General features: G+C 43.8%; 2 protein-coding genes across 2 annotated transcripts; one reads left to right on the top strand and one right to left on the bottom strand.

Moving 5' to 3' along the window:
- Positions 1-57513: 57513 nt before the first annotated feature.
- QDPR (quinoid dihydropteridine reductase) lies at positions 57514-105332 on the bottom strand. Its single transcript, XM_029590522.1, has 7 exons — positions 105165-105332; positions 104725-104817; positions 97845-97941; positions 97251-97391; positions 73836-73944; positions 68308-68391; positions 57514-58016 (listed from the first exon to the last, which is right to left on the bottom strand). The coding sequence occupies exons 1-7, from the start codon at positions 105258-105260 to the stop codon at positions 57911-57913; spliced, it is 726 nt and encodes a 241-aa protein (XP_029446382.1). The 5' UTR covers positions 105261-105332; the 3' UTR covers positions 57514-57910.
- Positions 105333-114429: 9097 nt separating this feature from the next.
- CLRN2 (clarin 2) lies at positions 114430-137968 on the top strand. The gene is made up of 3 exons (XM_029590532.1): positions 114430-115221; positions 125073-125252; positions 137119-137968. The coding sequence occupies exons 1-3, from the start codon at positions 114969-114971 to the stop codon at positions 137382-137384; spliced, it is 699 nt and encodes a 232-aa protein (XP_029446392.1). The 5' UTR covers positions 114430-114968; the 3' UTR covers positions 137385-137968.
- Positions 137969-144179: the final 6211 nt, after the last annotated feature.

Below are 144179 nucleotides of genomic sequence, written 5' to 3'. Positions count from 1 at the left end.
GACTTCTGCATTTTCCACACAGTGACGCATTCTGGCCTTCCCCACTTTCCTCCCAGTCCGCTCTAATTAAGAAGTGGACTGGGAAGGAACTTCCCTACCCCCCCTACCTATACTCCCTCCCTCTTCCCCTCTCCTCCCCACCCCCTAAAGCCCCCCAGCAGCAAGAGGGGGGCTTCCCAGTCTTTTGCATCGAGTGTCACATGTATGATTTTTTACCCACCGGTGAGAAGTTGTACATGTGCATGCAATGCAAAGAGCTCCTGGCTCTCAGAGAACGAGTCCGATCTCTGGAGGCTAGAGTGGCAGACCTGGAGGAGCTGAGGCAGACAGAGAGGTATATAGATGAGACCTTCAGGGGCATAATAGCCAACTCCCAACTTCAGACTGGCAGCCCTGGTGCTTCCTTGGAGGAAGAAGGTCTCATGATTGGAGAGCATCAACCTGATGCAGCAGGAAAGAATCCTGTAGGAAGGACCTGCTCTCCAGGTGATGCATTGTCCTGTTGCACCGAGGATATCTCCCCAAGGTCTACTGCCCAGGAAGGAAGGGTTAGGTCGGCCATCATAGTTAGTGATTTGATTATTAGGAATGTAAAAAGCTGGGTGGCTGGTGGGCGTAAGGATCGCCTGGTAACATGCCTACCTGGTGCGAAGGTGGCGGACCTCACGCGTCACCTAGATAGGATTTTAGACAGTGCTGGGGAGGAGCCGGCTGTTGTGGTACATGTGGGCACCAACAACATAGGAAAATATGGGAGGGAGGTTCTGGAAGCCAAATTTATGCTCTTAGGTAGAAAACTTAAATCCAGAACCTCCAGGGTGGCATTCCCTGAAATGCTCCCTGTTCCACGCGCAGGTCACCAGAGGTAGGCAGAGCTCCGGAGTCTCAATACGTGGATGAGACGATGGTGCTAGGAAGAGGGATTCAGTTTTGTTAGGAACTGGGGAACCTTTTGGGGAAGGGGGAGTCTCTTCCGAAGGGATGGGCTCCACCTTAACCAGGGTGGAACTAGACTGCTGGCGCTAACCTTTAAAAAGGAGATAGAGCAGCTTTTAAACTAGAACAAAGGGGAAAGCTGACAGTCGCTCAGCAGCTCATGGTTCGGAGAGCGGTATCTTTAAAGGATACTAATGATGCATTAGAATTAGGGCATCCGGACAGTGAGGTTCCAATAATTAGAAAAGTAGTCCAAGTGCCTGTAACTAAAAACTCACCTGAGCTAAAAAAATTCTAACTTATCCCTATCAATTAAAAAGCAGAATGAAAATACAAACAAAAAACAAACTTTGAAATGTTTGTATGCTAATGCCAGATGTCTAAGAAGTAAGATGGGAGAATTAGAATGTATAGCAGTGAATGATGACATAGACTTAATAGGCATCTCAGAGACATGGTGGAAGGAGGACAACCAATGGGACAGTGCTATACCGGGGTACAAATTATATCGCAATGACAGAGAGGAGCACCCGGGAGGCGGTGTGGCGCTTTATGTCCAGGATGGCATAGAGTCCAACAGGATAAACATCCGGCATGAGACTAAATGTATGTCGGAGAAGACTTTAGTGATAGGAGTATACTTCTGACCACCTGGTCAAGATGGTGAGACTGAAACTCCGTTTATTGTAACGCCTCACCGCGATAGTTTTGTTTTATGTAAACCGACCTGATTTGATATTTGTATCGAGAATGTCGGTATATAAAAATGCTAAATAAATAAATAAATAAATAACTGATAGTGAAATGCTAAGAGAAATTAGGGAAGCTAACCAAATTGGTAGTGCGGTAATAATGGGAGACTTCAATTACCCCAATATTGACTGGGTAAATGTATCATCGGTACATGCTAGAGATATAAAGTTCCTGGATGGAATAAATGACATTTTTATGGAGCAATTGGTTCAGGAACCAACAAGAGAGGGAGCAATTTTAGATCTAATTCTCAGTGGAGCACATGATTTGGTGAGAGAGGTAACAGTGGTGGGGCCGCTTGGCAATAGTGATCATAATATGATCAAATTTGAATTGACTGGAAGGGGGACAGTAAGTAAATCCACGGCTCTCGTGCTAAACTTTCAAAAGAGAAACTTTGATAAAATGAGAAAAATTGTTAGAAAAAAACTGAAAGGAGCAGCTACAAAGGTAAAAAGTGTGCAAGAGGCATGGACATTGTTAAAAAATACCATCATAGAAGCACAGTCCAGATGTATTCCACACATTAAAAAAGGTGGAAAGAAGGCAAAACGATTAACAGCATGGTTAAAAGGGGAGGTGAAAGAAGCTATTTTAGCCAAAAGATCTTCATTCAAAAATTGGAAGAAGGATCCAGCAGAAGAAAATAGGATAATGCATAAGCATTGGCAAGTTAAATGTAAGACATTGATAAGACAGGCTAAGAGAGAATTTGAAAAGAAGATGGCCATAGAGGCAAAAACTCACAGTAAAACATTTTAAAATGTATCTGAAGCAGAAAGCCTGTGAGGGAGTCAGTTGGCCCGTTAGATGATCGAGGGGGGGGGGGGGTTAAAGGGGCACTTAGATAAGATAAGGCCATCGCGGAAAGTTTAAATTATTTCTTTGCTTCGGTGTTTACTGAAGAGGATGTTGGGGAGATACCCGTTCCGGAGAAGGTTTTCTTGGGTAATGATTCAGATGGACTGAACCAAATCACGGTGAACTTAGAAGATGTGGTAGGCCTGATTGATAAACTGAAAAGTAGTAAATCACCTGGTCTGGATGGTATACACCCCAGAGTTCTGAAAGAACTAAAAAATGAAATTTCAGACCTATTAGTAAAAATTTGTAACCTATCATTAAAATCATCCATTGTACCTGAAGACTGGAGGATAGCTAATGTAACCCCAATATTTAAAAAGGGCTCCAGGGGCGATCCAGGAAACTACAGACCGGTAAGCCTGACTTCAGTGCCAGGAAAAATAGTGGAAAGTGTTCTAAATATCAAATCACAGAACATACAGAAAGTCATGGTTTAATGGAACAAAGTCAGCATGGCTTTACCCAAGGCAAGTCTTGTCTCACAAATCTGCTTCACTTATTTGAAGGAGTTAATAAACATGTGGATAAAGGTGAACCGGTAGATGTAATGTACTTGGATTTTCAGAAGACGTTTAATAAAGTTCCTCATGAGAGGTTTCTAGGAAAAGTAAAAAGTCATGGTATAGGTGGCGATGTCCTTTCGTGGATTACAAACTGGCTAAAAGGAAACAGAGAGTAGGATTAAATGGACAATTTTCTCAGTGGAAGGGAATGGGCAGTGGAGTGCCTCAAGGATCTGTATTGGGACCCTTACTTTTCAATATATTTATAAATGATCTGGAAAGAAATTCGACGAGTGAGGTAATCAAATTTGCAGATGACACAAAATTGTTCAGAGTAGTTAAATCACAAGCAGATTGTGATAAATTGCAGGAAGACCTTGTGAGACTGGAAAATTGGGCATCGAAATGGCAGATGAAATTTAATGTGAATAAGTGCTAGATGATGCATATAGGGAAAAATAACCCATGCTATAATTACACAATGTTAGGTTCCATATGAGGTGCTACCACCCAAGAAGGAGATCTAGGCGTCATGGTGGATAACACATTGAAATCGAGGGTTCAGTGTGCTGCAGTCAAAAAAGCAAACAGAATGTTGGGAATTATTAGGAAGGGAATGGTGAATAAAACGGAAAATATCATAATGCCTCTGTATCGCTCCATGGTGAGACCCCACCTTGAATACTGTGTACAAGTCTTGTCGCCGCATCTCAAAAAAGATATAATTGCGATGGAGAAGGTACAGAGAGGGGCACCAAAATGATAAAGGGAATGGAACAGCTCCCTTATGAGGAAAGACTAAAGAGGTTAGGATTTTTCAGCTTGGAGAAGAGACGGCTGAGGGGGGATATGATAGAGGTGTTTAAAATCATGAGAGGTCTAGAACGGGTAGATGTGAATCGGTTATTTAGTCTTTCAGATAATAGAAAGACTAGGGGGCACTCCATGAAGTTAGCATGTGGCACATTTAAACTAATTGGAGAAAGTTCTTTTTTACTCAATGCACAATTAAACTCTGGAATTTGTTGACAGAGGATGTGGTTAGTGGATTTAGTATAGCTGTGTTTAAAAAAGGATTGGATAAGTTCTTGGAGGAGAAGTCCATTACCTGCTATTAATTAAGTTGACTTAAAAAATAGCCACTGCTTTTAATAGCAACGGTAACATGAAATAGACTTAGTTTTTTCATACTTGCCAGGTTCTTGTGGCCTGGATTGGCCACTGTTGGAAATAGGATGCTGGGCTTGATGGACCCTTGGTCTGACCCAGTATGGCATGTTCTTATGTACCCTTTTTTGGTATTTTAATTTGTTTTGCAACTTACTTCAGCTCCCGAGCGTAAGTAAGTCTTGCATGCCAGCCAGCTGTCGGTGTGTTAGTCTCTGGGACAGCTCTATTGTTTGCTGTCCAGGCCAGCCCCCTGCCCTGCCCCTCCCCACCCAGAACATGCCCCCCAGCTCCCCCTTTGAAGAAGACTGGCACTTGTGCGCGTACTGGGTTTTACATGCGTGGCCGGGCCCCTTCGAAAATTGCCTCTGCGTGCGCAAGGCCCAGCCACATTCGTAAAGCCCTGATTTTCTGCATGCATGCAGGGCATTACATGCATGCATGCATTACATTACATGCATGCATGCAGGGCATTACACTTCAGCCACCTACATCCTAACCTGCACCCCCTCACAATTCCCATCATCCACAATCCCAAATGGAGAACACCAAAGCCCCCTACCCCCCCCCCCCCCCCATCACAATCGTCAACAGAGGCTCAGGCCCATCTTGCTTACACCGGTCACTCAATTCCTTGGACTAACTCTCTTTTCACTCACATTGGTTAATGCGCAATCGATCTCTAAGAAAAGTCATATATTCAACGACTACCTATCAGATACAAAACCTGACATCTGTGCTATCACAGAAACCTGGTTAAAACCCTCCGACACTGCTCTAATAAATCAGCTTCCCATCCAGGAGTACGATGTTCTCTCTATTCCCAGACCCAAGAAAAGAGGAGGTGGACTTCTCCTCGCAGCCAAAAAAACACTGGGTCTGACATTGCAGTCTTCCAATAACTTATCAAAGATAGAATTTGCCCTATTCAACTCAAAACATCTGACGATTGGCCTAATTTATGCTCCCCCTGGATTACTGGAAGCAAACCCATCCGTTATCATAGAACTGACAGCAAAACACCTTAATTCCAGGAAACCTACTATCCTCATGGGAGATTTTAATTTGCACGTAGATATCCAACCTCATTCCACCAACTGTAAAACTCTTCTCACCTCTCTCAACAATATGGGTTTCAGACAAATAGTGACTGAACCAACCCACAAAGCAGGCCATATGCTGGACTTTATCTTCATAAATGAAGGAATCACAACCCACACCACTCCAACTTGCACTCCGATACCGTGGTCAGACCACCGACTCATATCATCAGTGTTAAAAATAAAAGAACTTCCACCACAATCCACACAACCAATAACTATATCATTCAGGAAACAGTGCTCAGGAGACCAACTCAGTGAACACCTGGCCAAGGAACTAGAGCACCTAGACCTCTCCAACGCAAACTCAGCAACTTCATCATGGACCAACATCACTAAAAAGGGGGCAGATCAAATATGCCCCATGACAACTAAAGTTATCAATCCAAACAAAGACAATAAGAGACCCTGGTTCACACCGGAGCTAAAAACACATAAACACGAGTTGAGATGCAAGGAACAAAATTGGCGGAAAAAACCCATCTTCAACCACCCTCCTCATCTACAAATCATGCCTTAACTCATACAGAAACAACATCAACACAACAAAGAGAATATTCTTCTCCAAAAAAATACACCACCTCATTTTTGATTCAAGAGCTCTTTTCTCATATGTATCTACCCTCACAAAACCCCCGGCGCCTACCATTCCTGACGATCAAGCACTCAATAAAGCGAACGAGCTGGCAGACTTCTTTGACAACAAAATCACTTCACTCCTAGCCCCCCTCAAGGGACCTTCTTCACATCCAAACCACGTAATCAACCTCAGCCCCCAATCATCGCGATCAACCGCCCAACAATCTTCACACTCAATCGCTCAACAACCAACACTCTCAACAGAGCAACAACCATCGCACCCAACCGTGCAACAACCTAACACCTCACCAATAGTTCTCAACTCTTTTGAGCCCACTTCCACATTAGAAATAGAGAATATTCTCAAGAAAATAAAACCATCCTCCCATCCATCAGACCATATTCCGTCCAACAAACTGAGTCTGATCACAAACACTATAGCCAAACCTTTAGCAGACATCATTAACTGCTCTCTCACCCAAGGACATGTCCCGAACCAACTCAAGTTAGCCATGCTCAAACCGCTCCTCAAAAAACCCAACTTACCTACATCAGACCCAGCTAACTTCAGACCCATAGCAAACCTCCCTATGATAGCCAAAGTTATGGAGAAAGTTGTCAACAAACAACTTACAGAATTTCTAGACGAAAATAATATCCTCACCTCAAACCAATTTGGCTTTCGTAAGACTATGAATACCGAATCGTTACTAACATCTTTATCAGACACTATCATCTTCAACCTTGAAAAGGGCCAACCTTGCCTCCTCGCTCTCCTGGATCTCTCATCAGCATTTGATACCGTAAACCACACGTACCTTCTGCAACGATTAATAGACATCGGCATTTCAGGAGCAGCTTTTAACTGGTTCAAATCGTTTTTGGAGAACAGATCATACAAGGTCAAGATAAATAACAAAGAGTCCCACACCATCGAATCCAAGAGGGGGGTACCGCAAGGATCATCCCTCTCTCCGACACTTTTCAATATTTATCTGCTCCCGCTATGTCAACTACTCACTAACCTTAAGCTAAGACATTACTTATACGCGGATGATATTCAAATCCTCATCCCTATAGAAGACTCCCTACACAAAGCCATATCATACTGGAATAAATGTCTGTCTGCTATCAACAATCTACTCACCAGCCTCAACTTGGTCCTAAACAAAAACAAAACTGAAATCCTCATTATAGCACCGGAAAACTATACCCCCCCTTCACATTCTAACACTAATCAACATCCGGACACCACCGGGCACTTCATCACGCAACAAGTTAAAGACCTGGGAGTCATCATAGACAGCAGACTCAATCTCAACAAATTCGTCAACAACACAACAAAAGAATGTTTCTTTAAACTTCAAACATTAAAGAAACTTAAACCACTCCTCCTATACAGGGACTTCCGCATGGTATTACAAGCCATCATACTCCCAAAATTAGACTACTGTAACTCTCTCCTCCTAGGCCTACCAGCATGCACCACCAAACCACTTCAGATGGTCCTGAACGCCTCAGCAAGAATTCTCTCAAATGCCAAGAAAAGAGATCATATCACCCCAATCCTCCACTACCTCCACTGGCTTCCAATCAAATACAGGATCCAATTCAAGTCTCTAACGATGATACATAAGGCCTTATACAACATCGCGCCTCTCAACTTAACATTTCAAATTCAACTACACACATCCGTAAAACCTACCAGAAGCGCTTATCAGAACAGACTAATCACACAACCGGCGAAATCCGCTCTAAGGAAACGTGCACTGTCGACAGCGGGCCCTTCACTTTGGAACTCACTCCCTCCAGACCTGCGTCTGGAACCATGCCACACTACATTTAAAAAGAAACTTAAGACTTGGTTGTTCAAACTAGCTTTCCCCTAGAACCAAGAACAGGACAAAAGTCTTTTCACTCCCACAATGATATTTTTCAGATCTATCTTATTCTTCCTTATTCAATTAGAGATTCATATATTCATGCTGTCTACATACAGTCTACATACATATACTCATGTGGACTTACATATCTCCATGTTATTTATTTGATTTATTAACCGCATGTTTATTAACGGTTTAATAGTATTTACTATTTGCTTACTTCTATTAATTTGTTTCAAAGTAAAAACTTGTTACTTCGTTTGTTTCAATGTAAAAACTTGTTTACGTCTTTTGCTCAATGTAAAACTTAGTTGTTTAATCCTGTTCTATGTAATCCGCTAAATGTAGCGATTGTTACTGTTCTATGTAAACCGGGGTGATATGTATATTATACAGGAACCTCCGGTATATAAATTATTTAAATAAATAAATAAATAAATAAATAAATTTAAAATCCGGGCTTTTGTGAGCCACATGCCTACCACAGTACTTGGTTTATACATGTTTCCTGGCACATATTCCAGGAGCTTTATTAATATAAGCAGTAGGGATGTGAATCGTTTTAGGACGATTAAAATTATCGTCCGATAATTTTAATATCGTCTTAAACCGTTATGGAACACAATACAATAGAGATTCTAACGATTTATCGTTATAAATCGTTAGAATCGTGAGCCGGCACACTAAAACCCCCTAAAACCCACCCCCGACCCTTTAAATTAAATCCCCCACCCTCCCGAACCCCCCCCAAATGAGTTAAATAACCTGCGGGTCCAGCGGCGGTCCGGAACGGCAGCGGTCCGGAACGGGCTCCTGCTCCTGAATCTTGTTGTCTTCAGCCGGCGCCATTTTCCAAAATGGCGCCGAAAAATGGCGGCGGCCATAGACGAACACGATTGGACGGCAGGAGGTCCTTCCGGACCCCCGCTGGACTTTTGGCAAGTCTCGTGGGGGTCAGGAGGCCCCCCCACAAGCTGGCCAAAAGTTCCTGGAGGTCCAGCGGGGGTCAGGGAGCGATTTCCCGCCGCGAATCGTTTTCGTACGGAAAATGGCGCCGGCAGGAGATCGACTGCAGGAGGTCGTTCAGCGAGGGTTCCGGCGCCTCGCTGAACAACCTCCTGCAGTCGATCTCCTGCCGGCGCCATTTTCTGTACGAAAACGATTCGCGGCGGGAAATCGCTCCCTGACCCCCGCTGGACCTCCAGGAACTTTTGGCCAGCTTGTGGGGGGCCTCCTGACCCCCACGAGACTTGCCAAAAGTCCAGCGGGGGTCCGGAAGGACCTCCTGCCGTCCAATCGTGTTCGTCTATGGCCGCCGCCATTTTTCGGCGCCATTTTGGAAAATGGCGCCGGCTGAAGACAACAAGATTCAGGAGCAGGAGCCCGTTCCGGACCGCTGCCGTTCCGGACCGCCGCTGGACCCGCAGGTTATTTAACTCATTTGGGGGGGGTTCGGGAGGGTGGGGGATTTAATTTAAAGGGTCGGGGGTGGGGTTTAGGGGGTTTTAATGTGCCGGTTTTGCGATTTTTAGATTTTTAGATTTTTCACAATTTTTCACGATTTTTCACGATATTTTACCCCCCCAAACGGCAACAATACGATTCCCTCCCCCTCCCAGCCGAAATCAATCGTTAAGACGATCGAGGACACGATTCACATCCCTAATAAGCAGGGATTTGTGCATGCAGGCAGTTACACGTTATTTTTTAGCAAGGTGGGTTCAGGTAACTTCCATTACCTTCCTACTGGGATTTTGCTGGGCGTTTTACTATTCCTCACTATGAGGTCCAAACTGAGCAGGGCAGCCAGTGGCAAATTATCCGGCTAACTATAGCCGAGATATTGAATGGAAAACTTAACCAGGTAAGTCCTGCTGAACATAGCTAAAGTTAACTTGGCTAAATATAGACCTGCCCTCCATCATGATCAGACTAACCAAGCTAAATTAAGAACATAAGAACATAAGAAATTGCCATACTAGGTCAGACCAAGGGTCCATCAAGCCCAACATCATTTTTCCAACAGTAGCCAATCCAGGCTACAAGTGCCTGGCAAATACCGAAACACTAAGTAGATCCCATGCTACTGATGCCAGTAATAGCAGTTGCTATTTCCTAAGTCAACTTGATTAATATCAGTTAATGGACTTCTCCTCCAAGAACTTATGCAAACCTTTTTTAAACCCAGCTACACTAAGGGCCGGATTTTAAGATGTACACACGGGAGTACATTTGTGCGCGCAACCCGGCGCTCACAAATGTGCACCTGATTTTATAACATGCGCGCCCACGCCCCACCCCTTTTTCAAGCCCCGAGACATACGCACATCCCGGTGCTTTGCGCGCGTCGCCGGGCCTATGCAAAATTGGTTCAGCACGCACAACCCCCCTACTCGCATAAATCCAGCTGAATTTACATGTGTAGGGCTTTTAAAATCTGCCCCTAACTGTACTAACTACATCCTCTGGCATCAAATTTCAGAGCTTAATTGTGCATTGAGTGAAAAATAATTTTCTATGATTAGTTTTAAATGTGCTACTTGCTAACTTCATTGAGTGCCCCCTAGTCCTTCTATTATCCAAAAGAGTAATTAACCAAGTCACATTTACCTGTTCTAGACCTCTCATGATTTTAAAGACCTCTGTCATATCCCCCCTCAGCCGCATCTTCTCCAAGCTGAACAGCGCTAACCTCTTTAGCCTTTCCTCATAGGGGAGCTGTTCCATCCCCTTTATCATTTTGGTCACCCTTCTCCACTGCAACTATATCTTTTTTGAGATGTGGCGACCAGAATTGTACAAAGTATTCAAGGTGCGGTCTCACCATGGAGCGATACAGAGGCATTATGACATTTTCCATTTTATTAACCATTCCCTTCCTAATAATTCCTAACATTCAATTTGCTTTTTTGACTGCTGCAGCACACTGAGCCGATGAGTTCAATGTATTATCTACTATGACGCCTAGATCTCCTAATATGGAACCTAACATTGTGTAACTACAGCATAGGTTATTTTTCCCTATATGCATTAGTGCTAAATATCTGTGCTACTTACCTAAATTTAAACCTTGTCCCATAATATTTCCGAATTGGCATTTTATTTTTTTTTTAGCTGAGCAGTAACTTAGCTAAAACTTATTTGTTGCAAGCTGAAAGCACGGCATCAAAGGGAGTAGCCGAGAGCACAGCGTCAAGACAGTGCACTACAATTAGTCATCTTTAATGGACCGAGTTTATTTTGTGAAAGAAATTATATGAGAAATTTCATTGAAATGTATTTATAAGATATCTGCGAAGATTTAAATAATAATAATATACATCCATATTGTTGTGATATTTGTATATTGCAAATGTTGTTAGTCCATTTCTGATGCACTGTATTTGGGTTTTAATGAATGAATGAATGAATGGACTGTATGAATGGTTAGTGAGTATTTTATTGTCTAGACAGGTGTTGTGTTATCCTGAAATAAACATTTTTGTATGTTTTCACTTAATTGTCCTGTGATAAAATATGTATGGTTCTCTGACAGTTTAGTTGAACACTATTGATTTTAGGGAACCCATTGAATATTAGCCCTCTATGTTAGTACTCCCTCTACTGTGGCATCCCCTTTCTGATCTTTTTTAACCTGTACAACATTGTATACCTTGAAATGACCAATAACCAATGTGATGACAAAGATCTGAGAGAAGCCACTGAAGCTGTTAAGCATACTTCAACAGCCTTATACTATGATGTTATTTTTAAAAATGATGAATTGCTGTGCATTTCCAAGTCCTAAAACAAACTTTAAAGATGGATGCACATTCTTTTCTAAATCACTTGAAACATATACTGTAAATCAAATGAGATAAAATGCACTAAAAGCATCCACTGGAATTTTAATTTACAATTACAGTATATGGTTTTTTGTGTGTTTGCAAGGGGAATAAAAAAAAAAAACCTCTACGTTTGCCTCATCACCAACCAGCATCCCATATTCTTTAGATGTGATGTTGCTATGGTAACCACAACTTAGTGACCTCGTTATTTCAGCCTAATCCTGCTTTGAAATTATAGTTGCTCCACCCTTTTGCCTGGCTAGCCTGATAACATAATCACTGTAAATGAGGATGGGAAAAAAAAAAAGCAGCAGGATGGCATTCCCCCAGTGACTTAGGACTAGTTTTGCCTTATATTGACAATACATTAACAATTAAACTGCATACATTTAAAGCTGCTGAAAGTGATTTTGTGTGTGTGTGTCTAATGCTGCTTGGCAAAATCTCTGAACAATAACGGCATCCTTTTTAGCCTCCTTTCCAAAGGAAAAGAAGGCGTATGAGATCAGAGTGTGTGTGTGTGTGTGTGTGTGTGTGTCTGTGTGTCTGTGTGTGCGTGTCTCTAATAATTATATTGTTTGTTGTCCTAGCCATACCAAATTTTCAGGATATATCAGGGGGATATTAGGACTCTGACAGGGAGTGGGGGAATTTTAGATCTAGGCATATGCACAAACTATGGATACACACATCCCAGAAAGTAGGCTCCTTTGTTCTAGGTGGAACTTCCTGTTTTTACTTTATTGGAAGAAGACATTTTATTCATTAGAAAAAAGTAAAACCGAATAAGAAGCCACTAGATAATTTTCCTCTGTTTAGCTTTGTATTTTCCACTATTGGCAGGAGGAGTGAAGGGGAGGGGTGGGGCAGAAGAATCAAACAGGGCAATTTTTCAAATCACGTTAAGGTGTTATTACGCGCGTTATGGTCCTAACACCTGCAATAATGCCATAACGCCCACAATAAAACATGCATCATGAGATGTGTATGCACATTTTTAAAATTTAGTCAAAAGGGAGGAGCTTATGAAAATGAGGAGTGTTTAATGTTGCATGCTATAGCGTAATGCATGTTTTAATGCCGGAAATAACTATACCTTTTTTCCTGGCATTATGCTGTGGGATATGCCCCAAATGGGTTTTGCGATAAATATCATGTAATGCCCCCTTTGACCACTTACCTTACGAGGCATTCCTGGTTCCGGGAGCGATCTGGCAGGAGCCCCTCTAGAGCAGACTCTATCGGTCTTCAGGTTGACTCTATCGGTCTTCAGGTTCTTGGCACCTGGTGCCTCCACCTGGGAAAAAGGTGTTATTAGGTGGAATTTCCCTCCCTTCACCCCAGGAAAACAAATGGGACTGTGAACAAGGCTGGCAGAATGTACAAATATATACAGGTTTATTAGACTATACAAGTACATAAATTTCTACATGACTATGTACATTGCTAATGGGATGTCAAGCAGCACACTTATCTACTTATGGTTAGTAGTCTCAGTCTACACAACTATATACAAGGCATTTAATATTTGGCAATTTAGGGCTATTGGTCCCCACATTATATCACCCTATAGAATAGAATGGACTCTTGTGTTCCCGCTTACTCAAGTATTATTATTATTCTCCCCCCTTTATCCCAAGTCTCACCCATGGGAAAAGATTCAACTGGGCTGGTGGGCTGTGCTGGCCTTGGGGGTGAGGGTCTGTTGTATCTAAACCATCTCCTTCTGCTCTGCTGAGAGATCTGATGCTGCCTCCCGGTCTGTCGCTGGGGGTCCACGCCCTCCTAGGAATCTGACTCCACCTCCTGGGAGACCTGACTCTGCCTCCCAGACTGCGCTGGAGTCCATGCTCTCTTGGGGGACCTGCCACTGGGGTCCCCTTACTCACAGAGGGATCCAGGGGGGACCACCCCAGGCCTACTGCTGTCCTCCCTTGGTATGAAGGTTTTCCTTGGCTTGGGTTTATAGCTCCACTAGGCTCATGGCTGTATTAGTATTCAGCAGTTCTGGCCCTCTGCAGTCTTAGCTTTCAGTGATTTTATCTCCACTAAGCTCATGGCCAGTCATATGTTGTAATCCAGCCTGAATAAGTCCCCTTCTCTCAGCCTTTTCCTTTATCTGTTGGCTGACCCTGATGGGTCAACTGTCAGCCAAAAGGCCAAGAACCAGGCAAGACCACAGAGAGGGACCATGTGCACACTCCTCTATCCTGCCTGGCCATCCCCCCTGTTGTCTGGGATCTTGGTACCCATGTGTCTGAATATGCTTGTTAGACAGGGTGAAAATCAGTTTGCTTCCTAATACTATTTTCCAGTACATTTCTCTCATAAATCCCTTCCCCATTCATGGTTACGTAATTTAGGAGTTTGAATTCTCTGATTTTTTAGTGATATTATCTACAAATTTTCCAGCAGAAGTCCAGGGGGCTGTGACATGCAAATCCACTACCTGACTATCTGACTAAACTATTCAATGCTATCATAAAAAATTGGAGATAATACAATAAACACTATATCATATCTGAATCCACTTAAATCCAATACTGTATTATCCAATTATGGTGGACCTATGTAAAACATAATTATTAAAAATCACCCCATATATACTACTCTTTTACTTCTCACACCACTGACATCCATTCCTCACATCCATGCTTTACCCCAGCATCATCACACTCTCATTCACCTACTAAAACATACACTCAATAGCCCATAAAACTGGAGTACAGGGGAGTACAGGGGGAAACGAGGCTCTCGTCGGCTTGCATTGGAGAGTATTTAAATGAAGAAAAAATCTACTCCAGTGAAGCATTGGATTGGGAAGATCAATTTAAAATAAAGAAAGAACTGGACATAAGATAAGGGAATGTTTGTTCATAAAGTACACTGATTCACTGTATTTGTTTAGAGATATATATGGGAACAAGTATATGTTAAAAGGTGATGTAATTTTTGCTAAACCTTAGAATTTAAAAGCCTTTAGTTTTATGGGTTATTGAGTGTATGTTTTAGTAGGTGAATGAGAGTGGGGTAAAGCATGGAAGTGTGGAATGGATGTGAGTGGTGTGAGAAGTAAAAGAGTAGTATGTATGGGGTGATTTTTAATAATTATGTTTTACATAGGTCCACCATAATTGGATAATAAAGTATTGGATTTAAGTGGATTCAGATATGATATAGTGTTTATTGTATTACCTCCAATTATTTATGATAGCATTTCCTAACTTTTGGAGGGTATGCACATTTTTTGTTTACCTAATCTATTCAATGGTCAGTTAAGTACCTTCACACTGATAGGTCTGATGACCTTTTCAATTTCATTCTGTGTTTCCTGGGCTGGTGGCTCATGTTACACAGCTACATTGTCCTTCTCTTTTTTTTTTCTACAGTTCACTTATATGGTAGCATGCTCAAACCTCCGTCTCTTGTGTGGGGGAGGTTTCAATTACAAATCCCATTTCGAGCAGAAGGGAGAGAGAGAGAGAGAGAGGGAGAGAGAGAACAAGAACAACGAACAAGAATGCCTCTAAGGTGGCACACATATTAGTCAACTATTTATACCACTGTAGGAGGTGCAACTAGTAACTCCAGGTGAGGTATTGGTGATAGTCTAGAGTTTGGGGGGCAGTTTTACATGCACAATCAGAGGTACAGAACAGCACAATACACATCAGTGAAGATTTGATGTGATTTGGAGTGAGGAAAGGTACACAAAGAAGAGATTTGTACAATGTAGTCTCACCCTAGCTTGATAAGCAGCTAGTAGAGAGTGCATCAAACTAGGGTGAGACTACAAAAAAAACCACATTAAAAATATCTGGATAAACTTAACCACAAAGTTCAATATATTACCTTATAAACACCAGACCAAAAGAAGCTTGCTGTCAGTCTAGTCATGTTCTCATTTTATGGGACAGAGAATTTAGCCACTTTGCTTCAGTGCTCAGACTCCACTGATTTCTTTAATTGAAGACACATAAATTTGACACTGGTTCCAGGGGGAACTTCCTGTGGAGATTCTGTAGCTAGACCCCACATATCCTGATCATTAATTTATGGGGCCATAAATATTTAGCACTAAAAAAAAAATCTGGGTTTTCTTAGCTGTGTAGCATTTCTTAGTTATATGCCGAAAACTAAGGGCACAAAAGGTATATTTTCCTAACTTCTGGCCCTGCACAGATAAATCTGTTGAATCTTTATGGTTCATAATGGCAATAGTAGGAGTTTTAAGAATGTGATTTAAAATATAGACCCAGTTTCCATGGTAATTATGAATAGCATAAGTAGTTGCGTGATGTACTGGTAATATTTACAATATTTGTTGTTCCCATTATTTACAGAAATGTTATTGTCCAAAAACAAACACATTTAAGCAGCACAAATTGCCAGGATCTCCTTTTGTTTTCTTCAGCAGAAAATAAAACCATTTTCCTCAGCGTTCTCTTGATCCAGCATATCAGCATAATGACACATGTATAATTCAACTTATTTCCAGGTTCAGAACAGTGCTATTTCAGCATAACCTAAATATGAAGGTTAGCAGTGGTAAAGCAGGGAACAAATTTACTCATGAATTCCACATTAGTATATTCTGTGACTTACACATTTATTAAGATAAGAACTACTAATGTTAAATTTTCTGACATAGATGATGTCGCAAGTGAAGGACAACTTTGTCCACTCAGTCTGCCCATTTGTCCCTGCCTTGCCTGTAAAGTCCCTTTATGCCTGCAAGTTTATTAGAACTAGACAGCACAGCTCAGAACCAATGAAATCAAAAGAATTTTAAAGAGGCGGGATCAAAGAACCAAGGTCCAGTCTATGAAAAAAAAGCTTGCTCTTTTCCCATGCCAGCTTCTCCAGCCTCCAAATGTCATTTTTGGTTCTATTTTATGAAGCTACTAGTGTAAACGCTGTCAAAAACAATGAGGAAAAAAGGACATATGCACAGAATCACTCGTCTTGCTCCCTCTCCCCTCCAGAATGCTCCTTATTTTAGCCAGGGATAGACAGCATGAGTAGATTTTGCAGCAAGGACACATGCTACATTTCACATGGCCAATGTTCAAAAACACATTTTACAGTCATTAATATATGGGAAATGCATAGAAAATTGCTGTCTTTATGTGCCCTTTCAGAAATGCATTTTAATTGTATTTTATGTATAATGGACAATTTTTGGTGAGATACTGATAGTGAATTTTCAAAGGCATTATGCATGTAAATGTAACACTATCATAGCAATATTCAAAAACCATTTACCCATGTAAGTGTACTTAACACGGGTAAATCCTAGGGACAATTCAAAGGCATATATATTGCAACAATTTTCAAAAGCCCACTTGCATGGTTAAAGTGAATTTACATGTGTAAAACACAATTTTAAGTCTGTAAATGCTTTTGAAAATCAGGCCCCATGGAAATAAAATCAATTTAATGTCCCAAAAATTCAGCACAAATATGTTTTTTCGAGCATTACTGACAGCATGACCAACCCACAAATGTAGCAGAATATATAGAGATTGTAAGACAGAAAGAGAGAAGTATAAACAGAATCAATAGTATGATTATTATTATTATTAATATTAATATTATTAATTATCTATTACATTTATATTCTGCAGCATCCATACAATATGACCTATGCAGATCACAAATTAACATTCATAAATAAATATATAAAACATATAACACATACTTAACAAAAATACATAATTTCTTAAAAACCTGCCTAAAAAACAGTGCTTTAACTAATTTCTAAAATTCATATAATCAACCACATCCCTCAGCTGTTGTTCAAGGGAATTCCACATAGCAGATCTTACCATAGAAAATACTCTATTTCTGGTTTCTTTTATTTTAACATTTTTAAAACTAGGAACACATAGTAAATTTCGATCAGCTGAATGCAGTGGATGGACCACAGAATAATTTTCAACCAACTCAGCCAGTGGATACCCATCCATATTTATTTATCACTTCCCTTATTACTTGTTTTTTAGTTGTTTACTGAATGGAAATAACATACATATGATACACAGTAACATATTAATGACAGGAGGAAAGGACAGATGGTCCATTCAGTCTGCCCTATGATAATATCTACCACTCCATGCTGAATACCCCCATGTTTCTTTCAAGAGTAGTAACTGCCAATCCATGCAGTTACCCCCAAGCTTTATGATAAGGATAGTAAAATTAACAATCAATCAAAACCAAGCAACCCATAAATTACTGCTAGCAACATTTTTACTGGGTGAGGAGCCTTCTTGATAATTCAGACAGTGCTGCTTGAAATTCTTTGCTTTGGGACTTGGCTGTAGAAGCCGTCCTATGCTTTTTCCCTTATGTCTTCTTGATAATTCAAACAATGCTGTTTGACGTTCTTTGCTTGGGACTTGGCCATAGAAACTGCCCTGTCTTTTTCCCTTATGTCGGCATGTCAGTTCCCCAGACCTTAATAGTCAGGGCCCATGTTGGTTGTTGCCTGTATCTAGTTCCCTCCCCTCTCCACCCCCACCATAAAAGAAGGGAACAATGTTGCAGTTGCGTCAAAAACATCAAGGCTATTGATTGAGGGTAGTAATCCTCATGCCTTCTATTAAGGGTAGTAACTGCCACTCCGTGCAAGTTACTCCCCCCATGCACCCTCTTCTTTCATTTCTATCCTCTAGCCTTTAGGGATCCACAGTGTTTATCACATGCCCCTTTGAATTCATTGGCTGTTTTCTTCTTCACCACCTCCTCTAGAAGGGTATTCCAAGCATTCACTATCCTCCCCATGAAGAAATATTTCCTGACGATTCTGAGTCAGGCCCCCTGGAGTTTAATTTCATGACCCCTAGTTCTCCTGTTTCTTTTCCGACTGGAAAAGGTTCAAAGCTTGTGCATTATTAAACCTTTCAAATCTGAAGGTCTGTATCATATCTCCCCTGCACCTTCTCTCTTCCAGGGTATACATATCCAGATCCTTTAGCCTCTCCTCTTATGTCTTCTGATATAGACCCCACACCATTTTGGTCACACTTCTCTGGATCGTCTCCATCCTGACTCTATTCTTTTTTAGATAAAGACTCCAGAACTGAACACAGTACTCCAGGTGAGGCCTCACCAAGGACCTGTAGAAGGGCATTATCACCTCCTTTTTCCTGCTGGTTAAGCCCAGCATTTTTCTGGCTTTAGCTGTCACCTTGTTTCGCTGCCTCCAAATCACCAGATAATATTACTCTAAGGTCTCTCTTTTGTTCCGTGCACATCAGTGCTTCACTCCCCATCATATACAGCTCTTTTGGATTACCAAATGCATAACTCTGTAATTTTTCAAATTTTGTTTAAACGGAACTGGAAAAGCAGAGGCAAGTATTATGTGAGCTAGTGGTCATGCATTTGTTACACAGCCTACAACCACAGTTCAGGAAGATGTTGATACACTGGAAGAATCTCCCCTCCAGACAAAACATCAGTGTCCCGCTCCCTGGCCACAGATGTGGAAGTTACCAACTTTGCTCTTTGGAACTTCTTTGTTGGAATCCCATCTGGGCAACATATCCAGGCAAAGCATGATCCTGATGCCTAGAAGGGTAAAGGGGAGGACATTATTCTTTTGCGGCAGTCTGTCCTTTCCAGTGATCTAATAATAATGTAACCATTATTTTGTGTGGTATTCAAGCTTTAGAAAAGAAAATTGATTAAAGAAGTGACTTAATGAGGAAGAGAATGAATAATAACGCTGATGATTACCATTAAACTGGAAAAGGAACTTTAAAATGCCCAACAGGAACTGTCTATGGGTAAAGTGCAATATGAATCAAATAAGGCTATAATTTCATCTTTAATTCATGATAATATTGCTATGAAGAAGCCAATTGAGGCTTTAATAAATAAAATAAAAAGCAAGAATTTAATGATTATTGGATTACTTCAGAATGTGGAAAATATTTATTCAGGTTCCTCAGGACAAAAGATTATAACTATGTTGGCCCAGATTACTGAGTTTGACTTTCAACATATGCTTAAAAGAGATACATATTATTGGATTATGAGAAGTGTAAACCATCTGAAAGAAGTTTTCCCGAGCTGAGAATAATATTTCTCAAGTTGATGAAGCATTGAAGCTGAAAGAAGTAGGAGCATAGTGCTACATTAGTGGTTATTTTCTATTTGGAAACAGAAAAAGATCTAGCTAGGAAATTTGAAATTTGAAGAGAAGAAATGCTTGAGGCTATCTGAAGGCCATCATACCATATCTCCCTGTACATTTCACATATCACTCAGAACAGGCATAGAAAGTTTACTCTTCCTGGAGAAGATTTAACTTTATTGAAATATCATATTCACTCCTATATTCTGCCAGACTATGATTAGTGCTGAGTGAATTCTCTCTTCATGGATTATGATGAAGGGAAAATATTTTTGGACGGCAGACTGTGCAACTTACTAATTGTGAGCAGGATTTCTCATTCAGCACCCAGGAAGTTTCTATTCTAATTATTTTTTATTGGAATAATTGGCTCAAGAGACTTTCATGTGATATGTTTTAGCAATAATTTCTACAATGTGGATATCTCTCTTTGACCTTTTAGGTCCTGCTGACAAAGGACTTTTCCCCAATCTGTGCCCACAGCAATAACATTTTTATTGGATACTAGATAGAAATATATTTCTTCTAGTTGGAGTTGATTTAAAATCATTTTATACCATTCTTGCCATGCAGCTAAATAAAATTTAGTTTGTCTTTTGGCCTTTTTCAAAACCGTAATTGGTGTATTCATTTTTGAATCACGAAGACCTGCAATATTTTGGTTTGTGATTTTTCTTTTATTCTGCAATACATTTGTAAAGTATTGAAAATCATAATATATAGAAAGTAATTTGCTTTGTTTTGTTTGTTTGATTTTTACAAAGTTAGCCTGCATCTCTCCTTGAAAAGAGTGCAACATCAAGTCAGGCCAACAATAGACTTACATCAGATAATTTATCCAGCTAAGTCATGTCATGCTGGAAAGCAGTGCTGACGCTAGCTTCAAAAGTTTATCTGGCTAACTAGGACTACCTGGATATGTTAAGCAACGCGCCTAATTGGCAGACCTCTGCTGAATATCCCAGGCACGTTATCGGGCAAACTGTGGCCAGATAACTTGTCCACTCACTATACTGCTGAATATTGGGATCTTTGCTCATAACTGCTTCTTTGGGGTTTTTTTTTTAGTTCTGATTTTTGGCACTTCAAAACAGATTACATTCAGGTAGGTATCTTCCTGTCCCGAGAGGGCTTGCAATCAGGGTCGGTAACTTTTAAACTGGTGCGGGGGCGCACATGTGCATGCATTCATCGACCTGAGCCCAGGGACACGGCCATTTTATAACGTATGCGCATATATGTGCACGTGCACTCAGTTTTAAGTGGACATGCACCTATGTGCACAAATGCTGTTTCTACCGCGTAAGTGGAGGGATAAAAGACACGCGTGCCGACACCACTACCAGTTTTTCTAGTTCATTCCCAGTTCACCAGATAAGAGATAAAACTTCCAAACCCCCCTAGTTTATCAGCCTCCCTTCTCCCCTGTTAGACCCAACCTTTAAAACCCCGCCGATGATTTACAACTTACACGTCATTCACAGCAGAAATAAAGTTATGTGGCAGGGGACTCTGCACGTGCAAGTATTTACACACTAATTTCAAGTTAAAATCAAGGAACACCCAGATCACACCCTGCCCCTTTTTTGAACTTTTCACTTGTACATGCAGTGGCAAGTATACATGTACATGGGCGGCTTTTAAAATACGCTCGGGCGTGTGCCAGTCTGACTTGTGCGCATATCTCCCAGTTTTGGTGTGTGCCAGGCTTTTAAAATGTATTTGAAATTTGTACCTTAGGCAATGGAGGGTAAAATGACTTGCACAAGGTTACATGGAATGGCAGTGGGATATAAACCCTTGGTTGGGAGCCCACTGCTTTAACCACTAGGCTACTCCTCGCTGTTCTCTTTTAGACCACTGTACAGAGGCATATTAGGGGTTCATTCTCCAATGACTCATCATGATGCCTCATAAAACATCTAAATTGGGTTCTATATTGTACAAAAGACAGATAGGTATGTATAATGTTACACTGGCTTTTGAAAATTATCTTATTACTATTGATGGAAGAGAATATTCCTTCAATGCCGCAAATATGAATCCTTCCTACTAATTAATTTTCCCTCTATCTTCAAATCACAGATGAAAACTCCAGTTTTGTCCACTTCTGACTTTGAAAAACTATTTCCCAGCATTCCGCCTTTATCCCAATACAAAATGTCCCATGTGCAGTCTGGGCTGGCTGAGCAGTTCAGTGAGTAGAGCATTGAACTGAGAGTCTGAAGACTCAGAAATCCATTTCTGCACATCACCAATCAGTGTGTGATCCATAGCAAGTCCCCAAGCCTTTCCGTGCTCATACTTTTACACTACAGGATCTGTGAGGATAGGACATTGGAATCATGCATAGGATAACATAGAACATGGCAGATAGAGACCATATGGTCCATCCAGTCTACCCTTCCACATCTCTAGCTAAATTTTACAATCTCTCCCTCTCCCTTAGAGATTCTCTGAGCTTGTCCCATGCTTTCTCGAACATCAGCACTGTCCCAATCTGCCCAGGATTAAATAAATAGTAAACATTGTCAGCCTTCTACCCTGCTCCCATTCAGTTTTTCCTTCTCTGCAAACTTTAATATTTAGTTGCATTCATAACTGCAATTATAAAACAGTCGCGGCAGTAATGTATTCTATTTTATGTTTAATATATGTGCAGCCAAGGTTAGAAGTCTGTCTCCACTGAGATACTCTTGCAGATCCACCAAATCCCAAGAGCCTGGACATAAATGTAAGAAGGAGATGTTTATATTGGAGTGCAGCAGTTTTCTCTGACACTTAAAGGCCAAAGGTCATTTTGCAACAGAGGCAGACATTCCAAAACACTGATTTGCTGTTGCGTAATAAAGTGCTGGGTGAGGGGGGGGGGTGATAATAGTATACTGCAGTAAGGATAAGGAATATTGGACTGTGATTAATATATGGTGATTTTATTTTAGAACTTCTCTACCTTCCTACTGTATTTGTATCTGCAGTCTGCCGCTGCTGCTGATCAGTATTTGGGAAACGATTGCTGGACTGACAAATCTTAAAGCTGCAGCACTAGACTCAAGAAATTTGCAATTGTACAGTTAACAAGTAAATCAAATTTATTATTATTACAATCTCCCCCTATATTTTTTTTTAATTTTGTTCTTCTATCTTATTTTATCCCTGGGCCATATATTTTAAAGATTTTTGAAAACTTGTGCTGCTTAGCCACTCCCGTTCTGAATGTACATAAAATCAGGCCTCATTGGAAGCCCATGCGGGCATCACAGGAAAGGAGGTACAGCAAGGACAGCCTAAGAGCTGACTTAAGGAAGGAGTTATTTTATTTTTTCAAAAGGCTGTGCTTCTATAATATAAAGATACATACTTTTTTTATTTTTAAAAAAAAAGGCATGAAAATATGTTTCTTAAAATATTAGCAAAAGGAGACCAAAGGGAGAAACAACAGAGAAAAGACACAAATGAATTAGTATGTTGAACAACCTAACTAATGCTGCTTTAAAGAAAATCCAGTAATATAGGGGGAAAATTCTATGAAAAAAAAGTGAAAAATCATTGCCCTTTTCATATTTACATTAATTAACATGCATTTTAAAAAGTGCATTTGTTGCTCTACAGTGCATGAAATTTTCAGTATAAGATTGAAAACATTATACACCTTTCCTATACGGAGATTTACAAATTATAATGCAATGGCTTAAATACAATGAAAGAGATATTAAAAACCTTTGCATACTGGATATTACTACTACTGTTGGAAATATACAGGGAACATAAGAATTTTCATGAATATTAGGTGATTAGTAGCTGTTCGTTAATGATATGCGATATACATCCAAATAAATGTTATATTTTTCTTGTTGATGTAGATGACTGGCAACAAATTTAACAGGATTTCTTAAAAGGGTAGTTTGATGAAAAAAAAAAAAAACCACAAGATTTTTTTCCCTTAGTTCAATAGTGACCCCGTGTGGCTAAAAGAAACACAGTAATACAGAATATATAGAAAAGTGACACAGTAATACAGAATACAGTCTGTAATCTGCAGTCAGGAGAGCAAATAACTCCTAGATTACTAGGGAGAGGACACAGCATCCTATTATAAGCAACCAATGACAAAGATTTAACAATAGCTGCAATGCAACATGCCTGAATTACTTCCTAAAATACCTCTGAGGAATAGGCCAGAAAAGGCTATCAGGAAAAGACACAACATATTACATTCTGGAGTAACCTGTTAAAGGTATCATTTTACAAACAAAAACCATAATGTTAATATAAAGTACAGAAATATCAGCTCATTCTAAGCCGAGACAGGTTTTGCTTGACCTAGGGGGTTTTCAAACCAGAGCATTAACAAAACATAGTGGAATTGTAGAATGATAGAAAGCTAGGTCTGAAAAAGTTCTAAAGAGCTCATCTAGTCCATCTCTCTTGCCTCCAAGAGCAATCCATTGACTCCAGGGCTTAAGGCTTTCATTAGGTGAACTAGGTGATTGCCTAGAGCACCCACCCTTGGGGGAGGCAAACTTGCCACAGCTGCCAGCAGCAGAAGGAAAAAAGGAAGAGATCCAGAGGGGCTAATGGTGGAGTTCATCCTGCCAGTAACCTGAGAAAAGAAGTGAAAATCCTGGTGGGGCCTATGGCAGAACCCATCCTATTAGTGACCAAAGAAAAGAAGAGAGAAGCCCGGCGGAACCACCATTTGAGTCCATCCCACCAGCAGTTGAAGGAAAGAAGGGGGAGGTCTGGTGGGCGATCCCATTGGCAGTTGAAGAAAATAAGGGAGAGGTACAACAGGGCTGCAAGCAGAACCTATCTTGCCAGCAGCCAAAGGAAAGAAGGGAGAAGCCTGGCAGGAGTCCATACAGCTGTGTGATAGTGTGTGTGAGAATGTATGTGTAAATAAGATACAGTGTGTGTGTGTGTGTGTGTGTGTGTGTGTGTGTGTGTGTGTGAAGGAAGGTGTGAATGAGAAAATGTGTATGTTTGTGAGAGAAGGTGTGAGTGGGAAAGGAATCCTGGTATGTGTGAATGAAATAGAGTTTGTATGTGTGCAAAGGAGGGTATGAGTGAGAAATTGAGCGTGTGTATAGGAGACAGAGTGTATGTGAAGAAGGATGTAAGTGACAATACAAGAACATGTGTGTGAGTGAAGATGGAATATTTGTGCAGCGCTGAACTTAGAAGGGTGCAGGGCCTAGGGCAAATCAGTTGCAGCAGGTCTCTGGAACACTGAAAGTTATAGTGTTGGGAATGGAGCTACCATGGTGATGCAGAACCCAGGGTGGTCACCTTTATTCACCTCATCCCCTAATGATGACCCTCCTCTGAGTGAACATTTGTGTTTGTGAGAAGGTGTGTATATGTGAGAGCTTGTGTGTGTGAAAGAGTATGTATGAGTGAGAGAGTATGTGAGTGTGTGTGAGAGAGAGCATGTGTATGTGTGTGAGTGTGAGTGTGTATGTTAGTGAGTATATGTGTGAGCATCTGTGTATGTGTGAGAGAGGGAGTGTGTGTGAGTGTATGTATGAGAGAATGAACATGTGTATGTTAGAGAGTGTGTCTATATGAAAAAAGAGAAAGCTTGTGTGTCTCTCCCCCCCAAATAATTTTCTCTTTCTGTTTCCATTTCAGGCTTATATACTGTCTCCTCCCCAAAAGCAGCCTTACTCCGGGAGGAGGGGAGAAGAGACACTGACAGTGTGAAGTGGCGAAGCGACTTACTTTTTGCTTTTACGTTTTTTTCGCTTTTTTTTTTTTTTTGCTTCGGGAGGAGGGGAGAGGACTGGGGCTGCCCCGAAGACCGGCACCCATGATCGCGGCCAGGGCAGGTGAGCGGGGGCTGGGGGAAAGCTTGCCGCCTACCCTTACCCCTGCCTCTACCGCAGGGGTAAGGGTAGGCGGTAAGTTAGCAGGTTAAACGCGCGACAAAACGGCAGGGAAAGATAGCGATAGTCGGGGCGCGGGTTACCGGATGCTAGGGAATAGCTAATTCGCTCGTTTGCATGCAATATACATGCCGCGTGCAGAAGGGGTTGCCCGGGGATTTTAGGACGCGGTAGGAGTAGGTTAAAGGGGATTCGGGATCGCAGGAAGGGCTAACGCGGCCGGAAAGTGAGTAGAATGTGGGTTAGGAGCGGGGTAAACGCGGCCGCACTTTACTGGATAGACCCGTGAGTTAGCAAGGATTGGATTCGTCTCGGGGGCCCTCTGCTTTATTTCAGGTGCCTTACTGGGATCAGGTACTCACTCCTCGAGGGCCTGCTCTCTCTGCCTCAGTGCCTGTACCATCTACTTCTGCCTGGTGGAATCGCCAACCTACAGCTACCATCTAGTGAGTAATCTAACTCTCAGTCTCTCTCATCTACAGCATTGCCTTGCTGGGAAACCTACACCGGAACCCCCTATACCAACGTGGAGAGACGGGCCCCTCTGCCGAGGGTCCCGAGACTGCTACCTCTGGATCACCTCACTACTGCCACCTCTGGTGGTATACATCAAGCTGTACAATAAAAGATCTAATTCTGTGTTTGTGCGTCCTGAGTCTAGCCCAGTACTGAGGCTCACAGGGCACCTCCCTATGGGCGTGGTTAACTGCCACAGTACCCAAGAACCCACCCAAACACCACTAAACCATAACAGATTGCTAACTGCATGGATTTGGCTCAGCTCACCACATTGCAGGCCATTCCAGGCCTGGCCCAGTGAATCTCCGAACAGCAGAATGTGCTGGAGAATTTGACTGCTGCATTCAACCAGCTGCATGCACAGATGAACTTACCCACTAGGGATGTGAATCGTGTCCTCGATCGTCTTAACGATCGATTTCGGCTGGGAGGGGGAGGGAATCGTATTGTTGCCGTTTGGGGGAGTAAAATATCGTGAAAAATCGTGAAAAATCGTGAAAAATCTAAAAATCTAAAAATCGCAAAACCGGCACATTAAAACCCCCTAAAACCCACCCCCGACCCTTTAAATTAAATCCCCCACCCTCCCGAACCCCCCCCCAAATGAGTTAAATAACCTGCGGGTCCAGCGGCGGTCTGGAACGGCAGCGGTCCGGAACGGGCTCCTGCTCCTGAATCTTGTTGTCTTCAGCCGGCGCCATTTTCCAAAATGGCGCCGAAAAATGGCGGCGGCCATAGACGAACACAATTGGACGGCAGGAGGTCCTTCCGGACCCCCGCTGGACTTTTGGCAAGTCTCGTGGGGGTCAGGAGGCCCCCCACAAGCTGGCCAAAAGTTCCTGGAGGTCCAGCGGGGGTCAGGGAGCGATTTCCCGCCGCGAATCGTTTTCGTACGGAAAATGGCGCCGGCCATATGCGTATGGCCGGCGCCATTTTCCGTACGGAAAATGGCGCCGGCAGGAGATCGACTGCAGGAGGTTGTTCAGCGAGGCGCCGGAACCCTCGCTGAACGACCTCCTGCAGTCGATCTCCTGCCGGCGCCATTTTCCGTACGAAAACGATTCGCGGCGGGAAATCGCTCCCTGACCCCCGCTGGACCTCCAGGAACTTTTGGCCAGCTTGTGGGGGGCCTCCTGACCCCCACGAGACTTGCCAAAAGTCCAGCGGGGGTCCGGAAGGACCTCCTGCCGTCCAATCGTGTTCGTCTATGGCCGCCGCCATTTTTCGGCGCCATTTTGGAAAATGGCGCCGGCTGAAGACAACAAGATTCAGGAGCAGGAGCCCGTTCCGGACCGCTGCCGTTCCGGACCGCCGCTGGACCCGCAGGTTATTTAACTCATTTGGGGGGGGTTCGGGAGGGTGGGGGATTTAATTTAAAGGGTCGGGGGTGGGTTTTAGGGGGTTTTAGTGTGCCGGCTCACGATTCTAACGATTTATAACGATAAATCGTTAGAATCTCTATTGTATTGTGTTCCATAACGGTTTAAGACGATATTAAAATTATCGGACGATAATTTTAATCGTCCTAAAACGATTCACATCCCTATTACCCACCACTACAGGTAAAGAAGTTACACCGCCAGAAGTGACGGTCAAGACAATTGCAGCTCTATCTGCTCCAACACGCTTCTTGGGGGAAGTTTGGAGATGTAGAGGTTTTATTAACCAGTGTTGCATGCACTTTTCCCTGCAACCTAGCCATTTTCCTATAGCCTATGCCAAGACCAACTACATCTTGTCTTATCTGGACGGAAGAGCGTTGGCTTGGGCCTCTTCACTGTGGGAGCACGATGATCCTATCCTACATGATCTTGCGGATTCCTTGAACTGTTCAGATCAGTTTTTGATGACCCTGCCCGGCATCCTACTGCAGGATCTTCATTGGTTCACCTGAAACAAGGTACTAAACCTTTATCAGACTTCGCTATAGAGTTCAGACACTGGCGTCTGAATTACATTGGGACCCTAAATGCCTGAGGACCCTCTTCTTTGAAGGACTGAACTCTCGTTTGAAAGGCAAGCTGGCAGCTCATGAGATGTGAGACCTTGGCTGAACTAGTGAAGTTGGCAACAAGGATTGATCACTGACTTCGTGACAAGGTTCAAGAGACCAAGACTCCCAGAAGACTCCTTCAGGGCGAAGCTCGAGTTAAGTCCACACCCAGGACTGTTCCCTCGGGTCCAGTTGCTGGCGAGAAAGAACCAATGCAATTAGGCCGCAGTCACCTGACATCAAAAGAGAGAACGCAGAAGAAGCTGGGGCTATGATTGTATTGTGGACAAGCTGGCCATGCTGCTCAAACATGCCCTATATGTCCGGGAAACTGGCAGACCTAAGTCCTGCGGGAGGACTCTTCTTAGGTCTTACTGCACCCTCTCCTCCACTCTCTCTTCCTGTATCCTTGATCTGCAGACCCTTAGAATATCAGACTCTTATGATTCATTTGGAAACCTTTCTTAGAGATAAAGAGCAGACACCAGGGTAAACTAGAGAATTGCTGAGGTTTGATGAAAAATAATTATAATTTGTCTCTCAAGATGTAAATCATATGGAAGAAATATTTGCATGTTATAACGCTCCCCAAATATAATGTGGACTAGTTCAGGTTGTTGACTTAGTCAAATTTCCTATGGAATTATGTTTCTTTTCAATTTGGTTTAATCCTGAATACCTATGTTTTATTAATGTTGAATTGATAAAAATCCAATAAAGTATTAATGAAAAAAAAAAAAAGAATATCAGACTCTTGCCCTTGTGGACTCAGGGGCAGGAGGTAATTTAATTTTACAATGACTAGTGGAGCACTTGCGGATTCCCACTACCACCTTGACGTCTCCATTACTCCTATCTTAATTTCATGGAGAGCCCTTACCGGGCGAAGTAACTCAGCTCACTGAACCAGTATGTTTACGGACCGATGCTCTCCATTCTGAAACTATCTCCTTCTTTGTTCTAGAGAAGGCCATGCACCCTATAGTACTGGAGCTACCGTGGCTGCAGCAGCATATGCCTCAATTCAATTGGGCCACTCTGGAACTTTCACGTTAGAGTCCAGATTGCCATGGTAAATGTCTGATGGAGGTCATTCCTTTACCCTGCTTGCCAACTACCCCATTGATGCCTGGGTTGCCGCCTCAATATGCATCTTTCCAAGATGTATTTTCCAAAGAAGCTGCAGACATACTACCGCCACACAGATCCTACAACTGCGCCATCAATTTGAAGCCTAACCACCCAAAGGAAGGGTCTACCCTCTCAATGTGGTAGAAAATAAAGCCATGTCTGAATATATACAGGAGAACCTTCAGAAAGGCTTCATAAAACCCTCCAAGTATCCTGCCGATGCAGGCTTCTTCTTTGTGGGGAAGAATGGCGGTACATTGCGTACATGCATAGATTGCAGAGGTCTAAACGAGATCACTGTGAAAGACCGCTATCCCTTACCACTCATCTCAGAGCTATTTGATAGACTACAGGGAGCCAAGATATTCTCCAAGCTTGATCTCAAGGGAGCCTACAACTTAGTTCGCATCTGCTCTGGTGATGAATGGAAGACAGCCTTCAATACCCGTGACGGTCACTTTGAATCTCTAGTTATGCCCTTTGGCCTGTGCAATGCCCCGGCTGTCTTCCAAAACATGATGAACGACATTCTGCGGGACCTTCTCTACAAATGTGTCATTGTGAATCTAGATGACATCTTGATATTTTCCTAAGACATGACTACTCATCTGGAGGATGTCAAAAGAGTGCTGCAAAGACTCCGTGAGAATCATCTGTACGCCAAGTTGTCTAAGTGCAAGTTTCACAAGGAATCAGTGCCTTTCTTAGGGTACATTGTTTCCAACCAAGGTTTCCAGATGGACCCACAGAAGCTGGAGAGCATTAAGAATTGAACACAACTCACTGTTCTAAAGGCTCTCAGATGATTTCTGGAATTTACCAACTACTACAGAATATTTATCAAGAACTATTCCTCACTAACTGTTCCGTTTACAGCGATGATGAAGAAAGGTGCCAACGTTGCCAATTGGTCTACGGAGGCAGTAACAGCATTCCAGAAACTGAAAGACGCCTTCTAGAGCAAGCCGTGCCTCCGACATCTGGATCCAACTCGGCCCTTCATCATAGAGGTCAATGCCTCAGATGTCAGCATAGGGGCCATGCTAAGCCAGGCCGGTGATTCTAAGGCCTTACACCCATGCTCATTTTTCTCCCATCGCTTCTCGCCTGCAGAGAAGAACTACGGCATATGAGATAAATAGCTCCTGGCAATTAAGATGGCATTCAAGGAATGGCGCCCTTGGCTTGAAGGAGCACAATATCCGATCACAGTCTTTACAGACCATAAAAATCTGGAGTACCTCCGCCACTCACAGCACCTAAACCATAGGCAAGCGAGATGGTCCCTGTTCTTCAACAGATTTGACTTTGAGCTGAAATACCGCCCTGGAGATAAGAACGTCAGAGCAGATGCCCTATCTCGCTCATTCCTCTCTGAGGACATTCCAGATGAACCTCAGCATATCATCAACCTGAAAAGAGTTATCTTGTCAGCTACTCACCCAGTACATGCAGGTAAGACCATTGTACCCAAGAACCTAAGAAAAAAGCTGTTAGCATGGGCCCACAAATCTAAACTGGCTGGACACCCTGGTCAATGAAAAACTCTGGCTAAACTGCAGAAATATTACTGGTGGCCCACCATGAAGGAAGACACATTCTCCTACATTGCTTCTTGCGCAAATTGTGCCAGACAGAAACCGCCACCCAGTCGCCCTTGGGGCCTATTCCAACCCTTGCCATTACCAGACGAGCCATGGACACACATTGCTACAGACTTTGTGGTAGACTGACCACTCTCAGGAGGAAACAACACGATCTGGGTAACAGTAGATTGTTTCTCAAAGATGGCTCACTTCCCACAGCCATGGAGCTTGCAAAGCTTTTCATCACGTACATCTTTCACCTACACAGCATGCCAAAGCACATCATCTCTGATCGAGGAGCCCAATTCACAGCTAAGTTCTGGAAGGCATTGTGCAAGACATTTGATATCACTCTCGACTTCACAGTCTAACGGGCAAATGGAGAGAATGAATAGGACACTCAAGCAGTTCATTCATGCCTATGTGGGCACTCGTCAAAATGACTGGGCTGAATTGTTGCCCTGGGCTGAATTCGCCATCAACTCTCATCCAGCAACATCTACTGGATCAACACCATTCGAAGTGGTCTACGGATGACAACCAGCACCACCACAATTACTTCCACTGTCAGTGTCCTCCCTGGCAGCTCAATCTACTGCCAAAGATATTCAACAATTTTGGACTAAAACTAAAGAGATGCTTCATAAAGCAGGACAAAGAGCAAAGAAAGGCTATGATGCTCATCACAACAAGGATCCAGAATTTCAGCCTGGTGATAAAGTCTGGCTATCTACAAAACATTTAAGACTCAAGCTACCATCAGCTCGTTTTGATCCTTGCTTCGTTGGACCCTTTCCCATTCTCCAATGACTAGGTACTCTTACATACAGTCAGAAACTTCCACCAGCATTGAAGATTCATAGTGCACTCCATGTCTCACTATTGAAACCATTAGTCCATAGTGAGTTCCTAACCAAGACACCTGAAGCTACACTTATTGATGCAGAAGAAGACATTGAATACAAGGTAGACACAATCCTTGATGTGAGAAAGAGAGGCAGAGTATGGGAATAACTCCTGTCATGGGAGGGTTATGGACCTGAAGAAAACTCTTGGGAACCTTTGACTAATATCATGGATAAAGAGATGCTTCAGCAATACCACAGAATTCATCCTCAGAAACCAAGACCAGGTAGGAAGCCAGGAGGGTGCCCTTTGAAGGGGGGTATTGTTGCATCCATCAGGGTCAGACAGCTTCGCCCCTTATGCCTCACCTTTTTCTCGGCTCCTCCTGCTTACCTTGGGAAGATGGCTACCTCCACGTCTGTAAGCCGCCCTCTTTGGCGTCCCCAGAATGGCTATGGCGTTGCCTCCTGCCATGTTCCTTCCAAGGGCCTACTAGGGTGCACGCGAACGCGCTACCCACGTCTTTATTCCAGCAATGGGGCAAACCTCGGGGGCGCCCCCTCAAGTGACATCACGCCATCCGGGTATATAGCCTGTACTGGTTTGCTAGCTTACTGAGTTAGCAAGGATTGGATTCGTCTGGTCTAAGCTACTCTGCCACTTCTGTGCTGCCACTGGAAGCTCTCTCTGCCTTTTGGGGTAATCTCTAACCTGGGTACCCACTCCTCGGGGGCCCTCTGTTTTATTTCAGGTGTCTTACTGGGATCAGGTGTCTTACTGGGATCGAGGGCCTGCTTTCCCTGCCTCGCTGCCTGTACCATCTACTTCTGCCTGGTGGAATCGCCAACCTACAGCTACCATCTAGTGAGTAATCTAACTCTCAGTCTCTCTCATCTACAGCATTGCCTTGCTGGGAAACCTACACAGGAAACCCTTATACCAACGTGGTGAGCGGGTCCCCTCTGCCAAGGGTCCCGAGACTGCTACCTCTGGATCACCTTACTACTGCCGCCTCTGGTGGTATACATCAAGCTGTACAATAAAATATCTAATTCTGTGTTTGTGCATCCTGAGTCTAGCCCAGTACTTTGGCTCCCCACGGGGTTCCTCCCCGTGGGCGTGGTCATCTGTAACAGTACCCAAGAATCCACCCAAAGACCGCTAAACCATAACAATTGCCTCCTATCCCATGACTTTTTAGTTTTCTAAGAAGCCTCTCATGAGGGACTCTGTCAAAGACCTTCTGAAAATCCAAATACACCATATCTAACAGTTCATCTTTGTCCACATGTTTATTCACCCCTTCAAAAAAATATTGATTTGTGAGGCAAGACTTCCCTTGGGTAAATCCATGCTGACTGTGTCCCATTAAACCATGTCTATCTAAATGTTCTGTGGTTTTATTCTTTAAAACATTTTCCACAATTTTTCCCAGCACTGAAGACAGGCTCACCGGGCTATAGATTCCTGGATCACCCCTGGAGCCCTTTTTAATTATCGGTGTTACATTGGTTACTTTCCAGTCTTCAGGTACAATGGATGATTTTAATGATGTTACAAATTAATTGTAATAGGTATGAAATTTCATTTTTGCTGGGATATATACCTCCAGTCCAGGTGATTTGAAACTTTTCAGTTTGTCAAGCTGGCCTACTACATCTTCCAGGTTCACCATGATTTGGTACAATTCATCTGAATTGTCACTCTTGAAAACCAACTCCAGAATGGGTATCTCCCCGACATCCTCTTCAGTAAATGCCAAAGCAAAGAATTTCTTTAGTCTTTCCGTGATGGCTTTATCTTCCCTAAGACCCCTTTTAACGCCTTGATCATCTAACATCCAACCAACTCTCTTGCATGCTTTCTGCTTTATCTGGCCATCGAACTAAACTGGCAGGGAGACAGTCTACATGCAAAATTCTTGGAGGGTGTAGCACCCAGGATTAAAGATGAACTTGTGGCACGAGAACTTCCCACCTCCCTCGAAGGTCTCATCGATCTCAAGGGGAAAACTGATAGACAACTCTAGGAGCTAGCCTGAGAGAACTGTTCAGCTCAAAAGGGTCTCTTTAGAGAACCACTCCCTTCTAGGGTTGACCCCATTATGCCTTCGTGGGTTTCCCTAGAGGAGCCTATGCAACTGAGTGGCACCCACCTCATGAACGCAGAGAAGACTCAACAGCGTCAATTAGGCCTCTGCCTTTATTGTGGAAATTCTGGTCACCTACTGCCTCAGTGCCCGGAGAGAAGGCAGATCGCCCCACACCAGAAGACATCAGAGCCAGTGAACCTCGGTCTGGCTACTCCTTCACCTCAATTCCTGTTGCCAGTCTCTCTGGAACATTCCTCTGCATGCTTCACCACCCAAGCCTTGGTGGACTCCAGTGCCGGGGGAATTTTGTACACCAGGAGCTTGTTGACCTGTATTGAATCCCCATGACACTGCCCTTGATGCTTTCCTCCTTCCATGGGGACCCCTTTCCTGGTTTGGTGACCCGTACCACACTACTGCTCATGTTAGGGGTAGGACCCGCATATTTGGAACTCATCACCTTCTATGTTCTCCCAAAAGCCATGAAACCAGTCACCTAGGCCTGCCATGGCTGCAAAAGCACCAACCACAATTTGATTGGTGTTAGTGTTCGTGGTAGTTGTGGGTGGATCCTTGGACCAGTGGCAGATGACCACACCCCCGGGGGAAGATCCCAAGAGGGACCACAGGTCAGGCTCAGAGTACGGAGACAGACACACACTAGTTCTTTTATTAAACAGTATATGGAACCACCAGAGGTGGCAGTAGTTAGTTGGAAATGCCTGGCTGGGCTGTAGTCCCTCAGATACTGGAACAGCAATCCTGGATAACTGAGCTGTAGAGAAACTGAATATAGTGAGTAGGCAGGGTATGCAGAGTTCAGGAACAGAACCTTGATGGTAACACTCACACAATAGTCTCACTCACACAATAGGCCTACTTCATTCCAGGAGCTGGAATGAAGTAGGCCCTCGAAGAGTGAGTACCTGGTTCCAGGGAATGCTCTGAGAAAGTGATGGTAACTCACTGGTGTTGTAGGCAGTGATGACTTCCTAGCAGAAGTGGTATTCAGTAGCAAGTCTGGGAACGTGGGCCCTCGAGGAGCGAGTACCGGTTCCAGACTGCGATCTGAAAAGCAAAGAGAAAGCGAGGCCCCCAAGGAGCGGGTACCCCTGATAAGTCCGAGGAGGCAGAGTAGCAAGGTATGCGGAGAGCGAATCCCATCCGCCGATACCTGGAGGAAAGCCCTTGCTAACTCAATTGGTTAGCGATTTCAGAGACCTTAAATATCCAGTGAAGATGACGTCACCTCAGGGAGACGCCCCTGAGGTTCGCGCCACTGCTGGTACTTGAGTCGTGGCCGTGCTGCACGCGTGCCCTTAGGCTGCTGGGAAACATGGCGGCATGCAGCGTCTAACCGGTCCGGGGATGCCGGAGGGGAATGGCAAGATGACGCCGCGGCAGCCAAACATCCAACAGGCAAAGAGGGAGTCGCCAAAGAGGTAAGGTGGGCATAGTGGAGACGTCGGGCAGCGACGGTCGCAACAATTGGTCCACGACGGAACTCACCCATTGAGGACCGGGGTACGAAGTATCTTGTTTGAAGCCTTAGAAGCCTCCCCACTCGATTCTGGCTGCCATCCTTCTGAACCCCCAAACCCCTGGTAAGGAGTCACGCGAGACCCAAACCGGTACACGGTGCCTTCGGAAGAACACTCGTAAGATAGTTTTTGCACAACTGAAGGACCAGTTAGCTCGAGCGAGATCAGAACACAAAACCTGGGAAAGTAAAACAACTGAGCTATGAAAAGATGTGCATCTTTAGTTACTGAGGAGGATTAAGAAACACAACCCTGCACGCCCCTCTGCACTAGAGAGGGAGAGGAAACCTTCATGGCTAATAAATTCCACTGGCCCAGACTCGGAGAAGGCAAACATTTGTTTCATCCTAATAGTGGGGCCAGTTCTCTGTCAAAAAGACCCAGAGTTGACCATCCCTTCATCCATGGCAAGGGCTCTATCCCTGGAAATGCACAAACTAGGGGATAAAACCAATCATTTGTAGAACCTATTGCCCGAACCAAGAGACCCAAACGGGTCAAAAGCACTCTGTATGGTTAGTAGCCTGCAAACCCCACGCCTCTGGAGGGGATCTTAAAGGGGAGGGATACTGTTACATGTGGTGGGCCACGGGCTATTCCCACGGCCTGCCACGCTCATCTTCCAACCTGCCGAATGGGTCTACTGGGCCCCCATCGCCAACGCTGCTTTGCCACTGCGCTCTCGAGGCACTGAGTCTTCTGCCGGCTCGCTTTGCTCAGCCGGCAATAACACTGACTGCCTCCCGCAGTTTGGATGCCACCGACATTCCCCCCGCACACGTGCGTGCCTCTCATGGAAATTTAAAGGGCCCGCGGCAGAAAAGTCCAGCCCCCTTCCTGATGATCCCAGCAGCTCTGTCCTATAAAAGGGGCTCCTCGGCTATGCTAGAGTGCCTCAGCAACAGGTCAACTCATCGAGTAGTAAGTTTCTCCAAGCCTTGTTCCTGCTCCAATCCTTGTTCCTGAGCTTTGATCTCTTCTTCTTCTGGACTGTCTCTCGGCTGTCCGTGGACCTCCTCTGGACTTCACCCATCTTCTGCCTGCCCTGACCTCTCACCTGTCTTCGGTTTGGCTGCGTGCCATTGCCTGATCTCTGGTATCTCTTGACTTTGCCTGTCGCCTATCTAATCTTTAGCCTGGACCATCTGCTCTTCTGCGGATCTCCAGCCTCCATCAGATTCCTCGCCATCCAGAGATCCGCACCTAATTCCAGCTGGCCCCGGCACCCAAGGGCTCAACCTATGGGGAACGAGAGCTGGTATTGGTGAAGGTCCCGTTGGGTCTCTGCTCCACTCAGGTCCGGCTGTCGATGATGAGGACCTGCAGGGCTCCTCCCTGCAGGTAGTGCCAGCCTTGCCTTGACTTAAGGGTCCACTACCGCAATACACACAAAAGCACCCAGGTTCTCATACAGACATACAGACATACACATGAACACAAGCTCTGATACAGACACACATACATTCACATGCACTCAAGCTCTCACACAGACATACACATATACACACACACATGGCTTCCTTTCTCCAGGCCATGGTGGGATGAGCTCCACAGTGGCCCCCTCCCTCCTCTTCATTTTGGGCTGTGGTGGGATGAGCTCCACCACGGCCCCACCAGCCTTTTTCTTCCTTAACTTCCAGCCGTAGTGGGATGTTTCACCATGGCCCTGTAGTCCAGTGGCGTAGCCAGAACTGAGTTTTTGGGTGGGCCCAAGCTTAACAAGGGTGGGTAGTAAGCATACAGGTCTGAACTCTACTAGTTGTACTCTTATTGATAAACAATGCCTTAGCATGCATCTTACAATGGGTTCCTAAGTAGTCTACAACAGCCCTTATGCATCATGAGTGAAACTTTTTAGAATATTTTAACTCTATTATTTCAAGCACTTACCAACATTAAAATGTTGAGATTACTTACCTGATAATCTCGTTTTCCTTAGTGTAGACAGATGGACTCAGAACAAATGGGTATAGTGTGCTCGTGCTAGCAGTTGGAGACGGATCTGACGTCAGCACGGGTACATATACCCCCACAGGAAGTGAGACAATTCAGTAATCTTCCTTGCAAAAGCTGTTATGGATATATGTGTACTGACGCTCAATGAAATAGTGAAAACAGGATTCCCCTGACCGATTGATAGTAGCTGGAGACCGCCAGCATTCCCAACCGGAAGGCGTCGACACCTGGCAGAGTGGACGCACTCATGTAAGAAGTGAGAAGGCTTACCTTGAATCAGTGAAACCAACGTATACAGGCAGCTGGGTGGGATGCTGAGTCCATCTGTCTACACTAAGGAAAACGAGATTATCAGGTAAGTAATCTCAACATTTCCTGTCGTGTAGCCAGATGGACTCAGAACAAATGGGATGTACAAAAGCTTTACTCCCGGACTGGGCGGGAGGCTGCCTGAGGACCGTGTAAAACTGCCCTTGCGAATGCTGTGTCCTCCCTGGCCTGGACATCCAGGCAGTAGAACCTGGAGAAGGTGTGGAGGGAGGACCACGTCGCCGCTTTACATATTTCTGCAGGCGACAGCATCCTAGATTCCGCCCAAGATGCTGCTTGGGCTCTGGTAGAATGAGCCTTGACTTGTAGAGGCGGTGACTTCCCGGCCTCCACGTAGGCTGCTCTGATGACTTCTTTAATCCAGCGGGCGATGGTGGGCCGAGAGGCCGCTTCTCCTTGTTTCTTCCTCAACAGGACGAACAGATGGTCAGTCTTTCGAACTATTTCTGTCATTTCCAGATATCTGGGCAGCAATCTGCCAATGTCGAGATGGCGTAATAAACGCCCTTCTTCAGATTTCTTCAAACCCACCGTGGTAGGCAAGGATATGGTTTGGTTAAGATGAAACTGTGAAACCACTTTCGGTAGAAAGGAGGGAACAGTGCGAAGATGGATAGCCTCCAGAGTGATTCTGAGAAATGGATCCCGGCAGGACAGTGCTTGTAGCTCTGAGATGCGGCGTGCTGAACAGATAGCCAGCAAGAACACCATCTTCAAGGTTAGAGAACGGAGAGACAGGCCCCGAAGGGGTCTGAAGGTGGATCCCGCGAGGAAATCCAAAACAAGGTTGAGGTTCCATAAGGGCACTGGCCACTTCAGTGGCGGACGAATATGCTTGACTCCTTGCAGGAAGCGAGAAACATCTGGGTGCTTGGCGATAGTCTTGCCATCCTTCCTGGGACCATAGCAAGACAGCGCAGCCACCTGGACCTTGATGGAGCTGAGGGAGAGACCCTTCTGAAGTCCATCCTGCAGGAAATCCAACACAATAGGGATTGTGGTCGCATGCGGATTGGTGCCGTAAGTGTCGCACCAGTCTTCGAATACTCTCCAGATCCTGACATAGGTGAGGGATGTGGAAAACTTGCGAGCTCGGAGGAGTGTATCTATCACTGGCTCCGAGTAACCTCTTTTCTTCAGTCTAGCCCTCTCAATGGCCAGACCGTAAGAGAGAATTGAGCTGGATCCTCGTGGAGGATGGGACCTTGACGTAGCAGGTCCCTGAGCGGAGGCAGGGGAAGGGGCTCCCCTGCCAGTAGTCTTCTCATGTCCGCGTACCAGGGTCTTCTTGGCCAGTCTGGTGCCACCAAAAGAACTAGGCCCCGGTACTTCCGAATCTTGTGGATAAGGGCACCCAGCAGGGGCCATGGAGAAAAGGCGTATAGCAGGGCCCCTGGAGGCCATGGCTGAACCAGGGCGTCGATCCGCTGAGAGAACGGATCTCGCCTGCGGCTGAAGTATCTGGGAACTTGAGCATTGGATCTGTCCGCTAGTAGGTCCATGTCCGGAATCCCCCAGTGATCCACAATCATCTGGAAAGCTGTGGGGGACAGCTGCCACTCTCCCGGATTCAGGCTTTCTCTGCTGAGGAAGTCTGCCGTGGTGTTGTCCCTTCCGGCAATGTGGACAACGGAGATGTCCTGAAGATTCGCCTCTGCCCAAGCCATCAGCAGGGCTATCTCGAGGGACACCTGTTGGCTTCTGGTTCCGCCCTGTCGGTTGATGTATGCCACCGTGGTGGCGTTGTCTGACATCACTCTGACTGCTCTGTTCCTCAGTCTGTGAACAAATTTCAGGCAGGCTAACCGGACTGCCCGTGCCTCTAGTCGGTTGATGTTCCACCCCAAATCTTCTCTGTTCCACCGCCCTTGGGCTGTGAGTTCTTCGCAGTGTGCTCCCCATCCGCTCAGGCTGGCATCTGTGGTGAGCAGAGTCCACGTGGGGGAGGACATCTTGGACCCCCTGCTCGTGTGGTTGGACTGTAACCACCACCGTAGCTGAGTCCGCACTCTGGCTGGTAGAGGCAGATGTATAGAGTAATGTCGGAAGCGGGGGCTCCATCGAGAGAGCAGGGAGCGTTGTAGAGGTCTCATCTGGGCCCTCGCCCAGGGTACCACTTCCAGGGTGGATGCCATGAGGCCGAGAACCTGTAGGTAATCCCAAGCTGTGGGTCGACTGGCTCCCATCAAGGACCGGAGACGCGTCTGAAGTTTTAATCTTCTCTTGGTGGTGAGACTGACTGTGTCTGCCTGGGTGTCGAACTGGACTCCCAGATATTCCAAAGATTGGGAAGACTGTATGCAACTCTTGCTGAGGTTGACTATCCATCCCAGGCTTTCCAGAAGGGCGATCACTCTGTTGGTTGCCCGATGGCTCTCCTCTCGCGATTTCACCCTGATCAGCCAATCGTCTAGGTAGGGATGGACAAGGATTCCTTCCCGTCTGAGCGCCGCTGCTACCACTACAATCACCTTGGTGAAGGTCCGCGGCGATGTGGCCAGCCCGAAGGGCAAAGCCCGAAACTGGAAGTGGCGTCCTAGCACCTTGAAGCATAGGTAGCGCTGATGATCCTGATGAATCGGGATATGCAGGTAGGCTTCTGATAGATCTAAGGCCGTGAGGAATTCTCCTAGCTGTACTGCGTTCTTGACTGAGCGCAGAGTTTCCATGCGAAACCTCGGGACCCGTAAGTATTGGTTGACGGACTTGAGGTCCAGGACGGGCCGAAAGGTGCCCCCTTTCTTGGGTACCATGAAATAAATGGAATAATGCCCAGAATTCATTTCCCGTGCAGGTACCGGGACTATGGCTTTCAGGGACAGGAGCCTCGCCAGGGTAGCTTCAAATGCTGCCTTCTTGTGGATCAGACACGAGGATTCCACAAACCTGTCCGGAGGGAGATGATGGAAGTCCAGAAAATAACCCTCTCGGATGATGGCGAGGACCCACTGGTCCGAGTAATCTCGACCCATCTGGGGTAGAAGAGGGTTAACCTGCCCCCTATGGCCCCGTCCCCCAAATGGATTGGCTGAATCTCATTGGGAGGCGCAGCCGGGACCTGAGCCCGAGCCGGCTCCTCTCTTCTGCTGCTTGGGCCGAAAGGACTGGTTCCTGGCCTGAGGACGAGGTGCCTGGTAGCGACCCCTATAGGGATTGAAGCGTGGAGAACTTCTGCCTCTGGAGGGCCTTGGAAAGGCGCGCTGGTTCCTTTTGAACCTGTCTTCTGGCAGTCGAGGTATGGGAGAAGCACCCCATGTGCTGGCCAATTTATCAAGGTCGCTGCCGAACAGGAAGGACCCCTTAAAGGGCATTCTGGTGAGGCGTGTCTTCGAAGGAGCATCAGCAGACCAATTCCGTATCCAGAGCTGCCTCCTGGCAGCCACAGAAGATGAGATCCCCTTAGCTGTTGTACGGACTAGGTCGGATGCGGCATCCGTGAGGAACGAGAGAGAGGACTCCATGTCCGCTGCCGGAGCATTGTTCTTAACCTGTGACAAACAGGAGCGCGTCACCACTGTGCAGCAAGTTGCGATTCGCAAAGACAGAGCTGCTACCTCAAATATCTGTTTCAGGATGGCGTCCAGTCGCCTGTGATGATCCTCCCTGAGGACCGCCCCCCCCTCAACTGGGATGGTAGTGCGCTTGACCACAGCGCTAACTAAGGCATCCACCTGAGGGCACGCCAGCATCTCCTTGATAGCCGGATCCAGAGGGTACATGCCTATCAGGCCCCGCCCCCCTTTGAATGAGGCCGCCGGTGCAGCCCATTCCAGATCTATCAGTTGCTGTGCAGCTTGCAAGAAGGGAAAATGGCGGGCTGAAGGACAAAGACCTTCCAGCAGAGGGTTCTGTGTAGGTGGCACCGCAGAGCTGGGCCCCGAAATATCCAACTCCGCCAGGCACTGAGATATTAGGTCAGAGATATCTTCCTTGGGAAAGAACCGCCTCATGGTTCGATATGGCTCCATCCCCGAGGGAAGTTCCCCCTCCTCGGAGGGTTCTGAGTCGGTCTCCGAGATATCAGGGTCCGCCTGAACTGGATTGCTCGGAGGCGGTGCCCGATAAGGGCGTGAAGGACCAGGGGCAGGGTCCACTGGAACAGCAGCAGGAGCAGCAGCCCCTGTAACAGCCGGGCCTGAACGGGAAGCAGATTGCATCTATACAAAGGCATGGATCCCCTTAAAGAGATCCACCCATGAAATGGAGGTGGTCTCAAGTCGCCTAGGTACCAGGTCCCCCGGGATTCCCAGCTGTTCGAGGCTGCCTGCGAGATCCGGGGTGGCCCCTGGAGAACTATCCATAAACCTTGGTTGAGACTGGTCCTGGCCCGAGGCTCCCACTGCCTCCTCACATTGGGCACAAAGGGAGTCTGGCTCCTCGCTGTGCGTGGCTCTGAGCTGGCATGCTGAGCAGAGGCCGTGAGCTTTCACGCCGGAATCAGGAGGCGCCGCCGCCTGGGACACCGGGGCACTCGATTGGTCCATTGCGCTAAAGTAAAATGCGGCAGCAATATGCGCTCAATACAATATGCGCTCAATAATATGCGCTCAATGCTAAGCGGCAGCTATATACGCTTAACACAATATGCGCTCAATAATATGCGGTCAGCAATATATGCTAAACAGAATATGCGGTCAGCAATATACGCTAAACAGAATATGCGCTCAAAATATGCGGTCAGCAATATACGCTAAACAGAATATGCGCTCAATAATATGCGGTCAGCAATATACGCTAAACAGAATATGCGCTCAATAACATGCAGTCAGCAGTATGCGCTCAATACAGGCGCCTATCATGGGCGCTCAATACCTGAACCGGGCCAACAAAATGGCGACCACTGCGGCATGCCGCATACAGGCAACGCCGCCGATCCTCGACTTCGGAGACCAAAAGGAAAAGTTGTGCATCTTACCTGCTCCTCGGCGCTTCCCGGCTAGAACCCGGGCGGTCTCCGGCTGCGGGGGAGAGGGGAAGTACCGTCACCACCGCGCTTGAGGAATGCACCCGCTGCCTCCCAGGTCCACACCGGGACCGAGGCGCCTCTTAGGCCGCAGGCTTGGTCCTTGCCGCGATTCGGCCACCGGACCGAGGCCTAAACCTCCGAGGGTGCACGGAACTCACCCCGGGAAGCTCAACTGGGGGAGGGACCAGTGGTATCACCGCAGGAGCGCGGGGCTCGATGTTCCTGTAAAGATTTTAGTAATAGAAGTAGAAAAGTAGAAGTAGATTGGAAACACGCTCAGCGAGCGTGCAGGCTCTCCACACTGCTTTGGAGACGGAAATTACTGAATTGTCTCACCTCCTGTGGGGGTATATGTACCCGTGCTGACATCAGATCCGTCTCCAACTGCTAGCACGAGCACACTATACCCATTTGTTCTGAGTCCATCTGGCTACACGACAGGAAATTCCTTATTAATCACAATTTATTTTATATTTTTAGCAATTAATTAAATAAATAAGAATATCAGGTAAAAAGCAAAGAACACAAACATCAGATCCAATCAATTATGTAATAAGATAAATATAATTGTATTCTTTCTTGAATCCTCTTTCCAGAAAGGCAGAGATCACCATAACTACAATAAAATAGTAATAATCATGAGAACAGGTGCAGAGCAAAACTATGACATTTCATATTACAATCCAACCTGGAAAAAAGATATATTCAAATTCTGAGGTCACCTCACCAAAACAAAAATAAAAAAGACCCCCCTCCTCTGCTAAACATTTTGTGAAGTAACACAAACCCCTGCAAAAAAAGGGGCACCTAGAACCTTGCCATACATCATAACAGAACTGACTCTCAGGACTCAAATAACAGCAACCTTATGAAAAAGAAGCAATGCAAATACTACACCAGGACTTAGAACATTAATACACCACCTACTGGGACAGCAAAGCAAGCCAGACTGCTACAAATCTCAACAGAGAAACTTCACTTTGGCAGCAATACTGTACCTTAGTCACACACAGGCAAAACACAGACTGACCCTTACCTAATACAGAAATAAGGGATTACAAATTAGAAATAGAAACATGCAAACAAAACCGAAATAGAAAGTCTGAGAAAACAAACTGAACGGTGGAAGGTTAAGCGCAAAATACAAAATTATAAGAAATGCATATACACAAAGATGGCATATTCCAATTGCTAAAATCTAAAAAAAAAAAATTTACTGTTGTTGACTGTTCTTTTTATTTTTCTAATCAGTTGGTCAGGTCTCTTTTTTCCACTTTCCCCCTTGTCAGTCTTTTCCTAATTCTTTCTCCAGGGTCACTCTTCTCTTTCTGCTTCTTTTCTCTCCTATCTTCTTCCCTTCCTCTCTCTTTCACACACACAAAGGCTCATTCTTTCTCTCAAAGACTCCCTTACACACAAGCTCTCATTTTCACATGTTCTACCCACGGGTGGTTCTATAATGAGGCAGGGTGAGGCGGCCACTTCAGGCAGCAGAATTTTCAGGCAGCAAAAAAATACCCCTCTCAGAATGCTGCTGTGGCTTCTGCCTCTCAATGCCTGCCCCTGCCTCATAGGAGCTCTCCAGATTTGGCCTGGAGACTCCAGAATTCTGAACGAATTGCCGGGTCTCCGGGACAACACCCAAAAACTCCGGGTGCCCTGCTGCAGAAGGCCAGAAGAGAAAGGGCCTAGAGAAGCGCATGCTAGAAGAAAGAGGAGTATTAGCACCTGTGCCCCTGGAAAAAATCGTGAAGCTCGGTGCTGTGCTGCAAGAAAGATGTTCAAGAGTAATGCCCTCCTCCGCGGGAAACAAGAAACTGAAGACACAGGAGAAGCAACAGTGTCAGGTCATGTGCTGAAAATAAAAAGGGCAGAGCGGGCCGATGCTACTGGAGGAGGAGGAGGAGGAAGAGGAAATAGAGCGCATGCCCCGTGGGCCTGGGGAAAGAGAATCCTGTGGCTACTGAGAATCGAGGTGAGAAGAGACAATGAGGGTGCACATGTGTATGGAAGAGGGAGAGAAGTGAATGAGTGTATATATGTGTGTATGAATGTATGGGGGTGTGTGGAAAGGGAGATGGGGCAGCGGGCATCTCATCTCATCCCTCGCCTCAGGCAGCAGATTGCCTTGAGCTACCCCTGGTTCTACAACACACACAAGCTCTTGCACACCCAGGCTCCCATTCTCCTACACACTCCAAGACTCCCATTCTCATACACACATCCAGGTTCCCATTCCCACATACTCACTCCCAGGCTCCCATCCTCATACACACATCTGGGTTCCCATTCCCACATACTCACATACAGGCTCCCATCCTCATTCACACATTCAGGTTCCCATTCCCACATACTCACTCCCAGGCTCCCATCCTCATACACACATCTGGGTTCCCATTCCCACATACTCACACCCAGGCTCCCATTCTCACATACACACATCCAGGCTCCCATCCTCATTCACACATCCAGGTTCCCATTCCCACATACTCACTCCCAGGCTCCCATCCTCATACACACATTGATGTGTGTGCCTGAGCCTGGAAACCAGCGTGGAGAGGGCAGAATCCTTTACTATCTTAGCCTATGTGGCCTCCAAGTGACTTATTGAGCCTGACCTGCAGGAATTCCCAGGATACCTGGATAAGCAGTTGAAGCTGGCGCTACATTGTGATGCCTAATTATAGGGTCACACAAAGCAGAAGGCAACGATTGGAAACTTCAGGCTATACTGTCACAATAAGAGGCACCATTTCCAGGGGTATCTGTAAATACCACTAAAATATGATAATTGCCCTGACCAGCAAGATTCTAATAGAACAAAGGACTATCTAAAGTGTGATGGTAAATGGGCCTCACCTTGGAGAAATACTTAGTGTAGCTTAGGGATGATCTTATCATGCTGGTGACATGACAACCAATCGGGCCGATACAGTGGAGCGCACTGTTAGCCCGCGTTTGGCCGCGCTATTTTTACTCCTTATACAGTAAGGGGTAAAAGCACGTCGAAAATGTGCGGCCAACCCCCCCAAAACTAATATCGCCTGCAACATGCAAATGCATGTTGATGGGTCTATTAGTTATTCCTGCGCGATTCAGAAAGTAAAATGTGCAGCCAAGCCGCACATTTTACTCTCAAAAATTAATGCCTGCCAAATGCAGGCGTTAATTTCGGCCGGCACCAGGGAATTATACAGAAAAGCAGAAAAACTGCTTTTCTGTACACCCTCCGACTTAATATCATAGCGATATTAAGTCGGAAGCCCCAAAAATAAAAAAAAATAAAAATTTAAATTTAAATTTAAAAATCTGGCCGCGGCCTGCGGGTTTGAAGACGGATGCTCAATTATGCCGGTGTCCATTTTTTGAATCCGTGGCTGTCAGCGGGTTTGAGAAGCAACACCGGTAAAATTGAGCGTCAGCTGTCAAACCCACTGACAGCCGCTGCTTCTTTTAAAAAGGAGGCGCTAGGGATGCGCTAGTGTCCCTAGTGCCTCCTTTTACCACGGGCCCTCATTTGCATAAATTTATTTACTGGATCGCGCACCCAGGAGAGTGGCCTGATCGCATGCCGGGAGAGCGGGCACTTGCCCGCTCTCCAAGCAAAGTTTTCTGTATTGGCTCGAATGTAAATTATTATCTGGGTAGTCACGCACTTCTAGAAATTTCTAACCTAGTCCTATATTGTATTTAACCTATAAAAGAAGGATCAGTTTATATACACGATGAGATGCTGGTAGTCAGTTTGTCAGAGAAATGGCATCAGCATCTCCCAAGAATACTTATATTGATCAATAAAAAATTATACTTTCTACAAAACTCTAAGTGTTCTTGTATCCCTGGATATATATAAGCATCATAAAGAATGGCTTGGCGCTTAACATCCAGGTTCCCATTCTCCCATTCTCACACCCAGGCTCCCATTCTCACATCCAAGTTCCCATTCCCACATACACACATCCAGGCTCCCATTCTCCCACCCTGATTCCCATTCCCACATTCTCACACCCAGGCTACCATCCTCATACACACATCTAGGTTCTTATTCTCACAATCAGGCTCCCATTCTCTCACCCTTACATCCAGGCTCTCATTCTCCCATTCTCACACCCAAGCTCTGATTCTCACACCCAGGCTCCCATTCTCACACTCATACCCAGGCTCTCATTCTCCCATTCTCACACACAAGCTCCCATTCTCACACCCAGGCTCCCATTCTCACACGCACGCACTAGAACTCACTGCCAAACCCCTTCTTCGCTGCCACGCAGATGGGCTTCCATGGCGGCCTTGCTTTGGCAGGTGGTCTTTGCCACCACAGGGATGAGATCACATGGTGTCCTTGCTTTGACGGTTGGTTTTTGCTGCCACAGAGATGGGCTCCCGTGATGGCCTTACTTTGGTGGGTCATCTTTGCTGCCACAAGCTTGGGCTGCTGTGGTGGTCTTGCTTTGGTGGGTCATCTTCACTGCCATGGGGATGGGCTCCCATGGTGACCTTACTTCAGCGGGTCTTCTTCGCCACCACAGGGACGGGATCCCATGGCAACCTTGCTTCAGCAGGTCTTCTTCCCCGCCCCGTGTCCTCTCCTGTTGCTGCCGACGCTATCAGCAAGTTGAGCTCTGCCTGTGGCCCAGCAGCCTCTCCTGCTACTGCCGCCCTCCCAGGTGTGCTATCCCATGAAAATGCATGGTGCACACCCGGTTGTGCCGGGCCTAATTACTACATGGTCCTTTAAGTGTAAACTTTGATTCGTGGAAGTATGTGATAAATACTTTCAATCACTCGCCTCTAGGGACTTAATTGATATAGAGGTCGATATTCAAAAGCCATTTAGATGGATAACTGAAAAGTTATCCATTTAAATGGCTTACCTGGATATATTCAGCCTTTATCCAGCTAATAATTTAGCCGACTAAGTTGAGGACATTCCAGGGTGTAACTGGGAGGAATTGAGTTAGCCGGCTAATTCCGATATAGCCAGTTAACTTAGCTGGCTAAGGCCTAGATTCATCAATAATGTATGTGTTATCCAAAAAGGGGTGTGTTTTTGGAAATTGGTAAGTTACCACTTTGCACAGGTATTATTACATGGTGCAGTAAACTTAGTATACTTTGTGATAATCCCGAGAGAGAGAGAGACTATCTACAAGGCCCTCATATAAGTATTTATATCTCTATAGGAGGCACAGTACACCTTGGTGAAGATATGGCGTCATTTGGAGTGAGAAAAGTCTCAAAAAGATGAAATTTCTACTATGTTCTCTCACTCTAGCTTGATGGACTCTATAACAGGGTACCATCAAGTCAGGGTGAGAGAACATGGTACAAAATTTCATCTTTTTGAGACTTTCCTCACTCCAAATGACGTCAAACGTTCACCAAGGTATACTGTGCTGTTCGTATGTATCACTCTACATGCGAAACTGGCCCCTAAACCCTATAACACCACTGACACCTCACCTTGACCTATCAGGTGGCCCTCCTACAGAGATATAAATAGGTGCACATAGTGAGGCCCTCCCCAGAAATGCTCTCTCTCCCTCTCCAGCCCAGAAATGGCCAAAATGCAATTCTGAAAATGTATCATGAATTGTGTTATGCCCATATCGCAGAGCTTAATGCCATGGAAAAAGGTGTAGTTATTTCAGGCATTAAAACCATTTGATATGACCCCTAATTTTACTAATTCCTGCCTATTACTTCTCCCCAATACTGGCCACCCCAAAAATTTGCATTTGCACTGTGCGGTACAGTGTTTTTCGCATACAATAATGTGTTATTGCATGTGAAAACACCATAATGCACTTTCATGCATGACCCTGTAAGTCTGGTCAAGTCAAAGAGCTGTCCTAAAGGTAGCCGGCTATAGTTAACCAACTAGCTACTTAAGATAGCTGGCTATATTCAATTGTGCGGCTGCACTACTGAATATGCCTCCGAAGTTAGTTGGATAAGTTTATCCGGTTAACTTTGCTATCTGGACTGTGTCTGAATATGGACCTCATAATGTCTTGATAGGGTTAATGGTCGTTCCTGGCTGCCCTTTGCTTCTTGGTTCCTATTAAGGCAATGGAGAGATTACTGGAGTATGGGGATAGGGGGGAGTGGGTGGGGGTTGTGGTGGAAAAAGGAATGGGCATGACCCATCTGTTTATCCTTATCTACTTGTTAATATGTGTATGGGGGGTGGAACAGCCTGAGGGCAAATGGGGGAAAATAATGAAAATCTAAAATGCCTGTTTATTGTTCTAACTGTGGCATAAGAAACCAATGTGTGTCAGGCTGTTATATGTATTTTTTTCAATAAACAGATTTAAATATAAATAAATGTCTTTGAGCTATGGCTCACAGGAATAACCATTTTGTTTCACTGGCTTTTAAACTTATTTTGATGCCTCAAGCATCCATATTTCTTGTTTTGGAATTGAGAGATCCAGACCATGGCCTTTCGAACAATATGGTGTTACATTTCTGTGACTTCCAATTCCCCAGCAAATAGCTCATTGGTCACTGATAGTGCAGAATCCTGCTCAGACATCAGCAGTTGCAATTAGCTGATGTGACATTCGTCTGAAAAAGGCAGAGCATGCACGCTCTAAAAATACCCATTAATGTTATCAGTCAAGTGACTCTTGACATTTGACATCGTATTGTTATTTTGGCTCTTCCACAGCCCATGCTAACCTGCAAAGCACTTCTATCAATGAGGTGGAGATGGGGGGTGGGGAAGTGTAGACATACATTTCAGTGTTCTTCCTTCATCAGTAGAGATGATTTTTCCAATACAATAAATGTAAAACAAGAGGCACAACTTGGTGTTCAAATGACCAGAATGTATTCCGAAGCATGCTTTTGCATGGAAGGAGGCATTGCTATTTGAAAGAATGACTCAAAGGGGGAATAAAAAACTTGATGAATCAGGTTCAGAAACAGCAATGCGTTCCATGTGCAAAGCATGTCTTGGACTGCTTTCAGGCCTTTAGAACACAGGAAGCTTGATACTTTGACAGTTCTGATGTCTTTCTGTCTCTTTTCCAAACCGAAACCATTGATGGATGCATATCCATATAAGGAATAATGAGGAGTAGGGGAAGGGTACACTTTGTTTTCTGTTTTTTGGGAGGGAGGGTGTTATTTTCTTTGTTTCATTTTGGATAAACAAAATAAACAACACAAACAAAAAAGAAAAGCAAAAGGAGGTGAACAATTTTCCAGTGCATACCATTATACTATATTTTCAAGAAAGTGTGATGACAATATCTTTGTAATTATCTTTGTAATAGGGAGTTTATCACTATTTGCACTAATACCTATTCGAAGAGCTAAGTTACCGCAAATTGCGATAACTTTTTTGCACTTTGAGATAAGTGCCATTTCCTACATACAACCCCGGGGGGGGGGGGGAACGGACCATGTTTATGAGAGAGAGAGAAAGAGGGAGAGGGAGAGAAAGAGAGAGAGGAGAGGAGAGAGAGAGAGAGAGAAAGAGAGACTAGCCATAATGGCCTGACCCTAGATTATATCTCTATGGGAGGTCCACCTAGTAACTCGAGGTGAGGTTTAGGTATTAGTGTAGGGGTTAGGGGCCACTTTGACATTCAATGTGAGACATACGAACAGAACAGTGCTCTCTTTTGAACATTTGATGACCCTCGGAGTGAGGAAACTCACCCACAGGTGAGATTTGTGCGTCCATCAAGCTAGGTTGAAAGAACATTGCACAAATCTCACCTGTGGGTGAGTTTCCTCACTCCGAGGGTCATCAAATGTTCAAAAGAGAGCACTGTTCTGTTCGTATGTCTCACATTGAATGTCAAAGTGGCCCCTAACCCCCTACACTAATACCTAAACCTCACCTCGAGTTACTAGGTGGGCCTCCCATAGAGATATAAATACATATCTAGGGTGATAGCATTATTGCTAGGTTCTCTCTCTCTCTCTCTCACACACACACACACACACATATACAGCTATGTGGATGCTCTGGGAGCTTCAAACTAGCATTCATGAATCATAATCAGCTGTAATGCAAGCTATCACACAGCTTAATGCTAAAATCAGCAATAATGCATTTGATAAATAAGGGGGTTTGCTTTACAGTATCTTAATCTAGGGTAAGGATGACCAATTCTGGACCTCAAGGGTTTTCAGAATACCCATAAAACAATATCCATTAGACATTCAGTCTATGACCTAGTTTAATTTTACATGCTTTGGTTACTTTGAAAATCAGACTTAGGGGTTAATCATCCCTCCTGGCATACATGAAAAAATTAAATCAAATAATCACTGAAATCAGGAGTTTAATTCTAAGCTAAACTAAAGAGAGGTAGAGTGCTTTGTTGCATTTGTTGTGTAATTTCTATGGGGGATGGGTTGATTTTTTTAACAAAGTATTTGCCTATACTATGACTAATGTTGGCCACCATTTCATAGGAAACCATTAGTTGAGAAGTTAAAATTTACATTTCTTTATTTAGTCATTCCAAATTATAACTAAAGATCAACAATATCATGTGCTTTATCATACACATTTCTGATTTTTTTTTGTCTATAAAATAAGAGGAACAATAGAAAAATATAAATGCCTTCTTTTTTTTATGGAGAAAGTTACATGACTTAGCTTATGTTTTAATTAATCAATTTTTATGAATTATTTCAGTATTCCTAAGGCTTGTATGGGCAATTTGGAGTCTCAGCAATTATGAATGAACTTTAACTTTCTGAAAATTTAGGAATAGAAATGCTCTAGAAGATTAAAAACATGGCTATTCAAAAATGTATATAACCTAATTTAAAACATCTGAATGTAGAAAGAAACAATAACAAGAAGGTCAAATGATACTAACCGAAGCACGAAGAGAATGAATCGATACAAAGTAATGACTAAAATGTGAAATCCATTATATTCTATTTTATTTTATTCTATTTTAACTTTCTTTACCCCCGCGACCATGTCTTAAACCTTGAGTCAAATGTATTGGAACAATTCGATTGATAGATGTCAATGCCTATTTATGAAAACTACCTCCATTACCAGTCTTTGCTTGTTGAATTTTAGCTATGAATGCTACTTTTGTAAACCGGTGATCTTTTACATGGAACGATGGTATATAAAATGTCTAAATAAATAAATAGTTCATCTGGTCTACTGGGCAGGCAAAATGTGTGATTCACATATGATGTCATACAGTATATGCACAGCCACTTGCAATAGTTTCAGAAAAACCAGAAAGAATACATTTTCATGATCTAGAAAAAAAAAGGAATTTTACATTTTTACAAAAGCAGTTTAATAAATAGATAATTAGTTTTAGATAAATTCATAAGGCACATTTGGCTACTAAAGTATTATGAATACAGCTGATGAACATGCGGATCACAACAGTAGTTGTAACATGATTTCTAATCTACAGTGACTTGGATCATTCAGACTGGCCACAAGATGTCAGAGCTGCTCTACACAAATCTGGCCACCAGAAGCTTCCTGGAACACGCATTGAGTCATTTCCTTATTGTTGTTAATATTTACATGAATATCTAAGACAGAGATAAACTCTGGTTCTCAAGAACCACCAACAAGCCTGCTTCTCAGGATAGGTACATAATGCAATTTAACCCATTATGTCCCAAATCTTTAAGAAGATATCCTCTAAAAAGAACACTGGGACATATTGAGTTAACTTGGTTCTTGGATCAAATGTAGAGAACCGTATCTCAGGAATAATCATTGTGGAAATCCTGAAGCCTGCATCTGAGAACCAGAGCTCCCTATCACTGATTTAGTTTCCATATGACTTCATGTCACACTGGATACACTGAGCCAGACCTGGCTTTACCCTATGGAGACAATTATGATCTCCTTAAGTGAAGATAGAATCATCTGATATCCTGAACAATACCAAATTAGCATTTGTACAGTATACAGTCACTAGCTGAGCAGCTGACATGAGATAAATAAAATATACTGGATAATAAGTCCTTTCATATTGGTTACATGAAAACAACCTCACTGAGCTGCTGCTAGCAGCCCAAATAGAAGCTCCCTTTAAATTTAATCATGTTTTAAGCCTCTTATACAGAGGTAATCACTGCAGTTTTGCAAGTGCCAATATTCAGGGCTGATTCTTGATTCTGCTTGCTTTGGCACCTTGCGTGAATGGATACTGTGACCTCTCTCCAAAATACTACTGGCCCAAAACAAGGTTTAGCATTCTCACTCCCACCCCCCCAATAGGCCACCATAACTTCTCTTCTCCTCAAGCCAAAATAAAACTTCTGCCCCTGACATCCACTTCTCTTCTCACCTGCAGTGGGTGATGATAGTAGCAGTCATAGGGCTCCACTTCCTGTATAAGTTTCCTTACTATATAGGAAGCTCATGAATGAGGAGGAAGTGAGGCCATTAGGGGAGTTGTAAGCACCTGCTGGCTTATATGCCCCGCTTTTGTGACCGCTGACATTCTTTTCAAGCAGGAGGGTGAAAAAGCATGGAGGAAAAATGGTCTGCTAGCAGGTGGGGAAATTAATCCATGGTAGGGAGAAGAGTGGTACTCCACTGATTACCACCAGGACCTATTGCTGCTACTCCCATCCCTACTCCACCCTCCACCTCTTCATGAAGTTGCTATCCTATGAAAATGTATTGCATCTCTGATAGTGTCAGCCATCAACAGTGCACCAATAACTAAATTTAGCCAATAATCAGTAATTATCCAGAATCCACCATCATTTATTGTCTATTACTGAATTTTCCTGGAACCCAATACATTATTTTAACATGTCTGCACTAGCAGGAGCTGGCAGCATGTTTGCAAATTTAAAACAGGGTTAGGTAAATCTGGTCCTCAAGTGCCACTAACAAGACTGTTTTTTAGGGTTTTTTTTCTTTTTTTTATTGTAATACTATCAATTTACTTATTTTCTATTTGTATTCAAATTATGAATGTTCCATTTGGAGGCTGCCCAGAACATGGGATGGGCAGCAAACACATTTTTTAAATAAAATAAATGAATATACATGAGATATTTGCATGCACTGCCTTCACAGTACATGGATATTTTCCTGAAAATGTATTGAGTATGTGCTGAAAATCAGATGTGTTTATGGCAGTCGAGGAGCAGAGTTGCCTACCCCTGATCTAGATCTTGGCACAGGTAACAGAATTGACCCTTACCCATTTGTAGAAAGATTGCCTATAAGATTTCTATGAGATCTTACACCAATAGGAAAGTGTAAGGTTTTATTAATGTTTGTTATTCTTACTTTAACATCCTTTTTTCTGGATTTTCCCAGTGTTCCTCTTTTTCTTTCTTTTGCTAGGGCATTTCTTTCTGTTTCTCTGGGCTTCCAATTAAAACAGAACCTGCCCCAACTGGGGCTAGAACAGGGGTGGGCAATTCCGGTCCTCAAGGGCTGAAAATTGGTCAGGTTTTCAGGATATCCCTAATAAATATGCATTGAGAGATTTGCATACAACTGAGGCAGTATGCATGCACATCTCTCCCATGCATATTCATTAGATTTATCCTGAAAACCTGGCCAGTTTGTGTCCTTGGAGGACTGGAATTGCCCACCCTGGGCTAGACTATTATAAGCCTTCATTTGCAGCTACTACTCAGGTAGGTTTCCATTTTTAAATTCACTCTCCTCGCTTCCAAGTCCAGCAATTGCAGCGAGTCTTCCTCAGAACCTGGTACTAGTGCAGAGCTCCCCAAACAGATCCAGATGACTGCACCATTGGCTTTTCAGGATCTCCACAAACGTGCATGAGGCAAGACTTTTGAACAGTGAGTCTGCACTGGATGCAAAGTTCTCTCATGCATATTCACTGTGGACAGCCCAAAAAGCCAACTGGTTATGGGGTCACCAGGAAAGTCTTAGGAAATTCTGCACTGCTGTACTCTTGAACCAATCATTAGGTGTTGTAGTTTGAAAGATGGCTAAGGCTTTCTTCCTCGCAGAGGCTCTAAATGCTGCCTTACACTGCCCCCCAGTCCTTGCCAGCTAAAGCAGGTGGCAGACGCAGGAAATGAATCAGAGTCTTCTGGCTGGCCATTCACTGATCACAAACAGTAGGAAATTAGGTTCAAGGGCAGCAATCTCCATGTGGTGCAAGGAGGAAGGGTGATATCTATTCTCCACCAACAATATCCATGAACTGTATCTGCATACATTTCATCCAAGAGCCAAGTTAATTTGCATAATCGGCTATCCTGAAAAAGAGACTTGTTTCCAGCCCTATAAGATGAATTTGAGATGTAGTTTTTGGATAGGAGACATTCATTCACACATGTAGTCTGGGCTTACTTCATGATTAATACTCCAAATCAGGTTATCACCTCTTCTTTCTATCTGTAAATACTTAACCGACACATCTTTATGACATTAACTATTTTGCCGCTATACATGGCTATATATTTCCAAACTCCAAGTTCTAAGTCACTTAAAATCCAATTTTCAGTTCTCCATAAAGCCTGGTGTTCTAAGTTATTTAAAATCCAGTTCTTGATTATCTGGAAAGCCTGTTTGTTCTAAGTTTCGTAAAAGCTACCTTTCTGTTCACTGAAAAGCCTGTTTGCTGCATTCCGATGTTTCCAACAAACGTCGGTCTATAAAAATGTTTAATTAAATAAATAAATGTTTAAATCTGTTTATTAAATAATTTCAAGGTAAGATACAATCATGGCCTGAAAACTATGACTCTGAGCCTACCAGGCATATAAAAGAATATACAGTAAAGGCATTCCACAGTGATCTACAAAATAGCCTCTTTCCTCGCCCAGCAACACGCCCCCCCCCCCCCCCCCAATCAGACAAGAGTGTTAATGTAACAAGCAACCTATACTATAGTCAGTAAGTGTTTAAAATTATACTCCTAGCCTGTGTTGCTAGAGAATCAATATAGGGCATCCATATGTCCAATATTTTCTTCTAGGCGATCTCCTTTTCCCAACCAGCATCTCCATAAGCAAAAAATGGACAGTGTTCCTCCAAAATAAGAAAAGCAGGTCCATCTCCTGCCTCTAATGATGTATAATAGTAGTTCTAGCAACCAGAAAAACTTTTGAGACCCACAGATTTTGAAAAGCTGTATGATGTTCTCCCAAATTCATATACCCAAATAGTGCTAGTTGAGGAGAAAAGGACAATCTTACAGAAATATCAATATGGAGAAAGTGTTCTATTTCTTTCCAAAAGGATTGGCTATTAATACAAGACCATAAAGCGGGTCCAAGCGTACCAGGCACCACCTTGCATTTTATACATAAATCTGAATCAGTTGAACCAGCTAGGAAGGCCTGTCTTTGAGATATATACGTTCTGAAAAGGATTTTATACCTTGTCTCTCGCAGTTGCATATTCTGTGTGATCTTTCTTATGTATCCAATGCATACAATAAAGGAGGGAAGAGAAAACTGAATGTGCAATTCCTGAGTCCATTTAGCCCACAAGGCTTCCAGAGAGAATGCAAGAATAATAAGGGGCAATGATTTATGAAATGAAGATAAAGTATGCCTCCCAGGGTCTTCCATATCAAACCAATCCTGAAATGTCTCCCACCTTTTATCCAGTAACACTTCTGATGGCAGTGAATTAATATAATGTCAGATCTGTAAATAACTAAAAACATCTATTGTCCATTTTCCTAGTTTTTCCTATAGAGTCTAATGGTAACATTTTCCTGTTATGTGCAGTAACATAAATTCCACCCAGGGCCCAATCTGCAAAAACATTCCTGTCAATAACTGGTCAGAAATTAAGATTACCAGTAATAGGGAAAAGAGGGATACTATATAATTCAGTTTTAATTTGGAAGTGATCCAGAGCCACGTCCTCCTGGTGGATGAAATTAAAACATGATTTTTTCAAGAAAGCTGGCAACTGGGAGACTTCCACATGGTGCACATAGAAAACATAATGTAACTGTAGGGGACAAACACGTTTTGATTCCAAATGGTAAAAAAAAAAAAAAGTTCCCATAATTATTTCCCCTCCTGCACAGGGCCGGATTTTTAAAAAGGTTACGGGCGTAAATCCAGAGGACCTATTTTAAAAAGGCCCGATAACGCACGTAAAGCCCCGGGACGCATATAAGTCCCTGGGGCTTGCAAAACGGGGCGGTCCAGGGGCAGGGCCAGAGGCCTCCGACAGAGCGGCCATTGCTGCTCTGTCGGAGGATCGCGTGCCGGCAGGCTGCAGGCAGGTGCAAAAGGTAAGATAAACATTTGGGGGCGTTTAGAGTAGGGCTGGGGGGGGGGGGGGGGGGGGAAGGTTAGGGGAAGGGGTGGGAAGGTCAGGTTAGGGGGAGGGAACGGGGAAAGGCAGCGTGGCTTGCGCGCATTAGGTGCACAATTGTGCACCCCCTTGCGTGCACATGCAACTTATAAAATCGGGTGTATATGTGCGCGCGCCAGGTAGCACGCGTGCTTCTTTTAAAATCTACCTCACAGTGCTTATATAATCACACATCAGGTAAGCCCATTCCACCCTGTTTATCAAGACCCATTAATTGAGTCAACGATACCCTAGATTTCCCACCCTTCTGATTAATTTTCTGTTGTAATACGTAGTACGAAACACTTTAAAACTAGGTTATGTTACAATTTATTTTAGAACACAAAACAAAGGCAGTTAACTATGGAGAATTAATTTGTAATGGGAAACTATTAATTGAATTAAAAATTTGAACATGGAGTTGCTATCAATCAAAAACCAGGGATTAAAATATCTATGAAGTGAATTCCCTTGAATCCAAAGTAAATAAATCACTTGTGCACTAACTCTACCCATTCCTTGGATTGTGCCCGTTTAAGGTTGTCAGCATATGTTAAAATCAAACATCAAACATTTTGAGAAAGTACTTATTTATGTTAATCCATGGGGTTTCAGTAATTAGAAGATGAACATTGTATATCACTTAATTTTAAGCACTTGATGCATTCAGACTAGTAGCCAACAGAATATATATATTTATTTGAAACAAAACACTTCATTGGCATTAGATCTTCATAAAACTCACCTTGTTCTTCTAGATACCAACTAACTATAAGCAATTCTAACAAATCATTTTATTTAGAAAAGCTGGCTTCAGAGTTGTACAGGGTAATTTTACTAAAATGGGCGTGTTGGGTTTTTGGCGAACACATTTTGTTCATACCAAGTGATATACAGAACCAGTTACACATTTTAGTAAGCTAAAATTACACAATGTACTGATTACAGAGGGTCACAATCAGACTGCACCGAGTGATGTTTGCACTTTGATAGCTTTCTCCTTGCCAGCATTTCCATGAACCTCACTGGTTAAAGATGAGCTGGAGATAGTTCAGTCTTCCCCCCTGTGGTTATCACCTGGATTAGACTTCCTGATTTTGGCCTGTTCTTGCCAATAATCCATTCATAAAACATGCTATTAGAAAGGAAAAAAATCTTGTTTAGTGAAGAAGATCACACATTTAAAGAATGTAATTGCTTAGCATGAATCTGACTACTCTGGCTAAGGATGTGTCCAGAAGCTAGGCCTTCATGGATTCAGAGTTCTCATAACACACATCACATGACTGTAACAGTGAGGACATAAGAGAAACAGCAAATGTGCAGAATCACAAGAAAAGCCAACAGTTTCAGATGGGCAGATGGAAAAGGGGCTATAACAGAGAGAGAAAATTTTGTAATCCTGAAAACTAGAAAACAAAGCCTTTCTGCTTTCTGGGTTCTTGTGACAACAGAAAGAGGAAGTATGGCATTGCTTTATTATTGTAACTATTGCGTGTGTGCGCGTGTGTGTGTGTGCGCAATAGCTTTATTGCATTGCTTTCTGCTGAGCATATAATAAAACACTGTTATTCTGGAATCTATTGTGTATTGATTCAGAGCATGAGTAAGTGTATAGTGCTTTGAGTTTAACAGGTCCTGTCAGGGTTTGCACCTGCAGGGATATGGGTTTCGTGTTCGGGGCAGCATACCTGGAAGCATACCAGCCCTGTTTGAGTTCCAGAATAGGGGATTCTGATCCTGTGAATTGCTGCAAGCACAAAGTGAACCCATAACAGGTGCCAAGTGATACAAATATACAGCATCAAAAATTCCCAAACTTGTCCAACAGAGGTTTTAAACATTTAGGATGAGGGAATGGGAATCAGGTTAGGGGGCCCACAATTAATTTTCTTTTTATCTAATCTGAGTAACACTTAACCGGTTATCTTCAAAAGATATCCAGTTAAGTGGCAGGTTAACCAGTCACTCAAGGCCGGATAACTTTAAACCTAACTGGCATTATTCAAAAGCTGGCTAGTCAGGTTTAAAATTATTTATTTACTGCTTTTATATACCGGTGTTCGTATGTACATCACATCGGTTTACAGTAAACAAATAGTAAAAATTGGACAGAGAAAGGAGCAAGAGTTACACTGAACATTATAAATAATCGCAAAAACCAATAAAAGAGAAAGATTATAAGTTTAGTGTCGTAATAAGAAATTAGATGGGAGAGCAATGAATAAGTTACAATAATATGAAACAATAAATAAAATAAGTAACAACAAGAACTATATACAGGAGGATTGAAGTTGTGTATTAGCGTGAGGTGGGGGGGGGGGGGGAGTTAAGTAAAGGCCTGTTTGAAGAGCCATGTCTTTAATTTCTTTTTGAATTTCTGAGTGCAGGGTTCCAGTCGTAGGTCTCGAGGCATCGAGTTCCAGTGAGAGGGGCCAGCAATGGAAAGTGCTCTCGCTCTGGTGGAGACGAGATGGGTGAGTTAGGTGTGGGGATATATAAGAGTGCCGGGTGTGGGGATATATCGAGTGCCGGTGTAGGCGGATCTGGTGGGTCTGATAGGGGTTTGGAATTGAAGAGAGTTGTTTAGTCAGTGTACATTTTGGTTATGCAGGGACTTGTGTATTATTATGAGAGTCTTGTGTAGGATTCTGAAGTGCATTGGGAGCCAGTGGAGGTCTTTAAGGATGGGAGTGATGTGATCGTTTTTGCAGGTATTAGTAAGGACTCTGGCAGTAGCATTTTGTAGCATTTGAAGGGGTTTGAGGGTGGTAGCAGGGAGGCCTAGTAGAAGGAGTTGCAGTAGTCAATTTTGGAGAAGATAATAGTCATGGAGGATGGTACGGAAGTCATTAAGATGGAGGAGGGGTCTGAGATTTTTGAGAACATGTAGTTCTCAAATTATCCAGTTAAAGTCAGCAAGATTTTAATCTAGAATATTCGGTGGGACATTTATCCTGCTGAATATCTGGGACAAGCTATGAGTTAAGGCAGCGCGAGCTTGTCTCGCGCTGCTGAGGATAACGGGTGGCAAGCGAGCAGGAAAGTTAAAAGAGAAAGGGTGGAATCTGGAAAGAGAGGGGGGTGCGGGCGTTTAAGGGACAAATGGCAGCGCTTAATTTCAAATCGGGTGAAGGGATTGGTTAGACAGGATTAGTCTTTGTGGGCAGCCGTTTTCGCGCCTCAGTTGGTGTGGAAACAGCTGAGGCAGCAGGTGAGTAGGTTGTCAGGAATAGAGCTCGTCATTTGAAACAATATATTAAAATTTAGGTAAAGCTTATAAAAAACAAAAAAAAACATTTAAAATTAGTTATCGGATCCCGTTTAATTTTAACCAAGTTGGGATCCTACATACCCTGGTTCAGGTATATCCAGGAGAGCTCGTGACCGTGGCCGCGATCCGCCCCCCAGGCCTGAGGTGAGTTTTTCTGAAGGCCGTCCGATGGCCGGTTTGCTGCCGCAGCCTGCTGCTGAGGCCCTTCCTAGCCAGCCCGCGCGTCGAGGAGGGACAGTTCCTTGCAGACCCCCCCCCCCCCCTTGCATGCCCCGACTCGTTTCCGAATTTTCAGCCTCCATTTTTTGCGGCGCCAGAGCCCCCTTTTATCGGTGATACGACGTTGACTATGCTTGCAGACTCGGGCGAGAGCGGCCCAGAGTCTGCAGACGTGGATTTGCCGGCTCCTTCATCGGAAGTGATAGCCAGCGTGGCTTCTTCAGAGGCTGAGGCAGAGATTTCCCTCAATGCCTCTGAATTTGTTTTTTTTTCCCCGATCAGAATGGTTCCCCTCCTGCGGGTGCCTGGGTTTTGGATCCTGTTGAGGAGTGCCACCTTCGGGCCAGGCGGGCTACCCCCTTTGGGGGGAGGGGCGCCAAGAGAACAGGAAAGCGCAGTTCTGGTGCTATGGGTAAGGCTGGGAATTTATCTGGTTCGAAAAGAAAGAGTAAGGCCTTGTTGTCAAGTAGTTCGGCGAGTGTGACGGATGCTGCCTCTGCTGCCCCTACAAAGTTGATGTCAGTTGCTAATAAGGGAGATGTGAGGAGGGGCGGGGGGAAAGTAGTAGTGCACGAGGTGCGAGCTTCTCAGTGCGACCGGTGAATTCAGGGCAGCTTGGGAAACAAGTCATTAACCCTCAGCTAAGAAAACTTCCTGCTGGGCAGAGTCAGGGAGGGAGGGCAGAGTGTAGTATTCAAGGGAGGACAGGCTAGGTTCAGGAATAGGGCAGCGCAAGGTGATAAGCTAGAACTGAGCTAGAACTGTTTCATGATCCTGAGGCTGGAGAGGATACGAGTAGGGGAGACAGGGGTAATTTTAGGGGATGGCCAGTATGGTATAGTCAGGAGTCAAGTAGCAATGAGTTTGTTCCCAGTGCAGGTCCAGCTGGGTTAGGAGCAAGTGGTAGAAGAGCGCGGACTTTAAAGGAGGCAAGTGTGCTTGCTTCAAGGAAGAAAGTTATTAAAGGTGCAGTGGACAGGGCATACGTAGGAAAAAAAGGGTAGGGGGGACATCTTTTCTTCACAGCCGGAAGATAAGGTCGTGCCAGAGACTTCGAGGCAAGAGGCATGGAGAGAGAGAATTTCCAGGAACGGCACGTGGTCGGGACAGCAGTGGTTCACTTGCTGGAGGATGGAATGCTGCAGTCCGCAGAGAGTGGGATGCTCCAGCAGGTGCAGGTGAGAAAGAAAGGGAATACAAGCATAAGAATAAAGGAAAGGCTAAAGAAAAAGGGAGTTATCATCGTCCAGTTCCTCGTCCAGTTCATCCGATACTTCGGATGCCTCTTCTGATTCGGGGCCTAAGTATAGGGAAGTATTGGGAGAAGGGCCACAGCATGAGGTGGGACACTCGGCGAGTGCAACATTAGCGGAGTTATGGGAAGGTGTGCCTAGGAGACTTCATAGGTGCATTCATAAGAGGAAATATGTAAACATTTTCCGGCTATTGGAGGGAAGAAGGGGAAGTAAGAAGAGTAAAAAGAAGGATAAGAAAAAGAATAAGAAGTCTGGGAGTCCAAGAGTGGCTAAGAATATAGGGGCGGATTTTAAGAGCCCTGCTCGCTGGTGAGCCTATTTTACATAGGCCTACCGGCGCGCGCAGAGCCCCGGGACTCGCGCAAGTCCTGGGGTTTTCTGAGGGGGGCGTGTCGGGGGCGGGCCCGAACCGCGCGGCGTTTTCGGGGCGTGTTGGGAGCGTTCCGGGGGCGGGCCCGGGGGCATGGCCGCGCCCTCCGGACCCGCCCCCAGGTCGCGTCCCGGTGCGCTAGCGGCCCGCTGGTGCGCGGGGATTTACGTCTCCCTCCGGGAGGCGTAAATCCCCCGACAAAGGTAAGGGGGGGTTTAGACAGGGCCGGGCGGGTGGGTTAGGTAGGGGAAGGGAGGGGAAGGTGAGGGGAGGGCAAAAGAAAGTTCCCTCCGAGGCCGCTCCGATTTCGGAGCGGCCTCGGAGGGAACGGGGGTAGGCTGCGCGGCTCGGCGCGCGCCGGCTATACGGAATTGATAGCCTTGCGAGCGCCGATCCAGGATTTTAGCGGCTACGCGCGTATCTACTAAAATCCCGCATACTTTTGCTTGCGCCTGATGCGCCAGCAAACGTACGCCAAATCGCGCGGTTTGAAAATCTACCCCATAGTGAATTGGGTGCAGGGGTTTTTACGTTTAGCTAGTGTTGTGGGACATTATGATCCATCTCAGCATGGAGCCTTGCTGTCACACGCTGACAGCATACTAGGTGCGTTCCGGGATTATGGGCATGGCTCAACTATGATGAAAAAAATACCTAAAAAAAGAGCAGGGTAAGTTTCGCATGATCTTGAACCTGTCTTACCGAAAGAACGGGTCATGAATGATTTTATTCCTAGGGAGTATTGTTCAGTGCGTTATGCTTCCTTCGATGAGGCAGTTCGGTTAGTGATGAGGGCAGGGAAAGGGGCATTATTAGCCAAAGCTGATATCGAATCTGCTTTTCGGTTGTTGCCCATCCATCCGTGCAGTTTTCCTCTTTTAGGTTTCTGTTTTGAAGGTCAGTATTATGTGGACAAGTGTTTGCCGATGGGTTGTGCAGTGTCTTGTGCCTTCTTTGAAGCCTTTAGTACATTTTTGCAGTGGGTTGTAGTGCAGAGTACAGGCTCGGATTGGATGTTACATTACTTAGATGATTTTTGCTTTGTAGGACCGTCTGAGTCAAATTTATGTCAGATGCAGTTAGATGGTTTTTTGCAGGTAGCGCTAGCACTGGGAGTACCAATAGCGAGTGATAAGACTGAGGGTCCAGTAACTCGGCTTACCTTTTTGGGTATTGAACTGGACTCCGAGGCCATGGAGTCACGTTTGCCTGAGGACAAAGTTGTGAGGTTAAAAGGGTTAGTGCAGTTTGTGCGCAGGGCTTCTAAGGTTACGTTATGGCAGATGCAATCTTTAATAGGTGCATTGAACCTCGCATGTAGGGTAATTCCAATGGGTAGGGCATTTATTCGGCGGCTCTCAAGTACTACAATGGGTGTTAGGGCTAGTCATCACTATATTAGGGTGACACGCAGGGTAAAGGACAAATTAGTTGTATGGGAAGTTTTCTTGGAATCATTTAATGGCATTTGCATCATGCAAGGTGAGGAAGTATCGAATAGTGATATTGAGCTTTTCTCAGATGCAGCGGGAGTGTTCGGGTTTGGAATATAATTTCAAGTAAATTGGTGTGCAGAACAGTGGCCAGAGGATTGGATAGAGGAGGGGCTGATCAAGAATATTAATTATTTGGAATTATTCCCAATAGTAGTTGCATTGAGTATTTGGGGACAACAACTAGCTAATAGGAAAGTATTATTTTGGTGTGATAATTTGGGGGTAGTCCAAGTTATTAACAAACAGTCAGCCAAATGCCCTAGGGTGTCCGCGTTGCTTTGGGAGCTCGTTTTTCTCTGTTTAAAATGGAATGTGAGTATTAGGACGAAACATGTGCCAGGAGAACAGAATGTAATAGCGCATGCACTTTCTCGTTTTAAGTGGCAGGAATTCTTATTTGTGTGGTTGTAGGGTTGTAATGCAATATTTATGTACTGCGGGATGGCAGGGTGGCCCTGTAGAGGATGGAATTATTATACAATTCATCTTGTGGGCAAGAAACAGTGGATATTCGTTGTCATCCGTGCGAAGCAACATTGCTGGGTTCTCCTTTTTCCAAAAGTTAAAAGGCTGGGGTAACCCGGCAATGAGTTTCCTGGTAAAAAGTGTGTTGGGAGGTTGGAAAAAGGAGAAGGGGAACACGCCGGATGGGAGGCTTCCCATCAGATATGAGGATCTCATAGTGATGGTTGGGCATTTGGAGAGGGTATGTTGGTCCAGTTATGAGGTGTTGCTCTTTCGTACAGCTTTTGTGATAGCATTCTTTGGTGCTATGAGACTGAGGGAGTTAGTAGCAACTTCCAGGGTGAACCAAGCTGGGACCAGTTTGAAGGCGAATCATGTTTGGGTATGCAATAGGGCGGTGACAGTCTGTATACATCACTCGAAGGTTGATCAACAGGGGCAGGGTCATTTCTTAACATTAGTGCCAGCGGCTGATGTGTCTGTGTGTCTGGTGTGAACTATTCAGACTTTTGTTAAGTTGAGACCAAAGGTCTCAGGTTCATTTTTAGTGCAAGCGGATGGATCGCCGTTGACTGTTTTTCAGTTTGTGCAAGTGTTGAAAAGAATGATTAAGACTTTGGGGTGGAATATGAAGCGTTACACGTCCCATTCTTTTCGGATAGGAGCAGCGACGTCGGCTGCCAAGGGTGGATTGTCCAGTAGAGCGATACAATCTATAGGTCAGTGGAAGTCATAGAAACATAGAAACATAGAAATGACGGCAGAAGAAGACCAAGCGGCCCATCCAGTCTGCCCAGCAAGCTTCACACATTTTTTCTCCCATACTTATCTGTTTCTCTTAGCTCTTTGGTTCTATTTCCCTTCCTCCCCCACCATTAATGTAGAGAGCAGTGATGGAGCTGCATCCAAGTGAAATATCAAGCTTGATTAGTTAGGGGTAATAGGGGTAGTAACCGCCGCAATAAGCAAGCTACACCCATGCTTATTTGTTTTAACCCAGACTATGTTATTCAGCCCTTATTGGTTGTTTTTCTTCTCCCCTGCCGTTGAAGCAGAGAGCTATGCTGGATATGCATCGAAAGTGAAGTATCAGGCACATTTGGTTTGGGGTAGTAACCGCCGTAACAAGCCAGCTACTCCCCGCTTTGTGAGTGCGAATCCTTTTTTCTTCTCCCCTGCCGTTGAAGCTATGCTGGATATGCGTGAAGTATCAGTTTTTCTTTTCCCCTGCCGTTGAAGCAGAGAGCTATGCTGGATATGCGTGAAGTATCAGTTTTTCTTCTCCCCTGCCGTTGGAGCAGAGAGCTATGCTGGATGTGCATCGAAAGTGAAGTATCAGGCACATTTGGTTTGGGGTAGTAACCGCCGTAACAAGCCAGCTACTCCCCGCTTTGTGAGTGCGAATCCTTTTTTCTTCTCCCCTGCCGTTGAAGCTATGCTGGATATGCGTGAAGTATCAGTTTTTCTTTTCCCCTGCCGTTGAAGCAGAGAGCTATGCTGGATATGCGTGAAGTATCAGTTTTTCTTCTCCCCTGCCGTTGGAGCAGAGAGCTATGCTGGATGTGCATCGAAAGTGAAGTATCAGGCACATTTGGTTTGGGGTAGTAACCGCCGTAACAAGCCAGCTACTCCCGGCTTTGTGAGTGCAAATCCTTTTTTCCACATTTCCTCTTGCTGTTGAAGCTTAGATTGATGTTGGAGTCACAGTAACCATGTGTATGTTTATTGAATAAGGGTATTGTGTCCAGGCAGTAGCCATCATTCTGGCGAGTTACCCACTCTTCATTGGCGGCCTCTTGACTTTATGGATCCACAGTGTTTATCCCACGCCCCTTTGAAGTCCTTCACAGTTCTGGTCTTCACCACTTCCTCCGGAAGGGCATTCCAGGCATCCACCACCCTCTCCGTGAAGAAATACTTCCTGACATTGGTTCTGAATCTTCCTCCCTGGAGCTTCAAATCGTGACCCCTGGTTCTGCTGATTTTTTTCTTATGGTAAAGGTTTGTCATTGCCTTTGGATCATTAAAACCTTTCAAGTATCTGAAAGTCTGTATCATATCTCCTCTGCTCCTCCTTTCCTCCAGGGTGTACATATTTAGATTCTTCAATCTCTCCTCGTACGTCATCCGATGAAGATCCTCCACCTTCCTGGTCGCCCTTCTCTGTACTGCTTCCATCTTGTTTTTGTCTTTTTGTAGATACGGTCTCCAGAACTGAACACAGTACTCCAGGTGAGGCCTCAACAAGGACCTGTACAAGGGAATAATCACTTCCCTTTTCTTACTCGATATTCCTCTCTCTATGCAGCCCAGCATTCTTCTGGCTTTTGCTATCGCCTTGTCGCATTGTTTCGCAGACTTCATATCATTAGACACTATCACCCCAAGGTCCCTCTCCTGCTCCGTGCACATCAGCCTTTCCCCCCCCATCGAATACAGTTCATTCGGATTTCCACTCCCCATATGCATGACTTTGCACTTCTTGGCATTGAATCTCAGCTGCCATATCTTCGACCACTCTTCCAGTTTCCTTAGATCCCGTCTCATTCTCTCCACTCCTTCCGGCGTGTCCACTCTGTTGCAGATCTTAGTGTCATCCGCAAAAAGACAAACCTTACCTTCTATCCCGTCCGCAATGTCGCTCACAAAGATATTGAACAGGACCGGTCCCAACACCGACAAGCTTTTTTGTCGTATGTAAGGCATGGTTTATAAAAAAAAAAGGGGGGGGGAGGGCATAGGAAAAGAGGTAGTAACATTTATTTCTTTCTTACAGAATTGCGGGAGAGACATGGGGATCAGGAATGTGCCTGGGTCGTGGGCTATTCTTTCGTGCATTGGGCACAGCGCAGAGCTGAGATGAAAGCCGTATGGAATGCATCTAAATTTGGAGGCCAAGAATTGGAGCATCAAATGGTTTAGTCGTCGGGGGATAAAGTGGGAGGGATTACTATCCTTCTTGCAAACATGTGTTATTGGGAGTAGGGTGCCACAAATTATGTTAATTCATTTGGGAGGTAATGATATTGGTGAGTGTTCATGTAAGGACATGGTAACAAAAGTCAGAAAGGACTTCGCGGCACTTAAGAACGGGATGCCTAAGACTAGGTTAGGGTGGTCGGATAAAATCGTGAGGTTACAATTTCAGGACTTATCAATATGGTACAAAGGGGTTAAGAAGATGAACAAACAAATTGGGAAATGGTTGGTGAAACACGGGGGGTTTTGGGTGAGGCATGATTGGTCATGGGAGGTTATTCCTGGTCTTTTTAGGTCTGATAGGGTGCATTTGTCAGACGTGGGTATTGATTTATTCAATAACGCATTGCAGGAAGGATTGGAGCAGGTCATTGATGAAAAATAGGGGCCGCAGTGGGGGGGGAACAATGACAGCTTAAGTTGTCATTGTTCTATGGCGGTAAACCCGAGCCCAATGTTGTTGATTTTGTTATTGTATTGTTAAAAGGTATTCAAGGGGGGGGGGGAATCTTATGTAGCGTGGGGGCTGCTACATGAGATGGCCAATGAGCAAGAGGGGGGCCGATGCTCAGAGGCCGTGTTACTTACCCACGCTGGGAAGAGGTGGGGTAAGACAATTGGAGGACATCGGAGTAGCTCTACCACTGGGTCGAGGTGGGGGGCATGTCAATAAGGATGTGACAAATGGGGGAGGGGGTGATGTTTAGAATTGTATTAATGGTTAGGGGCTCGGGTTATGTTGAAATAAACTGCGGCCTTTATTTAACCAAATAAATGTGGTTTCTGGGAATAATAAAGGGTGGGTGGGGGAGGGTACTAGGTTGGGAAAGTGAGTCTTGCCTCTCCCAGTTACTAATTTTAGCTGGATACCTTGTCCACTGGCTGTCTTTTTGAATATTATCCCACAAAGGCTACAAAATCCCCCCTCCAATCACTTCTCTTTTCTCTTAACCATGCATGAACTACAACAATACAAGTATGTGATTTCCTTGATTTAGAGAGACAAACTGACATAGTACCATTTACCTTTACTTTTTTCTAACCCTGCCTTGTAATAAACTCAAAACAAAAAGAGAGATTTTTCTAAGGTTCTATGGTCAGGTGAGCTGCAACCTGTCAGAACAGAAATAGGGCATGACCCACATGTCCATCCCTAAAATGAGATGCTCCATTTACATTTTGTTATACTGTATGGGTCTAGACATGGTATTTTTAAAACATCTACAGTTTACAGTGCTAGACAAAATGATTGTCCACCTTCAAAAATATAAAAACTTTAAAAAATAAAAACAAAAAAAAAAAACAACCCAGTGACAGGAAGTTGTGTAAATTTCTGGGAATCTTTTGGTCATCGTATGTACACTCACTTAGCAATAAATTCTAATGGTGTCCAGGAACTGAAGTCTGCGTTAGGCATTGATGTTCTGTTCGCTGGTGTATCCAAGGTAACCCTGCGATTGGGAGAGATAAGCCTTTTATTTGTGCAGCATGTTTTTCATTACAACTGCTATCCTCTTTCACTCTCAATACTGTGTGTATAATGTGTCTTTAGTGAAATCATAAGACAGAGAACAGCACCAATATCTATATAAAATACTATATAGAGAGTAAAAGTTGAACAAATACCACAGCACCAAAAGAAAAAAACCCAGCCCTAATAAATATTAATGTTAATGTATGCCCCTATGGAAAAATTAAACAGCTTCAACCCAATTCGACAGGGAGGCCCCATTATAGAGCTGAGTCACGGCCAGGTCCGTATTCAAAAAGGTTTGTCTGGCTAAGTTCAGGAGATTTTAATTACAGGTGAGAATTTAAAGTTTAATTAGGGCTGGGGAATAGTGTTTGGTGCTGGGTGGCATCCTTTTGCTAGTAACTCACAGAAAATACTGAAAATTCAATACAGGTGAATGAGCTTCCGCCACCAGTACAGGCAGGCACACAGTAAAGTTCATCCTTACAGTAGAATGTCCTTAATTTGGTTGCTGTGGTCTTCCCAGTGTCAGTGCCACTAACCGACTGCATGTTCTCAGGGACAGAATAAACCAGTCCAGGTTTGCCTCATTGTATGTATGAGAACTTGTAGCCCTTCTTCACTAACTTAGCATTCCCAACCGGTGTGCCATGGCTGAAGTGCAGATGTCGCACATACAGAAGGGAGAGCAGAAAGCTTAAAGTAGTCCACAAACTTTCAAGTTCACAGAAAAGTGTCATTTAATTCAGTTTTAAACGTTTCCAAACGGCTACTCCAAACATAATATACAGGATGAGGTTTTCAACCAGGTCCCCCGACCTGGTTGAAAGTGCAGATGTGCCACAGCTGCATTCTCCTTTACTCTTTTGCTCCTGGCCTGCAGGATGTCCTCCCGCCAGCAAGGGGTGTGGGAGAGCAGCATTTATCAGCAGCTGCTCCTGCTTTACCCCTCTGCTGGCTCTCCCCTGCAACAGATACTGCACAGGGCTCTGTAGGCTTGTGAGGCTTGCTGACCCCGTGCAGTTCAGATTGCAGAGGGAAACTAGCGAAGAAGGAAGAAGCAGCACTCGGTAAGCCTGCTCCCAGACTTTTGCTGGTCAAGGATTGGGGGGAAAGTGACGGATGAATGTGCCATAGAGTGTGGAGGGAGAGGGAAGGGAAGGAGATGATGCCAGAGGTTGGGGGAGAATGGTGGAGGGAGAGGGAAGATGATGATTTAAGGGGGTGGGAGGGAAAGGTAGAAGGAGAGGGAAGGTGATAATTCCAGGGGGAGAGGTTGAGTGAAGGTGATGCCAGGGGGTGAAGGCAATGGGAAGAGAAGGTGATGCGAGGAGGTAGGGAACAGTGTACAACAGGGGTGGACATTGTTTAAAAATACCATCTTAGAAGCGCAGTCCAAATGTATTCCACCTATTAAGAAAGGTGGAAGGAAGGCAAAACGATTGCTGGCATGGTTAAAAGGTGAGGTGAAAGAGGCTATTTTAGCCAAAAAAAAAACCATCCTTCAAAAATTGGGAGAAGGAGCCATCTAAAGAAAATAGGAATATAAGAGTGTCCCTATACTCTTAGAATTACTGTCTTTTCCAATACCACTGCTGTGTTTTGATAAATGTATATTTTTTCTCCCTCCAATATGATGCTATGATCCAACACTGTATTCTTTGGCAGTCGGTTCAGCAAATGTTTTTCTGACACCATGAAGCAGAGTCCGATTTCAAAAAAAGTGATATATAGTCTCCATGCCCTCCAAGCAGGGCAGTTAGGTAGACAGCTAGCTCCCATCCTGCTCTGCTCCTGTTAATAGATTGCCATCTACGTTAATGGGTTTGTCTCCATAGCAATACTGAACCGCTATGAACAGCGACATTGATATTCATGTCAGGATCTTTCTACACAGTGATAGTAGACCACTGTGATTAATCACCACTGCTGCTGTGCATCTTCATATAATACAAGACATACCCGAATATTTGGGCCAGTACTGTAGAAACATCAACGTGGCCAACAGCAGGTGCCTCTTCCCTTTATGTGCCAAAGCGGCATGTCACTGCCTCCTTCCCCCAATAAGGCTAGACTGCACAGGTGTAATACCGTTCTTTATAGAGAGTAATTACCACACAGCCTCATGCACCTATAGTTTAGAGAAGTGTTTAACCAGTTAGGTTTTTTTTCTCTGTAAGCACAGAAAATTTTCTTTAGTCTATAAGTTAATCTTGAACTAATATTATATGTTAATTACAAATATTTTGAAAAAAATCAAAGAATCTGGCAATGGACACCATTCAGTACTTTTTAATTATTATACAAACATTTCAGTGTATATAATACATATATATATACACGCACAAACACCTATATATGTGGAGATTATATATAAAAGATTGTGGAGGCTGTAGTACTTTTTATTGAAGCAACATAAAAAGTAGCCAAAAGATTTTGAAGTTTTGTACAAGACCTTTCAAAATACCAAAGTCCCTATCTTTGGATATCAGAATCAATATAAGAACATAAGAAATTGCCATGCTGGGTCAGACCAAGGGTCCATCAAGCCCAGCATCCTGTTTCCAAAAGAGGCCAAACCAGGCCACAAGAACCTGGCAATTACCCAAACACCAAGAAGATCCCATGCTACTGATGCAATTAATAGCAGTGGCTATTCCCTAAGTAAACTTGATTAATACCAGTTAATGGACTTCTCTTCCAAGAACTTATCCAAACCTTTCTGAACCCAGCTAAACTAACTGCACTAATCACATCCTCTAGCAGCAAATTCCACAGCTTAATTGTGCTTTGAGTGAAAAAGAATTTTCTATGAATAGTCTTAAATGTGCTACTTGCTAACTTCATGGAATGTCCCCTAGTCCTTCTATTATCCGAAAGTGTAAATAACCGATTCACATCTACTCGTTCAAGACCTCTCATGATCTTAAAGACCTCTATCATATCCCCCCTCAGCCATCTCTTCTCCAAGCTGAACAGGCCTAACCTTTTCAGCCTTTCCTCATAGGGGAGCTGTTCCATCCCCTTTATCATTTTGGTTGCCCTTCTCTGTACCTTCTCCATCACAACTATATCTTTTTTGAGATATGGCGACCAGAATTGTACACAGTATTCAAGGTGCGGTCTCACCATGGAGCAATACAGAGGAATTATGACATTTTCCGTTTTATTAACCATTCCCTTCCTAATAATTCCTAACATTCTGTTTGCTTTTTTGACTGCTGCAGTACACTGAGCCGACGATTTTAAAGTATTATCCACTATGATGCTTAGATCTTTTTCCTGGGTGGTAGTTCCTAATATGGAACCTAACATCGTGTAGCTACAGCAAGGGTTATTTTTCCCTATATGCAACACCTTGCACTTGTTCACATTAAATTTCATCTGCCATTTGGATGCCCAATCTTCCAGTCTTGCAAGGTCCTCCTGTAATGTATCACAATTCGCTTGTGATTTAACTACTCTGAATAATTTTGTATCGTCCGCAAGTTTGATAACCTCACTCGTCGTATTCCTTTCAAGTTCATTTTTATATATATATATATATATATATATATATATATATATATATTTATTTATTTATTGAGAAGCACCGCTCCAAGTACAGATCCCTGAGGCACTCCACTGTTTACCCTTTTCCACTGAGAAAATTTGACCATTTAATCCTACTCTGTTTCCTGTCTTTTAACCAGTTTGTAATCCATGAAAGGACATCGCCTCCTATCCCATGACTTTTTAGTTTTCTTAGAAGCCTCTCATGAGGAACTTTTTCAAATGCCTTCTGAAAATCCAAATACACTACATCTACCGGTTCACCTTTATCCACGTTTATTAAACCCTTCAAAAAAATGAAATAGATTTGTTAGGCAAGACTTGGGTAAAGCCATGCTGACTTTGTTCCATTAAACCATATCTTTCTGTATGCTCTACGATTTTGATCTTTAGAACACTTTCCATTATTTTTCCCGGCACTAAAGTCAGGCTCACTGGTCTATAGTTACCCGGATTGCCCCTGGAGCCCTTTTTAAATATTGGGGTTACATTAGCTATCCTCCAGTCTTCAGGTACAATGGATGATTTTAATGATAGGTTACAAATTTTTACTAATAGGTCTGAAATTTCATTTTTTAGTTCCTTCAGAACTCTGGGGTGTATACAATCCGGTCCAGGTGATTTACTACTCTTCAGTTTATCAATCAGGTCTACCACATCTTCTAGGTTTATCGTGATTTGGTTCAGTCCATCTGAATCATTACCCATGAAAACTTTCTCAGTACCTCCACAACATCCTCTTCAGTAAACATTGAAGAAAAGAAATCATTTAATCTTTCCGCGATGGCCTTATCTTCTCTAAGTGCCCCTTTAACCCCTCGATCATCTAACGGTCCAACTGACTCCCTCACCGGCTTTCTGCTTCGGATATATTTTTAAAAGTTTTTACTGTGAGTTTTTGCCTCTACGGCCAACTTCTTTTCAAATTCTCTCTTAACCTGTCTTATCAATGTCTTAACTTGCCAACATTTATGCATTATCCTATTTTCTTCTGTTGGATCCTTCTTCCAATTTTTGAATGAAGATCTTTTGGCTAAAATAGCTTCTTTCACCTCCCCTTTTAACCATGCCGGTAATCGTTTTGCCTTCTTTCCACCTTTCTTAATGTGTGGAATACATATGGATTGTGCTTCTAGGATGGTATTTTTTAACAATGACCACGCCTCTTGCCTCTATATTGCTCCATGGTGAGACCGCACCTTGAATATTGTGTACAATTCTGGTCGCCGCATCTCAAAAAAGATGTAATTGTGATGGAGAAAGTACAGAGAAGAGCGACCAAAATGATAAAGGGAATGGAACAGCTCCCCTATGAGGAAAGACTAAAGCGGTTAGGACTTTTCAGCTTGGAGAAGAGATGGCTGAGGGGGGATATGATAGAGGTGTTTAAAATCATGAGAGGTCTAGAACGGGTAGATGTGAATTGGTTTTTTACTCTTTCAGATAATAGAAAGACTAGGGGGCACTCCATGAAATTAGCATGTGGCACATTTAAAACTAATCGGAGAAAGTTCTTTTTCACTCAACGCACAATTAAACTCTGGAATTTGTTGCCAGAGGATGTGGTTAGTGCAGTTAGTATAGCTGTGTTTAAAAAAGGATTGGATAAGTTCTTGGACGAGAAGTCCATTACCTGCTATTAATTAAGATGACTTATATAATAACCACTGCTATTATTAGCAACGGTAACATGGAATAGACTTAGTTTTTGGGTACTTGCCAGGTTCTTATGGCCTGGATTGGCCACTGTTGGAAACAGGATGCTGGGCTTGATGGACCCTTGGTCTGACCCGGTATGGCATATTCTTATGTTCTTAATGATATTAAAAAAGAATATGTACAGAGTAGATAAATTACAAAGTCACTTACGGCAGTATAGCAACAGCAGCAGATCCAGCTGGCAAGCCGCTCTTTTCCCCTCCAAGACTCTGGCAAAGCTGATGTACAGCTGCTTTAGCCATGCCATAAGCTGCCATCCCTAATAAGGCAAAAAAAAATAAATTAAATGACAATTAGTTACTACTTGCAGGAAAACAATGCAAGAAGACTTCAAAAGATATTTTTAGGCAGGAGAGAACCTCAGCACTGTAATATTGTTAAGTTTCGGCCGAAAAAATAGACCAATTGACCCATTCAGTTTGCCCGGTAATTCATGTCCATTCTACAAAGGATATATATCCCAGGTGCCGGCCACAGTGTGTGACTGCCCATTGGATTATCACTCCTTATCTAGGACAATTTGTCATCTCCCTCCTTTGTACCCTACTACTTTGGGGAGACAAGCATACAAGATCTGCATGTTTAGCTCACACCTCCCTAATGAACAGCTAAACCCCTGGGTCCCTGTGGCCTTTTCCAGATGGCACCCTGCCAACACCAATCTACTGCACTGACCTGGCTGGTGTCTGAGGAGTTTGAGCTTTATTTAAGTAATGGCAAATTTAATAATAACCATATCACATATATATTTTGATATATAATGATCAAGACCCCCATTCTTATGGTTCATTGTTATTAATTCTACATCCTGTTGATTACCATAAGCTCTGGGCAGCCTGCCAGACAGACCCGACTGCCAGACAGACCTGGTCAACCCACTAGTTTGCATCCTATTAGACCAACCCAGCTACTGCCCTTTTTCTTTTCATTTTAACTCTTTAGCTGTAGCCTGCCAGGACCAACATGGTTACTCCCATAGCCAGCAGTGTCGCTAGGTCATGCTTCAGCTAGCTCTTACATGTTTTGCAACCAAGTCTCTTTTGTGTTTTTCCCATGACTTCTCAAACTCTATTAATGTTTCAGCCTTCAACACCAGCTCCGGGCTGGAGCTCCTTGCATCCACTACCCTTTTCCATATAAAATTATTATCTGACATTGCTCCTGACTGTACCCATAGTAAGGACATTTTTTTCATCACATTATAAAACAACAGAAACAAATACAAATCATTGTTACAACAGTGTCTAGAGGGTGAGCACTGCACCAGTTGACTTAGTTTTTATTTGGTACAGCAAAGGAAAGGAGACTATTTTTTATTATTCTAAATACATTAACAATTATGCTATTTTAAAATGTCCTTCAATGAGATTTCAAGATGGGAGAGTGCTGGGAATCTGCCCTTTGAGCTCTTATAGTGCCACTGAAATATTTCCTCTCTTGCCTTTTCCTTGATGGGGGAAGAGAAAGAGAAGATTTAGTGCCCTCCCACCGAGACCCCTCACTTGGCAGTTTGCGGAGCTCCCGAACGGAGCCCTGTGGGTGACAGGATCTGTTCCAGGGGGGGACGGGACGGGACACCGAGTTACCTGGGACACCATGGGCTGCCAGTAGAGGAGCTGAAGCGGTGTTAAACTTGCAGAGAGAGGCCACAATATGTCTGCTGCATTGGTGAAGAGAGCAGGGTGTGGAACCTGAATTAAATAAGGGGGTAGCTTTTCAGGATGGTACCTTGACACCACCATGCTGCTGCACTGACCCAGCCAAGCTCTGGGAAGCTGAAGCCTGCCAGTACCAACCTGTTTATCCCTAAGGCTTGTGCTATTGTTAAGTCATGCTTTCGATATATCTTCACTTTTTTTGCAAGGATCCTATTTGCTTATCCCATGCCTTTTTTAAGCTTTCTATTTATTTTTATTATTTACTTGTGTAAACCGATATGATGTGCAAACGAATATCGGTATATAAAAACTTTTAAATAAATAAATAAATAACCCGCCTTTTTTAATATATAATTCATTTGAAGTGGATTACAGCATTATTAGAAAAAAAAATTGCTAACAGGTCATTTGTAGCCTCTACTACCTGCTCAGGGAGGGTATTCTATGCATCCACAACCCTTTCTATAAACATGTTTCCTGAGATTGCTTTTAAGGCTAACCCATTAGAACCTCCTATCATGACCCATTGTTCTAAAACTTCTTTTCCACTGAAAAAGGTTCACTGCTTATGCATTAAATTCCATTTAGGTATACGAGTCTCTCCATCTCTCTTCTCCTCTACATTCTATATCACTGTTTCATCAGGTTAATCACCCCATGATGGTTTTCCTCTTTGTGGACATCAATATCTCATCCCTTTCCTTTTGTTCTCAAATCAAAGCCACAATTAAATGTGGGTTTTTTAAGTTATGTGTTCTTTCAGGGTTAAAACATCTGCTACATAACTGTGATTTCCGCACTGTTGATCAAGCATCCATTTTTCTTCTGATCGATTATTGCAACGGTCTTTATTTGGGTCTTCCTTTGAATTCGTTGCATCCTTTGCAGCTTTTGCTAAATTCTACCGCACGTCTTATTTCTGGGATTAAATGGTATGAACATATCACCCCCATTCTCAGTGATTTGCACTGGTTACCAATACAGCAGTGAGTTGCAGATAAAATTGAGATGATCGCATTAGTTAATTAATTCAAGTACTTGTCCATGGTCTATTCCACTCTTAAAATGATATGAACTCTCTCGACAGTTGAGAGCCTCTCAACGGGGACTACTTGATGTGCCCTCATCCAGAGCTGCTCACCTCACCGCATTTTCGGTGCAGCACCTACTCTTTGGAATATTTTACCAACTGAACTCAGAATGTCTGACTGCATTAAGAAGTTTTGATTCCTTCTGAAAAACTTCCTGTGAAAACAGGTTTTTGGATAAGAGTATTGGGCCTCCTGTGAAAAGCATCTATGCAGTGAATTATGACTTTGTCAATTATGTAAATATGTTTTTTGATAACATGTAAATATAAAACAAATCTTATTATCTGTGAATGTTTTATTTTGTATATCGCTTAGGATGTCAGCGTTAAGCGATAATTGAAATGAAAATAAATGAAATCCCCTTTCATTTAATTTCAATCCCCTTAGATTTGTGCATCTTAACTGCAAAATTCTGCATTTTTTTTTTATCATTGAAACATAGCTGCCAAATAATTAACCGTTTCCTGAACTTTCTTAGGTCGCTTTTCATTCTGTCTGCTTGCTCAGATGTGTCTACTCTGTTCCAGATCTTAGTGTCATCTGCAAAATGATTACTTTTTCCTCCTAATCACTCTGGAATAAATTGCTCACAGGTCCCAGATCGATCCCTGAGAGTACCCTCATCCCCTCTCTTTCTTCATAATGAACTCAGTTTACTACCACACTCTGCAGTCTATCCTTCAACCAGTTTCTAATCCAGGCTGTTACCTTAGGTCCCATTCCCAGACTGCTAAGTTTACTTAGGAGCTTCCTATGCAGGACAGTACTTAAAGCTTTGCTGAAATCCAAATACACCACAATCAGTACCCATCCCCAATCTATGTCTCTGGTCACACAATCAAAGAAATCACACACATTTGTTGAACATAATCTCTCTCTAGTAAAATCATGCTGCCTCTGATACTGCAAACTGCTGGATTCACGATGCTTCACTATTCATTCCTTCCTCCTATTTTAAAAAGGTTCAATATTTATTATTTTTTTTTACTTTTAAGGAAGATTAACATTTTTCCACAGAGCATCCTTTTACTTTCCTCTCTCAAGAGGAGGAAGTCCCTTGGTGACACTGCCCACTCTTTAAAAAAGCAGCACTGCATAGCTCATAAATGATTCAGTTACAATGAATTGCTTAGCTAAAGGTATACTGCATCTATTTTATAGTGCTACCCCAGTAAGTATACCCTTTGAAAGAAAAAAAAAAAAGCTACTTAAGGGAAAAAAAAGTTCCTCCTCCTAGTAGTTCCCTATTGTGTACAATTTCCAGCTTCTGGCTGACATACAACCTCAACCATCCTCACTCCGCCAAGAATCATGTCTGAAAAAATTCAAGCAGAGCCTTAAGACTTGGCTCTTCAAGCAGGCATACATCTAACTGCACTCCTTCACCACCTCTATCTCTATCTTCTCCCCCCTCAACTGCCCCGTAGGACCCTTTGTGCTTTACAACTGCTGTCATTGGCTCTTCAAGCTAATTACAACAGTTGTAACATAATCTCCTTTGTAACCAAACTGAAGTATGATATGCATTATAAACTTTTATATTCCATTGTAACTTAACTTGAATATATTTCCTCCTCTGTCAAAATTTGTATATATTTCCTCCTCGTCAAAATTTGTATATAAGTCCTCCTTGTAAAAACTGGATTTTAAATGTAAGCTCCTATAACTCTCTGTTGCTTGATATTGGCCTCTGTTCTTCCCCTCCAAGTTCTCTCTACTCTCCGCCCCCCCCCCCCTTATCTTATTCCATATCACCCCCCCTTAATATTTCCTCCAGTTCTATGTTCATTGTAAAGCCTGTTGCTAATTTTGTTTCTTGTTAACCGATGAGATGTTCCCAACGATCATCGGTATATAAAAGCTGTCAAATAAATAAAATAAATAAATAGCTCACAGAGCATAAACTTCTCTGGATGTAGTTAGTCTATTATGATCAAGTCATTAAGAGCAATTCTATCAAGATTCTATTACATGTTAAAACAAAAATAAAACCAAACAATTAAAGGAGAAAAGATCTCTGAAAGTAGTTTTTTTCTCATCCATATGGATCTAACATGCTAGACACCTGTGGCAAATAGTACATGAACCAGCATTAGCTATCCATGTATAAATGCCATTATGACCGAAGTGGCAAGAAAGAAAAAATACAATGGTCCTCAGCTTTGGTGCTAGTGGCCTCAACACATCTGGTTTTCAGGATTTGTGCGCAAACAGTTGCAGACATCTGGCCTGAAACTAGACCTGTTATTTATTTATTTATTTATTTTTAATTTTTATATACCGGAATTCCTGTATGCAATACAAATCAATCCGGTTTACATGTAACAAAAAGGTTGCCCTGGTCTGGGAGGTTAGACCGGGGTTTTTTACATAGAACATTGAACAATAACAATCAACCAATGAACATTAACATTAACATTAACATTAGCTGTTACGGGACAACAAGGATTGTAGTTGAGAACGACTGGTATAAAGTGAAATATGAACATAGCCCTAATTCATAGAGCAAAACAAACTGCGCCACCACAGGCTGCAATCATGAATTGCAGCAAAACTGCCCTGATTGGAATGCATCACATGGGAAGTGTGACCTGTGGCCAGCAACCGAGGTAAGAAAACAGCAAACTCTGAAGAAATTAAATCATTCTAATAAAATTTGTTCCCTGTACATACCCGGATCAGTCCAGACTCCTGGGTTTTGCATCCCTTTCAGCAGATGGAGACAGATAAGCTTTTGACTGACTCTGCCCTATACCTTGAGGTGCCACCTACAGTCCGTCAGATTTCTCTGTCTCCAGCAGATGGTGGAGGTGCAAAATCCTACAGTCTGCAATAGATAGTTTAAAAAAAAAAAAAGAAGAAGAAGAAAAAGGACAAAGAAGAAAAATTTAGAAATACTTTCCTTTTATTCAAAGTCAGAAGAGTATCCTGAGCCTTCCAGAGGGTTGGCAGGTCCTGGTAGGACCATCCCCCCTGGTATTTGAGGCTGGTGGAGCTGGGGGTCGGGGACCCTGCTGTCCTACCCTGCTGACAACATTCGGGGTGATACCAGGGAGCCTGGTTCACTCACGCTCTGGGGAACAGGACCCAATGTCACATTGGAGTCAGGTTTGAAAAAAAAAAAAGAAAAACCAGACGCTTAGTTTTTTTGTTTTGCTGTCCGGGCCTGATTCTCCATTCCCTCCGATGCTGTATTGCCGTCATCACTGTCTTGTTCTTCTCCCCTTAGCCTTGCCAGTCCCCTGGTTCTTGCTGGCTTTTCGATGCCGTGTGGCGCGGCCTGCCTCTCGTGTGGAGACGCGTGCGCAGATTTCCCGTGGTGGTCTCTGCTGGTTTTTCGATGCCGTGTGGCGCGTCCTGCCTCTCGTGTGGAGATGCGTGCGCGGATTTCCCATGATGGTCTCCGTTCCACTTGCCTCCCCGGGGAGGAGGGCACTTTGGGAGCCATCGGGGATGGTGGTTTGAGGATGCGCCGGGAGCATGGGAGGCTCAGTCGAGCACGGCAGCCTTCTCCTGATGCCATTTTGTCCACTTTTCACGCTGCAGTGCACACAGCGGAGGGGGAAGGGATTTCCCCCTCCTCCCTTTTCCCCGCAGCAGGGAGGGGCGGGTTGACGGCGATTTCGGCGGAGGAGAGCCCGGGGGGGGGGGGCTTCAGACTCCTCCTCTTCGTTTTCTTCCAAGTTTGTTTTGCTGCTTCACAAGAACTTAGAGAATAGCCACTGCCATTAGCAATGGTAACATGGAATAGACTTAGTTTTTGGGTACTTGCCAGGTTCTTATGGCCTGGATTGGCCACTGTTGGAAACAAGATGCTGGGCTTGATGGACCCTTGGTCTAACCCAGTATGGCATTTTCTTATGGCTTTCAAAGCCAGGAAGACAGCTAGGAGGCGTTCGGGGGGAAGTTCTCTCTCCTGGTTGGCTCAGAAGTTGGTCAAAGCGGGGGCCCGGTCATCAAGAGGCCCAGTCTTCCAGAGGGCGAGGGAGTTGTGAAGGCTGAGCACCCCCTGAGGACTGCACCATCCCGACCTGCGGGGGGACTCCTCCTCTGACGTTTTGGAGCCAGAGGAACTGAGGAGCAAACCACCGCAGGGAGCAGACCATGATCTGGGCGACCAGGACTATGATTCACAGGACCACGGTCCTCATGTGGCGGGGTCGTCAATGGTTGAAGGGGATGACCCTAAGGTGGTCCGCCTCTTCCGGAAGGATGTGCTGGGCCTGCTTATTCCCACAGTTCTGGAGGAATTGAGCATCGACACCCCTCAGGAGGACTCTCGGATGGGAGCTATTGATCCAGTCATGGTGGGTCTCCGTGGTCCGACCCGGTCCTTCCCCTTTCATCTTTCCGTCACTGACCTATTGTTTCATGAGTGGGACACCCCTGATTTAGGTTTGAAGGTCAGTAGAGCAATGGAAAAGCTGTACCCTCTGCCAGAAGAAGCGCTGGACCTCCTCAGGGTTCCCAAAGTAGATGCGGTGGTGTCAGCTGTCACCAAGAAGACCGCCATCCCGGTGATGGGCGCGACAGCCCTCAAGGGTCTCCAAGATTGGAAGCTGGAGGTGCAGCTTAAGAAGATATTTGAGGTGTCAGTGCTTGGGGTGCGGGCTGCCATGTGCAGCAGTTTCACCATGAGGGCAGGTCTTCGCTGGGTGCAGCAATTGCAGAGTGGCACGTCTCTCTCACTGGAGAAGGCCGTTCAAGCTGGGCAGCTGGAGGCTGCTGTGGCTTACGGTGCAGATGCATGCTATGATCTGCTACGGATTTCAACCAGGTCTATGGTTTCGGCTGTCTCTGCCTGCAGACTCCTCTGGTTGAGGAACTGGTCTGCGGATGTTTCCTCTAAGGCCCAACTGGGTTCTTTTCCTTCAAGAGCAAACTGCTCTTCAGGAAGGACTTAGAAGACATGATTCAATCTTGGAGAACAAGATCCATCGGCTACCGGAGGATAGACCCAAGGCAAGAGATTCCTTCCCTCCTCGCTCACATTTCCACGGAAATCAGAGATTCTGGTCTTCCAGGTCATCAGGCTCCTCCTCTAGGCAGATCTCCAGCAGGCAAAAGTCCTGGTCCCAGTCCTTTCGGGGCCAGTGCTTTGGCAGAAACGGTACCTCCCAAACTGCGGGCAGAGTTAAGTCCTCCCAATGAGGCGAAACCAGTTCACTCCTCTGTTCCGGTAGTAGGGGGCAGGTTGGCTCTGTTCTAAGAGGAGTGGACCAAATTAACTTTGGACCAGTGGGTCCTCAATAACATAAGACACGGCTACGCCTTAGATTTTGCTCGGCCACTTCAGGACCGCTTTCCCCGAGCTCATATGAAGTGCAGCGTCTGGTGGTGCGGGGCATATTACAGTGCCTTCTCGAGCTTGGAGCCATTGTACCAGTTCCTCCTGTGGAAAGATGGAAAGGCTGCTATTCCATTTACTTCGTGGTGCCCAAGAAAGAGGGCACGTTCCGACCCATACTCGATTTGAAGAGGGTCAACAGGTGTCTTCGGGTTCCTCAATTTCGAATGGAGACCCTACGGTCGGTAATTGCTTTGGTGCACAAAGAAGAATTCCTAACTTCACTGGATCTGACCGACATGTACTTGCACATCGGAATCCGGGCCAGTCATCAGAAATACCTGATGTTTACCATCCTGGGGATCATTTTCATTTTTTGCACTTTGCCCTTTGGGCTTGCCATGGCACCCAGGATCTTTACCAAGGTAATGGTGGTGGTGGCTGCAGGGCTCCAGAAGGAGGGATTCTTGGTTCACCCTCTGTCGCTCCGTGGTGCAGCAGGTTCTCCAGCTCTTGAGGTCGCTAGGTTGGATTGTCAATCTGGCCAAGAGTCACCTGGTTCCCTCCCAGTCCTTGGAGTTCCTGGGAGCCCTGTTCGACACACGTTTAGGCAAGGTTTTCCTCACCGAGGAGAGAATCATCAAGCTGCAGGGGCAAGTTCGGGACTTGTTGGCCAAGCGTCTCCCCAGAGTTTAGGATTATTTGCAGGTCCTCGGCTCGATGGCTTCTACCTTGGAGCTAGTCCCCTGGGTCTTTGCTCATATGAGACCTCTTCAGTCAGCATTGCTTTCCCTTTGGAACCCGGTGTCCGAGCAATTTCAACTTCCATTTCCTCTTACAGATTCTGCCCATTCCAGCCTTGACTGGTGGCTCCTCTTGGACAATTTATGCTGGGGTGTGGACTTGGAGATTCCCTCTTGGACTGTGGTCACCACCGATGCCAGTCTCTCTGGCTGGGGAGTGGTTTGTCAGGGGAGAGCGGTGCAGGGCCAATGGTCAGTGAAGAAATCCCTGTGGTCAATCATTCGGAGACCAGAGCAGTTTGGTTGGCGCTACAGGCTCTTCTTCCGGTGCTGCAGGGGACATCGGTCAGAGTCCTGTCCGACAATGCGACAGAAGTGGCTTACGTCAATTGTCAAGGGGGGGGGACGACCAAGAGTCAGCCGGTGGCGTTTGAGGCGGAACAGCACCTAGTGAGAATTGCAGCCTCTCACATTGCTGGGGTTGACAACATGCAAGCATATTTCCTCAGTCATCACCTGCTTGATCCCGGGGATTGGGAGCTCTCCGACGAAGCCTTCCACTTCATATGCAACAGGTGATCCAGGCCGTGCGTGGACTTGATTGCGACATTTTGAAATGTCAAGGCCCCGAGGTTCTTCAGTCAGCGCCGGGAGCCAGAAGCGGAGGGGGTGGATGCCCTGGTTCTCCCCTGGCCAAGGAGCGCCTGCTGTATGTGTTCCTGCCTTGGCCTTTGGTCGGCAAGGTGCTGCAGCGCACAGATGTTCATCTGAGAGAAGTGATCCTGGTGGCACCGGAATGGCCGAGGCATCCGTGGTTTGCGGATCTAGTCAACCTAGCAGTAGATGGACCCCTGAGGTTTCGGGTGTTCCCAAATCTCCTACGGCAGGGGCCCGTTTGTTTGGAAGCGGCAGATCACTTTTGTCTAGCGGCATGGCTTTTGAGAGGCAACAACTAAAGAGTAGAGGTTATTCAGATGCAGTGATGGCTACTCTTTTGCAGTCAAGAAAAACATCTACCTCTCTGGCCTATGACATGGTGTGGGGAATCTTTGAGTCTTGGTGCGTGGAGCACAAGGTGGAGCCTACTTGGGCCTTGGTGGCAGATATCTTGGCCTTCTTACAAGCCGACTTGGCTAAAGGCTTATCTTGTGGCTCTCTAAGGGTACAGAAAGCTGCTCTCGGTTGTTTCCTTGGTAACATACGAGGTGTAGCCTTGGCTGCACATCCGGATGTGGTGCGTTTTCTTTGGGGGGGGGGGGGGGGGGGGCCAAAGTATTTGCGTCCTCCTATCCGGAATCCTTGTCCTTCGTGGAGCCTGAATTTGGTTCTCAAAGCTCTGTGGCTATATCTTCAGCACAGCGAGTGTCAGAGCTTCAAGCTTTGTCCTGCAGGGTGCCCTTCTTAAGGATTATGGATACAGGAGTCTCTTTGAGGACCGTTCCCTCCTTTCTCCCAAAGGTGGTGTCCTCCTTTCATTTGAATCAGTCGGTTGAACTCCCTTCCTTTCCAGAATTGGACAGCTCTGATTCCCAATCTAGAGACCTGAGGAAGCTAGACGTGCGGCGGGTTCTGTTGCATTACTTGGAAATTACAAACAGCTTCCGCCTGTCGGACCATCTTTTTGTGCTGTGGAGTGGCCCCAGACAGGGGAATAAGGCGTCTACGGCTACTATCGCCCACTGGTTGAAAGAGGGCGATAGTATTGGTTCAGCGTACCTATTGGTTCAGCGTACCTAGTTCACGGCCATCTGGTTCCGGTCGGTCTTCGGGCGCATTCTACTCAGTCGCAGGTGGCTTCGTGGGCTGAGTGTCAGCAAGTTTCGCCACAAGAGATTTGTAGGGCGGCTACTTGGAAGTCTTTGCACATCTTTGCCAAGCATTAATCCTTTGGATGTCCAGGCCCCAGGTTCTGGGGATTTTGGAGAAGGTGTGCTTCGAGCGGGACTCTCAAAGTCCCACCCCACGTAGGGAAGCTTTGGTACATCCCAGGAGTCTAGCTTGATCCGGGTACATACAGGGAAAGGAAAATTGGTTCTTACCTGCTAATTTTCGTTCCTGTAGTACCACGGATCAGTCCAAGTCCCGCCCATTTCAGTCTTGAGGAAACAGAGAGTCTGCTCGTTCAGTACTTCTAGATTTTTTCTCTGCAGATTCTTGGGGTTCAGGTGTGAGCAGAGTGTTTGGCTTTGCAGGGTTTCTCCTCCCTCTGCTCATGAGGGGGTAAAATTGTTAATGGTTTGTGTTAATTTTAATCATTATGTTTGGATACAGTGTAATACTGACAGACTGCAGGTGGTACCTCAAGGTATAGGATAAAGTCAGTCAAAAACTTCTGTCTCCATCTGCTGGAGGGGAGGCAAAACCCAGGAGTCTGGACTAATCCACGGTACTACAGGAATGAAAATTAGCAGATAAGAACCAATTTTCCTTTTTAGAAAGCAACAAAGTCTAGAATTAATCATTATAAATGATTGCAACCTCCTTGTCCCCAGGTGTTTATAATTAAGCATGATGCATAGGGAGCTTTATTGACTTTCTGATATTCATACAGTAAATGATGGAGAGGAGATACAGACTGAATTCTCTAGCCAACGGCTATATTATACAGAGAGCTCATAAAGCCAGTCTGTCTGAATAGCAGAGAAAAGCTGCCATGGAACAGCTACTTAACTACCACCCGCCTGGCTTTTTGACACAACACATGAAACAGTGACAGGCAAAGCTCCAATTCATTCAACCTTAAAACCATCTTATTTTCTGACTCATAGCTGGCTGGATTTGGGCAGCTGACAGACACCGTATCTAGTTTAATGCTCTTGTTCTCTCCAGCTATCATGTTAAATCTAGCACTAAGATCTCTGTCCATTTTTTAATGTAATTAATATGTCTAACTTTAAATGCATCTCCAAGTCCTTTCCTGGCATAGATACCATAACTGTATTAAAAAAGGAAAGCAAATATTTCTTCCCCCTCCAATTGCAATGAAGGAGTTCTATGGTTCATTATATCCAGTCCCGCTTATGGATGACTGGTTAATCTCCAGCACACAATAAACAGATGAGGAGTATGTTGTTTTAACAAGGGAGCAGATGCCTGACAAACAAGCACAGTTCATAATGCCACACATATAGGATGTGCAAAATCTACCTCTGTGTAACAGGATTAGGAGAAAGTAAAGGTGATGGTACTGGAGCTTTCTACACACACACACAACAAATCTTACCTCATTGCAAATTCTGGCACACATCCTAAACTTGACATAAATTGCAGTTTATTTTCATCTAAAGTGATGGTAAACCTCCACATTTTTTATATGACTGGTTTTCTCCTAAGTTTTGTAGTTAATATTCAACATGGGCCATCATACCTGTAACTCAGTATTAACGTTAGCTGTACTGCTAAGTTCTAATATCTGTATTTGTCACAGAAAAAAAAACCTCACTGGATTCTTTGCACAGTATGATACATTTTACTGAATCTACATAATAGTTACAGAAAGATAATCAACCAAATGAGTTTGTGACATCACACACATCCTTTCCTCCAATATGGGAGACCTTGACCACTCATGGAGATCTTTTGCACAGCGCTACAGTGTAGGCCTTCACTTCATTTTGTTGTATTTGAAATTAGAGTTTGCAATTTTATAGCATGCGAGTATGACATTAACACCAATTTTGTCACCACTAACAATGAAATAGGTACAGACGAAACCCTGACAGAAATGAGCAATCACTGAAATCTGCAAAACACTTTTCAAATTGGATGGATGGGCAGTCAGATGGGCCATCTGGTCTTTTTCTACCATCATATTTTTTTGTTTCTAAATCTACAACAGCACAGTCATCTGTTTATGTGATCTTTGGCGATTTTCAGTTTTGCTCCAATAGTTTGGTTTAAGGGATATTTTCTTTGCTGAAACAAGCAAGAGCAAAAGCTAAAGACCAACACTTAGCAAAGGTGCAGTCACATATATAAATAACTCTGGTTACCTGAACATCCCCCCTGTCAAGGATCACATCTGGCAACCACTAGAGAAAGAGCCTTCTCAATTGCCTCACCCAAAATGTGGAATACACTACCTAAATTCTTACGAATTCAACACGACCTAAAAATTTCAAAAAGGACTTGAAAACAATAATGTTCCACAAATTCCTCACTGACTTTCAATCATCTAATGATCCCGACCTCCAACTGAACTCCCAATTGTTTACCGCATAACTTACCCCTTCCTCCCTTATCTTCCTTCCCTCCCCCTCTATCCTAATTTTAAATCATTCTGGACTTGATAACTATTTCTCTAATATTGTTTAATAGTTCAAATGGTTTTGTACTGCTACACATCTGTTAAGAATCTGTTTACTGTTCTAATGCTCAGCTACAAGATATTGTACACTCTTGTAAACAGTTATGATGGCTCAACCTAACGGTATATAAAACTCATCAAATAAATAAATAAATGTAAACCTTGGGTAGAACAAAGGACCAGTTTCCAGGATGTTGCTTACATTCAGGCCCATACAGTAAGCTGCGCGGGAGAGCCTGCGCTTCGAGGCGAGCGCCCGCTCTCCCAACGTGCGCCCAGGCACCTCTCCTGGGCGCACGATTCAGTATTTAAATTAGGGCCCACGCTAATAAGGAGGCGCTCGGGATACTAGTGCGTCCCTAGCGCCTCCTTATTGGCAGAAGCGGCGGCTGTCAGCGGATCTGACAGCAGACGCTTAATTTTACCGGCGTCGGTTGTCAAACCCGCTGACAGCCACAGGTTCAGAACACGGACGCCAGCAGAATTGAGTGTCCATTTTCCAACCCACGGGCCACAGGCAGATTTTTTTTTTTTTAAGATTTTTTTTTTGGGGGGGGGGGGCCCTCCGACAATATCGCTATGATATTAAGTCGGAGGGTGTACAGAAAAGCAGTTTTTTCTGCTTATCTATGCACTTGTCTGGTGCCATCTGAAATTAACTCCTGCATTTGGCAGGAGTTAATTTCTGAGAGTAAAATGTGCGGCTTGGCCGCACATTTTGCTTTCTGTATTGCGGGTGAATACCTAATAGGCTCATCAACATGCATTTACCTGTGATGAGCGCTATTAGTTTCAGGGGGGTTGGCTGCGCGTTTTCCACGCACTATTACCCCTTACTGTATAAGGGGTAATAATGGCATGTCAAAAAAGCGCGGCCAAACGGGAGCTAACGGTGCGCCTGATTGAGGGTAATTTACAAAGCATTTTAACTGTGTTAAACTGTTGTCTGTAAATTGTCCAGCCCGAAGGAGAGTAAAAATCTGTTTATTCTGAGGCAACTGCACTGCCCGTTAGCCACATTGAGAGGTCAGCAGCACACATGGGCTGCATTTTCAAACCTTCACATGTACTTTTCCCCATTCAGAAAGTACCCGCAAAAAAAAGCAGGGGCAGAGGTCAAAGAATACTCTGTATTTGTGCCAAGTATCAAAGCAAAAATGTCCGCACTTTCACTTTCAAAACTGGTGCAAAGTCCACGCAAACTTTGTCCCAGTGCAGTTTGAAAACTTCTCCCATTAGGTTGGATTTCAGTTAATCAAAACTAATGCACATTACATCCAAAGCATTTTCATAAAGAAAATAACAGAAAAGATTTTAGTGTGGTAAAAATCTGATATTAAAAATCTCCCCAAAACGTGTATAAGGAGCTGACTTTTATGGACGGAAGTATATATCTGCATATCAAAAGATCCAACAGTATTTATGCGCTTATGGTCATGCTGACAAACTGCTATCATTTAGAAATTCAATAAAGCAAAATCATGTATTACATAAATAGTAACAGAAATCTCTATAAAAGACTATATTCATAAATACACACATTTGTGTTAAAAAAAAAATCCCACACAAAGCAAAAAAGAAGCCCCCAAACAAAAACAAATACAAGAACCAGATCCTTTCAATGCTTGTTCATAAAATGGGATTAACAATGTCATTGCTGTTGTTGCCCCACCAGTCTTTCACAATTCCATTGGCTTTCATGTTTAATAAGTTACAGGTGTTGGCACATAGCAAACAGACCATGCAGTCTAGAAATGCACATTAATCGAAGCCATCCAACTAAGAGAATGAAAGAAAAGCAACTGATACAAGGTTTTTCATTTTTATTATTAGTGATTTATTGAGCTTTTTATCTGGAAAAACCTTGCTGCTGTTTTCGTCTTTTGCATGAAAGGTTCACTCAAAAGGGAGTTAGGTAGAGAGTTCCTCGATTTTCCAGTGGAAGGTGGCCTAGGTCAGCGGTCCCCAAACATTTTAAATGAAGGGCAATAGCAGAAGGGGTGGGGGTCCCCCCTTGGAGCCTGGTCCTTTTGGTAACTCCAAATGCTGTGGAAGGTGGGGTCCAGGGTTCCCCCAGAGGTACAGCAGATATGGATTTCTAAGAAGTTGGCAACCCTACCAACTGCCTCCCCCCGTCCTCAGCATCTGCATCTGTCTGCTAGGGAAGTTGGGGGGGGGGGGGTGTCACACTCTCTCCTACTCACACGACCACCACACACGCTTGTGCACGTCCTACTTCTTTCCCTTCACACCCCTTTCCTCCACCCTCTCTCTTTTCCCCTATTTTTTTCTCACTGCTCTCTCACCCCCTCCCCTCCCTCGGCATTTTCTTATCTTTTGCTGGCTTCCCGACCAGTTCTCTTTGACACTGGTCAGCCAGGTCATCTCCCATCATCTATCACAGGTTATGTCACTTACTATATCAACTGGCCCACAGGGGACTGTGACAGCGCCCGCGTGACATGGCTCCCTACAAAGGATAATAACCTTAGAGGTGCAGGGAGCCAGTGAGAACGTGTGAATTGCCGACACTGGATCGGGCCAAAGGTCATCTCTCCCAAATCTCTACTGCAGTTCAGTCATCATTTTATTCACTTGCGTCTGATCCGTAATGTAAGGCACCTTTTTGAAGATTAAGATCTTGATTATTCATGACATGGTCTTGAGTTGGCTTGATTATTGCTATGCTCTTTATCAGGGATTGTTTTGAAGATATGCCAGCTGATTCAAAACACAGCTGTGAGATTATTGGCTGGAATGAAACGCAGAAATCACATCACGACAGCATTACAGTTTGCATTGGCCTCCGGTTCATTCAGAGAGTGAAATTTAAAATCCTTTGCATTGTATTCAAATGTCTCCATAATCAATATTCTGAATTACTGTCATGTTGTCTAATATCTGTGTGTCGATAAGAGCATTAAGGTCACTGAATCAAGATATTTTAGATTCCAGCACTCTCCCAAGTGAGGTTAGTGAGGACACTAATTTTTTTTAGTTATATGGGCCCAGCTCTTTGGAATAGAAACTTCTTTGGAAGAATTACCTGAAATTTTGTAAAATTTGTTAGGGCACTGTTTATTGAAGCTTTTGGAGGGGTATCAGTTTAGATGATAAAGGGAATTTGTAGGAGAGGGTGATACAGTTTTTTACAATTTTAGATTGGCTCTTTGCTCATCATAAGATGGACAGGATGTATTTATTGTTAGGTAGGTGGGAAGATAGGTGTATATTTTATAGCTTATAAAACACTTAGTGAATTTTTGGTTTATGCAATTATTATGTTTAAATTAATAAACCATACAAGAGTGAAAAATGTATCTCTCAACCCTAAACATGAGAATCAGAACAGGATTCACAATGTTCCTTAGCATGTAACTACAGTGCCTTGTAAAAGGTCTTCACATTCTGTCTAAAAAATATAAATAAAAATGCAATAAAGAAGGAGCTTGTTTTGCTGATGTACACAACATATTCTACACCAAGATGGCTAACTTTGGTCCTCAAGAGCCACAAATAGGCCTGTTTCTTAGCGTCCAGTCAGATGAATCCAGAACAAGTGGGGTATACACCTCTACCAGCAGATGGAGATGGAGCAAATGGACGGCACAGTACATATACCTCTGCAGTGACATCAGCCTGCCAGTATTCTCCAGCAGATAATGGACGTGCACCTCGCTACTGGGGATTGCTTCATTTTGAAAAAGGAGAATTAAGGATATTATATTTGCCCCACTCTCTTGTGGTGATACCAAAAGGTCCCTCTCACAGTTGAGCATTCCTGAGGTGATTTCCGTGGTCCCTCAGATGAAGGCCTTGGTCCGGTAGCTGCTTTTTCAGCCAGCATGGACTTAGCTGCTTAAGCAGCTTAAAGGCAGTGGGTGCAGGAAGCCAAAGCGCAGGGGTGATGGCATATTCTCTCTCCCCCCACAGCTGGAGACCGTCTCTGTACTCAGCCAGGTAAAGCTGAGCTCAAATAAGTTTCAACCATATTTGAGGATCTATAACAATTTTTCTATTGTCAACCTTTTATTTTTCTTTTATTTCTCAACATTTTTTACATACATTTTTTCTAAAAAACATCCAAATAGCAGAACAGCTTCTTGCTAAAGCATACAAAATTCTTCTAAAATCTTTCAGCACACAATTATTTCAAAGAGTCCACCACTCTAGAGACTATTATTTCACTTCCCAGAAAATGTTCATAGATATTTTCCAAGACTACATTTTCTTTGGTACATGCGATGTTCCTATCCAAATCTGTGATTCCATAACTTCACACCCCGATGTTCTCACAAATGCACATTTCTCAAGAATATTTCACTGGTCTCCACACATACCCCAACATGGAGGCCTCGATGTTTCACCACCGAAACAGCTTCATCAGGGGGATGTTTAACATTACATTTCTCACATGTAAAGCATATTTTTTTCCACAATTCTGGCTTTTATTCAATGCTTACCTCGCATTTTCTTTTTCCAGACGTGATTCAATGACTCATTACTGCTTCTTAAAAGGTTCACCTCCACTGCGCTCATAACGCCATTCCTGGCTGCTTCAAATGTGAACATTGTTATAGATCCTCATATATGGTAGAAATATTGAATTTTGGGGGGGGGGGGGATCATTTGAAATAAATAAGTGATCTGTCTTCTGCTGATTATACTATATATATATATATATATATATATATATATATATCTATATATGTACAGACAGATAGATAGATGTATACAGATATATAGATATATGTATATAGATATATTTAAAGAGATGTAAAAGGAGGCTTTTGTAGCATAGGGCTTCCTCCTTTTTCCTGGTCTCTGTGCTCGGCGCGCCATTCCAAAGTTCATCCCACTCCGTGGGCAGCCTGGAGGATTGAGCAGCTTCTGTAGGCTAGGCCCCGCTCTGAGGCTTTTCCACTGTATGCTGTGTGGTAGACCACAAAGGAAAATTGGTTCTTATCTGCTAATTTTCCTCTAAATGAATGTTTACCGACCCACCCCTGGGAATAGGAGGTAAGGGGACGCCTCTCTCTCTCTTCTAACAGAGGTGGGTCGAGATCACATCGGATCAATGGGTCCTGGAGATGATATGAGAAGGATAGCCACTGGAGTTTCGCAGTGTTCCTCGGGACATGTTCATGGTGTTTCCTTGCCACTCACAACAAAAGAAGCAGGCAATGGAAACTACATTGGCAAGGCTTCTCAGTCTGAGGGCTGTGGTTCCAGTGTCCACATCGCAAGAAAATACGAGTCGATATTCCATTTATTTCATTGTGCCCAAGAAAGAGGGCTCCCTTTTGTCCCACCCTGGATCTCAAAAGGTGTCAACCTTAATCTGCGGGTGCGCATTTTCGCAAGGAAACATTGCGCCCGAAAATAATGGCCGTATAGTCAGGGGAATTTCTGACCTCTTTGGATCTGTCAGAGGCGTACCTTTCCATCAGACTAGAACATCAATGCTTTCTGCGGTTCACAGTCTTGGGACATAATTATCAATTTCTGGCCCTGCACTTTGGTCTGGTCACCTCCCCAAGGACCTTTTCCAAGGTAATGGTGGTAGTAGCGGCAGAATTGAGAAAATATGGGATCCTCGCATACACCTGTATTTGGACTGCCTGATTCGAGCCAAGTCGAAGAGAGCTGCAGAGTGACCTGCAAGGTGATCTCCCTGTTGCAGGAGCTTGGCTGGGTGGTGAACCTGGCCAAGAGCAGCCTTCAGCCTGCTCAGTCATTGGAATACCTTGGGGTTAGGTTCTTCATGAAGCAGGGCAAGTTTTTCCTACCAGAAGCACACATTCAGAAGTCGATGACACAGCTTCGTCTGTTATTGAACACTCTGCGCCCAACCGTATGGTCCTATTTGCAATTACTTGACTTAATGGCAGCAACCCTGGAAGTGGTCCCATGAGTGAGGGTGCATATGCAACCTCTTCAGCATTCCCTGCTGTGTCGACGGAACACACAGTCTCAGGACTATTCAATTTGGCTCCTCCTTCTGATGGAAGTCTCAGGCAAACTACAGTGGTGGTTGTAGGCGGATCATCTAAGGAAGGGAGTTTCCATGGCACCAACGGACTGTGGTGAGCCTCCTTGGTTGGGGAGCTCACTGTCAGGAGCTAATGAGGCAAGGGTGCCGGAATGCAGAAGAGTCTCTTTGGAACATCAATCTACTGGAATCCAGGGCGGTCCGGTTGGCATGTTTGCAGTTCAGCGAGAGACTGCAGGGTCGATCGGGCTGGATAATGTCAGACAATGCAACAATTGTGGTTTACATCAATTGGCAGGGAGGAACCAAGAACCAGCAAGTGTTGCAGGAAATAGATCAGCTTATGGAATGGGCAGAAGTGCATCTCCAGATGATCTCAGCCTCACATACAGCAGGAAAAGACAATGCAAAAGCAGACTGTCTCAGCAGAGAAAATCTGGACCCAGGGGAATGGGTTTTGTCAGACGAGGCATTTCAGCTGATTCTGGATCGCTGGGGTCCCCCATTCCTAGACCTCCAGGCAACTTCTCGCAATGCAAAAGTTCCGCGATTCTTTGGTTGCAGGAAAGATCCAAAGTTGTTGGGATCGATGCCCTAGTGCAGAAGTGGCCGGAAAACAAGTTGCTGTATGCTTTTCCTCAATGGTCTATGTTGGACAGATTGATCCAAAGGATTGAGCGCCACAGAGGGATGGTGCCCTTGGTTGCTCTAGATTGGTCCAAGATGCCGTGGTATGCGGATTTGCGGCAGCTCCTGGGGGATTCGCCCCTTTGACTTCCAGCACACAGGAACCTGCTAAGTCAAGGTCCAGTTCTTCTCGAAGATCCAACTTGGTTTTGTCTTACGGAATGGCTCTTGAAGGGGCCTGATTGTTGAAACATGGATACTCTGTGTCAGTGATTTCCACTTTGCTTAGAGCTAGAAAGTTCTCCATTTCTTTGGTCTATGTGCGAGTTTGGCGAATGTTTGAGGCCTGGTGTGAGGATCGAGGTACTCTTCCTCATTCATAAGAACATAAGAAATTGCTTTGCTGGGTCAGACCAAGGGTCCATTAAGCCCAGCATCCTGTTTCCAACAGAGGCCAAACTAGGCCACAAGAACCTGGCAAGTACCCAAACACTAAGAAGATCCCATGCTACTGATGCCAGTAATAGCAGAGGCCATTCCTAAGTCAACTTGATTAATAGCAGTTAATGGACTTCTCCTCTAAGAACTTATCCAAACCTTTTTTTAAATCCAGCTACACTAACTGCACTAACCACATCCTCTGCAACAAATTCCAGAGCGTAATTGTGCAGTGAGTGAAAAATAATTTTCTCCGATTAGTCTTAAATGTGCTACCTGCTAACTTCATGGAATGCCCTCTAGTCCTTCTATTAAACGAAAGTGGAAATAACTGATTCACATCTACGTGTTCCAAGACCTCTCATGATTTAAACACCTCTATCATATCCCCCCTCAACCATCTCTTCTCCAAGCTAAACAGCCCTAACCTCTTCAGCCTTTCCTCATTTGGGAGCTGTTCCATCCCCTTTATCATTTTGGTCACCCTTCTCTGTACCTTCTCCATTGCAACTATATCTTTTTTGAGATGCGGCAACCAGAATTGTACACAGTATTCTAGGTGCAGTCTCACCATAGAGTGATACAGAGGCATGACATTTTCCGTTTTATTAATCATTCCCTTCCTAACAATTTCTAACATTCTGTTTGCTTTTTTGACTGCTGCAGCACACTGTGCCGACGATTTCAAAGTTTTATCCACTATGATGCCTAGATCTTTTTCCTGGGTGGAAGCTCCTAATATGGAACCTAACGTTGTGTAATTACAGCAAGGGTTATTTTTCCCTATATGCAACACCTTGTACTTCTCCACATTAAATTTCATCTGTCATTTGGATACCCAATCTTCCAGTCTTGCAAGGTCCTCCTGCAATGTATTACAATCCGCTTGTGATTTAACTACTCTGAATAATTTTTGTATCATCAAATTTTGTATCATCAAATTTGATAACCTCACTCGTCGTATTCTTTTCCAGATCATTTATAAATATATTGAACAGCACCGGTCCAAGTTCAGATCCCTGAGGCACTCCACTGTTTACCCTTTTTCACTGAGAAAATTGACCATTTAATCCTACTCTGTTTTCCTGTCTTTTAACCAGTTTGTAATCCAGTCTCTCATGAGGGACTTTGTCAAACACCTTCTGAAAATCCAAATACACTACATCTACCGGTTCACCTTTATCCACATGTTTATTAACCCCTTCAAAAAATGAAGCAGGTTTGTGAGGCAAGATTTCCCTTGGGTAAATCCATGTTGACTATGTTTCATTAAACCGTGTCTTTCTATATGCTCTGTGATTTGATATTGAGAATAGTTTCCACTATTTTTCCCGGAACAAAAGTCAGGCTCACTGGTCTATAGTTTCCTGGATTGCCCCTGTAGCCCTTTTTAAATATTTGGCTCTCTCCAGTCTTCAGGTACAATGGATGATTTCAATGATAGGTTACAGATGTTAACTAATACAGCTGAAATTTCATTTTTTAGTTCCTTCAGTACCCTAGAATGCATACCATCCCGTCCAGGTGATTTGCTACTCTTTAGCCTGTCAAGCTGGCCTACTACATCTTCCAGGTTCACAGTGATTTGGTTCAGTTCATCTGACTCATCACCCTTGAAAACCATCTCTGGAACTGGTATCTCCCCAACATCCTCATAAGTAAACATAGAAACAAAGAATTAATTTAGTTTTTCTGCAATGGCCTTATCTTCCCTAAGAGCCCCTTTAACCCCTTGGTCATCTAATGGCCCAACCAACCCCCTCACAGGTTTCTTGCTTTGGATATATTGTTTAAAGTTTTTATTATGAGATTCTGCCTCTACGGTCAACTTCATTTCAAATTCTCCCTTTGCCTGTCTTATCAACGTTTTACACTTAACTTGACAATGCTTATGTTTTATCCTATTTACTTCAGATGGATCCTTCTTCCAATTTTTGAAGGATGTTTTTTTGGCTGAAATAGCCTCTTTCACCTCACATTTTAACCATGCTGGTAATTGTTTTGCCTTCCTTCCACCTTTCTTAATGTGTGGAATACATCTGGACTGTGCATCTAGGATTGTATTTTTAAACAATGTCCATGCCTGTTGAACACTTTTAACCTTTCCAGCTGCACCTTTCAGTTTTTTTCTATTTTCCTCATTTGATGAAAGTTTCCCTTTTGAAAACTTAGAGTTAGAGCTGTAGATTTACTTATTGTCCCTCTTCCAGTTATTAGTTCAAATTTGATCATAACATGATCACTATTGCCAAGGGGCCCCACCACCGCTACCTCTCTCACCAAATCCTGCATTCCACTAAAATTTAAATCTAAAATAGCTCACTCTCTCGTTGGTTCCTGAACCAATTGCTCCATGACACTCATAACACGCTCGTCCCTTGAGTGTTATGAGACCCTTGGACTGGCAGCTTTGATATTGATGTATAAGTCAAATTATTTAATCTGTTGAATTGTCAAGCTGTGATCATTGTTACTCTTTAATCTTTTTTATGTGCAAGAAAATTTTTTTGAAAAAAATAAAGTGGTTTTGAAAAAAAAAGACTTTCACAGTACGCAAATGATGTAGCAGACCAGGTGGCCCATTTAAACAGGGGCACACTGTCAGGATTGCTGATGCGTGTATTATATTAGGCACTAACCATCTGGTATATTAGGGTCTAATTTACATTATATTTGACATTATATTATTATAATGTATTTCTCACCCCTTGTTTTATGTAAACCGACATGATACGAACTCCGTGAATGCCGGTATAGAAAAATACAAATAAAATAAATAAATAAATATTTGCTATTGTTTGATTTTGCCTTTTTTGGTGTTTGAATAAAGGTTTGGCACTTAATTACTTAAAGGTACAAATAGCGGCCAGGGAAAAGGGGAAACTGAAATGGGGGGGGGGGATGGAGTGAGAGGAGAAAGGGGGCCCCATTTCTCAATACCCCTTCCCTACTCACAAAGACAGACACACTCACTCAATCACTCAGCCTCACAATACAGTAAGCACCAGGTTTGGATGTATTGGGGGCCACCCTTCTGTCATTATTGAAGGTGAGGCTTCAGTATATAGGGAAGAAGAGAGTCTGGCCATTAACTGAATGATGGTGCTGATTTGCAGGGTGTATTTGGGGTGAGGAACTTCAGGGCATAGGGAGGCTGACTGGGGGTGGCCTTGGTGACCGTCAGGGTTAAATGTGTATACATGCAAAGAAGAAGGACCTTGAAGGAGTAACAGTATATATGTTAAGGCCATTTTATCCAATCATTTTTTATGATTTTTTTTTTTTTTTTTTGCTATGGCAATTTCTTCTGCAAGTAACTTTCGCAATTTGGGTGAATTGAGCAGCAAGATTGCAGCCCAAATATCTTAAGATTTCCTTGTAGGCTTCCTTTTTAATACAAAAAATGACATTGTGCCTCTGTACCTGGTGTCCCTGAAAGTCCAGCCTTTGCTCCAGCCAGGGTCAGCAGGCCACCTTCTTTCAGGTGTCTTGTGGCCAAGTTGCTGGAAATTGCTGAGGTCCAAACACTCTGTTTCCACATCTGGTCACAGCTCTTGTAAAATGCTGTTGACAAACAGAAAAAAAAAAATCTCTCCATCAAAAGGTTCTAGCCCCCATACCACATACTGGATCTCTGTCCTCCATGTGAAACAATGCTTGCTGTTCTGAGAATTTTAGGGAAAAAAATATAACTCATCCCTCTGCAAACTTATCATCCCCATTCCAGCCTTTTACTTTGCAACTCTGAAACAAACATCGCCATCCCACCTTCATAATGCGATCTGTGATCCATAGCTCGTTCTGCACAGATCAGATGGAGGAGGCATAGGCCTTGAAAAGTAGTCACAAATGCATTAAAGTAATCACCTGAGACTTGTTTATTTGACCTTTATTTCTATACCTACAAAAGTAAAAAAGCAGTCTAGCTCTCACTTTTGCTACAAATATTCCTGTACATCTCTACCCACAGCAAGAGAGTCACAAATGACCCAGGACACACTTATCGTTAACACTTACACTTCGCTTTTACTGAACCACCGGCCCATCCACCAGCTACACACAGGATGGCATCCACTTTCGTTTCGCCCAAAAGCTTTCCAACATCCGCTGTTACCTTAAAAAAAAATTTTAAAAATTGAAGGGGTGGGATTACATATGCTTGCTATCAGAATGATGTGGGCCACAGGGGACATGACCAAAATCTGGCCTTTCTAGAGAAATCATTGTGGGAGATCCAGGGCCAGGGTGGGCAGGCAGCAGCTGTCTGGCGGCAGGACAAAAGCAGTGCATAGACTGAATCATCCACCTCTGCAATTTGTGTTTTGAACCACATGGCAGTCTGTAAAGCAGTGCAGTTCAAAGCAGCCGTCGGGCCAGGTGGCAGAGGAGGGACCTGGCCCAAGGCACCACCGTTCTCCTCCTCCCGCCACTTAGCATGCAAAGGGAGAGAGAGGAAGAAAAAGAGAGGGTGGGGGCAGGGGAAGGGGCAGAGCTTGATTGGCTTGGCTCCCCCAACCAAGATGGCATTCCACTGCCCCTGCTTATCAGTTACTCGATGATCCATAAACATGAGGCTTTTCATAAGCTGATCGATTGAGTCAGGCTTGTCAAGTCAATAAACACCCAAAGTATGGCTGAATATCAGTTTTATGAAAGACTGAAATCTCTATCTCCTCCCTTCTCCAAATATGACTGGAACAAGAGAGAGCTGGGTCTCTCTGTCATAAACACATGCTAATCCTTTTCCACTCAGAAAGCATTACCCAGCTTTACACCAACTGTTGCCAGAGTCAAAAGATGACAGTTGATTTTGAAAATCTTAAATCAACCACAGGCAAGAGGGAAAGCCAGGGACTGCAAACAAGATGGATGTTTTTCTGCATTATCTGTGTAGCTGCACATCAGATATCGCAGAGATGATGGCTGGACTACCACACTACTACGGTACAGTTCAACCTTCCCACTTCTTTCCTCCCTGTGAGTCTATTCCCTTTTATATAATAAGGGATGTAATAAGGCACGCCAACATCAGCGCAGGTTTTCACTTCTGTTTAGTGCACATTTTTCCACGGTACATTAAGCCTGGTATTTAACAGGGATTTTAACTCCTGAAAAACATGCACCACAGGAGTATAAATTAGTGTTAAAATTAGCACTGGTGCATGCAAATCCCATGTAAAAAGAAGGCACTAGCTCTTCTCCAGCAATGCAGGGAGGTGTGTTAAAGGGCAGACAGCTTAAAGCACATTTCTTAACGCTGGAAATTTAACTCCTGGGTCAGAGCAGGAGTAAAACTTAAATTCACATTTCTGGTGGCCATGATATACTATTGCTGTGCCCAGAGTGGTAGTATCTAGCTGTTTACTTATTTATTTAAAATTATTTACAACAAATGTGCCAATGTAATGAGTAAAGGACTGAAGTGTTACGTTCTTTCCGAGAAGTGCCAGTTAATGTTTTGAATTAATTCTGACAGACAAAGTGCTATTTCAACCACACTGGGCACAGCAGTAGAATAACTTTGGCCACCAGAAATATGAGTTTAGATCCAGGAGTTTAATTTCCAGCTTAAGCTCTCAGGGTGGGAACCCACAGCTGAACAGTAGACAGGTGCTCCCGACTTTGGAGTACTGTTTAACTGTGGATGCCTTCCCCAGGGAGCTTCTCCTTTCTTCAGCTACCTGTAGGTGCCAACCCCAGAGAGCTTATGTTTTGATTTTACTTGTCGTGCCTTGCCAAAATTGTACTGCATGTGAGATTAGTGCTGTGTATCCCAACTTTTGACACATGCTCGCATCCAAGGCCATTTGTCAAGGCCGGGCAAGTAAAATCAAAGTGTAAAGTTCAGGCACCTACAGCTCTCTAGAATCGGCAGTTTGGCATTGTTCACATAGGGGTAGATTTTAAAAGGGTTACGCGCGCATAACTTATGCACGCGTAACCCTTTCAAAACCCCCCTGCGCGCGCCGAGCCTATTTTGCATAGGCTCAGCGGTGCGCGCAAGCCCGGAGCTTTGCTAGGGGGACGTGTCGGGGGCGTGGCCGAGGCCTCCAAAATCGCTCCCGGTCCGGGGAATCGTGCGGCGGCGGCCGATCGGTGCAGGCGTAACTTTCACGATACAGGTGGGGGGAGGCAGGAGGGAACGGGCAGCACGCGCAGGGCTCGGCACGCGCAAGGTGCAAAAAATGTGCACCCCTTGCACGCGCCGACCCCGGATTTTATAAGATACGCACAGCTACACACGTATCTTCTAAAATCCGGCGTACGTTTATAAAATCTACCCCATACTGTGCAGCTGTTCAGGAAAAGCAGGGAAACCTGTGACGGGCACCCACCCCAGAAAGCTTTTGCTGGAAATTGTTGGGTCTGAGGTGGAGTAAAATTCTATTTCTGGTGGCCAATGTTATCTATTGCTGTGACCAGTATTGTATTCAACGTCAGACCGAGTGTAAGCTTTCTGGGGTGGGTACCTACAGTTAAACAATATGCCAAAGTGCATACTGTGCAGCTGAAAGTGCCTGTCCCAGAGCATTTAGACTATGTTCAACTGTAGGTGCCTGCCCCAGCAAGTAAATTATGCTGTTACAGCAGTTAGTGTAACTGGGTTTAAAAAAAGGTTTGGATAAGTTTCTAGAAGAAAAATCCATAAACTGTTATTAATTAATAAGCAATAGTAGCTTGAGATTTATTTAATGTTTGGGTACTTGCCAGGTACTTGTGACTTGGATTGGCCTCAGTTGGAAACAGGATGCTGGGCTTGATGGACCCTTGGTCTGACCCAGTATGGCATGTTCTTATGTTCTTACGTCCTTCCTTGGACTGAGGTGGAGTAAACTCACATTTCTGGTGGCCAGTATTGCGGAGTGTAGTATAAGCAGCTAGACACTACTACACGGGCACAGAAATAGAATAACATTGCCAACAGAAATGCGGGTTAACATTTACTCCACCTCTGACCCAGAAGTTACATTTTCAGTGTTGTGCCAGCTGAAGCCATTTCATTTCCCCCCAGCCACACACACACACACATGCAACGGTTTTGTCCCCTCGACCTGACTCCCTTTCCCCTACCTTTCTTCCTTTTACCTCTTCTCTTCCCCATTCCTCCCTTCCTGCTTCGCTCACACTCCCTCTTCCCTTCCAACTCCTTACCACAGTGGCCTTCCATGTGAGACTGTGCCCAAGTCGGGATGCACAGTGTCAATCTCACATGCAAGACCAATGTGCCACAGTGCCTTGTGTACTGTTCAGGTGTAGATGCCTGTCTCACTGTGGCAAGGCATTGCAAATAAAATCCAATCATAAGATCTCTGGGCCAGATACCTACTCCTGAACATTATGCACTGGCACTGTGGCACAATGGCTAGCACACAAGATTGGCACTGCCCATCCCAACTTGGGCACAATCTCGCATCCAAGGCCATTTAGGCAAGGCATGCCAAGTGAAATAAAAAAAGGTAAGCTCTCTGGGAGGGCCACCTACAGCCAAACAGTTGCCGCTTTTTTGTGCCTGTCAGGATACACAGCACCAAAATGTGTGCGCCATTCAGCTGCAGGTGCCTACCCAAGAGAGCTTACCCTTTCATTTAACTAAGCATGCTTTGCCCAAATGGTCATGCATGCAAGATTGGGCACAATTTGTGATGCACTTGCATGCAAGGCCATTTTGGTCACACATATCCTTATTCCTGTTTTAAAGCACTTTTAAAATTATTTTTATGCATTAGTGGGGATTTTCAGGTTAACTCACATTTTAGCATGTTTTTTTTTTTTTGGTTTAATTGCTTTTTTTGTTGTTTTTACTCCTGCTCAATTTGATCCCATTAGCTTACTGCATCCTGAAAGGCAAGTGATTTTTACCGCATTCATTAAGTAAGTTTAACTACTGTTTTACCATGAGTTTTATTTTATGGCCCTCACATGTGCAACCATTCCTGGGGTGAATATTCAGCAAACACTATCAATGCTTGAACGCGGCATGACAACTTCTAAAGGCGAGAACAATAATAACCCAGATTTTATTCATCCAGCAAATGGTTCTGCAGGGAACAACTGTATAAAGGCACTCCAAAACCAGACTGCACAGAGCCTGCAGTCAGCCCACTAAGCAGATTTACTGTAACCACATACCCATACACATACAAGACTTGAACTAATTGTGTGCAAGGCACCCTAATTTGTCAAAGGTTAACTAGCCAAACATCAACCCCCTCCCCTGCCACACACTAAATAAACCTGTTTTGTAATCTCAGTAAAAAGGAAAAAAAAAAAAAAAAAAAGCACAGCATTTCCACATACCCATTTAGCTTGACACTCATTTTTTTTACCTTCTAACAGTTATCTATTGTTATAAATAGGGACCTTCATTTTCAGTTTTTATTGCTCTTCATTTTTCCAAAGAATTTATCAGGGTTTATTATGATAAGAACAAAACAGGTGAAAACCACTATTTTTCTGGGTAAATATCAGAGTATTTTTTGGTGGACAGAAGCCAGGACAATAAAATATTTGTAATCAGATTCTGCCACTCACCCACTCAGCAGCATCCCCCCCATCTCTGCCCCCACACCCTGCCTAGCTCTTTCCCCTACCTGCCCAGAATCTCCATCTGCTCCCCCAGCCCCCAGCACTGGAGCAGCACTCATCCTTATCAGTAGTGGCTCCAGGGTTCTCTCTCCTTCAGCAGCACTGAGGCTCCTGAGCTCTGCAACACTGCTTCTGTGCGGGGCCACAGAGCCTTGCAGGTAGTGAGTGTTGCTGTAGGCCAGGCCTGCTTCAAATGCATTTGAAGCCCCAGACAGAAGGCGCTTTGAATACTTGGGAGATAAGGAGGTAGGCCTTGAAACGTGGCATGAACGGCAAGCACTTTCACTGGGGGGGGGCAACACCGACTTTGTGTATCTGCCAATATTTGAAGCAACACAATGGTGTCCATAGGTGTTACTACAAAATGTCAGCAGTTGAAGGAAGTCGGCGTTGCTAGCAGCCCTTCTTGGGCTCTGCAAATTGCCAAACTAAAATCCCCAAAAACCAAAAGCCCTAACCAGAAGGCAATAGACTACTGTTTCCTCAGCTCACCCTCCTGGCGCCCAATGCTTTCTCCCCCTCATCCATCAGCTCATCTTGCCCCACACTTTTGCTCCCCCTTCCCTGCCAATCGGTTCATTCCCAGCTCACCTGCCCCCCCCCAAAATTCTCTCCTCCCCACATATTCTCTCCCATCCCGAAATTTCAACCCTAGTCTCACCCCACCTGCCTCCCCCAGCCCTTCCCATCCCGCTCTCTCCCACTCACTGACCCTGTTGTAGGCGCTGTCCAGGAAAAACAGCTTCTGGTCAACTTCCTGCCACCGCAGCTCTTAAAGTGGTGCAGGAAGCAATTTGCACAATTTGACTCCTGCAGTTTGACAACACGAAGGCTGATGCTATATCGTGCGCTGAGCCTAGCACACAGGCTAACGAGCTCTTGGATGTGCTTTTTAGGTGAGCTAGACTAACACCCAATGCAATAAGAGGATTAACGCATCCAAACCAGTGTGTCCAAACCAATGCGTATCTAATAGCGCTCATTGCAGGTAATGCATGTAGGATGAGACTATTAGCTATTACCCCTGATGCACACGTTTTAACACAGAAAGCTTAACTCCATCCCCAGGGCTGGTGTTTTTACGTGCTCTGACCCATCTAACCCCCCCCCCCCCCCCCCAGCTACAAAAAAGCCCAAACTACAGCTTTTCTCTGGTTTCTCCTACTTAGTGTCTCCCGATACTATATAGGAGGAACCACAGGAAGCAGCATGAAGAAAAGAAAAAAAAATCTTGCCGGCGGTCAGGTTAGGGAAATGGATGCCCATTAACTGAGCATCCCTTTTCCTAACCAGCTCACAGCCACTTCTCCTGGGCGCCTGATTCCATGGACACACTAGGGACCCACACTTAATCCCTAGCACATCCTTTTTAGCGCGATCCCTCATTTAAATAATCATCACGTGCCCAGGAGAGGTGACTGGGCACGTGTTAGGAGAGCGGGTGCTCAATCATGAGCGCCCATTTTACACGAGCCAATACTGCATCGCCTGAAAGAGAGCTGGCTGAAATAAAAGGTGAAGCTGTAGCTGTCCAAGTCCATGGTGTTGCAGGTGGAAGAGAAACTGGTGCCATCATCGTCCTGCATCATTGGGCTCTCAGACAGTGTGAGCCAATAGTGGTCTCATGAGACTTTGACAAAAGTACGAGATTTCGAGCACGGCGGGGTCACGCTGTTTGAGAGCTCTGTGGTGCAGGAAGATAGATAATGTCACCAGTTTCTCCTCCACCTGCAGGCATGCAGTACCTCTTCCTTGGTCTGCTGTCTAAGCTGTCAGTCAGGGAAGATTCCTGCAAATTGCGCATGGAAAAGGTAAATTCTGTGCTGTGCAGAATTCCCCCAGGAGTTGCCCACTCTATTTGGCCTCCTCCAAAGCTCAAAGAACATTGCCCATGTCCCTCCCTCCAGCCCATGCACTAAGCTGATACAAGGGAAATTTACAAGTTATTTATTTTAGAGGTTTGTTTTGTTTTTTTAAATCCTTTCTTAAAATTTGTATCTTGTTTAAGTTATTCCCTGCACTTCCTCTTACATTTTTAAAGCATACAATAACCTGAGACTCTCATATGATACGGTAAATTTCATTTTTCAGGTCAGGCAACACTATGCTTTTACAAGACACAAATCAGGACATTGCACCGAGAACTGCAGGTATAGGGCTGCTTGTGCCATGTTAGGATGCCATTCTATTTTATTTTTTTTTATCATCTCTGGACAAAAATCTGTTCCACTGCCCCTCCATTGGAGAGATATTTATACATTAACAAAAAGCCGATTAACTACATGAAGAAAAAATACATCAAATGACTCACCTGATCACTTTGCTCGGTGAAAGATTCAGACATTTTCACTATGACGCTTTCATTTGCATCTTCATTTTCTACTATGTCTATGCAAGCCACCCACTGACAAATAACAAGAAAAATTAGTGAAGACAACATTTTAAACGTGCATTCATCTGGAAAAAAAAATTATAAGATGTCCAAAACAGCCTATTAGGTGCAGCAGCAATAAGTTTCACATTTCCTTGCAAACTTATTAATGAATCAGTTCCACCAGTTTGCAGCAAAAATATAATGTATCCAAAGTCGGTATTTTAGCAATAGCTTAACTACTACTTGTATTATAGACGTATAGAACACCCTGCTCTGATCGCTGCTCAGCCAATGCTGCAAAGATATTCAAGAAATCACTTTACTGGAGCTGCTACAGCAGATTGAGAACGAAACTAAAATATCATTGCAATGCTTACCCAGCTTTTGGACCTAAAGTACTCCACGCATTTAGATCCCAGAGCGCCTCTTCCTCCATAAACGAGCACTTTCTGAGTTTCCGCAGCTACAGCCATGTTCTGCCTCCCTGAAAGACCGACCGTGCGTGTGCAGACTCTGCACCCTCCAGAGCTTCACTTACTGCTTCAGCCTCAGCCAATAGGAAGAGAGCTGAAGTGGAAATGCAAGCCCATCTCCGATTGGCCGCTGAGTACTGTCCTCTGATTGGTCAGGTTTGATTATTTTCCTGTCTGGCACGTCTTTGTTTTTCGGCTGATGACTAAAAAAAATAATGCTGAAAAATCTCCAGGAACCCAGAATTCTCTTTATTCTTCATATCGTGCACTCTGTAATTATTTCCTTTTCTGTCACTTAAGATATTACTTTGGCGGCGCATGTAAAAACAGCATTGCCAGTCTTGTAGGTGCGTTTTCTGGCACATTTAATGGCTTTGTAAATAGTGATAGATAGACAAACAGACAGACTGTGGATCATGCCCAAGGCCAGTGTTGCCAGATTCCAAAAAATGTTTTCAGCCCAATTGGTCACCCAATCTAGCCCAAAAGTAGCCCAAAAGTCAAAAGTTGTGAAAATAATTTTTATTCTGCATGATAGTACACAAATTTCTGCATTGTCTACATACAAATTTAACTGTATATAAAAAAGTAAAAAAAGATTGATAGAAAAGTATAAAATCAAGGTTGCCATTTTCAATGTTGCCATACCATAAGGTTCATGAGAGCTGCGCCATTCAAAATGAATTAGAACTTCTAAATTAGAAGCAAATCCAGGTTGGAGACCTGACCTGAACCCCCTAGGGCACTATATATTTTTGCCCCAGCCATGCTGACCCCTGCACATTCAGTGCAATATTGTAAAAGCAAGTGAAAATTAAAAAAAAAGTTTGTGTTGTGCAGATATTGAATTCTCGCACACAGGTCGGGTTTGAAAAGCATGCTGGCAAATATGTGGCGTGTGGTTTTCAGTTTTCATCCAACACCTCCAAATACTTCCTGTATTTTGAACATTTACCATGTGAGGTACGCTCAGCTAAAATAATAAAACAAAACAATAGAGTTAAATAAAATGTTTGAGATTTATTTAAAACTTTCCAAAATTTTGTAGTTCAACACAGAGAAACACGTGCACATATACTGGCCAACCTTCTGCCCAGCAGATTCTCCTGCCTCTAAATGGTGCTTGTAAGGAATTTTCTTATTTTTTGTAATGGTTTGGCTAAAGAAAGAGGTGCAGAACAAAAGAAAAAAAAAACCCAGCAGGTACAATCTTGTCCTCACATTTTCACTCCTGTGTTGATGTTGTGCAGTCACCATCCTCTGTCCCTGTTCACGGCTTGTAGTAGCTTGTTGTGATTGTGATGCATCAGGTAAAGGTTGGTACTTCATGCTTTCCAGCTTTAAGTACATATTCCCCGCCCACCACGCTCCCCTTCCGCTTCCAGCAAGATGCCCAAAAAGACACCCAAGAAAAAAAAAAAGATGCGCAAAATCCCACAGCCAAAAAAATGGAAAACTTTCTCTCAACTGCTCATTGGAAAGTAGTGATGTGCAATTGTTTTTGCCGAATTGGACTATTTCAAAGAAATAGTCCAATTTGGCATGGGTCGGAGGACCGAATCCCAAGACGGATTTTCCCCGAACTTCGGGGAAAATTTGTTGTTTGGGTTAGTGTGGGGGGGAGGGACAAATTAAAAAAAAAAAACCAACCCTTAAAATTTAATTATTTACAACCCCCCCCCCACCCTCCGGACCCCCCCAAAACTTGCCTAAAATCCGTGGTGGTCCAGCTGGGGTCCCGGAAGCGATCTCCCGCTCTCGGGCCGTCGGCAGCCAGTAAACAAAATGGTGCCAGGGGCCCTTTGCCCTTACCATGTGACAGGGGCTACCGGTGCCATTGGTCGGCCCCTGTCACATGGAAGGAGCAATGGATGGCCTGCGCCATTTTCCCCCTCCAGACCCCCCCCAAAAAAAACTTGCCTAAAATCCAGTTTGGGGGGAGGTCCGGAGGGGGGGGGTTGTAAATAACTACATTTTATGGGTTGAGTGGGTTGGCTTTTTTCTTGGTGAAAATTGCTGAGAAAAAAAAAAACGACCAGATGGAAAATGAAGTTTTCCTCGGGTTGGCCGACCCGTAACCCGACCTGGGATAAAATAACGAAGCACATCTCTATTGGAAAGTATCCCAGTTGAGCGTGAAAACTGCCCATCTGGCAACACTGCCCAAGGCTCTTACTTTGTAGATAAAAACGAAGTGTAAGTATGGAGGGGGTTGAGATGGGCAGGGCAGGATTAGGTTTGACGTGCAAAAGGGCGGAACCAGGGCCAGGTGCGAACTCTCACATAAATCCACACGCATACACATAACTGAATCAAAGCCATGTGGCTACCCTTGTCCCAGGGTAAGTAGCTCTGCTTCCTCCAAGAGCTGGGGGGGCAGGAGGGGGCCATAAGAGATCGATGCAACTCCTGGCTCTGTTCTGTTTCCTCAGGTGAGCCAGAATTGATATACAATGCCATCTATGCTTCAGTTTCTCGCATCCCATAAAAAAGGTGGCAGAATGCCATTGTGCCAGAAATTAAGCCCTGGTAATGAATACAAATAGGGGTTGAATCAGCATAAGTTTGAAAGATGTGAGCAGTAGTGCCATTCATCAAGACCAGGGTTGAAGCCTTGACAACTGGAATTACAGGTCACAGCTTTCAAGCTTGTGCTAATTCAAACCTTTTTTATGTCTGTTCTTCGCTCTGCAGTGTCTGCTTCAATATCACATCTTCCCCTACTGTTCCCTCCAATTTATTTGAAACTTTCTGATTTAAAGACACACACTCCTTCATTTTTAGCTGTATAGACTACTGTAACACTCTATTACATGGTCTCTCTTTACAACAATTTAAGTGTTTGCAATTCATGCAGAATATTGTGGAAATTTAATTTTTGGTAAGCAGAAGTTTGATCATGAAACCCTTTTACTCCATGATTTACACTGGCTTCCCATCTCATCACGTATCCAATTTAAAATAGAGTGTTTAGTTACTTCTACGCCTGTTTCCGGACTTCGACAACCAATGATTGAATCAATGCTAGCGGGGTCCATGCTTTCACAGTCGGAGGGAGGAGCCGCAAGAGAAGTCAGCAACGAGCAGATGCTGATGCCTCAGGCAGAGGAAAATCCCTCAGCCCCAGCGCGCCAATAGTTCCCAGACCCCCTTACATATCCCCTGAGAATTCGGAGGGCCCGAGGAGCGAGCGGAAGGAAAGATCAGCCTGAGAGGACCTCGTAACCCCGAGAAGCTTAGTTGGAGGACCATCTGCTTCGGTGAGCTCAGCGTTCCAGAGCTCCAAGGGTGTGACGGTAGAGGCGCAGCTCGGTACCAACGGAGGGAAGGGCCTGGCAAAGCCAGGAAAAAGAGAGCTGGATATTAAGGTAATTTGTGACCAACCTCTTATAAAACCTACTAAAATTACCTTGGAACAAATATGGGGTGTATTATTATCAATGGACAAATGTGCTTTCCACCAGGAGTCTGTTCCTTTTTTAGGATACATTGTGTCCAGCAGAGGTTTCCAAATGGACCCACAAAAGACTAAAAGCATACAAGACTGGCCTCAACCCAGTGGTATTAGAGCACTCCACCACTTCCCTGGCTTTACTAATTATTATCGCACATTCATCAACCACTACTCGACCTTGACAGCACCACTTACTACCATGACTAAGAAAGGAGCCAACCCTTCATAGTGGTCTCCAGAAGCTATCGCTGCCTTCCAAGCTCTCAAGGAAGCCTTCCTCAAGAAACCTTGTCTACGCCATCCTGACCCTCATCGGCCATTCATCATCGAGGTTGACACTTCCGATGTCGGTGTAGGAGCCATGCTTAGTCAGCACAGTGATAACCATACTCTACACCCCTGCTCTTTTTTTTTCCAGACTTTTTCTCCTGCTGAGAGAAATTACGGCATCGGCGACAAAAAGCCATTAGCTATCAAGCTGGCATTCGAGGAATGGCTCCCCTGGCTAGAAGGAGCACAACACCAGATAATTTTGTTCACACCACAAGAACCTGGAATATTTACGTCATGCGCAACAACTCAATCATCGACAAGCCCGATGGTTTCTATTTTTCAACCGATTTGATTTTCTGCTCAAATACCATTCTGCTTATAAAAACGTCCGGGCAGACACCCTCTCACGCTCTTTCACACCTGAGGATGTTCCGGATGCACCTTGTCATATCATCAGTTCTGAGAAAATAATCTTGGTCACTACCCTTTCTATTCCAGCTGGTAAGACTGTGGTTCCTCAGACCCTACGTTAAAAGCTTCTGAATTGGCTCACGATTCTTGGTTAGCCAGTCATCCCGGACAGGCCCACACGCTAGCCACCTTACAAAGATTCTATCGGTGGCCATCAATGAAAAAAGACATACAAGCATACGTAGAATCCTGCACTACTTGCTCTAGACAGAAGTCTTCTGCCAATCATCCTTGGGGCCTTCTCCAGCCATTACCAGTTCCAGACGAACCTTGGATGCACATCGCGACCGATTTCATCATTGACTTGCCAGTATCCAGCGGGAACAATACCATATGGGTCACAGTTGACCGCTTCTCAAAAATGGCGCACTTCGTGGCATTACCCGGGCTACCATCTGCCCCAGAACTTGCCAAGCTGTTTATAAGCATATATTCTGCCTGCAAGGCATGCCGAAGCACTTTGTATCAGACAGAGGCATACAGTTCACAGCCAAGTTCTGGAGAGCGCTGTGTCGAAAATTCGACATCTCCTTAGACCTAACTTTAGCATATCACCCCCAATCAAATGGGCAGACAGAAAGAATGAATCGGACCCTCAAACAATTAATTTGTGCCTACATAAATTCCAGGCAAAGCAATTGGGCAGAATTGCTACCCTGGGCTGAGTTTGCCCTGAACTCTCATCCTGCTTCTGCCACTGGATCTACTCCATTCCAGATCGTATATGGCCATCAGCCATTACCTCCACTTCCTCTACCTTTGTCAGGAACATCACCAGCAGGTCAGGCTACAGTTGAAGAGATCCATCAGCTCTGGAAACAAACCAAAGACCTATTGCATAAGGCGGGACAACGGGCCAAGAATTGTTATGACGCTCATCACAGAGCAGCACCTCAGTTCCAGTTGGGAGACAAGGTATGGCTCAGTACCAAGTTCATCCATCTCAAGCTGCCTTCTGTCAGATTCTCTCCACGATACATTGGGCCTTTCTCCGTCCTTCGCCGCCTGGGACATCTTCCATGAAGATACACAATGCTTTCCACATATCACTTTTGAAATCACTCATCCTCTCTGAGTTCTCTCGTAAGACTCCGGATCCACTGCCTCTTGCTGCTGAAGAGGACATCACCTACCAAGTAGATGACATCTTGGAAGTACGAAACAGAGGAAAGCACTGGGAGTACCTGATATCCTGGGAAGGATATGGGTCGGAAGAAAATAGCTGGGAACCTGCTGTCAACATCCTTGACAAAGACTTAATTCATCAATTTCATCTAACTCATTCAAGGAAGCCAAAAACCCCTTGGAGGGGCCCTAAGAAGGAGGGTACTGTTGCGCCCATCGGTCGCAGACAGCTGCGACTTCTGTTGCTCAACTCCTTTTCTCTTCAGCTCCAATTCTGGCGAAGATGGCCACCTCTGCCTCCACACGCTGACCTCCTTGGCGTTCCCAGTCGCCATCTTGAATTGGGTGTAACTTAGGGCACATGCATGCCAGCCCTCCTCTTATCCACGTCATGGCGGGAACCTTGGGGGCGTCCCCTCCGCATGACATCACCTGCCTACGTGTACTTAACCCTTCCGGACCTTCCTACCTATGAGTTAGAAAGGACTTCCTTCCTGCTGAATTCCACTACCTCGGAGATGCTTCGCTTCTCTACATTCCAGTGTTCCTGTCTGAGCGCCTCAGTTACCCGCTCCTCGGGGGCCTTGCTGCGCTCAGAGCTATCCGCTTCTTTGAGAGCCTTCTACTAAGAGTCTCCATCTACCTTCAGCCTAGTGAGTACTCCTCGCTTCTTCACTTACTGCTGAGGGAAACTCCGGTGTACCCCGCGCCGCAGGTCACCACCGTGACTACTGCAGTAGACTACCTTCAACACTTCGGAGTGAGTACCAAGACTACTCTCCTCCTGTCACCTTCAGTGTGGATCCTTGGATTACCCCGTGTTGTGGGCCACTACCGGATCTACGCTACACTGTGCCAACTACAAGTGCCATCCTTCGGCCTATCCCACGCTGCGGGCCACTACCGGAACTACTTTGCACATGATTCATCTGGAGGAAGTATTCTCCGGGTTACCCCATGCTGTGGGCCACTACCGGAGAAACCATCTCTGAGTCATACCACTCTGGACTGTGTCTCTTTACCCGATCCTCGGGTCTGTCTTCTCATTGCTGTATAATAAAACCTCACTGCTTCCTGTGACCATCTCTGCTGAGGCTCCGCCTATCGTGGTGAGTCCCAACAGGGTTCCTCCCTGTGGGTGGAGTCAGCTCTCATCATGATCCAAGGGTTCACTACCAAGTTAAAGTATAACAATTAAGTGCAGAAAATATTTTACAAATTGGGGCGATATAAACATTAAATAGTGATGCAGGTAAAGCTGACCCTTATGGCACCCTAGTTTTTACTTCAAATAGCAAGGACTCATCATTATTAAGGAAGGAGAACTGACTGTTGCCTCGCTCCCCTCTAGATACACCATAGGCCAAGGGGATGGTCCAACATGGGCAAAAGCTGTAGTAGTCAAATCGCTATGAGCATCTAAACAGCGCTAACACAAACAGAGAGTGAGGAATGAATTGCTCAGATAGCAAGCCTCACCGATAGCTTGGACCTGTTTGTCCCCGGCGCCTAGCTCTCCTGAACTTCGGCTCTAGGTGGCTTCCTGTGCACACACTAATGCCACCCAAGCGTACACACACACCCCTCCAGGATGCACACAAATACACACTCAAGACTAGGTCGCAGACATATGTGCATAAGTATATGCGCAAATACACACTTGTACAGGCCTTGGTCGTAAGCGAACAAATACCTGCGCAAATAAGCGCTCAAGTTTAGGTCACAGTCTTACATGTACAAGTACCTGCGCAAATACACACTCAAGTCTAGGTTGCAGATGTACGCACTCAAATCTAGGTCGCGGCCTTATGCGCTAATGTCCTTGCACATGCAACCACCACGTGGATGAGAATACGCGCACATACCTATGCACACAGGAAAAGAACCGCTGCTGTGGCCTACCACACAGTTAAGCAAAGCCTGCCTGCATCTTCAGTGCATTTAGGCCCGGATCTGTGTAACATCTGGCACTGAAAATCATCGGCCTGAAGAGCTTCTCAATAGCTCAGGCCTCTTGACTGGCTGAGAATCCATGGGCCAAGAGTCAGCATCCCGCTAAACATGCTTTGTGCATAAGTAAATTAAAACTGGCATAAGTCCTCTACCAGAACCAGAGACTCCTCCTCAGTGCAAGTGCCTCTCTGCGGGACGGGGAACTGCTAGTGATAGTTGAGGAGTAGATTCCCTTGCTTCTCCCACGATGCTGCTAGGGAATTGAAAATGGCCGTTTTTTTCATGCTGGCAAGGAAAGCCTCAGCGATAGACCCCGTCACCCGCAAGGCTTGTTCTACTGGTGCAGTCATGCTCGATGCAGACCCATGAACACCATGCCTCTTTTGTCGCACGCACAAGCTGCTCCTCCCTGTACCCACGACACCACTAGCACCTCAACGGAAAGCAGGGGAACAGTCCCTCAGTGCCCCGGAGCCAACACCTGGTTTCCTCTGTAGGCAGAGAAGCTGCTGAAAAACCCTATCGCTGAACTCCCCAAGCTGCTGAGGTAGCTCCCTCCCTGGAATCTCACTGCTGCAGATTCCTCTATCTAGTTCATTGTTCTCTCTTTTTTTTTTTTTTTACTGAGAACAAATAAAGATACATAGAAACCAAATCTTTCAGGTTCCAGGAGTGCAGGCTGCATGGCAGATCAGAAAAGAGCCAGACTACTGGCTATATCAGTCTCCTTTCACTAAACTTTAGCGACCCACCCCAGGACAAACCAGATAAAAGGGATACTTCCCTGCTCCACTGGGCTTGTAATGCAGAACAGCCAGCATGTTCCACCGCTGTCTCGTGGAGATGAGGTATCTGGACCACCAGATGTCCAACCCATGGTCCTATGGACTGAGCTAATAGAAGGGTCACCAACCCCCTGCCTGTCCGCCTCAAATCAGGAGGGATGACCCCACCAGGACCTCACAACCCCTTGGGAGGATCCAGAAATTTTGATTTTAATCTTTCTCTCCAGACTGCAGGTTTTGCACCATCTACCATCTGCTGGAGACAGAAAAAAACTGAGGCACACTGGGTTATGTACAGTGTCAGTGAAACTTTTTCTGTCTCCATCTGCTGGCAGGGAGGCAAAACCCAGGAGTCTGGACTGATCTGAGTATGTACAGGGAATAAGTATTTGTTTTACTTGTTTTCACTTATGAGGCCATCGCTGCTTGGAAAAATAGAACTTCACATGATACCACCACAGCCAATCCCAGAACAACCTCACTTTTCTCCAGGGAGTAGGTTAGTCCATTGATTATAGCATTAAGCAATGGTAATGACAAACTAGAATTATCAACTTCTAGATAATAATCATCATAATATTCTTACTCAAGTAGTGGTATTTAAAATTGTCATTCATAATATTCTTACTCAAGTAGTGGTATTTAAAATTGTGCAATCTCAGCATTCTTTGTATCTTTTTCATAAAATAATGTCCAATGTACCATAACAAGAATAGTAATAATGAAGGTAGGAAATCATACTAAACTTTGCTAAAATTGTTACTTATAGTATATAAAAATAATGTAAAGTGATGGTACTTATTGCAGTTATGCAAATCAAAAATTAATACATGTTTTCTGGTATAGGTTATGGTGATATGTTGCAGAAGACTCAGACAGCTCAGGATTGGAAGAGTGTGAAACCATGCCAAATGTCAGCATATGATCCCTCTAATTTGCCAATTATAATCCACTCTTCCTACTCATTTCTGCACAATCCCTCTGGAAGCTCCCTCTTACACACATCCAATATGTGCTGAGAAAAATGTTGCTGTATTGAGACGTCACTTGCTTACATATTTCTGTTAATAGTAAAAGAACAGGGGTTCATTGTGCTGGTTATAAACAGCTTTGGAAGCTCTGACAGCACTGGCATTTAGAGAGAAAGATCATCAAGCAGCAAAGCGAGGACATTTGATACAGCTTAGCTGTCAGCAGAATTTTACATTGCAAATTACTTTGGACTCTCTCTACTTATGAAGACCACTTAATTCTTTTTTATGCTGTCCAATGATGGATCCTGCATCTAAACATCTTGTATGTGATAAAGAACCAAGAAATCGTTGTTGACTGAGCATTTAAAAGAAGGGACAATGAAACCATCTGATGAAATATTAGTAGTACAAGACGGATAGGATTACTTCCTCCAGGAACAAGCCCTAGAACACTGCAGTATAATGAAGCTCTCCTGTGCAACCGCTGCAGGATTTCACTCTAGTAACATTCCTTTGAATCTGAAGTTTACTGCAGTTAACCTTGCTTTTGAGTGCCTGAGAACAATGAGAACAGAGAGAGAATATTTTAAGCTACTAAATATCAGGACAAATGTAACACATCTGTCTTGAGACTACACAGCAGTCTTCAAGATGATCTCTTGAAACTCTTAAGATGCCTGGATGCTTTAAAAAGACCTTATTTTCTTTAGCGTCAGCAGTAAGTATTGTATCCTTCCTCCTGATCACTGTTGCAATGACAACCCAGAAGTGGATGACTGGAAAAATACTTTGTAAAACAGGAGTTGATCTGGTCAATGCTTCAGACCCAGAGCTGGTTAAGTTCATTGGCAGTATTTACTACGGACTTTTCCAAGGAGGAAAAACACGACATTGTGGATTGGGTGGACGATGGTCAAAATTTACAGGTAGGTAGCATTTTAGCCATGCATTTCATGAAGACTGGCAGTGTAAAACATGTAAAAATTTGAACTAGTTTATTTTGCTTTATAAAAAACTACAAAGTAATTTATTACTACACCTATTATCTTGTACTTTTACTGCTCTAAAATGATTAAACATAGTTCATGCATGAACACATGAATGTTTCCTCAGAACTGAAGCCATATTGTTGAGATAGCACCAGTGCTGAAGTGTGGGTGCTCTGGGAAACTGTATTCTTAATTATTTAACATGAGCAGACTTTCAGATCAGGTATTTCCCTTTCGTTCCTAAGCAGAATGTTAGCCATACACTACAGCAGAATTTCAAAAGCTTTTTCCCCTCCATGTATAACTGATGCAATGATTTGCCTTCAAAACCATTTAAAAATAATATTTGGGCTAATTTTGCAAGTATTTTGTAGAAAGTCTGAGCTATAACCATATCATCCCTTTATATTTATTTCAGCAGTTCACGCCTCATGCATTCCTAAGTGTTTGTGTTCCCAAAGACACTTTAGCTAGCTTTGGCATAAGTGAATGCCAAGGCAGAAAACAATATTTGGTGACCTGGAGCTACAGTCAATCTCCAGATCCTCCTCCACCCCATATCTATCCTCCCTCTCCCACAGGCTTAGATTGCTTATTTTCGTGCTCTCAGTAAATTCTACCAATTTTGTTTACATCATTAGGGAGTAGAGAATCACAGGAGATTTGTGCTCCATGAGGGTGACAAATCTAGAAAAATGTATACAGGAATTCACTGGGTGGTTGAGCTTGTCATAGTCCAAATGCTAGAGGCAAACTAGGATAGGAAATGAAAATAATTTTATTTGACTGAAGTTCCCTGTTGCATGTATCTGAAATGCTTGGGGAAGAACATGTTCCTACTGAGGAGCCTTCAACTGATTACATCTGCGAAAAAATTATTTTGACAGATTTTGAGAAAAACTGTGGTCCAACTTTCCTTCCTAAAACTAAACTTCAGCTTTTTCTGGCTTCAAGCCATTGAAAGTAATGATCCTCCCAAAAACTGTTTTTTTTTCTCAAATTCATTACAGTTTGTAGTAGACACTAAAGACCAGTTTTGCAGGGTGCCACATGTTAGAGGACAAGAATCTACTGTGCATGTTACAGCTCAAAATATTGTGCAGTCTTCCACCAATCTAATTGTCATTTGCTGCCATAAATGTATTTTTATTCCCTCACCAATGAATGTGGTCTTCCTTTCAGAGCCAGCTTCACCTGCTACTATTTATCATTTCTACAGTGCTACTCGACATAACAAATATACCTAAGAGACTGACCCTTACAATTTATTCAAGCAGAAACCAGGACAAATAAGAAATTTAGGAAGTTTCATTTATCATGGAAAATGATTAAAACCAACAAGGTTATGATCAGGAGAACCAGGGGTTAAGATTTTAAAGCAGCCCCAAAAAAGGAGGGTTTTTATGCTAGATTTGAATAAGGGTGGAGAGGAATCAAGGTGCACCAACTAAGAAAGTTTTTATTCCAGGCATGTGGCACAGCAAGATGGAAAGCATGGATTCTGGAGTTGACAATAGAAGAGAAAGGCATTGCTAAGAGTGACTTGCCCGAGGAGCGGAGTTCATGAGGAGGAGTGTAGGGAGAGATAAAAGAGGAGAGGTAAATGAGGGTCTTCACAATGAATGCACTTGTAGATGAGTAAGAGAAGCTTGAACTTTATGTGGAAACTGATAGTGACATAGTTATGACAGTAGAAAAGTACCATATGGTCCATCAGGTCTGTCCAGCAAGTTGCTTATGGCAATTGCCAGGTTCTTGTGGCCTGGTTTGGCCTCTGTTGGAAACAGGATGCTGGGCTTGATGGACCCTTGGTCTGACCCAGCATGGCAATTTCTTATGTTCTTATGTAATAACTGCCGCTCCATGCAGGTTACCAGCATGTGTTCTGTTAAAGGTAGTACTGCCGCTCCATGCAATTTACACCCATGCATTCTATTAAGAGTAATAACTGCCGCTCCATGCAGACTACCCCTTGTGTTCTGTTAAGGGTAGTAACAGATACTCCATACAAGTTACCCCAATGTGTTCAAGGGTAGTAACTGCCACTCTGTGCAGGTTACCCCCTGGGTTCTGTTAAGGGTAATAACTATCACTCTGTGCAGGTTACCCTCATGTGTTCTACTAAGGATAGTAACTGCTGTTTTGTGAAGGTTACCTCAATGTAATCTGATAGAGAGCCAAACTAGTAACCTAAGTTATATGGGTGTAGCAACATTGACAGAAGGCAAGTCATGCAGCTGAATTTTGGATAGATTGTAGTGGAAAGAGATAGTTTAATGGGAGACATGTGAAGATCAGGTTGCAGTAGTCTAAGTGAGAAGTGATGTGATCATGGATAAGGGTTTTGGTGTTGTCTTGAATGACACATTTTAGTAGTATTTTAGATGTGTGTAGAGAAAGAGAGAAAGGAGTTGAAGATGACTGCAAGGTTATGAGTTAAGGGACAGGAAGGATGACAGTGTTATCCACAGAACTATAAGAATGGGGATGCTGGATGCGAGGGGCAAAATAAGAAGTTCTGACTTGGCTATGTTATGTTTAAGTTTGCTGTGGGTCATCCAGACAGCAATGTCAGACAAGCAGGCTGAGATCTGAGACTGGACTCCTAGAGACATTGCTGTAGATAGGTAAATCTAGGAGTCATCAGCATAAAGATAGGACTGAAAGTCATGGGAAGAGATCAGAGCACTGAGGAAACAAGTGTAGAGAGATGAGAAGAGGTCCTCAGACAAATCCTTGAGGCATACTGATTGATAGTGCTGGAGGATCACTAGTACTGGAGGATCACTAGAGCATACACTAAATGCAAAGTATTGAATATAAAATGGGGTCGATGGTGATTCAATTTTGACTTTTCCCTTTGGTCTAATGCTCCCCTGAGAATCTATCAACCCACATGTTCTTAGATCTCCTCGCAAAGAGGCTTACTGGACATTCCTTCAGCAAGGCACACTCATGTCATAGAAACGAGAGAATGTGCTTCTTTCGTGGCAGCCCCCGTATTATGGAACTCATTTTCAGAGGCAATGCGTTTGTCAGTCTATTTAAAAACATTTAACACCCTGTTAAAAACCTTTCTTTTTAAACAGGCCTATTTGTAAGCTGGGAAACAATCAATCTAACATTTTTTTCTTTGTTGATATGTCTGTTTAACTCACTTATTTTAATGACTGTCTTTTTATTAATGTTAAATTATGTATGTTATATTTTGTACATCACTTAGTGCATTTTGTGTTTGTGATTAACAAATTTTAATAAAGATAAACATGCAATGGGAAAGATAAGAGAATCAAGATATAACAGATTCCAGAAATCCAAGTGAGGACAAGTGTCAAAAGTAGATTGTAATCAACAGTGTCAAAAGCAATGGATAGCTCAAGAAGGATGAAGATTAAGTAAAAGGTCCCTGGATCTGGCCAGGAATATGTCGCTGGAGACTTTGGCAAGGGTTGTTTCTGTGGAATGTATAGAGCAAAAGCCAGATTGGAGTGGATGAAGAATGGTTTGAGATTAAATGAAGTTAAGACAATGGAGCTGAACAACTCATTTGAGTAGTTTAGATACAAAGGGGAGGAGGCGATGGGATGATAGTAGGGCAGGTAGTGTCCAGTAAGTTGTTTGTGAAGAATGGTCAGCATGTTTGAAGGCGGCAGAAACAGCTGAAATGGAAAGTGATAGCTTGAGGATGTGACAGAAGCAAGAGGTGATTGCAAGGGGGAACAGAACTGAAGAGCTGGTGGGAATGGGATCAGGAGAAATGGGTAGTGAGTTTGGAGGACAAAGATGCTCAGTTTCCTTCTTTTGGTTTCAGAAGATGAAGAAATGGTGGCAGAGGCCAGAATAAGGGGACATGAATGAAGTGAGGGAGGTGGATGTGACCTGGTGGAGGACTGAAGATTATACTTGTGAACTTTGTTATGAAAGTAGTCAGTCATAGTCTGGACAGAGTGAAGGAGTCAGAGGTGGAGGCAATTTGAAGAGGGAGTTGACGTGATTTACTTCTTAAGTGCCCCGAGGTACAGGAGTGGGAGGAAGTGGTGGAGGGGTTTCTTATGAAGGATGCAGTGGGAGAGGTCCCCCTTCAAGCAAGTATGCAGAAGTGGCTAGAGAGGTCTTCCTCCTAATTTTGAACCAGACATTATATACTCCTAAGAACACTCCCCTTAGAGGAGCCTACTCCCCTAATCCCTTAAAGGAGACACTTTGTTCGGAACATACTAGAAATACCCTTCATAAATTTCCATTGGCATACATACAGAGCCCGAAATTCAAAGCTACTTAGTTGAATAAGTAGCGACCTATCCAGCTAAGTGGCAGCCGCTGAATATCCAGCTACATTCAGTGGCTGCCACTTAGACAAATAAGTCACTTATCCAGCTAAGTAGATAGCTGGATAAGTTGTGGGCGGATAGAGCAGGTTTAATATAGCCGGATATAAATTATTTTCTAAATAGCGATTTTGATGGGGATATTCAGCAGCATAGCAGTGCTGCTGAATATCCCATGTAAGTTAGCCAGAGAAATCTAATCTGGCTAATTTACATAAATGTTTCTCATTGAATGTTGGGCCCACAGTTCTCGTTCACCATTCACCAGGCCAGTATTTTCCTTCAGACCTGATCAAGTGTGCCATGGAAAAGTCACCTCTACCTGATGCTCAGATCCAGGCCAACACCTGGGCTCTGGGCTTTATGCTCAGCACCTTGCAGCAGCGGTGGCTCTTAAATTAATAGAGTCTCCTTTCTGAGAGCATGTGTAATCATGCATGCCTTTCTTTCTAGCTAGAGCATGAGCCATGGAGTGTGGAAATTAATGGGCAGCATGCAGGGCACAGATAGCTGGGATTTGCTTTGTGCAGCACACACAGTGAACACAGCACCTCCTCATCTTCCCCATCTTTGAGTCCTTCAAGCCTCTGTCTTATTCCCAGGCTGAGTAAGATGGGGAAAGCACTGAATGTGCCTCACTTTGAGTGTTGGGTGTGACTCACTTGAGTGTTGGGAGCGGCAGCAGTGAAGAAGCTCTGGCAGCCAGATTCAGCAGCCTAGGTAATGGAGCTGGCTAACTATTCCACACTAACATCTCCCTTCTCCTGCAGGAGCTGGTGCATTGTGATGGTTTCATGTGGGTGTGTGTTCCCTTTCTCCTTTGTTTTAAAATTTGGAACAGAGACTGGTGAGGCTTTCAGTTCTTCCCTTGCCCTTTGTAAAGGAGTGTATGATAGTCTCCCCTTAAAAGTCCAGGACCAGGCATTTAGCCTGCTCCACCTTAAGACAGCCACAAGGAATCAGGTTGTAGGACATTACCCTGGGGAGAGGGATAAGAAGGCTGGTCCCAAAAAAAGATTGTGGGTTCCATACACGAGCAGAAAGAAGCAGGAGTTTTGCTGGAGTTAATTATCTGCATTTGTGTTTCCAGCACGGCTGAGGTAAGCAGGATTTTGGTTGTTTAATTTTTCCTGCAAATAATAAAGGTTTGTAGAAGAATAGCCAGAGTCCAGTCTTTCCTGTCCTCTGGCAAGCCGAAGTTTGCTCACGTTGTGTTATGTATGGTGACAGCAGTGGGATGTTGCTGCTCTAAGCGGCTGGGCACAGACAGGGACCCACACCAGCAGCAGAAGAGAGAGGACTTTTTTTTTTTTTCCTGGGGCATGGCTGCAGCAACAGTTACTAAGTACAGTGCACCAAGGGGGTAGCCCACCTAGACAGACAGGGGCTTAAAGTCAGTCAGGTTTGGACAGGCTAGGGGTTTTTTTTTTTTTCTATTTTTACTTCCCGAGACATTGGGAAGTTGTGTTTTGTGGGCTCCTGAATAAAAGTCAGAAACTGCAGCAAAAAAAAAGCCTTTGTGGTGCCAAGGCTTATTAACTAACATGGAGTGATTAGTGCAGACCCTTTCAGAAGGGTAGCAGCAACTCCAGAGAATGGTTCAAGCCCTACATGAACAATTTAACCAGCAACAGGGGTTAAACTAATCAGTGAGATCTACCACAACATGGGCAACCCCACTACCTCTGGTCTTGTATAAAATGAAGACAAGAGAAGATCCAGATGATTTCTTAAGGAATTTCGAGAAAACTGTCCACATAGCTGGCTGGCCAGAAACCACCTGGACCACCTACCAGGCAAATCTGTTTACAGGCAAAAGGCAAGTGGCTTTTCAGGCTGCCAACCCAGATAGAAGATGGGAGTCAAAACTGCCATCCTGGAAAGGGTGGGTTACAGTATGGAAACATACCGCCCACAGTTCCAGCGTGGTACCCTACAGCCCGGGGAAGGTCCATGGAGCCTTTTAATTGGCTAAAGGATGCCAGACGGAAGTGGCTAGAGCCAGAGGTGAAAACAGGCCTTGAAGTAACCAACTAGGTCTTCATGGAGCAACTCCTGGACAGGGTGAACAAATTTATGCAGAAGTGGGCATATCAACACTCAGGGCTCACCCCTGGTGGATACCTACCATCAGTCTCAATTGATACAGAAGTGAGAGTGCAAGACCCCAGCAACAATCCTCAGAGCAGGATCACTCTGGTTACATACTCCAGTCACAGACTCCAGGCCCACCAACTTGTTTTAACTGTGGAAAGAGAGGTCATTTGGCCAAAGACTGTCTCTTTGATGGGAACAAATCTACGGACATCAACCTGGTGACACAGCCACCACTAGATGTTAAAGGTTTGCACTGGCAATCTAAAACCTCCAGAGGAGGAATGACTACCAGGTGTAAAACCATAGGTGTGCTCCCATTGTAGAGAGAGAGCATACCTCATCAAAGATTGTCCATGACTTGAAGCTGAAGAGTGGGATTACATTTTAGTGAAGCTCCACAGCTATAACTTCATTAATATTCCTTGTTTGGTACTTATGTTCTTTCTGATCTCATTTGAGCTAGATGAGATCCCTACTCCAGTTCTGATAGATTCAGGGTGTGAAAAAATTCTTATCCAGAAGGGCTTAGCCCTCAGAGGGTAGAACAATTACAAGAAGACAATACTTGCCTGCATACATAGTGACCAGCAACAAAACTAGTCAGATTCTACTGACTACACAGGTGGGGCAAGCCAATATAAGAACATAAGAACATAAGAACATAAAAACATAAGAACATGCCAAACTCTTAGCTGATTCCCTAAAACAGTAGGGAAGGGTAACCCTGGAGATGTTAATCAAGTCCCACTCTAAAGTAGTTCACTTGAGTTGTGTCGGAAGCATGTACAGATGTTGGCAGAGAAAATACTCTCTGGCCTAGGAGCCCCATATGACCCTATCCTCTGCTAGGAAAAGAAATGGTCAGACCCAGTTCAGGGTGGAAAAAGAAAATAGGAATGGTGAAACACTTTCCAAGGAGTTAAACCAGGTAGAGGCAGATGCTTGACCTGACAAGGTCAAGATTCTGCCTGACAAGGTCAAGCTGAAGGGAAGGGTATGTAAAGGATTATATGTTAGACCCTTCTTAAAAGTCCAGGATCAGGGTTACGTGCATAAGGTACGCGCGTAACCCTTTTAAAACATCCCTGCGCGCGCCGAGCCTATTTTGCATAGGCTCGGCGGCGCACGCAAGCCCCAGGACGCACGTAAGTCCCGGGGCTTTGCAAGGGGGGGGCGTGTCGGGTGAGCGGCGTGAATTTCGGGGCGTTCCAGGGGGCGGGGTGGGGCGGGGCGTGGTGCCGGCCCTGGGGCGTGGTCGAGGCCTCTGGACCAGCCCCCGGGTCAGGTGATGGCGCGCAACTGACAGGCGTAACTTTCCCAACAAAGGTAGAGGGAAGGTTTAGATAAGGCTGGGGGGGGGGTGGGTTAGGTAGGGGAAGAGAGAAGGTGGGGGGGGGGGGGTGGAGGGAACGGGCAGCGCGCGCAGGGCTCGGCTACGTGCAGGGCTCGGCTACGCGCGTATCTTATAAAATCCGGCGTAGATTTATAAAATCTACCCCACTGTGTTACACTCTTGGCTATGAGTCCTCTCCATGTCTGGACTGCCTGCTCTATGGAGGGTGGGGTCTCATACAACATTTTTGTTAATATTAGTATGCCTTGGACAGGAATATGTTGGGAAACACTAAACTATGCCATCTAGTGGCAGTTCACTGATACTGCAACCAGTAATTTTCTCCAAATACCCAACAAGAACTCCTAGCTCCTTAACAGCATAAGAACATAAATCTTGCCATACTGGTTCAGACCAAAGGTCCATCAAGACCAGTATCCTGTTTCCAACAGTGGCCAATCCAGGTCACAAGTATAAGGAAGGATCCCAAGTGGAAAACAAAAAAGAATAGATGCCAAAGTCTTTTTCAAACCTTTATTGTAGTGGAGACGTATTCAAAGTAACTGCCCGACTCAGGCCGCGTTTCGCCGTTTATTACGGCTGCCTCAGGGGCTACGAATGAATCACAAAAATGTACAAAATGAGAGTCTAAGGTAAAACCAATGAACTAAAATTACATTAAATGAAACATTTTTCATAACATGTTGTTGTAGCTATATTTACAAAATTTTAATATTTGATGCTGAATCTATTTTTTATATGCATAGGTATATATTCAACTTCAATATATATGTTTTTGATGTTACATGTTCAGTTTTATTTTCATGTCACCACTTAATTTTAATGTCACCATTTTATCAATTACTGATTTTTTACAAATCATTTACTTAATTTTAATTATTGTACATTTTTGTGATTCATTCGTAGCCCCTGAGGCAGCCGTTATAAACTGCGAAACTCGGCCTGAGTCGGGCAGTTACTTTGAATACGTCTCCACTACAATAAAGATTTGAAAAAGACTTTGGCATCTATTCTTTTTTGTTTTCCTAACAGCTTTTTTAGATCGCCTACCTTATTTTTTCCTGGGAGGATCCCAAGTGGTACATAGATAACATACTGTTTATCCCAGGGATAAGTGGATTTCTGTAATTACACGTTAATAATGGTTTTTGGACTTTTCCGCCATGAACTTGTCCAAATATATCTCCCCTCAGCTGTCTCTTCTCCAAGCTAAAGAGTCTTAACCTCTTTAGTCCTTCCTCATAGGGGATTCGTTTCATCCCCTTTATCATTTTGGTTGCTCTTCTCTGTATCTTTTCTAATTCTGCTATATCTTTTTTGAGATGCCATTTCTTTTTTCCACCACCCAAAATCTCTTCCGGGGCCATACTCTATGATAAGGACCCAGTTTAGCGGCCCATCATATTTGTATGTGAGCCGGGTAGAGTCAAGGCACTGAGATCCTTTTCTTGTAATAAGGATTTCATATTTAATGGTGACAAGGTCAGGATTTATCCTGTCCTGAGTAAGGAAACCCAGGATAAATGCAGATCTTTCTTGAATCTTCAGCAGTACTTGTTATCCTTGAAGATAGATGTTTTTGTAAAATTTTCTGCAAAATGTGTTATTCAAATTAGGGGTAGTCATTTTTCCTTTTATGACCCTGATCAGTTGAGGAAGTTTGTGGAGCAGAGGGAAACATTCCTTAACATTCCATCTTGATGGTTTGGGGTGTAGGTTTGATTTTTGCTTTTTGCTACAGTGTGGCCAAGTTTTTTTTGTTGTTCTTACCTTTACTTCTTGTTTTGTAAAATCCCCTCCCCTTCTCCTTTGTTGGACTTTCATTTCCTCTGGGTTAATTATATATTATTTCCTTTGTTCATATGTATTACTTAATTGTTAATCATCTGGCTATATTTCTTCTCAATAGTAAATATCTGACTGAAAAATGTGAAATTCTATAAATGATTTTTTTTTTTAAATACAGAAAAAGCATAACAAAAAAACTGGAATTTTAACTTTCTTTTTAGTTTTTCCACATCTGGTGAAAAAGCTGAACACTGCCCTCCATGTGATGATTGTTCTCTTCCTCTGCACAGCCATGTCCTTTGATATGGTCAGCTTTGGGTTCTGTATTCACAATATAATCAAAGTCCCGTATCGTGCTATCAAAGGACCTGCCGGTGTCTGCTTGTGGAACCTGCTCGCAGGTAATTTCACTTCTTTCATGAACTTAAAAATCAGTACATAGCCCCTCTTCTGGTATTATTGGTGAAGGCAGTGGTCATACTTGGTCCCGGGGCTAAGTTCATACAAAGTCCAACAACCCCAGGGTATGGATTCTCTGGAAGGGGAGAACGTAGACTCCTGGGCCTATGGCAGAGAGGTGAATGTCTTCTGTGAGTATCACTCTTAGTAAGTGTAATAGGGATGGTGGTATATGCCAAATAAGAAGATAAGTTCCAACTTAAACTTTACTGCAACAGTTTTTCAATAGTAATAATCATTTGGCTGCATACACACTGGTTATTTGATACATCTATTTCTAAACTCAAGTTTCCCAAGTTCTCTTTACCTATGCAGCTGTCTAGATATTTGGAGTCCTGAAATTTTCTCACCCTTCAGGAGATGGAAAAGTGAAATTTCCAGGTGGGACAGGGTATCCTAGATGTGAAGAGAAATCTCTTCCCAATAAATAACTGAGATCCAAAGATTCTCCAACACTTCAAAGTTGCTAATCTTCCTCTCTTGTACAAGGGTGAAGATTCCAGTGGGGTCTCCAGATGGAAAAATATTTTTATACTTATTTCTCCTCTCTTGATGGCAACATGAGATCTTCTCAGGAAAAACAATACTAATTTTCCACTCAGTGGGGAATAAACTGCTTTCTTTCCCCACTTCTGGTCAGGAAAGGTGGCAGCAAAAACTTCCTGCAGTGCTAAAGAGGCAAAAATCTTCACAAAAATACAAACTTGGGGCTATCTTATGATGAGTCACCACTGTCTATCCAATGGGTATGAGATGCAGTCTGTAAGTCTTCCCAAGGCAGGGACTCCTACCTGTCCCTTCTTGATCCAGGACTAGGGGGTTAACAAACAAAACTTCAAAAATGAATTAAAAAAATGTCTTAATTAAAATGTGAGACAACCCTACCAGTCATGCTGCATACTGGAAAAGTATCTGCCTCCTTCCTATTCTGTAGGACCATGAGGTCTAGCATTCAGGAACAGCGAAAAAAGCACATAAAACAAATAGCACATACTCCTCCAAACTATCTCAAAATGCTACACTCATCTTCTTTTCTGCCATCGCTGGCAGGGAACAGCACTCTCCTCTCCCAAGTCCCAACCCATGTCCCATGCTAGGGCCATCTAGTGATCTCAAAGGGTCACCACAAATACATTTTAGAAACGAGTTTTTGGCATATTTGACAACATTTCTGAAACTGTTTTTAGCAGTAGTTACCAGTATTTTTTTAATGATTCAGTTGGCAGTTAGAGCTATAAAATAAAATAGAAACATAGAAACAAGGCAACAGAAAAAGATCATATGGCTATCTGGTCTGTCCATCTCTGCAATCCATACCACTCCCTCAGACTTCCTGACTGTATTATATTTCTGAAGAGAATCAAGTGCTTAACATTAGTTTTTAATATTCTCCTGCTTATGTTGCGCTGGAGGTGGATCCTTGAGCTGAGGTGGGGGTTAACGCTACCCATGCGCAGGGGTTCACGGGTCCCCACCATCAGCAGGTGGAGTGGGCTGAAGCCAGAGGCCACTGGAGCTTCACCTATACCAGCCCACGTTCCCCTCAGGTTGAGCCTTTGGGTGTTGGGGCCGGCAGGACTTAGGCGGGCCTCAAGTTCATATGACAACATAGGATAGTTCAGCCCAGAGACAGCAGCCAGCAGATGGCATGGTTCTACCCTGGACGGGTTTCGAAACAGAAACTCAAGCACCAAGGAACATGAGGTAGCTGGAGGTGCCTGAGCAAGAAAAGGCCGAAGCTTCAAGAGTCCACGTCCAGGGGATAGAGACATGAGCATCACTGTTGAGCTAGGATGGAAGCTGGCGGCCAGTGGGAGGTGTAGCAAGCAACGTAGAACTCTGGACGAAAGAGAGTCTATAGCAATGTCATCTGTAGCAAGGGTCAGAGCACGAAGAAGGCAGGCATGGTCAGGCGTAGCAATGGTCAAGGCTTGGAGAAGGCAGGCAAAGTCAAACGTAGTAGAGGGCAGGCTTGGAGAAGGCAGGCGAAATCAAACGTAGCAGAGGTCAGGCTTGGAGAAGGCGGGTGAAGTCAAATGTAGCAGAAGTCGAATACCAGGATGTCATTCAATGCAAGGAGACGAGACAAACACAGGAACCAGGAACCGAAGATACAGGATCAGAAAACACGAAGAGGCAACGAGCACTTGGAAACCAGGGATAGGCAAACCAAGGAGACCTGTTGCAAAGGCAAAGCTTCTGTGGAAAACCAGGGAATTTATATGAAACAGGACATAACGTCATCATCCGGGGTCCGCGGCTTGGTTCCCACCGCGGGCCCTTTAAAGGTCTCAGGGTGTCGCGTGCGTGCGCGCCTAGAGGGAGGCACAATGCCACTGGAGGCATCTCTCCGTTGACCACATGGAGCGACTCGGCTAACTTTGGAGGTTTATTCAATAGTGCAGCTGCTCTATTGCATACAGCTGGCTAACTTTAGGATAGTTCTTTGGCCCGAGCAGACTTCACCAGCTAACAGGGTTATTTTCCAACCTGCGAAAGGCCATTATCGTGGCAGTAGCATTCAAATTAGGTGGAGGGGAGGAGTCGAGGAGGAGGGGATTAGGGAAATAGGCCGGCAGCACCCTGCCGGCGATAATGTTTAGAACATTATCACTGGCAGTAGCGCGGGAAATAGCACCACCTTTTATGGTGGCGTTATGACTGCAATACTGTGGTGCAGCTGGCTGCAGGCTATCACCCGACCGCCCCCTGCTTCACCCCCTGCCCCCCCTTTACCACCACGTTCATCATTCCGCACGGAATGATGAATCTAGCCCTAAGTTATCCAACTAACTCTGAATAGCAGAGCTGGCCGACTAATTTAGCTGGCTAACCCAACTCCTCCCAGTTATGCTCCCGGAATGCCCCTAACTTAACAGGCTAAGTGCCCAAATATTCATTTAGCTGGCTAACTTCTGTGATAAACCTAAACAAATCAATGCCACTGGTACAGCGATTGGAAATTACAAATAATCAATCTGGAGCAGCTGCTCGATCGCTGGAATATAAGGATATTGAAGACTTAAATACCGATTTATAAATTATTTGTTGGAACTAGTGTTTAACAACATTTTATGACACCTACCCTATATTCAGTGTATACTGGTATGAATAAATAATTTGTATAGTAATTTTAAAAAATGTTAAGGAGTGGAGGGAAAGTTTCATATAAACTCATTGGTGTCTCGGCACCACGGTTATGTGGTGGTATAATCATTAACTGACCCCCTCCTCCTGTGTACAATTTTTTTTACTATGAAAGGTTTTTTTTCACCTATGTAAACTCTTCCGTGAAGTGAACGTAAAACTTAATTATAAAGCCATAACAGTGCTGTGTTTAAAGAGCTAAACATGCTCTACTTTTAAGATATTATGGAGTAAAGTTCAGACTTCCCTTTATCGTGTTGGTATGCGCTGTCCAATTTCCAACAAAAGTCCCGACACAGTCGATCAGTGTTTCAGACTATAAGTCTTTCCTCAGGGGTGTGAAACATTGTAGAGCTGCCAACTTGCTGGGAATCTGGATGAACTCCATTAGGTGTGAGCCTCTGATGAACTTGAGGTATACGACTCTTGACGGGGTGACTCTCACTCCGTCACCGGAAGAGTGATTATGTCTTCTAAACTGACCCTTTATATATGCAGCCGAAGAGGTAAGTTGGAACCAATGACCGTGTGCGAACTTAATAACGTAATGACGCCAACACGATGGAGAATTAGTGTGCCGGATTACGACCTGATAGGGAACTCCTAACTAGATGACCTGCTGGCGTGATGACGTGTGCTAGCTGTCAAAATGGCTCGCTGGTACGCTGCCGTAGGTTGATTCAAGAGACGGGTGTAATTGTTTACATCCGTGTACTTTGAAACTGACGCTCGAATAAAACGGCAAAAATATGCCATATTGAACGGTTGGTTAACTGTGCGGTCTGGATCACTACCAGAACGTACATAGTGCCTAAAGGTCCCGTGGGCTAATGTACTGGAAACGAGGATGAAAGTTTACAGCAACATGTTCCAATTTAGATCGTCATTCATACCCCGCGGAGCCGCGGTGGCTAAAGTAAAAATCCAAAAGGCTTCACGTTGATTAAGAAGTGCTTTGATGTCCCCGCCCCTGGATGGGGCGTCCAAGTGTTCCAGTACCGTCCATTGAAGATCTGCTATGACGTGTCCCTTATCTGTCAAATGTTGCACCATTGGTGCTGTCATTTTCGCTGTGTTAAATCTGGACTTGTGTTCACCCAGTCTCACCTTGACTGGTCTTGAAGTGCGACCAATGTATAACTGGGGACACGGGCAGATAATGACGTAGACTACATTGTTGGATAAACAGTTTGTATTTTGCTTGCGCCAAACTTTATATCCTGTAACAGGATCTTTCCACAGGATACCTTGAATAGTTTGGGCACACCATGTGCAGTTACCACATGGTTGATGACCCACTAACGTCTCTTCTTCTTTGAAAGTGTGGGTTTGTGCATGAACTGTGTAGTCTCTAATGTTTTTACCACGGGACATGGCAAATACAGGTGTTTCCTGAAATGTGTCATGTATTGACAGGATATGCCAGTGTTTTCGTATAGCTGTTTTGATAATGTTAGATGCGTCGGATTGTTTTAGTACACAAGTCAACCGTGATTCCTGCTTATTAGGCTTGTACTGTAATAAAGTGTTGCGGTCACTGTACTTAGCTCTTTTGTAGGCTGCATTGATGGCTTTACGAGGATAACCTCGTGCAAGGAATCTGTCTGCTAGAATATCTGCTTGTGTTTCAAAATCCTTATCCGTGGAACAAATGCGTTTTGCTCTAAAGTATTGGCTGACTGGGAGACCCATTTTGAAACTGGGTGAATGATGGCTGCTGAACTTAAGTAGGTTGTTGCGATCCGTGGATTTACGGAATATAGTTGTATATATTCTACCTTGTTCTATTCTTATGGAAACATCTAAAAATGATATAGCAGTTTTTGAGACCTGTGAGGTAAACTGAAGGTTTTGATCTACTGTGTTGATCCATTGAAGAAATGCATCTAACTGGGACTGTGATCCATCCCAGATGAAAAAGATATCGTCGATGAAACGATACCAACATTTGATGTGCTGCCACCAGGTGGAAGTATATATATAAGTGTTCTCAAAATGAGTTACGTAAAGGTTTGCAACCGAGGGTGCCAAGGGCGACCCCATGGGTATGCCGTGGACCTGATGATAACAATTCTCACCTAGCCAGAAGCAATTGTTGTATAATACTGTCTCTGCAAGATCAAGTAATAAACTTGTATTGATTCTTTCTGATGAAAGACGCTGGCTCAATGTTTCTTCCAGGATTTCCAAAGCCCTGTGTTGGGGAATATTGGTATACAGTGAGTTTATATCCATAGTGATCATAATAATGGATTCCCAGTGTATTTGAAGGGTTTCCAAATTCCTCAAAAAGTGAGCAGTGTCTTTGATAAATGACGCCGATTTTTCCACGAAGGGTTGCAGAAACGTATCTATGAAATTTGCCACGGGTTCAAGTACCGACCCATTTTGGGACACTATAGGTCTGATGGGAGGAGATGACAGGCTTTTGTGGATTTTGGGCACTGAGTAGATCACTGGTTTCCTGGGATGGGAAACCATAAGATATGATTTTTCTTTACTCGTAAGCCTAACATTGTGTTCTACTTTTTCCTGAACTTTAGACTTGATGGTGTCCGTGGGGTCACCCATAACTGTTTGATAATATTTGGTATCATTCAAATGAACCTGAAGATCTTCTAGGTACTTGGTTCGGTCCTGTATAACCACTGCGCCCCCTTTATCAGCCGGTTTAATGACGATTTCTGTCATTTTATTCAAACTCTGTAATGCTTCCTGTTGTGCTGGTGGTAAATTATGCTTGCTTCTATGTAAGGTCGCTTCGAAGTCTGCCAGATCTTTCAATACTAGGGCCTGAAACGTTTGTATATGGGGGTCGACAGAACCCGGGGGGATCCAACTGGATTTGGGTTTAACCACTGACGGGTCGGCCTCTGTAAATGTCTTGTCTGTAAAAAATAATCTCAGATTCAATTTGCGGACAAAGCGTTGTATTGTAATACGGCTGTCAAACGCTGAATGTTTGGAGGTAGGTACGTAGGAAAGTCCCTGATCGAGGAGAGAAACTTGTGAGTCTGTTAGGGGGATGGAGGACAGGTTGACTACTGAAGTGGTTCTTTCATCTTCAGCAGGTGGCCCTTGACTTGCCGAATGTCATTTCTTTTGTCGTGTAGAGCGCGATGAAGAAGCTCCTCCCCTGTTCGTTTTCTTACCTTTCCCTCTACCGGACCAGCGATTCTGCTCCGGTAGAGGGAAAGGTAAGAAACGAACAGGGGAGGAGCTTCTTCATCGCGCTCTACACGACAAAAGAAATGACATTCGGCAAGTCAAGGGCCACCTGCTGAAGATGAAAGAACCACTTCAGTAGTCAACCTGTCCTCCAATCCCTAACAGACTCACAAGTTTCTCTCCTCGATCAGGGACTTTCCTACGTACCTACCTCCAAACATTCAGCGTTTGACAGCCGTATTACAATACAACGCTTTGTCCGCAAATTGAATCTGAGATTATTTTTTACAGACAAGACATTTACAGAGGCCGACCCGTCAGTGGTTAAACCCAAATCCAGTTGGATCCCCCCGGGTTCTGTCGACCCCCATATACAAACGTTTCAGGCCCTAGTATTGAAAGATCTGGCAGACTTCGAAGCGACCTTACATAGAAGCAAGCATAATTTACCACCAGCACAACAGGAAGCATTACAGAGTTTGAATAAAATGACAGAAATCGTCATTAAACCGGCTGATAAAGGGGGCGCAGTGGTTATACAGGACCGAACCAAGTACCTAGAAGATCTTCAGGTTCATTTGAATGATACCAAATATTATCAAACAGTTATGGGTGACCCCACGGACACCATCAAGTCTAAAGTTCAGGAAAAAGTAGAACACAATGTTAGGCTTACGAGTAAAGAAAAATCATATCTTATGGTTTCCCATCCCAGGAAACCAGTGATCTACTCAGTGCCCAAAATCCACAAAAGCCTGTCATCTCCTCCCATCAGACCTATAGTGTCCCAAAATGGGTCGGTACTTGAACCCGTGGCAAATTTCATAGATACGTTTCTGCAACCCTTCGTGGAAAAATCGGCGTCATTTATCAAAGACACTGCTCACTTTTTGAGGAATTTGGAAACCCTTCAAATACACTGGGAATCCATTATTATGATCACTATGGATATAAACTCACTGTATACCAATATTCCCCAACACAGGGCTTTGGAAATCCTGGAAGAAACATTGAGCCAGCGTCTTTCATCAGAAAGAATCAATACAAGTTTATTACTTGATCTTGCAGAGACAGTATTATACAACAATTGCTTCTGGCTAGGTGAGAATTGTTATCATCAGGTCCACGGCATACCCATGGGGTCGCCCTTGGCACCCTCGGTTGCAAACCTTTACGTAACTCATTTTGAGAACACTTATATATATACTTCCACCTGGTGGCAGCACATCAAATGTTGGTATCGTTTCATCGACGATATCTTTTTCATCTGGGATGGATCACAGTCCCAGTTAGATGCATTTCTTCAATGGATCAACACAGTAGATCAAAACCTTCAGTTTACCTCACAGGTCTCAAAAACTGCTATATCATTTTTAGATGTTTCCATAAGAATAGAACAAGGTAGAATATATACAACTATATTCCGTAAATCCACGGATCGCAACAACCTACTTAAGTTCAGCAGCCATCATTCACCCAGTTTCAAAATGGGTCTCCCAGTCAGCCAATACTTTAGAGCAAAACGCATTTGTTCCACGGATAAGGATTTTGAAACACAAGCAGATATTCTAGCAGACAGATTCCTTGCACGAGGTTATCCTCGTAAAGCCATCAATGCAGCCTACAAAAGAGCTAAGTACAGTGACCGCAACACTTTATTACAGTACAAGCCTAATAAGCAGGAATCACGGTTGACTTGTGTACTAAAACAATCCGACGCATCTAACATTATCAAAACAGCTATACGAAAACACTGGCATATCCTGTCAATACATGACACATTTCAGGAAACACCTGTATTTGCCATGTCCCGTGGTAAAAACATTAGAGACTACACAGTTCATGCACAAACCCACACTTTCAAAGAAGAAGAGACGTTAGTGGGTCATCAACCATGTGGTAACTGCACATGGTGTGCCCAAACTATTCAAGGTATCCTGTGGAAAGATCCTGTTACAGGATATAAAGTTTGGCGCAAGCAAAATACAAACTGTTTATCCAACAATGTAGTCTACGTCATTATCTGCCCGTGTCCCCAGTTATACATTGGTCGCACTTCAAGACCAGTCAAGGTGAGACTGGGTGAACACAAGTCCAGATTTAACACAGCGAAAATGACAGCACCAATGGTGCAACATTTGACAGATAAGGGACACGTCATAGCAGATCTTCAATGGACGGTACTGGAACACTTGGACGCCCCATCCAGGGGCGGGGACATCAAAGCACTTCTTAATCAACGTGAAGCCTTTTGGATTTTTACTTTAGCCACCGCGGCTCCGCGGGGTATGAATGACGATCTAAATTGGAACATGTTGCTGTAAACTTTCATCCTCGTTTCCAGTACATTAGCCCACGGGACCTTTAGGCACTATGTACGTTCTGGTAGTGATCCAGACCGCACAGTTAACCAACCGTTCAATATGGCATATTTTTGCCGTTTTATTCGAGCGTCAGTTTCAAAGTACACGGATGTAAACAATTACACCCGTCTCTTGAATCAACCTACGGCAGCGTACCAGCGAGCCATTTTGACAGCTAGCACACGTCATCACGCCAGCAGGTCATCTAGTTAGGAGTTCCCTATCAGGTCGTAATCCGGCACACTAATTCTCCATCGTGTTGGCGTCATTACGTTATTAAGTTCGCACACGGTCATTGGTTCCAACTTACCTCTTCGGCTGCATATATAAAGGGTCAGTTTAGAAGACATAATCACTCTTCCGGTGACGGAGTGAGAGTCACCCCGTCAAGAGTCGTATACCTCAAGTTCATCAGAGGCTCACACCTAATGGAGTTCATCCAGATTCCCAGCAAGTTGGCAGCTCTACAATGTTTCACACCCCTGAGGAAAGACTTATAGTCTGAAACACTGATCGACTGTGTCGGGACTTTTGTTGGAAATTGGACAGCGCATACCAACACCATAAAGGGAAGTCTGAACTTTACTCCATAATATCTTAAAAGTAGAGCATGTTTAGCTCTTTAAACACAGCACTGTTATGGCTTTATAATTAAGTTTTACGTTCACTTCACGGAAGAGTTTACATAGGTGAAAAAAACCTTTCATAGTAAAAAAAATTGTACACAGGAGGAGGGGGTCAGTTAATGATTATACCACCACATAACCGTGGTGCCGAGACACCAATGAGTTTATATGAAACTTTCCCTCCACTCCTTAACATTTTTTAAAATTACTTTACAAATTATTTATTCATACCAGTATACACTGAATATAGGGTAGGTGTCATAAAATGTTGTTAAACACTAGTTCCAACAAATAATTTATAAATCGGTATTTAAGTCTTCAATATCCTTATATTCCAGCGATCGAGCAGCTGCTCCAGATTGATTATTTGTAACTTCTGTGATAGCCAGCTAAATGCTTTTGAATATGGACCTCGTAATATATTAAGACAAAACCAGAAGGAAACCTTGTAATAAAACTAAAAGAGGAAGTGATATAGTCAATAAACAAGCAAGCTGATATTTTGAGCGTCAAGAATGGATTTCTCCCATTTTATTGCATGTCCGTGAAAAAAAAAATCGTAAACCTGAGCCAGACAGGAATCATGAACTTGCATTGGATGCTTTATACCCAGAAAAAATCCAAATGGGCAACTTATTGACCGATTCTTTTTTTTTATTATGTTTGCACCTGAGCATGAAACTAAAAGCTTGATTTAAACCTTCAGATAGCAGGATTTTATTAGCCAGAAATAGTTTTAATTTTTTTTGTTTATATTTCACTGTTTGGCACTTCAAAGCAGATTACATTCAGGTATTGCAAAAATGCCTGACCTGAGCAATCTCAGACTGGCCGATTTGGGCTGTTCCAATAGAAACAGGTACACAAAAGGCTTGAATCAGACCTACAGTGAAAGCAGCTCTAAGTGGTTTGTTTTTTTTTGTTTGGTTGGTTTTCTCTGGCAGTTTCCTTCTCCACTTTTCGGTTTCCAGATCGATCTGAACTGGTGGCACCATGAGCCTTCATGCACAACCACCCAGGGGAGTGGGAGGCAGTACCTATTTGTATATCCCCCTCCCAACTCAGCCCAGCCATCGCAATGACAGTCCTCAACCAAGGGCCCCAAACCACAGTTTCTTCTGGTATGTGGCTAGGGTAGACCTTAAGTTAATGTCTGAGGTTCTCTCCTTTCGTGGGCTTTAAACACTGCCTCTGCAGCACTCCCAGCCCTGGTTGATCTGGGGAAACAGCAGAGAATCAAACCCTGGTCATCCACATGGCAGTGCATGCACAGTACTGAGCCAGCAAAGCCAGCTAGCTCCACTTTTATAGGACAGGGCTAATCTTGCTCTGGCTTTAAGCCTTTGAATGCATGGGACTTGTCTTCCCTTCATCTCTTAGGGAAAGCAGCAGGAAAATTGGGACTGCAAATCCATGCCTGCAGAAGGGTATGACCAGGACTGAATTAACCGCCCTGTAAAAACTGGAGCCCGCCAGCCACCCAAGCCCAGTCCGGAGCGTCTGTAAAGAATGATAATTCCTTCTCCTTAGAATTCCTCTGGCAGCCAAATGGGAAAGTCCGAGGGCTCTTGCGAACTGGCTGTATTCACTTTCCCTCTCGTGCAAGTTTCCCATAATGCGGCATCTCACTTTCTAAGCTCGAAGAGCGCAATTTCCAAAAGCCATTTACCCAAGTCAGTACCAATTTACCCAGGTAAAAGGGCCTTCTGAAAATGACCCGCCCTTAACCCAGCTTAAACTACTTTTAGGTGCTTTAGGAGGTGTGCTTAGGTTGGAGGAGGAAAATAATGCATGCCGATTGCTTTTCCATTTCTACACACGTTATTTTCCATGCAAGAAGTACTGGCAGAAAAAGCAGGTGCGGATGCCCACAGGGACTTTGTACCGGCAGCAGTTTTCAGAGGGAAAGTGCATGTGCACTTCCTCTTTGAAAATACGCACAAAGTCCATGGATGCAATGTACCTGTGGCCTTTGTACAGAGCAGGTTGTTTTGAACATTGCTTCCAAAATAGGATATTTATTCGCAGAATCAGCGCAATGCCCGAGTTTGCTCGTAAGACAGCTCATTTCATGTGGTTGGACAGAGCGAAATTGCCAAAGGGATTGGGAGTTTGGCTCCTAAATTGGACCTTCTGAAAATTTAATAGTGTCGAGTCCCTAAATGTAGGCCTCTAAATTCAGTAGGAGCCTAAACTTAGGAAACTAAAACGTAGGTGGTTACAGAGGCAGAGTTAGGACGGGGAAACAGATATGTACCTAGTACTAATTTTTAGCACTAGGCAATTAACTTAGGTTACTAAATCTAGGCAAATGAATAGTAGGCCTAAATTTAGACCCCTTTTAGGTGAATATTCAGTTGAAAATGTAGGCCCTTAAATTTGACTAAAAATAGATCCCTAAATTAGGTTCTCCGTATTTTTTGAATATCGGCCTTTTTATGTCTTCTTCTCCTTCATGTTTAATTATTCAGTAACTCGGACATTTGTTTTTGATTTTGTTACAGGTTTCTTTGGGATGCTGGGAGTCACTAGCTTTGTTGCTGCCGTTAAACTTCATCACCTCACAGAAAGGGTGGCAAATTTTCGGGAAAGTGTCTTTAAATTTGTCATTTTGGAAGAACAATATGAATTCTCATTTTGGCTCTGTGTGGCTAGTGCCGGGACGCATGCTGTGAATATGCTGCTAATGGCAGCCAGCAAAATTCGTTTACCTAAATTTAAGACTAAAACGGAAGAGGCAAATGTTACAGCGGAAGATATCATGTACTAGTGACTCTTTTTCTGACACAAAATGTTGATCCATGAAGTGATTGTTTGCTTACAGGAACCATTTCTTAAGCCTGTTGGTCTAGAGCTGGATAAGGACCTTTATACCATATCATTCAAACCTGGGCTACTTCTGCAGTCCTTCATGCTTCACACAGTATTATTTTGGGATTGGAGGAAGCACTTGAAGCCAACAGAAAGGATCAGACACTATATATTCTGTGCAAAGGCATACACCTTTTAACACTCAAGACTTTGAAGATGTAACTTCATGAGAGAGAATATGAATACAAAAAAAATCAGTTATCTGAAATATGGATTATTTTGGATCTTGCACAATAAGAGGAATTTACCAAAACCAGAGACTATTCTAGTGTAAAGAGGTTACACTAGTTCACGCCAGCAAAAATTATTTTCATCCATCCTAACACTGAAACATGCAGCATTACTCAAACAACCTATGAACCTTGAACAGCAACTGCCAGCAACCTTGGAGCTAAAGGGGGAACTCTGTAGGAGGAAATTGTGCTAGTACTGTTACCCTTTTATTAGGTGAGCTCACTGCTTATTAAAACATTTAAAAAGATATTCAAGGAACTAGATTATTACAGTGTTATGTATGAAAATCACTCAAAATTAACAAGGCAAAGAATGCAATTGGGATTCACCACCTTTCCCACCCCTTTAACAAAGTCACTGACATTGACCTGCACACAAATGTTTCCTCTAAGCTGCGCGGGTGCATGGCTATGCATGGCTTTAATTTCTACCGTGCACAGTTTCTGCATCTCAGCACAAGTTGGGATTTGGCTTCCTTCAAGCTCCATTTCCTGGTTGTGTTCAGCAGCCAATCTGCTGACTGAAAAGGAGTCCTCCGTTCCGCCTCCTGCAATCCTGCTGTGGGCTGGAAGAGCAGGGCAGAACACAGTCAGTGCTCCTTCTCCTTCCCAGCCTTCTTCTAATTCTTGCTCTTGCCTGCAGCCAGTCTGCTATGTCCTTTTCCTGTGGTCTGCCTTATGGTGGTGGTAGTGATGCTGAGGTGGGGGGTAGGGAAAAACTCAAATATGATCTCAGTGCCTCTTGCCTACAGTTACAAAGAAGACAGGAGCAGGAGTAGAAACAACACATGATGGAGGTGTGATCTTCTTCACATTCATGTTCAAAGTTATGTGTGCAAAACTAGTATAAGTTTTCTGGTGTGGAGGCCTCTTCTCAGATGTAGGGGCTAGAGATAGTTCTAGGCCTCTTGTGGTTCAGAGCCAAACCGTGGCTGATCAAACAGTACTAAGAAGCAGCAGATGAGTTTACTAGTAACAGGTTCACTACAAATCAATGTATTGGTAGAAGGATGTGTCATTCCTCTTTCAGAATAAAGCACCTCTGTGCAGAGGCGGGGTCTGGGTTCCAAGCACAGGGCAGGCTTGCTTTCAAGTTGCCAGGGACAGTTTCCTGGTTCCCAGTTGCTCTTTTTCAAGGCCAAAGATCAAATCCTTTATTGGCTCTGGCATCAAACTCATTCTCTTCAAAACCACAGCCTTCCCTTTGATGAAACTTTAGCTTTGTGACCAGAACACCGTTCTGCTTTCCCAAGCAGTCCTTGATTCAAACCCCCACCACAGCTGCCAATCTCGAGAAGCGGTACAAAGTCCTCCCGAAAAAAATTAGAGGTGCAGCAGGGAGGTGGGCCTTGCTCTCTGCTGCTCATGGCTAAAGCTATGTGGGTGCCTGCACATATACACAAAAAAATTAGGGAGCACATTATCAAGAGAAGCCTTTAGCCAATGTTTACAAAGGAAGCATAATCAGATCTAAGGAAAATATTTCAGTATAGCCTCTAATAACAGGGAGAAAAGATGTTAGCAGTGTGAAGAATACTTGGAGTTGTGGGGATTACTCTCTTAACTTACAATGTCATAGCATAGGCCAAGGATCTAGGCCTTCTGCCAATTTGTGATTTTATTTGAAAATGAGAAATGTGTAACAAACCAATGTTAAATTAATTAAAAAAAACTATGATAGTAAAATGATCAGAGTTATGTCTTGATATTTTCTGTGGAAATTAATATTCTGAATGTTTCACATGCAATTGAGGGAACAAATGGAACTGTTGTTTTCTTCAGGGTTTTCATTTTTTTGTTTTTAAGGAAAAATACAGCAGAAAGAAGTCTTTATAAACTATGTTATGAGCAACATTGCACCACAAAGAAAGGCTTGCAGACTTCCATCATCTAGTGATCAGTTACAAAGCTGGTTTAAAAACATAATGTTGTCCATGCACTAGGTTTCCATGTGTAACCTTCAGCCCTGGTCTCCACTATGGTTTGCTGTTCTTACACCAGGTTCACATCTAGAATCTCCTCATTTTTAGTTGATTTCATAAGCAAGCATGTATCAAATGCGCATGCATATGGATGAATGGAGAGACAGAGGGTCACATGGACAAACATGGAGAAGGCAGGCTAGGAAGACACTCCTGAGGCTGTGGGGGGATGGGCCAAAGGGATCCTGGCCTGCACTTTCCCTGGCATTATACTGCCGCCTTACACTTCCTGCTCCCACCATCACGGCACAGAGGGTTCCTGGATGACAGCAGTGGTGAGTCTGTTGGGCCCAGCTGGGCCAAAATGCATCTAATTATTAAACAGGGCAGCATGCACTTCCCCAAGCTGTTAAAGTCTGCCAAGAAGTTTTTCCTTTTTTTTTCGTGCAACAATTTTCTTTTGCATTCTTCCAACCAACAGAGGATTTTATAATTGTGTGCAGTCACTCCCACCCCTATCGATCTCTGCACACTGAACCTTCTGTTGCTATATTGCAGGAGCCACAGCCTGTACAGTTCACATATGTCAACTGTTCCAGCCTGTACAGTTCACATATAACTCATATATGTTAGGGTGTGAAAATAATACCTGACAGCCTATCAGTAAAAATTATGAAACCTTTGATATTCTGTTCTTGTGGAAAAGAAGGTTCACATATCCCAGAACACAGAATCACAATTTAAAACCGTAAAAATAGTGCATACAAAAGACACCGACATCAATTTTGCACATGGAACTACAAAAGCCAGCAATTAAAAATAAAATATACATGGGAAGAGCAGGATAAACTGGCCTGTCTAAAAACTGCCCTCCGCAGAGTGCCTAAAAATACACGCGGGCCTCAAAAGAGAGTCAATAAGAGGCATTCTTAGGGTTGTATTTAGGTTGGAGGAGTAAAACAGTGCGTGGACAAAGGATTTTAAAAAATTTGCTTCCCCCATTATCCCCACCTCATCCAACCACACATATAGCAGGTGCAAGGTATGTAGGCGCTTTTAGGATGTACTCCTTACACTAGCTAATTATAAAAAAATAAACTACCTGAGTAGGTTCTCTTACCTACAAATGTATGTCTGGTAAAAATACCCATGTACTTTGCAAACCATGCAGACTACTCAAAATGCCCCCATATTCTCTATTTAATGTACCTTATGTAACCCTGGTCTAGTGACCACACCTCAAATAAGATCTAAGCTGGTAAAGTCTTATTCTGACGTTAAACCAACTCTGATGTGTAGGATTTCCCTGTCAGGGGGAGGGATAGGAGTGGGGGTGGAGATTATCTTTCTAGGTCGTCAGCATTGTGTAAGTCTTAAGCATTAAAGTCCTTTGGTAAACAACACTAATAATCACACTGGAAGCATTTGATGGTTTCCAACTCAACTTTTTACTGATTAAAGATGGAAAAATTAATGAAAATGTTCCTTACAACTCTTGCTATTTACAAAGCCATTTTTACAGCTTCAGATCTTCAATAAATGTGTGACCATATACTTCCAATATATGTTAAAAGTCATTTCTTTTCTTTAGTCCCATTCACTGTTCCCTGTAAGCTGTGCGCATGTGCACAGAGGTTATGAACCCTGCGCACACGGCATAACGTAGGTCGCACAAGAAATCTCTATATTATTTGTATTATATTGGCTCGTAAAACACAAATTTTAACTTAGCTTATAAAAAATTGCACAAAAGAAAATGTTTGTGCGTATAGCCTTTAAAAAATTAGAGGAAACATTGGTCTCACTATTGTCCAATCTCAGGGGTAGTTTTTATGTTTCCTCTCAATACCCAGTGAATAGGATTTTAACCCAATTTGGATGTGTTAGTGTGAAGTCCCATTTCTTATATCTTAAGTCCAGTAGCTCCCTATACTCACGTTTCTAAAATCAACATGTGTTACAGGAGGAATTTTCCTGCCTCAGAGTTTGTACTTAAAGCAATGGAGGACAAAATGACTTATCCAAGGTCACAAGGAGTATCTGTAAAAGGAGCAGTATTTGAACCCTTGCGTCTGCGGGTTTTAGGCTGTGCTCTAACCACTAGTCTACTTCTCAATGAGAAAGTAAAACAATTTAAACAAATACTAATACTAACAAAATCTGAAATTTTTTATAATGGAACATATGATAAATCCAAATTCCTTCTATTAGGGACGCCCATATGGAAAATGGTTGAATGAGCACAAGCTTGAAAGTTGTGAGCAGTGGCGCTCAGCAAGTCTTCAATCTTAGCTACTGATCATTCTTGTATCATTCATAAGGCTTCATAAATCAATCGCCTTAAAAAATGACTGTATTCACTCTCTTTGTGCCCACAGAAAGTGAGTGATCTGGGCAAATGCAAGAAGTCAGAGAAGAAAGCTATCTCAGCACCTTCCTATACAGACAAATTATAGTAATGGGCACCATCGACCACTAGAGGGCAGTGAATCATTGGAAATACAATCCACATTTCTTTATGCTATCTGGTTACTACAAATAACATGGCTCAGTCTCCAAACTTGAAAAAGTGCAGTACATCAGGGATGATCAGGCAGGAGTCAGCTGTGGAAAATGTTTGTAGAGATATCTTTTCACTTCAGCAAACATAAGGCATATGGCTACCGTATGGGGCCAGTGCAGTAAAGTGTGCCTACCTTAGCATGGGTTTCAACTTGTTTTAATGCACATTTTTTTTTTGTGCAGAATTAACCTTAGCATTTAAAAAGTGTTTTTGTGTGAAAATAAACCTGCTAAAAAGCATGTTAAAACCCATGTTAAGGTCAGCACTCCTAAATGCAAATCTTATGTTAATTAGCCTATTAGCATGCTAATAGGTGAGGCTGCTCTGTGGACTTTTTTTTTTTTTTACCATGGAAAATTTAACCCTTGGCTCAGAGGATGAGATAAACTTGCCACAGTATGCTGAGACCCAAACTAGTAGTGAACAACCAACTACAATGGAGGGGCATGCAAATTTAAATATTCAGCCCCTTGACAGGGCTTTAAAAAGATGCTCCGGCATGTGGCGGCAAAACAATAAGGAACCCATAATCGGTACATTACAAAAATATATAGAGATAATTCAATGGTTTGCCATATGATCCCGTGTAAAATAAATCTTTGCTTGGTTAATGTGCCACTTATTCCTTCACCAAAATTGTTTCTCTCACTCAGACCCATTCTGAAGGTTTGCACATCTGGATGGATGAAGGTTTCCTATGCCATTGCATCAGCATTAAGTCTTACTTTTATTTAGCTGTAGTGCATATTTCCACTGATAAATTTCCCCTTTCAGCGCGGCAGCAACAAGCATAAATTTAAATGTTGCTGTAGTGAAACTTTTGACATCTCTCACGTCCAGCAATGCTGGTTTTAACCAGCCCTTTCACATTTTCCCACTGGTGTAAAAGGTGGTTCACATACATCTTGTTACATAATTGGATATTTAGCTGCAGGGAATTCCTGTTTTGATTTTTATAACTGAGGGCTCTGCTGCTGTCTGCTAGCTCTGATTTGACATACGTTTCTTAGGTAACAGCCCTCAGCCCAAAGGGAATGAATTTAGCATAAAACACGAATCTTGCTGTCTTTCCTTCTTAAGGCATTTTTACAAACTTTTTAAAAACAATTTTTTCACTCCTCCCATGTCTAAGTTTTACTGTTTGTTTTTTTTTTTATCATTTCCATCAAGACTAAACTTTTCAATAGCCACTTTTTTTTTTTTACAGATTTGTAGTTTAGACATACACATGACTCTTGAGTAGAAAAAGTGCATTTTTCCATTTAGCACACTTATTTTACACTTGGTCTATTTGCAACTCATTCGCTTATTGCATCTTGTAGAACTATAGGATGCTTGCATGTGAGTAAACTAAAACCACACTAAAATTTAGTATGCATTTTAGCATGGGTTTTATTATATCAGCCCCTCCATCAGTGATGCTTATAACTATCTTTTATGCAAGGAAAAACATTTTAAAATTATAAATGCAGAAAATCATATAAATTTCTTATACAGTATGCCAATGTTTTGATATTTCCTCTTCAGCAGGCTGCTGAAAATGAAATGCTGAAAGGTTGGCATATAATAAACATTTTGGTATGTTAGAAAACGTTTTGCACTTTTCTGGACATACAAGAGACCTTAAGTACAGCTTCCATTCTTACTGAGTACCGTTATTCAGCTACCAAGGGATTTTAGGCTATACCTGGTTTTTTCAGTCTATCACCTAGTGCCCTTTGGTACCTGTAATGCTGATCTTAAAAGGAAGAAATTCGAGTATAGCTACCAGAAGACACTGGAATGTATGCTATGGGAGTCTCAGTTTAGTGGACCCTTGGGCCGACCTGCATGAGACTGGGAAAGGAGGACAATGTCTCTAGTAACTGGCAGGCCGGGAGGCAGATATTCAGGCTGGACGAGAGGTGCTCTTCACCCTGGAAGCTGGTACTCCCCCGGCAGGAGCCAGTAGGAGCCCAACCGCTGGGACTTAGGCA

The sequence above is a fragment of the Rhinatrema bivittatum genome, chromosome 1, assembly GCF_901001135.1.
Source record: "Rhinatrema bivittatum chromosome 1, aRhiBiv1.1, whole genome shotgun sequence".
NCBI lineage: Eukaryota > Metazoa > Chordata > Amphibia > Gymnophiona > Rhinatrematidae > Rhinatrema > Rhinatrema bivittatum.
The sequence above is the reverse complement of the archived record's forward strand: the minus strand, read 5'-3'. Positions and strand labels throughout refer to the sequence as shown.

Excerpts from the sequence above, each read along its gene's own strand:
- QDPR (XM_029590522.1), bottom strand. The coding sequence starts at position 105,260 with ATGGCTGTAGCTGCGGAAACTCAGAAAGTGCTCGTTTATGGAGGAAGA. Across the intron at positions 97,392-97,844 it reads TGGTTCAGTAAAAGCGAAGT|CATTTTACAAGAGCTGTGAC; the intron begins GTAAGTGTTAAC and ends GTTTGTCAACAG. Across the intron at positions 58,017-68,307 it reads CCATTAGAATTTATTGCTAA|CATGTTTTATGAATGGATTA; the intron begins GTGAGTGTACAT and ends CCTTTCTAATAG.
- CLRN2 (XM_029590532.1), top strand. The coding sequence starts at position 114,969 with ATGCCTGGATGCTTTAAAAAGACCTTATTTTCTTTAGCGTCAGCAGTA. Across the intron at positions 115,222-125,072 it reads ACGATGGTCAAAATTTACAG|TTTTTCCACATCTGGTGAAA; the intron begins GTAGGTAGCATT and ends CTTTCTTTTTAG. Across the intron at positions 125,253-137,118 it reads CTTGTGGAACCTGCTCGCAG|GTTTCTTTGGGATGCTGGGA; the intron begins GTAATTTCACTT and ends ATTTTGTTACAG.